At 38.9% G+C, this 144179-nt stretch overlaps 2 pseudogenes; one reads left to right on the top strand and one right to left on the bottom strand.

The window, feature by feature from the left end:
• The first annotated feature begins 77723 nt into the window (after positions 1-77723).
• LOC135227860 (cytochrome P450 2C42-like) lies at positions 77724-82179 on the top strand (annotated as a pseudogene).
• A 14226-nt stretch (positions 82180-96405) lies between these two features.
• On the bottom strand, positions 96406-135027 carry LOC104845450 (cytochrome P450 2C19-like; annotated as a pseudogene).
• Positions 135028-144179: the final 9152 nt, after the last annotated feature.

Genomic DNA, 144179 nt, shown 5'->3' with positions numbered 1-144179 from the left:
TTCACTTGGTTTTCAATTCCTAATCCTGTAATCAACAAGTTGTTACAGACTTTACTCCCCACCAACAAAAAAGTTGCACGAGCACTTATAGGTTTATGGGGGTATTGTAGAGAACATATAGCACACTTAGGATTAATTCTTAAACCCATTTATGAAACAGCTAGTAAGAATAAGACATTCACTTGGGGACCTACAAAGGAACATTCTCTAACACTTTTAAAAGAAGCTGTGCAAACAGACCACAGTCTTGCTCGCACACATTCTGAATCAAAGCTCAGATTACAATGTTTATATTCACAAAGATTTGCCACATGGTCTTTATGGATTAAAAATCTTACAGACTCTAAATTTAACCCAAATGGCTTTTGTTCCAAAAATTTCCTTGGGTAGACGACAAATATTCCCCCATGGGAAGTCTTACATGGGCATCGAAGGAAGTGCTACAACACACAACCACTAACTGAAAAAAGGAGTATTCATCTCCACATACCTGGGCCAACCCTGGCATGGGTCCAACATATTCCTGGCAAAAATTCTAATATCTGACCACAGTATATTAGTGAGGAAGACATATGGCTGGAGGGTTGAACGCACGCATTAACTAAGGAAATGTCAGCATTGCCAACAGTGGGCTTGCTGGAATTTCCAAGAGTTAGGCCAATGCATGTCCAAGCAGTTAAGCAATAGCAACTGTCCCTGTCATTCATCAGTGCATGGTTTACAGATTGTTGAGCCACCACGACCCCATTCCGAGTATGCTGTAAGGCTATGGCCTTGAGAACTTCATATGGCAGGACCCTAACCAAGAAAGATGTAGGTAAATTGGCTCAATATCCAAAATCGATAGCTCTGAACTTAGCCATCAGACAAACTCTAATGGAAGGACAGAAAATTATGTATATTTGTAGATAAATTTATACTGATTCCTGGTCCACCCGTTTAGCCCTGGTACATGACACAAAGAACCCATCCTAGCCCCTCCCCTTCAGCTGGAACTTCCCTTCTGCACCATACCTGAGCAACTGGACCTGCCCTTTGGACAAGGACATGACAAGTATCATGACCACCGATGAGCAAATAACAAAGAACGCACAGCCTGCCTGCTCAGACATAACCAAATAAAACAAAAAAGCAGGACAGAACAAACAGATCTACAACCAATAAATGAAGAAAATAACTACTGAATGTCCCAAAGACAGCAGACAATATCAAAAGACAGTAAAAAAAAAAAAAAAAAAAGGACAGGATGGTACCAGTAGGCATCCAAAAGAAAACAACAGATGACTTTCCAGTAGAAAAAAAGGCACTGCCTGACAGTGAATTCAAATCTCTAATATTCAAAGCTATCCAAGAGTTGAAGCAAAGAGCAGACAAAAATGAGGAAAAAATAGACAAATTCATGGAAAAGGCAGACAAAATCGTGAAAAATACAGATAAAAAATGAAGAATTCAGGAAAATAATACAGGAACAAGATTCCAAAATAAATTCACAACCAGAAATCATATAAAAACAACAATTAGAAATTCAAAAGATAAACCAGAAGATTTCAGAAATGGAGAGTGTCAGAGAAGTGCTGAGGAGCAGGTTTGAAATGATGGAAGACAGGATCAGTGAAATTGAAGACAAACACTTGGGTGCAACTGTGTTTGAGGAAAAATCAGAAAAAAGAATGAAGAAAAATGAAAAAAACCTGAGAATTATGTGGGATATAATCAAAAGCAAAAATTTGCAAGGGATCAGAGTTCCAGAACCAGGCACAATCATTGAAGAATTGCTGAAAAAAACTTCTCTAATACCATGAAAGATGAAAAGCTGAGCATCCGAGAAGCTCAAAGAACCCAATATAGGATTGACCCCAAAAGAAATCATCAAAGTATATCATAATTCCACTCACTAAAACCAAGGACAAAGAAAAAACCCTGAGAGCAGCTCAAGAAAACCAAAAAGTCACATACAGAGGAGAAACAATAACACTAAACTCTGATTATTTGGCAGAAACCATGTAGACAAGAAGGCAATGGGATGACATATATAATACCTTGAAAGAGAAAAATTGCCAACCAAGAATAATACATCCTGTAAAACTCTCATTCGAGTATGATGGTAAATTAGGACATTTCCATAAAACAGAAATTAAGGGATATGGAAAAACCAAACCAAACTTACAAGAACTACTAAAGGGTGTCCTTTGGTCTGAGAACAAGCAACTTCAGGCCACAGCCTGAATCTAGGACATAAGATTGTACCAGCCAGATACCAACCTAGGAGATGAATTCTCAAGGACTATCCAAAACCAAAAGAAATACAACAGGAAACCAGAGAAGTTAATCTATCAATGACATCAGAACATTAAAAGAGGGAATAAACAGTGTGTATAAAGCATTTTCTAATGGGAGGAAGGCAAGGCTATACGAAGCAATAATAGACTGGTTTTGGGGGAACTCTTCTGTACAGGTACATTTCAGTGAAAAATGAAAAGGAATGGTAAAATTAGAAAAATCATTGTATGATAATTCAGGCAAGGATCATCACTTAATGCTAAAACTGTGAATTGTTTGGCAAACAAGATATTCAAAGGCTTAAAGTACCATGCCATAGATTTTTCCATTAATTACGTATGGAAAACAGTACCTCTACAATGAAGACATCACATAGACACTTTTTACCAAGTGAGGAACTTAGCATAAGCAATAATGGAATAAACTGTCATTATTTCCTACCCCCATCCATTCATACCCCCGCACAATGTGTTGCAATGGCACATACACAGCATCACCTATGTAATTTTATTTCCAACAACACATAACTGGAAACTCATTACAAAAAACAGTGCCCCCAAATCAGGCTGGTGAACATGTTATATAGCTAGACCCTTTAAAAATATCAATATGCTGAAAGGAAACAAAACAAAACAAAAAAAAGAACTCATCTTTTTAAAAATATTTTATCTAACTTGTTGTTGGTGGAAATATACACAGCAAAACATGCACCAATTCAATAATTTCTACATGTGCACTTGTGTGACTTTGCTTCTATTTTGTCAGTGGTGCAACAATTCTCACCTTCCTTTTCTCCTTTTCCTTTCTTTCTTCCTATTTTTCCTTCCCCAATAAAGTAAACTCGCTGCCTCCAACATTTCCTATCTAATCTTTCAAGTTTCTGTTGTCAGTTTGATCCCACATAGAGAGTTTTTAAAAGAGGTAGGCATTCATTCCCAACTAACTATTGTTTGATTTAAAGAAGGGTTCAGGGAATACTTTTGGTTTAAAAATAAAGAGTGTTGTACTTTTACACACACACAAAATGTGCACCTTCTATGTTTGTTTGCCAACCGCTCCCTCCCCGTTGTTACAGTCTGGGACCCACAGACCCCAAAAAGTGAGTCCTTCTCTTATCCACGAGAAAAGAATTACTCCGGGAGACTTGGCTGACTTTTGAAAGGAAAGCATTTATTAGAAAATGAAAGCACTGTGCAGTGGGGCAGCAGCCGAGTGTATAGCACTCTAGCAGTCTACTCCTGCACACAAGTCTTTGTCCTGAGCTTTTATTATTCGATGAGAAAAGGAAATGGGGTAATAGCAAATCAGCAGCTAGGATTTCATATAGTTCTTTAGTTGGTAGAAGCAGTTCGACATGGCTCTTTAGTTCCTTATCTGAGTGCGCACTCTGCCGGTAAGTTGGAGTCCATGACAAAGGCTTCTGAGAAGGCTGGCAGCACTTATTATGGAGTATCGTGCCTGCGCAGTCACCTGTTCCCCAAGGTCAATTCCCAACTGCAGCCACAGCTCTTTACTGCCTCTGCTGGAAAGTCATATAGCGGTCACAGATGGATGTTCTGCACATGTCCCTAGGACTGTGCACTTCTGTGAAAACTTCTGCTTCTGAAAAACAACGTTAGGGAAATGTATCTTAGGTAATCTGAAACTCTAACAGCGTTTTATGGAGCTGTTTTTCCCAGGAAATGGTTTGGACATAGTCGGATGCTACAGGGCTTCTTGTTCTAGCCTGCCTGTTTCAATTCCCCCCTGAGAGAATGTTACTCATGTTACTTATGGAAGACGGATGATGGTCTCTTCTTCTGTATCTACTTCCTGCTGGTTAGGGGTGCTGTCCTGCCTAGCTGAGTAAAATTCTCTCTCTCTTTCTAGATCTAGCTTTTGACAATCCCGGGGAACCAGGTGAAAGCCCTGCAGCATCATGACCTTCATCTGGAACTGTTTTAGCCTGGAAGTAACCAATTTAACTAGTCAAACTCTGACAGAGAAGGGTTATAGGATAAGGAAAGGTTCATTGAATTGAACTATGAAGTATGATTGGGGGTGTTGTTCTCTACCAAAAGGGTAGGCACTTGCACGTATGGCGAGCTGGTGGAAACGCATGCAGCAAAGACGTTGGGGAAATTTGTAACTGGGAAAATTTCAAAACAGAGGTGGGTGGTTGAGGCAGTGTCGTTTGCAGGAGCACATCAAACAGTTAGATAGATTTGACCCCAAACTGTATGCCTGAACCAACCTAGCCAACATAGAGAGATAGTATTGCCCTGCTGCTTCGTATGAAAAGAGAAGGAAGAAGTAGGGAGATTTTCCAAAGCATTAGTGCTCTTATACTAGCACAGGGGAATCAACTGATGATTGATGGGCAGAGCCCCCACCCTGGGGGTTTCACAGCACCAGGGGACCTGATTTGTCCCAAACAGAGGAAGTACTTTGGGGCTGACTAGGACTACGAGGGGTATTAGTGCTACAACAAAGCCCACGCCTAAAACGCTAGTTAGGGTATGGGGATGGCTACTCATCTGGAGGAGGGGTCTCTTCACCTTAAGAGGAATTTGAGGTCTTCGATGGGCTCACAGGGACATTCCTGCTCCTTTTCTTGTATTTCGTGTAAGACATAAGGCTTTACTCTAGACACGTGAATCCAAGAGGAAATTCCTTGGACTTTGATGGCTGACGATGTGGCTGTAATGATGTGGTGCCGTCCCTTCCATTTCTCCTGAAGTTGGTGTTCAGGCCCTCCCTCTCGCCAGGATTTTATAAGCACCTGATCTACGGGTTGTATTTTTGTTTCTCCTATTTGCGTTGGAGGCCTAGGGAGGGCCTTCCCTCCATAGTCTCTTAAGGCCTGTTGGAACTTTCCTAATTCTGTTATGTGTTTGACAAAGCCTTGAGTTACGAAGGGCTTGCCATGAGTTATTTCAAAAGGGCTTCATTTTATTTTCCCTCTAGGGGCTGCTCGGACCTGCATTAAACCAATTGACAGCATGACAGGCCATTTAGACTGAGTCTCTTGACATAATTTAGCAATGGTTCTCTTTAAGGTTTGCTTCATTCTCTCTACTTTTCCAGAAGCCTGAGGATGCCATGAGGAATGTAACCTGTTTTTAATGCCCAGTGCCTCTGATAATTTTGGGATGACTGCTGCCATAAGTGCTTTGGAGGGATTTTGGTAGAGCCAAACCTGGGGATAATCTCTTTTAATAAGGCTTTGCAGACTTCCATGGCCCTTTTGGTCCAAGCTGGAAAGGATTCAACCCACCCAGTGAAGGTGTCTACAAACACCAGTAGGTATTTATAACACTGTGATTGGGGCATAAGTGTGAAATCTACTTGCCAGTCCTCACCCAGGTATGTTCCTTGGTGCTGGACAGGATTAAGCATGGGGGTGGAGTAGGGTGATTTTTTAAACTGTTATGAAGGCATACTTCACAGCCCTTTACTACCTGCTTAACTGTTTTCTCTAGATCTGGGTGAAACACGATGGACTTTAGAAGCCTTGAAAGGCTATCTGGTCCATAATGGGTGTCCTGATGGATTGACTTCACTATTTTCCATTCTTATTCCTGAGGCAGCAGGATCTGACCTCCCACTGTGACATATCACCCAGATGTCTCTTTTTCTAATCCCCTTTTCTGACAGTATTGGATATCTTCTGGCCCATATTTGGGCTAGTGATGCTTTGGGAAAGAGGGGGTATTCTTGACAAACCCCCTCCCTTCTTGCTGCCGACTTTGCCTCTGTGTCTGCCCTAGAATTTCCTTTGAAGACTTTGTCTTCTCTCTTTTGGCGAGCCCTACAATGAACCACTGCCAGTTGTTCTGGCAAGGTTACAGCCTGTAGCAACCTTAAAATGAGGTCTTTATGTTTTATAGCGGAATTTCTTGCTGTTAACATTCCCCTCTCTTTCCATATTGCTGCACAAACATGAAGAATCAAAAAGGCATATTTGGAGTCTAGATACAAATTAAGCCTTTTCCTTTTTCCCAATTCTAGAACTCTGATCAGGGCAAATGGCTCAGCCTTTTGGGCTGAGGTTCCTTTTGGCAGGGGGCCGGACTCAACGACCTGGCTTTGGCTCACTACTGCATCACCTGACCTCCTAGTTCCGTGTTCTACATAACTGCTTCCATCAGTGAACCATTCCTAATCTAGATTTTCTAACGGCTGGTCCATCAGGTCTGGTCTTGAGGAGAATACTTTGTTTATTATGTGGGTGCAGCCGTGGAGTGCGGAAGCCTGGTTTGAGATGGGGATTACGGTGGCTGGGTTTAAGGTATTACAGACCTTTAGGGTGACTTCAGGGGTATACAGCAATAGGGCTTAATGCCGACTAATATGTCCCCTGGTTATCCATTTATCTTTTGTTTCCACAACTGCCTGGACCGGGTGTGGAGTGAGTACCTCTGTGGGCTGGCCCAAAGAAAGTCTGGATGCTTCCTTAACCGTTAGAGCAGTAGCCGCCACAGCTCATAAACACCCGGGCCACCCTTTGGCCACTTCATCTAGCTGTTTTGACAAGTAAGCCACTGGTTGGAACACTGGGCCTAACATCTGCCTGAGGACTCCCACAGCTACTTCATGCTTTTAAGATACATATAACTTAAAGAGTTTCTTAAGGTTAGGAAGTCCCAGAGCTGGTGTGGCAGTCACCTCTTCTTTGAGCATCTGAAAAGCCTTTTTACATTCCGGGCTTCAGGTCAAGGGTTGGGCTTCTTCTCCCTTCAAGGCCTCATGCAAGGCTTTAGCTATTACTCCATAATTTGGGATCCATACCTAGCAAAACCCACTCATACCTAAGAATCCCCAGAGATGTTCCCTGGTAGTGGGCTCAGGGATATCGAGGATAAGCTTCTTTTGCCCAGGATCTAGCATTCTTCTTCCCTCAGTAATGATAAACCCCTGATATTTAACTTAGGGTTGGGATAGCTGAGCCTTTTTAGGGGAAACGTGATATCTCCGTTCATCCAGGAATCTTAACGTCCTTACAGCGTCCTCCCTGGAATCTTGTCAGGTCGGGCTTGCAATCAGTAGGTCGTCCACATATTGGACCACCGTGCTGTTCTCAATTCTCCTCCCAAAGCGTTTCCAAACAGGTGAGGGCTGTCCCCAAATTCTGTGGGAGGCGAGTGCAGCAGAGTTGAGCGGTCTCACCCGTATGAGGGTCTCGCCATTCAAAAGCAAATAGGAACTGGGAATCAACATGCAGGGGGATACAGAAGAAGACTTCTTCCAAATCTAACACAGTGAATACTTTTGGTCCCCCAGAATTTGGGAGATTAGAGTGTAGGGGTTGGGGACCATAGGATGAATAGGAATCACAGCCTCATTGACCACCCACAGGCCCTGCACAAACCTGTATGTTTCATCTGATTTCTTTACAAGTAAGATGGGAGTGTTACAGGGGGACTCACAAGGAACCAAAATTTTATGTGCCTGGAAGTGGTTTACTAAAGGTTTCAACCCTATTAAAGGCTCCAATTTTATAGGATACTGTGTTTTCCAAGGGCAAGGAAATCCTGGCTTTAATTGGATTTTTACAGGGGGTATATTACCTGCTAAACCCACGCTGCTAATATCCCATACTGGTTGGCCCACCTCATCGCTGAGAGGCAAAGTTTGTTTTAGTTCCTGATCACCAGCCGTACCTGCCACCATCAGCAGTGGGTGGATATCTTCTGCAGGGCCCCAAAACACCTGAGTCTCCAGTTGGCAAATAAGGTCTTGCCCCAGTAAAGGGTCTGGGCATTCAGGGATAAAAAGGAGAGAGTGGGCTCCTTGCCACTCTCCCACCTGGCATTTTAGAGGCCGTGTAAAATATTGGGGTTTCGGCTTTCCATCAACCCCAACCACTGAGCTACTTTTAGGGAGAGGTACCATTCCAAATGAGAGAACAGAAAAGGCTGACCCCTTATCCAATAAAAAAAAGGATATCCTTACCTTCCACCTCAAGAGACACCCAAGGAAAGCTTGGAGAGATGATAATCTCACCTGAAGGGGGGACCCTCAGGGAGCCGTCAGTAGTCCTGCTGCTAAAGAGCCAGCAAGGGGGATGGTGGTTTGGGGTTCTCGCATCTCCTTCCTTTAGGGAGACGCAGGCACTCACCTTTCCAAAGACGCTCTTCGCTGCAACAGGCACACTGGTTTTGCCCGAGGCTGAGGCTTGTTTTCCCTCTAGCAGTGTGGGGCCCTCCAGTGGAGGTACCGGTGACCACAGCCAAGGGTTTGGCCTGTTGACTTCCTAGGACACGGGTTTGCTTCTCTATTTTCCTATCTTTCCCGGCCTCTCTCTCCTCCTTTTCGCCTCTTCCTCCTGGTCTCGGTTATCGAAGACCTTGGTAGCCTCTTCCTCCAGTCTAAAGACTGGGGTCTTGGGTCCCGCTTCAGGTTTTGTAACTTTCTCCTAATATCTGGTGCAGCCTGGGTGATAAATGCATGTGCCAAAACTACCTTCCCTTCGGAACTCTCCCAATCTGTACGGGTGAATTTCTTAAAACCCTCTGTCAGTCTTCCTAAGAAAACTGCAGGATTCTCCTCGCTGCCTTGAGTGATTTCTTTAATTTTATCATAATTTACAGCCTTTTTGATTCTTCTTGCCATCCCTTGTAGAATGCACGCTAACGTGTTTTAGATTTTCTTGACTGGCCCTAGTATTTGGATCCCACCTTGGCTCCCCTGGAGGAATAGCTCCGTCCACTAGGGGAAGTTGCGGATTAGACCGTTGCATTTCATCTGCCACCTCGCAGGCTCGGGCTAAAATCCTGAATTTCTCTTCATCATTACAGCATCGGGTTAAAATGACCATGACATCTCTCCAGGTTAGGGAGAAATTTAAGCTCAGCTTTTCAAACTCTTTTCTGAACCTCTGGGGGTTCTCTGATCAGGATCCCAGTTGTTCCGTACATTGGCTTATATCCTGCATAGAGAAGGGAACATGGACTTTAATAGCGGTTCCTATTCCACTGGGGACTTCTCTCAAGGGGCACAGTATAGGGGCTGCTGGTTTAAGGATCTCCTCCAAAGGAGGGTATAATTTATGGCCTGATGTAAGTCCCATTGGAAATGAGGCATAAGTGGGTGGGGCCTGAGCATCTGAGGGCACTGTGACCGGCCTTGTCTCTGGCTCCACAGTGGTCAGGCCTGGTTGCGAGGGGGGGGGCGGGGGGGGGGTTGGAATGAAAAGGATATCCAGGAGATCTTCTTCCTGGCCAGTGGATTTATTTAGGAGCACCGTAGGAGGACACCTGTTGGGATATCCTAAATTACACTTTTTTCTAAGTTTCTTGTACAAGCCCATGAAGGCTTGTACATAGGGAATTTCAATGGTCTTCTCTTCCCTTTGGCAAAAAAAAAAGAATACTCAATTGAAGGATGGTGTTAAACGACAGAGAGCCAGAGGCCAGCCACTTTTCTTGGTACCCCAGTTCATTCTAGGGACAATCCTGAGTGCAATATTTAATAAGTTTTTTCTTCCTTAACCCATCTAACTGATAGGGCCCCCACTTCCTTGAAAGACAGCCCAAGGGGGTGTCCTGGGGAATGCTGGGATTATTTCCCATGGTGATAAAGTTTATGCCCTGCTAGCAATTGATATGAGGGCAAAGGGGGAAGTCCACGGGATCGGGCGTCCTGTTGGATATAGGAGCATTCTCAATCCCAGTGTCCCCAGTGACAAAGCAACCCTAACAATTTTGAAGCAGCCAAATCTTTTTTTTTTTTTAATTTTTATTGTACTTTAAGTGAAAGCTTACAAATCAAGTAAGCCTCTCACACGAAAACTTATATACAGCTTGCTACACACTCCCAATTACACTCCCATTAATGAGACAGGCTGCTCCCTCTCTCCACTCTCTCTTTTCGTGTCCATTTCACCAGATTCTAACCTCCTCTACCCTCTCATGTCCGTTCCAGACAGGAGATGCCAACATAGTCTCAAGTGTCCACCTGATCCAAGAAGATAACTCCTCACCAGCATCCGTCTCCAAACCATTGTCCAGTCCAATCCCTGTCTGAAGAGTTGGCTTTGGGAATGGTTCCTTTCCTGGGCCAACAGAAGGTGTGGGGACCATGACCACAGGAGTCCTTCTAGTCTCAGTCAGACCATTAAGTCTGATATTTTTATGAGAATTTGGGGTCTGCATCCCACTGCTCTCCTGTTCCTTCAGTGGTTCTCTGTTGAATTCCCTGTCAGGGCGTCATCAGTTGCAGCCAGGCACCATCTACTTCTGTTGGTCTCAGGCTGATGTAGTCTCTGGTTTATGTGGCCCTTTCTGTCTCTTGGGCTTGTGATTACCTTGTGTCCTTGGTGTTCTCCATTCTCCTTTGGTCCAGGTGGGTTGAGACCAATTGATGCATCTTAGATAGCCACTTGCTAGCGTTTGAGATCCCAGACGCCAATCTCCAAAGTGGGTTGCAGAATATTTTCTTAATAGATTTTATTATGCCGATTGACTTAGATGTCTCCTGAAACCATGGTCCCCAAACCCCCACCCCTGCTATGCTGGCCTTCAAAGCATTCAGTTTATTCAGGAGACTTCTTTGCATTTGGTTGAGTCCCGTTGTGCTGACCTTGCATGTACTGTGTGTTGTCTTTCCCGTCACCTAAAGTAGTTCTTATCTACTATCTAATTAGTGAATACCCCTATCTCACCCTCCCTCCCTTCGCCCTCAAGTAACCACCAAAGAATACTTTGTTCTCTGATTAAACTATTTGTAGAGTTCTTATAACAGTGGTGTAACATGATATTTGTCCTTTTGCAACTGACTAATTTCACTCAGCATAGTGCCTTCCAGACTCCTCCATATTGTGAAATGTTTCACAGATTCATCACTGTTCTTTGCCAAGGCGAGTATTCCATTGTGTGAATATACCATGATTTATTTATCCATTCATCTGTTGACGGGCACCTTGGTTGCTTCCATCTTTTTGCTATTGTAAACAGTGCTGCAGTAAACATGGGTGTGCATGTATCTGTTCTTGTAAAGGGCTCTTATTTCTCAAGGATATGTTCCAAGGAGTGGGATTTCTGGATTATATGGTAGTTCTATTTCTAGCTTTTCAAGGAAGTGCCAAATGGATTTCCAACTGGTTGCACCATTCTACATTCCCACCAGCAGTGTATAAGTGTTCCAATGTCTCCACAGCCTCTCAAACATTTATTATTTTGTGCTTTTGGATTAATGTTAACCTTGTTGGAGTGAGATGAAATCTCATTGTAGTCTTGATTTGCATTTCTCTAATGGTAATGATCGTGAGCATTTCCTCATATATCTGTTAGCTACCTGAACGTCTTCTGTAGTAAAGTGTCTGTTCATATCTTTTGCCCATTTTTTCATCACGTGATTTGTCTTCTTGTAGTTGAGTTTCTGCAGTATCATGTAGATTTTAGAGATCAGGTGCTGATCGGAAATGTCATAGCTAAAAACTTTTTCCCAGTCTGTAGGTAATCTTTTTACATTTTTGGTGAAGTCTTTGAATGAGCATAGGTGTTTGATTTTTAGGAGCTCCCAGTTATTTAGTTTTTCCTCTGCATTGTTAGTAATGTTTTGTGTACTTTTTATGCCATGTATTAGGGCTCCTAACGTTGTCCTTATTCTTGATTCCTTGATCTTTATCATTTTAGATTTTATTTTTAGGTCTTTGATCCATTTTGAGCTCATTTTGTGCATGGAGTGAGGTATGGGTCTTGTTTCATTTTTTTGCAGATGGATATCCAGTTATGCCAGCACCATTTGTTAAGAAGACTGTCCTTTCCCCCATTTAACTGTTTTGGTGCCTTTGTCAAATATCAATTGCTCATATGTGGATGGATTTATGTCTGGATTCTCAATTCTGTTGCATTGGTCTATGTATCTATTGTTGTACCACTACCAGGCTGTTTTGACTACTATGACAGTGTAATAGGTTCCAAAATCAGGTAAAGTAAGGCCTCCCACTTTGTTCTTCTTTTTCAGTAATGCTTTACTTCTCTGGGGCCTCTTTCCCTTCCACATGAAGTTGGTCATCTGTTTCTCCAACTCATTAAAAAATATCTTTGGAATTTGGATCAGAATTGCATTAAATCTGTAGATCTCTCTTATTAGAATAGACATTTTTATAATATGAAGTCTTCCTATCCATGAGCAAGGTATGCTTTTCCATTTATGTAGGTCTCTTTTGGTTTCTTGCGGAAGTGTTTTGTAGTTCTTTTGTATAAGTCTTTTACATCTCTGGTAAGATTTATTCCGAAGTATTTTCTCTTCTTGGGGGCTACTGTAAATGACATTGACTTGGTGATTTCCTCTTCGATGTTCTTTTTGTTGGTGTAGAGGAATCCAACTGATTTTTGTATGTTTATCTTGTATCCTGCTGCTCTGCTGAACTCTTCTATGAGTTTGAGTGGTTTTCTTGAGGATTCTTTAGGGTTTTCTGTGTATAAGATCATGTCACCTACAAACAGAGATATTTTTACTTCTTTCTTGTCAGTCTGGACACCCTTTATCTCTTTATTTTGCCTAATTGCTCTGGCTGGGACCTCCAGCACAATGTTGAATAAGAGTGGTGATAAAGGGCATCCTTGTCTGGTTCCTGATCTCAAGCAGAATACTTTCGGGCTCTCTCCATTTAGGATGATGTTGACTATTGCCTTTGTATAAATGCCCTTTATTATGTTGAGGAATTTTCCTTCTGTTCCTATTTTGCTAAGAGTTTTTATCATGAATGGGTGTTGAACTTTGTCCAATGCCTTTTCTGCATCAATTGATAAAATCATGTGATTCTTGTCTTTTGTTTATTTACATGATAGATTACATTTCTAATGTTGAATCATTAGATGCATGGTGTGAGTCCCACTTGGTCATGGTGAACTTTTTTTTTTGGTATGTTGTTGAATTCTATTGGCTAGAATTTTGTCGAGGATTTTTACATCTGTGTTCATGAGGGATATATGTCTGGAATTTTCTCCTTTTGTGATGTCTTTACTTGGTTTTGGTATCAGGGATAAGGTGGCTTCATAGAATGAGTTTGGGAGTATTTCATCCTCTTCTATGCTTTGAAATACCTTTAGTAGTAGTGGTGTTAACTCTTCTCTGAAAGTTTGGTAGAAATCTGCAGTGAAGCCATCTGGGTCAGGGCTTTTTTTTTTGTTGGGAGTTTTTTGATTAACTTTTCAAATTCTTCTTTTCTTAAGGGTCTATTTAGTTGTTCTACCTCTGTTTGTGTTAGTGTAGGTAGGTAGTGTGTTTCTAGGAATTCATGCATTTCTTCTAGGTTTTCGAATTTGTTAGAATACAATTTTTCATAGTAATTTGATACGATTCTTTTAATATCAGTTGGGTCTGTTGTAATATTGCCCATCTCATTTTTATTCGGGTTATTTGCCTCCTCTCCTCATTTTCTTTTGTCACTTTAGCCTTTGGTTTATCAATTTAGTTGATTTTCTCAAAGGACCAGCTTTTGGTCTTGTTAATTCTTGCATTTGTTTTTCTGTTTCCTATTTCATTTAGTTATGCTCTCATTTTTATTATTTATTTTCTTCTAGTGCCTGACGGTTTCTTTTGTTGCTCTCTTTCTATTCGTTCAAGTTGCAGGGATAATTCTTTGATTTTGGCCCTTTCTTCTTTTTGTATGTGTACATTTATTGATATAAATTGACCTCTGAGCACTGCTTTAGCTGTGCCAAAAAGGTTCTGATAGGAAGTGGTTTCATTCTCATTGGATTCTATGAATTTCTTTATTCCATCCTTAATGTCTTTTATAATCCAGTCTCTTTTGAGCAGGGTATTGTTCCGTTTCCAAGTGTTTGATTTCTTTTCCCTGCTTTTTCTGTTATTGTTTTCCACTTTTATGGCCTTATGGTCAGAGAAGATGCTTTGTAATATTTCAACGTTTTGGATTCTGCTAAGGCTTGCTTTATGATCTAATACGTAATCTATTGTAGAGAATGTTCCATGTGCACTAGAAAAGAAATTATACTTGGTTGCTGTTGGGTGGAGTGTTCTGTAGATGTCTATGAGGTCACATTGGTTTATTGTGGCATTTAGATCTTCCATGTCTTTATTGAGCTTCTTTCTTGATATCCTGTCCTTCACCAAAAGTGGTGTGTTGAAGTCTCCTACTATTATTGTGGAGCGGTCTATCTCACTTTTTAATGCTGATAGATTTGTTTTATTATCTTGCAGCCCTGTCATTGGGTGCATCAATATTTAATATGGTTATATCTTCTTGGTATATTGTCCCTTTAATCATTATATAGTGTCCTTCCTTATCTTTTATGATGGATTTAACTTTAAAGTCTATTTTGTCAGAAATTAATATTGTAACTCCTGCTCTTTTTTGATTGATGCTTGCTTGATATATTTTTTCCATCCTTTGAGTTTTAGTTTGTTTGTGTCTCTAAGTCTAAGGCATGTCTCTTGAAGGCAACAGATGGATGGATCTTTTCTTAATCCATTCTGCCACTCTCTGTCTCTTTATTGGTGCATTTAGTCCATTTACATTCAGTGTAATTATGGATAGGTGTGGATTTAGTGCTAACATTTTGATGTCTTTTTGTGCGTGTGTTCTTGACAGTTTCTTCTTCCCATTAATTTTATGTGCTGAGTAGATTATATATTCTCCATTCCTCATATTCACTGTCGTTTATTTTTTTTCTGCTGAGTCTGTATTTTTTTCTTGTATTTTATGTTGATGTGTAGGATAGTTTGTCTCCTTTGTGGTTACCTTATTATTTACCCCTAATTTCCTAAATTTAAACCTAACTTTTATTTCATCGTATCACCTTAACTTCCTCTCCTTATGGAGGATCTATGCCTAGATTTCTTAGTCCCTCTTTATTGTTTTAATGTTGTCTTCTTTTACATAATAACGTCACTTTTACCCTGTTTTGAGCTTTTTGTTTGTTTGTTTTTACCTTGATTTATTTTTTGATTTCCATGTCTGTGTTGACTTCTGATTGCTCTGCCTAGTGTTTTAGTCTTGGTTTGATACCTGATATTATTGATTTTCTAACCAAAGTACTCCCTTTACTGTTTCTTGTAGTTTTGGTTTGGTTTATATGAATTCTCTAAACTTTTATTTACCTGGAAATGTCCTAATTTCACCTTGACACTTGAGAGATAGTTTTGCTGTATATATGATTCTTGGCTGGCAATTTTTTTCCTTCAGTTTTTTATATAAGTCATCCCATTGTCATCTTGCCTGCATGGTTTCTACAATACTCCAAATATTTTAATTGAAACAGGCCAGTGATTGTGAGAATAGTGCCTTGACATGGCCTATGGAGGGTCAGACAATTTTCTATTTAATCCAGGACCAAGTCTGACCACACTTGGCTCCGGCACGAGTCACTGAACAGTGGCAATCGACAAGATGCCTGATCAAACAGGCGAAAGTTAAATAGAAGGTCCCTGGCTGGATCCAAGAGGTGTTGAGGAGACACACAGAAACAGCACCCCAGGTCTTCACACTGTGATTGGGAGACCCTCTTAAGGAAAGATACAAGGGAAGTCGATAAAAGAAGAGGACAGAGTTGAGAGAAATAAGAGTGATTCAAGAAGGCCAAACACCAACAAATTCTGCCCTTCAGGATGAGGTCAGTCCAACACCTAGGAGTTAGAGGACTTTTCCCTAGGACTTAACAGAAAGTGGGTGTCTATGCCTGGCTCCAAACTGACAGATAAACCATCTGGGACTAACTAAAACCCAAAATCCAAAGTATGAAGAGGGAGAGAAGAAGGAAAAGGAAACCAAAAAAAAAAAAAGGAAAGACAAAGGCGTTCCATAGGCCCCAACCCACTCGGAAGCCAGAGTTGTCACTCACCTCAGGAGAAGGCTAGGAGTCAAAATGTTCCTGCGGCCACTTGCCTGGTCCGATGGTGAGATGGCCTGTCCATTGTCCGCCTGGGCTGGGGCCTCAGTCAGCCATTGTTGCAGTGTCCCATCTGGGATGCCAAGGATGTTACAGTGTGGGACCCATAGACCCCAAAAAGTGAATCCTGTCTTGTCCACGAGAAAAGAATTCCTCCGGGAGACTTGGCTGACTTTTGAAAGGAAAGCCTTTATTAGAAAATGAAAGCACTGTGCAGTGGGGCAGCAGCCCAGTGTATAGCACTCTAGCAGGCTACTCCCACACACAAGTCTTTGTCTCGAGCTTTTATTATTTGCTAAGAAAAGGAAGTAGGGTAATAGCAAATCAGCAGCTAAGATTTCAGATAATTCCTTTTTTGGTATAAGCAGTTCCACGTGGCTCTTTCGTTCCTTATCTGCCCACCCGAACTCTGCCAGTAAGTTGGAGTCCATGACAAAGGCTTCTGGGAAGGTTGGCAGCACTTATTATGGGGTGTTGTACCTGCGCAGTTGCTCACTCCCCTGAGTTTGATTCCCAGCTGTGCTGCAGCTCCTTATTACCTCTGCCGGAAGGTCATATAGTGGTTACAGGTGGATGCTCTGCACATGTTCCTAGGACTGGTTCCATCCACCTGCTTTAGGGAAGTGCATCTTAGGTAATTTGAAATTCTAACAGCCTTTTATGGAGCTGTTTTTCCCAATTGTTCCAGGAAACAATTTGGACACAGTCAGATGCTACGGGGTTACTTGTTCTAGCCTACCTGTTTCACCCTGGGAGGTATTTTTGTAACAGTCCTAATTTTTTTTTACAACACATGTTTTAAAAATTAGCATAGCAGCACTTATGAAAATACCTCAGGGTGTAGGGAGGGAAGGATGGGGGCCCTTGGCAAACAAACAAAAAATGCTTATGTGGTTTGCATAAAAATATGGTACCTCAGAGCAATAGTTTCCTGGCTTCACCAATTTTGGTGGCTCTGAAGAAAGGGAACTGTTTACTATTATTATTATTATCTGCTGTCTTGTCAACTCTGACTCAACAGCAGCCTCACAATGGAATAAAATCTTGCCTTGTCCTGCATCATCCTCTTGATCCTGAACATAAGCTCCTTACTTCTAAGGAGCTTTCTGGCTGTATTTCTTCCAAGACAGATTGTTACCAGAATAAGGTTCTTGCCTCTGGCCTGTCAAGAATGAACAGGTAAGGCACACAGAATTTTCCACATGAGCAAAGCTTTATTGAAGAGGCTTGCAAGCAGAGATGAGGAGGGCCTAAAGGAATGCTTACCCCCCTTTCATGGAACAAAAGACTCACCTGGGTTTTTAAAAGTTCTTGGGCAGGAAAAGATTCATGTTTATTCACAGGCATAGGCAGGGTTTTCCGGCAAGTAGCCCATTTTGGGTGGGGATAGGTTAACTAAGGTGTGTGAGCAGCAGCTTTCTAAGATGGCTTCTGTCCCTGAGGCCTCTGGGATTCATAACGGGACTTATTATGGGGTGTCACGCCTGCACAGTCTCTCACTCCTCAAGTCCAATCCCCAGCTGCTGCTGCTGCCCCTTACTGCCCCTGGTGGAAGGTCACACAGTGGTCACAGGTGATGTTCTGCACATGTCCCTGGGGCTGGTTTTATCCAGCTGCTTCTGTCAGACAACTTTAAAGAAGTTTGCAGGCTGTTTTCTGATACCTTGCCAGATTGTTCTGGGGAATGGCTTTGTTTCTGTGCCCTGGCCCATTTCCTGTTACCTTGTTTGCAGATTTGGGGGGCCCTCTGTTCCCTGTCTTAAGATTGGTTCATTCTTCTGGCAGCCCATGATACATTCAATATTCTTCGCCAACACCATAATTCAAAGTGTCAACTCTTCTTCGGTCTTCTATATTCATTGTCCAGCTGTTACTTCAAGCAGGTTCTGCTCAGTGTGACTTCTCGTCAATAAAGACACACTGAGCTGAGGAGGCAGGAAGATCGTTTATTGCAAGCATTCAGGCACGGAGCAAGGAGGTGTATCCCTCAAATCAAGCTTCCTGAACAAAGGCAGGCAGAACTTTTTCTACCATCTCTCACAAGAAAGTACATACAAACTTTATAGACTACATATGTTATCATGGCACATAGGTGCAGTAAGACAAATTGCATTTTTTTCTTTGGCATGCATGCTAGCAAAATGAGTTTCACTGGCTTGAGCCACACCCAGAGCTTTGAAGACAATGGATGGGAGGGGCATGTTTCCCTTTGGTCTGAACAGCTCCCAGCTGAGCCACACCCTGCGGAATCACTTCAGGGTTTTGTCTGATAGTGACTTCATTGGCTGTCACAGCTTTTGCAAGAATAGGAGGCAACTGAAAATATCATGGCTTGGCTCAGGTGCACTTTTGTCCCCACAGTAACATCTTTATTTTTTAACACTTTTAAGAGGTCTTCTGCAGCAAATTTGCCCAATGCAATATGTATAGCCAGTATGCTTCTTAGAAGGGAGGATGGTAGACTTTCTTTTTCTTACATACTTTGGAAATGCTATCCAGAGGGATCAGACCCTAGAGAACATCATATTAGGTAAAGTAGAGGATTAACAAAAAAGATGAAGACCCTCAACAAAATGGATTGATACTGTGGCTGCAACAATGGGCTCAGACATAGCAACAACAGTGAGATGGCACAGGACTGGTCAGAGTTTCATTCTGTTGCACATGGGGTTGCTATGAGTCAGAACCAACTCGACAGCACCTAATAACAACAACATGTTTATACTTTTTCCATCTTCTTGATTGATTGTCCCTTTTGTTAATATATAATGTCCTGCCTTGTTTCTTCTAACAATTTTTGATTAAATTCTTTTTCCTGTGATAATCCCCCACGTGTCTGTCAGTTTATCATACTGTGGGGCTTGCGTGTTGCTGTGATGCTGAAAGCTATGCCACCGGTATTCAGATACCAGCAGGGTCACCCATGGAGGACAGATTTCAGCTGAGCTTCCAGACTAAGACAGACTAGGAAGAAGGACCCAGCAGTCTACTTCTGAAAAGCTTTAGGCAATGAAAACCTTACAAATAGCAGCGGAAGAGTGTCTGATATAGCGCTGGAAGATGAGCTCCCCAGGATGGCAAGCATAACAACGATTGTAAGGATGGCTCAGGACCAGGCAGTGTTTCGTTCTGTTGTACTTAGCATCACCATGAGTCGGTACCGACTCGACGGCATGTAACAACAACAACGTGTGATAATAATATAGCCACACCCACCTCTGTTTTGGTTATAATCTGCTTGGAATATCTTTTTTCCATCTTTTCACTTTTAAACTATTTGAGTCTTTGAATCCAAAGTAAGTCCTTTGTAGACAGCATGTAGATGGATCATGGTTTTTTTAAATCTATTCATCCAATCTTTGCCTTTTAAATAGAGTGTTTAGACCTTTTTACATTTTAACCAATGACTGATAAGGAGGGACTTATTTTGGACATTTTGCAATTCGTTTTCTATCTGTCTTTTATCTTTTATGTTCCAGTTCCTTCTTTTCTGCATAGCCTTACTTAGTACTTCACTGATTTTTTGAGATGTACCATTTTGATTCCCTTCACAATTCCTTTTCTGTGTATTTTTTTGATATTTTCTTAGTGGCTAACTGGTGGATTACAATTACCATGTTAAACTTATAATAACCTACTTTTAAGCAATACCAGCTTAGATTCAATAGTTTACAAAAGTTCTCAGATACATCTCTGTCCCTCCCTATTTGTATTGTTATTGTCACTATTACATCTTTCTGCATTGTGCCCAGTAAGATAGATTTATAATTCTTGTTTATCCATTTTTCTTTTAAGTTATGTAGGGAAAAAAAAAAAGTTACAAATGAGACATAAAATAATAATAACGCTGGCTTTTACACTAATCTGTGTAGTTGCCTTCACCAGTATTCTTTATTTCTTTTTACTACTTCAAGTTACTGCCTAGTGCTCTTTTCATTTCAGTCAGAATGGCCCTCAGCTGTTGCTTATGTGTGATTGTCTTAATTTCTTCTTCGTTCTGGAAGGATAGTTTCACCAGAAACAGAATTGTTAGTTGACAGTTGTTCTTTCAGGGCATTTATGTCATGCCACTGCCTTCTGGCCTCCATCGTATCTGAGGAAAAATCAGATATTAATCTTATTGAGTTTCTTTTGCACATTATGAGCTATTTCACTCTTACGGCTTGCAAAATGCTCTTTATTGTTGAGTTTCTACTTCTCGAATATATCTTGCATGATCTTCGAATTTATCTCACTTTGATTTTCTTGGGCTTCTTGGATGTATAGATCATGTCTACACGTGTAGATGTCTTGTCTAGGAAGTTTTTGAGTTAATATCTTCAAATATTCCCTCTGCCCTTTTCTCTTTCTCCTCTTCTTCTGGGATTCCTATTATGCAATTGTTGATATAATCGATGGTGTCCCACAAGTCTCTTGGGCTCAGTTTGCATTTCTTCATTCATTATCCTTTTGGGTACCCAACAAGATAATTTCACTTGACCTATCTCCCAGTTTGTTACTTCTTTTTTCTGTCTTCTCAAATGTGTTGAACAATTTTGATGAATTTTTCAGTTCAGTTATTGCACTTTTTAGCTCCAAAGTTTCTACTCGGTTTTCTTTTTAATTTCTAGTCAGAATCAACTCGACGGCACTGGGGTTGGTTTAATGATATTCTCTATTTTGCAAAACATCGTTTTCCTGACTTCCTCTAGTTCACAATTCATAGTTTCCTTTGCTCTTTGAGTATACTTAAGGCAGTCGATTGATTGAAATTATTTTTGTAGTAAGTCCAATGCCTGTGCTTCTTCAGGGAAGATTTCTGCTAATTTTTTTTTTTCTTCTGAATGGGCCATACTTCTTGTTTCTTTCTTTCTTTTTTTAAATTTTTGTTGGGAATTTGATCTTTTGAATAATATGATGAAGAAAAAGGAAGGAAACAAGAAGAAAAAAACAAAATACCCCCCAGATATTTACAGATTCACTCTGATTTGGAGTGCATCTTCAACATTAGCCAAGCCTTTACAGCTCTGCCATAGCCTTAACTTCCTCTAGAGACTAAACTCAGAAGAAGATTTATGGTCTGCTCAGGCTTTTTCTGAGCATGCTCCCTGCACTGAGCCTTCACATACCTTTCAAAGTTTCTGGTATATGCAATAGCTTTTCTAAGGTCTCATTACCCACGATAATCTCAATTCCCTGATTTTTATTGCAGGCTTTTAGTGTGTCTATTGTCACCCCAAACTTAATTTTTGCCCTAGGCAGCAACAGCTTTTTCATTTGTTTTCACTGTTTTCTAGGACTGCACAATTGCAGAGGTTTCATTCTCTGTTGTTCTAATCCTGACTAAATATCAGATAGACACTATGTTCACGTCTTAGAGCTGGGAACTCTCAGAGGTTCTGCCTCACCCTTAGTTGTTGGTCTGTGCCAGGACACATCCCTGCCCCTCACCCAAGGGTCGAAAAAGTATTCCATTCCTTTCTCAATGTGACCTGGGTTCTCACCAGTGACCTAAGGGCAACACATATTGTTACCCTTATTTCATCAGTTTGAGTTTTTGTTCCATGGTGGTGGCAGTTCTTTCCCACCATCCAGACCTACACCATGAGGGACTATTTATTAGAAATCTCACCCTCTCCCTACTCTTTCTGTGAGTATACACTCAGGTCCTTGAAGAAGAATATGAGAGTAATTGTGAAATCTATTTGTGTCTGCGACCTCCATGAGTTCTAGCCCACATTTCACCTTTAGCAGTTAAATAATTTAGCTAAATTCTTCCTATCAGTGTGCAGTTGTAATGTTCCATTAAGCAAGTGTCCATGTTCATTCTCCCTTTGGAAAGCCCTATCTTTGCTTAGATGCTTGGCTGCTCTGAGAACAGAGTTCTTTATTAAATTTAAGAAAACTTATGGATTTGTGGATCGTTAATGCTCTTTCAGCTTTCTTCGTCCTAAGCGGAAGCTGTAATTTGACAATAAATGATGAACTTTTAAGAGTATATTGTTGGGACAAATTGATAGTCATTTAGAAAAACATGAAATTGCATCAATATCTCACACCATACACAAGATCAAACACCAAATGTATTAGAAATCTAAATGTGAAAAACAAAACAGAGTGAGTACAAGAAGAGAACTTGAGATGATTCCTCTTTAACCACACTATGGGAAAACATCTTTTAACTATGACTCAAAAAAAGACTCAAATGCAGAGGCAATAAAGAAAATATTGATAAATTTAACCTTATAAAAAACAGTTTGTTCTGAATTTTAAAAAATCCATCAGCAATGTCAAACTACAACTAAAAAACTAAGAGAATATATTTCTAATATACATTACTGACAATGGGTTAATATATCAATTATGTAAATAATGTTTTAAAAATTTAGGAACAGGTGACTAATAACATGATGGAAAATGTGAAAAGAACATGAACACAAAAGTTAAAAAATAGTTTGAATATTTTTCTTAAACATACAAAAATATTCCAACTAAGTGTAATTACAACACAAATATTTTCTGTGTAAAATTACATTAAACTTTTAAATATATAATAGAAAAATGTTAAACTTGTCAGATCGAAGTAAATTAACATATATGACAACACATCCCTTTGGTGAAGGTGTGGGGAGCAAGTTATTCCTAAACTTTGCTGATAGGAATGCAAAATGGTACTCTTAGGGAAAGAAAGCTGGCAATATCTAACAAAACTGCATATGCCTTCTGTATTCCTGTTTTTTAGGAATCTGTCCTGAAGATACACCTTGGACAACATGAAAACACATACACAAAGTTATTTCTTATAGCATTCTTTATTATTTTACTGTGTTTATAAACGTGCTTCTTCACCACCATGTTTTTTGTTTGTTTTGGTTCTTCTTTCTCTCTTCCTTCCTTTTCTTTCTTCTGCCCACCTAACCCAGTGTGCCTTCCCCAGGCCTCTTTGAAGGGCGTGCCACACTGCTGTGCTAAGAGCCACTAGCACACAATCTCCTCAAGTCCACATTACCCCATTGTCCAGCTCTTTCACTGCTATATTTTTGTTTTGTTTTTGTTGTGTCTTTTCTCTCTTCCCCTTCCTTCCTACCCTTTCTCCCACCCACCTAACACCATGCATTGCCCCTGCCTCATCTCAACAGGCCATGTTGCACTGCTTGGCTAGTGAGCTACTGGAGCATGACCCCACCAGGTCTGCACCACCATCACCAACTGGCACCCATAGTGCCATTTTCTTTTTGTATGTTCTTTTTTTCTCTTTCTTTTGGTTGTTCTTTCTTCTCTCTCTCTTCTTTCCTTTTCTTTCTCCCATCCACCAAACCCCATGTGAAATACCCCCCTTCTTCTGCAGGCAGTGCTGCACCACTCAGCTAGAAAGTCTCGGGTGCGTGGGTCTGCGACGCCCCCACAGGCTAGCTCCCTTAGTGCCATATTTTTTATTTTTCTTTTCTTTCCCCTTCTCCCTTTCCATCTCCCTCCTGTCTAGGCCCCGCATTTCCCTCTCCCTTTCCTGAGCGGCTGTGCCACACCACATGATGAGAGAGACACCAGCTCACCACCACCCTGATTCTGCCCCACCTCCAATGGCTGGCTCCCTCAGCCATATATATAGCTTTTGTCTGTTTCTGTTTCTTCTCTCTCTTTCCCTTCTTTCATTTCCTTTCTTTCAGTCACCTAGCCTGTTACACCACCCAAGCCCATTCTCTACAGGCCAAGGTGTGCTGCTCAGTTAGAAAGCTATCAGCACATGGCCTCCCTGGTTATACCCTACCTCCACCCACCAAATCCCACCATGCAGCCATTTTATTATATTTATTTTCTTCATATTTTTTGCTTCTGATTCTCTGTCTTATTTTTCTTCTTTCTCTTACCCACTTAGCTACACACATTGCATCCTCTACTTTTCCTCCTGCCTATCTGTACCACATGCTAAGTGTCATGGCCCAAAATGGCACCAGCACAGACACTGAGACCCATCCCCACACTATCCACTGGCCCTGCCCTCTAGGCCCCAGTTTGTGCCACAGATGATGCATCGCCACTGCTCATGTCACCACTGGACCTGTCTTGCTGCTCCATAGCTGAATGACTGGCCTCGCCCACCTGGACAACGTGGTGAGAGCTATCATGCCCACAGACAAACATCAAAACACTCCCAGCCCACCTTCCCAGACATAAGCAAATTAAACAAAAAAAGCAGCATGAAACAAACAAATCTACAATAAATAAGGAAAAATTTCTGAATCTCCCAGAGACAACAGACAATATCAAAACAAGACAAGATGGCTCCAGAAAGCCACCAAAATAAAGCACCAGATGACCTTCTGGTAGAAGTAAAGGCACTGAAACTACCTGATAGGGAATTCAAAAGTCTAGTATCAGGGGCTTTCCAGAAGATTAGGAAAGAGATAAAGGAAAATGCAGACAAATATAAGGAAAAAAATAGACAGAATCATGGGAAATACACAAAATCAGGAAAACCAGACAAAGCAAGGGAAGAATTCAGGAAATCAATACAGGAAAAAAAAATTTTAATAAATAAACAACTAGAGATCACACAAAAAAGATAAAAAAAATGGACAGTGCATCAGAAGGTTTCAGGAGAAAATCTGAAACAATTGAAGAAGACAGGATCATCGAAATTGAAGACAAATCCTTAGCTAACACTTCATTTAAAGAAAAATCAGAGAAAGGTTGAAGAAAAATGAAGAAAACCTGAGAATAGTGTGGGATATATTCAAGAACAAAAATTTGTATGTGATAGGAGTTCCAGAATAGGGGAGAAAAACGAAAACACACATAGGGTCATAGAAGATTTGCAGACAGATAACTTCCCAATATCATGAGAGATGAAAAACTGACCATCCAAGCAACTCAATGAATGCATATAGAATAGACTCCAAAAGAAAGTCACCAAGACATATCAATAATCACACTCACTAAAAACAAAGAAAGAATACTGAGAGCACTTAGAGAAAAACAAAAAGCCACATTATAAAGCAGAAACAATGAGACTAAGCTCTGATTACTCAGCAGAAACCATTCAGAAATTAAGACAGTGGGATGGTATACATAAAACGTTAAAAGAAAAAAATTGCCAACTAAAAATAATATATCCTAAAACATTCTCACTTAAATATGATGGTGACAGAACATTTTCAGATAAAGAGAAATTAAGGAAACATGTAAAAAGCAAACAAAACTTGGAAAAGTTATTAAGGGAGTCCTTCACTTCCAGAACAAACAATATCACACAACCAGAATCTAGGACACAGGATAGCATCATACAGATACTAACTTAAATAATAAACTTCAGGGATGAAACAAAACTAAGAGATTTAAAACAGGGAACCGGAGAAGTCAACCTGCAAATGATAACAACATCAGAACAATAAAATGATAGCTAAAGAACTTTCAAATGGAGAGGAAGTCAAAGCAATATCAAGTAATAAAAGATGCATTTAAGCTTAGGAAGATCGTGGTAAATTTCAAGGAAACCACAAAGAATGTGAACAAACTTATTCATCAAAAAACAGAGAAAAAAATCAAATTTCAGTAAACACAAATCTACAAAAAGAAAAGAAGTGAAAAAAATCTACAAAGAAAAGGAATTCAGCTCAGAAGAGTAAGAGGAACAAAGGTCCATCAGAACCACAAAAGAAAACACTACCAAATAACAGCAATAAGCTCACATCTATCAATTATTACACTGAATGGAAATGGCTTAAATGAACCCATAACAAGAAAGAGAATTACAGAATGGATTAAAAAAAGGACCAATCGGTATGATTTCTACAAGAGACACACCTTAGAAACAAAGACATAAATATAGCAAAAATCAAAGGATGCAAGAAAAAAAAAGTCAAGCAAACAGCATCAAAAAAAGAGTAGGAGCAGTAATACTAGTCTCAGATAAAATAGACTTTAAAACCAAATCCACCATAAAAGACAAGGAATGACATAATGACTTAAGGGTCAATCCAACATGAGGATATAACCGTCATAAATATCTATCCACCCAATGGCAGGGATCCAAAACACATAAAACAAACTCTAACAGCACTGAAAAGAGAAATTGACAGCTCCACAATAATAGTAGGAGACTAAAACATACCATTCAGTAAAGTACAGAACATCTAGAAGGAAACACTACAAAGATTTAGAAGATTTAAAGGCCACAGTCGAACAACTTGATCGCATAGGCCTATAGAGAGCACTTCACCCAACAGCAGCAAAGTATACATTCTTATCCAATGCACACAAATGTCTTCCAGAATAGGCCACACTTAGACCACAAACCAACCCTCAACAAATCCAAATCATTGAGATAATCCAAAGCATCTTCTCTGATCACATTGTCATAAAAGAAATTAACAACAGGAAGAGCAAGGAAAAAAAAAAAAAAAAAAGCATGGAAACTGAAAAATACCTTGCTTAATACTGGGTAACAGAAATCAAAGACAGAATAAAAAAAATTCCTAGAATCAAACAAGAATGAAAACACGTCATGCCAAAACCTTTGGAACGCAGCAAAGGCAGTGCTCAGAGGACAATTCATAGCAATAGATGCACACATCATAAAAGAAGAAAGGCACAAAACCAAAACTTTAGCTATATGACTTGAACAAATAGAAAGGGAACAGCAAAAGAAGCCTGCAGCCATCAGAAAAAGGAAATAATAAAGATCAGAGCAGAAATAAATGAAATAGAGAATAGAAAAACAATAGAAAGATTCAATGAAACAAAAAGTTGACCTTAGAAAAGCTATTGCATATACCAGAAACCTGGAAAGCCATGCACATGCTCAGTGCAGGAAGCATGCTCAGAAAAAAACTGAGACGACTATAAGTTTTCTCCTGAGTTTAGTCTCTAGGGCTCAGTGCAAGAGGAAGTTAAGGCTATGGCAGAATGTAAAGCCTTGGCTAATGTTGAAGATGTACTCCAAATCAGAGTCAATTTGTGAATATCTGGAGGGTATTTTGTTTTTTCTTTTTCTTCCTTTCCTCTTTTTTTTTATCATATCATTCAAAATTTCCACATCTCAACAAAAAAAGTTTTTTTTAAAAAAAATGCAAAGAAACAAGAAGTATGGCCAATCCATAAGAAAAAAGGAAATTAATAGAAATCTTCCCTGAAGAAGCACAGACATTGGAATTCTTACAGAAATAATTTCAATCAACAATCTTAAGTATACTTAAAGAACAAAAGAAACCATGAACTACGAACTAGAGGAAATCAGGAAAATAATATTTTACAAACTAGAGTATCAATAAAGAGAAATTAAAAGGAAAACCTAAAGAAATTTTAGAGCTCAGAAGTGCAATAACTGAGATGCAATATACATCAGAAGTGTTCGACACATTTGAGAAGACAAAAGAAAGCAGCAGCAAGCTTGGAGATGGGTCAAAAGAAATGATCCAGTTAAGTACCCAAAAGGAAAATGAATGAAGAAATGTAAACTGAGCCCAAGACTAGTGAGACACCATCGATTGAACCAACAAATGCATAATGCGAGTCCCAGAAGAAGAAGAGAGAGATAAAAGGGCAGAGGGAATATTTGAAGATATTAGCTCAAAAACTTCATGGAAATGAAATCAAAATGTGTAGACATGATCTATACATGAAAGAAGCCCAAGAAAATCAAAGTGAGATAAATTTCAAAGATCAAACAAGACATATTATAATCAAGCAGTAGAAACACAACAATAAAGGGAATTTTGCAAGCAATAAGAGTGAAATAGCTCATAATGTACAAAAGAAACTCAATAAGATTAATATCTGGGTTTTCCTCAGATACCATGGAGACCAGAAGGCAGTGGGATGACAAAAATATGCTGAAAGAAAACCTGTCAACTAACAATTCTATATCTGGCAAAACTCTCATTGAGAATGAAGAATAAATTAAGACAATTGCAGATCAGCAACAGCTGGGGTCATTCATGACTACTAGACTTATCCTATAGTAAATGCTGAAAGCAGTCATTCAGGCTGAAATGAAAGAATACTAGGCAGAAACTTCAAGTAATACAAAGAAATAAAGAACACTGGTGAAGGCAACTACACAGGTAAATGTAAAAGCCAGAATTATTTTATGTCTGGTTTGTAATTCCTTTTTTTTTCCACATAACTGAAAAGACAAATGGATAAAACAAGAATTATAAATCTATCTTACTGGACACACACACATAAAGACGTAATTGTGACAATAACAATATAAAGAGCGAGGGACAGAGATGTAGTTGAGATGAGCTTTTGTACACTATTGCATCTAAGCTAGTAGTGACTGACAGTAGGTTACTAGAAATTTAATAATTGTAATCTACCAGTTATCCACCAAGAAAATATCTTTAAAAATACACAGAAAAGGAATTGAGAAGGGAATCAAAATGGTACATCTCAAAGAATAAATTAAAAGCAAAATAAAGACAGAATTGAGGAACAAAAATGATAAAAGACATATAGAAAACAAATAGCAAAATATCTAAAATAAGTCCCTCCTTATGAGTCATGGGTTAAGATGTAAAAAGGTCTGAACACTCTATTTAAAAGGTGAAGATTGCATGAATAGATTTAAAAAAGCATGATCCATCTACATGCTGTCTACAAGGAACTTACTTTGGATACAAAGACTCAAATAGTTTGAAAGTGGAAGGATGGAAAAAGATATTCCAAGCAGATTGTAACCAAAACAGAGTTGGGGTAGCTATACAATTATCGCATGAAAAACAGTTTAATCAAAAATTGTTAGAAGAGACAAGGAAGGACATTATGTATTATCAAGATGGAACAATTATAAAAGTGTTGTTACTATTAGGTGCCGTCAAGTTGGTTCTGACTCATAGTGACCCTATGTGCAACAGAAGGAAACACTGTCCTGTCCTGCGCCATCTCAGTATTGTTGCTATGTTTCGGCCCATTGTTGCAGCACAGTGTCAAACTATTTTATTGACGGTCTTCCTCTTTTTCACCGATCTGAGGTCAGGTAGTGCAAGTCCTCCTACTTTATTCTTCTTCTTCAATAGTGCTTTACATATCCGGAGCTTTTTCCCTTTCCATATAAAATTAACGATAAGTTTCTCCAGCTCTTTAAAGAATGCCGTTGGTATTCGGATAGGTATTGCATTGTATTTGTAAATCGCTTTGGGTGGAATTGTCAGTTTCACAATGTTGTGTCTACGTATCCATGAGCTTGGTATGTTTTCCATTTATGTAGGTCTCTTTTGGTTTCTTGCATTAGTGTTTTGTAGTTTTCTTTGTATAGGTCTTTTACATTCCTGTTTAGATTTATTCCCAAGTATTGTATTTTTTTAGGGGCTATTTTTTTTTTTTAATTATAAATGGGATTGTTTTCCTGATTTTCTTTTCATCATTCTATTTATTAGTGTGTAGAACTCCAACCGATTTTGTATTTTTATCTTGTATCCTGCAACTCTGCTGAATCTTTCTGTTAGTCCCAGTAGTTTTCTGGTGGAGTCTTTTGGGTATTCTATGTATAGTATCATATCATCTGTAAATAGGGAGAGTTTAACTTCTTCATTACCAACTTGGTGTTGCCCTTTATTTCTTTTTCTTGCCTTATTCCTCTAGCTAGGACTTCCAGCACAATGTTAAGTAGGAGTGGGGTTAAAGGGCATCCTTCTGTTTTTCCTGTTCTCAAGGGGAATGTTTTCAGCCTCTCTCTATTTAGAATGATGTTGGCCATTGGTTTTGCATAGATGCCTTTTATTATGTTGAGAAATTTCCCCTCTACACCTATTTTATTGAGAGTTTTTTTCAGGAATGGTGTTGGACTTTACCAAATGCCTTGTCTGCATCAATTTGAGATGATCACACGATTCTTACCTTTTATTTATGCGGTGGATTACATTGATGATTTTCTAATGTTGAACCACCCTTACAAACCTGGTCTGACTCCTACTTGGTCCTGGTGTGTTATTCTTTTTGTATGATGCTGAATTCTATTGGCTAGAATTTTGTTGAGAATTTTTGCATCTATATTCATGAGAGATCTTGATCTGTAATTTTCTTTTATTGTGGTGTCTTTGCCTGGTTTGGGTATCAGAGTTATGCTGGCTTCATAGAATGAATTCGGAAGCATCGTGTCCTTTTCTATATTCTGCGATAGTTTGAGTACTATTTGCATAAGCTCTTCTCTGAATGTTTGGTAGAATTCTCCACTGAAGCCAACTGGGCCAGGGCTTTTACTCTTGTTGAGAGTTTTTTCTTTTTTTTTAATTTCCTTTTCTTCTCTTGTTATGGATCTGTTCAGATTTTCAACATCATTTTGTGTTAGTTTGGGTAGGTAGTGTGTCTCTAGAAATTTATCCATTTCCTCTGGTTTTCAAATTTGTTGGAGTACAGTGTTTTACAATACTCAGTTATGATCCTTTTTATTCCAGCTGGGTCTGTTGTAATCTCCACTTTACATTTTTTATTTGGGTTATTTGCATCCTCTTCTGTTTTTCTGTCAATTTGGCCAGTTGTTTGTGGGCCTTCTTGATCCTTTCAAAGAACCAGCTTTTGGAGGCGAGGCCAAGATGGCAGAATAGACAGGCACTTCCAGCCAGGCCTCTTACAACAAACACCCAAAAAAACAAGTGAAACAAGTATATTTATGACAAGCTAGGAGCCCTGAACATCAAAGGCAAGGTTAGAAAATGAACCGAGGGGCAGGGGGAGGAAGAGACAATTCAGGGGCAGAGATGAGTTACTGGGCCTGAATCTCCAGGAGCCCTCAGGTACCATTCCCAGGAACAGCTGTGGCGGGCTGGTATCGGTGTTCAGCTGCAGTTCCCTCAGGGAGAAATAGCCAGCCACACAGCCTACTTACACCTCCAGAACCAGAGAAGAAGAGCACTATCGACAAAAACTAAGCACTTGCATATATTTTACCACACACACCCACCCCCAAGTTGGCTTCAGGGGCTGATTTCCTTGGGCCTGAGATAGGCCCTGTTGAGTGCCTAGAGCCATTCTCCTGGCCTTGCAGAAGGAATGAATTTGCAATTGGGGGAAAAGGTACTTTGCTGGCTCCACTAACTGAGGGAGTTTAGGACTGAAGCAGCTCCTGTCCAGGCATAAACTGTCAATAGACTTTGAATACCTTTCCCCTCTGCATGAACTCGTGTGGGTGTATTTCAGGAGACTAGGCCCTTGTTGGCAGAGTACAACTGTTTCAGCTGTGTGGTGGAGAGGTGGGTGTTTGATGTTTGGCATTCCTTTGCCTATTAAACAGGCTCCTCACCTACCCACATCAGGGGCCTAAGGCCTGGTGGCTCCACTTAGGTCACCCAGCTACCTGCAATAGGTGTCCAAGAATAACTGGTACCGCCCAGTCTTTACAACCAAAAATATCAGGTGCTCATGGCCCATCCGCAGAATCCACCCACCTGTATGCTCTAGGGAACAGGAACACGCTCTCCTCAGAGATATTTGTGGGACAATTTTCAGCCCCCTGCCTTGATCAGAGCATGACACCCAGCTACAACCAGATACTGGTACTTACACCAATCACCCCTGCACCTCTAAGACCGTGGGATATAGCCTGTACCACACACTTGCTGATCAGCTGCCTGGACACCTGAGCTGAATTCATACAAGAAAAGTGAATGGACTCTGAGATTGATATACCTGATAACAGTTCTAGCCATCTGGGGAGAGGATGTGAGAGCTCCAAAGGCAAAAATAATCAGGCTAGCTCAATCAAGGAACATATTTGGGCAAATCAAAGCAAAACAAAGCAAGAAGCTACAACACAGTAAGCAAACATAAAATAAACTAGTACAATAACTTACAGATGGCTCAGAGACAACAGTCAATATCATGTCAAATAAAGAGACAGACCATGATCACCTCAACAAAACGAAGATTCGAGGCATCTTCGAGGTGAAATTGCCTGCCTGGAATTACCAAAGGCAGAATATAAAAGATTAATGTACAGAACCCTTCAAGACATCAGGCAGTGCACAGAACAAGACAAGGAACACACAGATAAAGCAGTTGAAGAAATTACAAACATTATTCAGGAACATTGTGAAAAATAAAATAAGCTGGAAAAATCCATGGATAGACAGCAATCAAAAGTTCCAAATATTAATGACAAAATTACAGACGTAGACAACTCAATAGAAAGTCAGAGGAGCAGAATTGAGCAAGGAGAAGTCATAATTTCTGCACTTGAAGATAAAGCACTTGGCACCAATATATTTGAAGAAAAATCAGATAAAAGAATTTAAAAAATGAAGAATACTTAAGAATCATGTGGGACTCTACCAAGAGAAATAACCTATGAGTGATCTGAGTACCAGGACAGGGAGGGACAACAGAAAATACAGAGAGAATTGTTGAAGATTTGTTGGCAGAAAACTTCCCTGATATCATGAAAGTTGAGAAGATATCTATTCAAGATACTCATCAAATTCCACATAAGGTAGATGTTAAAAGTCATGAAGACACATTATAATCACACTTGCCAAAACCAGAGGTAAAGAGAGAATTTTAAGAACAGGTAGGGATAAATGAAAATTCACCTGCAAAGGAGAGCCAATAAGAAATAATCTTGAACTACTCGGCAGAAACCATGCAGACAAGAAGGCAATGGGATGACGTATACAAAACATTGAAGGAAAAAAATTGCCAGCCAAGAATCATATATCCAGCAAAACTGTCTCTCATATATGAAGGTGAAATTAGGATATTTCCAGATAAATAGATGTTTAGGGAATTTGTAAAAACCAACCAAAACTACAAGAAATACTAAAGGGATTTATTTGGTTAGAAAATCAGTAATAACAGATATCAACCCGAGACTAGAACACTGGACAGAGAAATCAGAATTCAACCCAAATTGCTAAAATAAATCAACATAAAAAATTCTCAAAAAGGGAAACAGGGTTGTTAACATGTAAAAGAAGACAACATTAAAACAATAAAGAGGGACTAAGAAATGTAGTCATAGATCTTTCATATGTAGAGGAAGACAAGGTGATACAAAGAAATAAAAGTAAGCTTTAAATTTAGAAAAAAAGGGGTAAACAATAAGGTAACCACAAAGGAGACAAACTACCCTACACATCAAAATAAAATGCAAGAAAGAAATAGAGACTCACCGGAAACAAAATCAACAACGAATATGAGGAAAGGACGATATATAAAGAGAATCTACGCACATAAAATTAAGTGGAAAAAAGAAACCTTCAACAAAACAAAAAAAGACATCAAAATAGTAGCACTAAATTCAGACCTATCCACAATTGCTCTGAATGTAAATGGACTAAATGCACCAATAAAGAGACAGAGAGTGGTAGAATGGGTTAAAAAACATGATCCGTCTATCTGCTGCCTACAAGAGATACACCTTAGACTTAGAGACACAAGCAAACTAAAACTCAAAGGACAGAACAAAAATATATCAAGGAAACAACAATCGAAAAGGAGCAGGAGTGACAATATTAATTTCTCACGAAATAGACTTTAAAGTTAAATCCATCATAAAGGATAGGGATGGACACTGTATAATGATTAAAGGGACAATATACCAAGAGGATATAACCATCTTAAATATTTATGCACCCAATGACAGAACTGCAAGGTACATAAAACAAACTCTATCAGCATTGAAAAGTGAGATAGACAGCTCCACAACAATAGCAGAAGACTCCAACATACCACTTTTGGTGAAGGACAGGACATCCAGAAAGAAGCTCAATAAAGACATGGAAGATCTAAACGCCACCATCAACCAACTTGACCTCATAGACATATACAGAACACTCTACCCAACAGCAGCCAAGTTTACTTTCTTTTCCAACGCACATGGAACATTCTGTATAATAGGCCACATCATAAGTCTTAAGCAAGCCTTAGCAGAATCCAAAACATTGAGATATTACAAGGCATCTTCTCTGCCCATAAGTCCAATAAAAGTAGAAATCAATAAAAGAAAAAGCAGGCAAACGAAAATCAAACACTTGGAAACTGAACAATACCCTGCTCAAAAAAGACTGCATACTTGAGACTAGGTGGGCATCTCCTGTCTGGAAGGGAGATTAGAAGAATGGAGGGAGGGAGCCGTTTGTCTCATTGGGGAAGAGCAATTGGGAGTATGTAGCAAGGTGTGTATGTAAGTTTTTTTGTGTGTGTGAGTGACTGCCCTGATTTGTAAACTTTTACTTAAAGCACAATAAAAATTAAAAAAAAAAAAAAAAGAACCAACTTTTGGTTTTGATGATTCTTTCTTTTGTTTTTCTATTCTCTATTTCATTAATTTCTGCTCTGATTTTTATTATTTCCTTTCTTCTGCTGGCTGTGGGCTTCTTTTGCTGTTCTCCTTCTATTTGCTCAAGTTGTGTAGCTAAAGTTTTGATTTGGTCCCTTTTTTTTGATGTGTGCATCTATTGCTATAAATTGACTTCCGTTGACTTCCTTTGCAGTGCCCCAAAGGTTTTGGTATTATGTATTTTCATTCTTGTTTGAATGTGGGAATTTTTTGGTTCCATCTCTGATTTCTTCTATTACCCAGTGGTTTTTAAGCTGAGTGTTATTCAGTTTCCATGCAACTGATTTTTTTTCCTTTGCTCTTCCTATTGTTAATTTCTACTTTGATGGTGTCGTGGTCAGAGAAGACACTTTGTATTATTTCAGTGTTTTGCATTTTGTTGAGGGTTGTTCTGTGACCTAAGAGATGGTCTATTCTGGAGAACGTTCCATGTGCGTCGGAAAAGAATGTGTACTTTGCAGTTCTTGGGAGAATTGTTCTACATATGCCTATCAGGTCAGATTGGCTGATTTTGCCTTTTAGCTCTTCTGTATCTTTGTTCAGTTTCTTTCTAGATGTTCTGTCTTTTACCAAGAGTGGTGTGTTCACGTCAACTATTTTTATTGTGGAACCGTCAATTTCTCTTTTCAGTGCAGTTAGAGTTTGTTTTATGTATTTTGGAGTCCTGTCATTGGGTGTGTAGTTGTTTATTATGGTTAAGTCTTCATTATGGATCACCCCTTTAATCATTATATAGTACCCTTCTTTGTCTTTTATGGTGGATTTTGATTCAAAGTCTATATTATCTGAGATTAGTATTGCCACTCCTCTTTTTTGGTAGCTGTTTGCTTGATTTTTTTTTTCCATCGTTTGATTTTTACCAAATTCAGGTCTTTGTTTCTAAGACGTGTCTCTTTTAGATAGCGTATTGATGGATTCTGTTTTTTTACCCATTCTATCACTCTCTGTCTCTATGGTTGCATTTAGGCTATTTACATTTAGTGTAATTATTGACAGATGTGAGTTTATTGTTGTCATTTTGTAGTGCTTTTTTTTTTGTGTGTGGTGCTTATGTTTTCTTTGTTCCTCTTATGCTCCTGGGCTCAATTCCTTTCGTATGTGGATTTCTTTTTCATTTTTGTTTTTATTGAGACTTTATGTTTTTCTTCTTTATTTTGATGAATAAGCTTGTTAACTTTCTTTGTGGTTACCTTGAAATTATCTTCTGTCATGGATTGAATTGTGTCCCCCAAAATATGTATCAATTTGGTTAAGCCATGATTCCCAGTATTGTGGTTGTCTTCATTTTTGTGATTGTAATTTTGTGATAAAGAGGATTAGGGTGGGATTATAACACCACCCTTACTCAGGCCACCTCCCTGATCCAATGTAAAGGGAGTTTCCTTGGGATGTGGCCTGCACCACCTTTCATCTGTCAAGAGATTAAAGGAAAGGGAAGCAAGCAGAGAGTTAGGGACCTCATACCACCAAGAAAGCTGTGCCAGGAGCAGAGCGTGTCCTCTGGACCTGGGGTCCCTGCATCTGAGAAGCTCCTCAACCTGGGGGAGATTGAGGACAATGACCTTCCTGCAGAGCCAACAGAGAGAGAAAGCCTTCCCTTGTAGCTGACTCCCTGAATTTGGACTTCTAGCCTATTGGACTGTGAGAGAGTATTATTCTTTTTGTTAAAGCCATCCACTTGTGGTATTTCTGTTATAACACAGCCTAGATGACCAACACATCTTCCTAGTTTGAACCAGTCTGTTATTTCTTGGTATCCCCTTGCTTCCTGTCTGTAAGAAAGTTCTAGAGCTACACCATTTATTCCCTCTTTTATTGTTCTGAAGTTGTTGTCATTTACAGATTAACCTCTCTGATTCCGCTATATTTCTTTTGGTTTTGGATAGTCCTTATGAGTTCATCTCCTAGTTGCTATCTGGCTGGTACAATCTTTCATCCTAGATTCAGGCTGTGGTCTGATGCTGTTTGTTCTCCAGCCAAAGGACTCCCTTTAATAATTCTTGTAAGTTTGGTTTGGTTTTTACTTATTCCTTTTTTTTCTGTTTATCTGGAAATGCCGTAATTTCACTATCGTACTTGAAGGAGAGTTTTGAAGGATATATTATTCTTGATTGGCAATTTTTTTCTTTTAAGATTTTATATATGTTTATCCATTGCCTTCTTCCTGTGCGGTTTCTGCCAAATAATCAGAGCTTAGTCTTATTGTTTCTCCTCTGTATGTGACTTTTTGTTTTTCTTGAGCTGCCTTCAAGATTTGTTCTTTGTCTTTGATTTTAGCCAATGTGATTGTGCTATGCTTTGGTGATTTACTTTTTGGGGGTCTACCCTATATGGAGTTCATTGAACTTTTTGGGTGGTCAACTTTTCATCTTTCATGTTAGGGAAGTTTTCTGTCAGCAATTCTTCATTGATTCTCCCCAGCTCTGGAACTCTGATCACTGGCAAATTTTTGCTTTTTGATTGTATCCCACATAATTCTCAGGGTTTCTTCATTTTTCTCCATTCTTTTTTCTGATTTTTCCTCGAACTGAGTCGAATCCAAGTGTTTGTCTTCAATTTCACTGATCCTGTCTTCCATCATTTCAAACCTGTTCCTCAGGCCTTCTGTGACACTGTCCATTTCTCAAATCTTGTTTATTTTTTGGATTTCTAATTCTTGCTTTTGTATGATTTCTAGTTGTGAATTTATGTTGGCATTCTGTTCCTGTATTATTTTCCCAGATTCTTCCTTTTTTTGTCTTAATTTTCCACAAATTTGCCTGCCTTTTCCACAAATTTGTCTAGTTTTTCCTCATTTTTGTCCACTTTTTGCTTCAACTCTTGGAGAGCTTTGAATATTGGAGATTTGAATTCCCTGTCAGGTAGTTCTAGTGCCTTTTCTTCTATTGCATAGTCATCTGGTGTTTTATTTTCAAAGCCTACTGGTACCTTCTTGTCTTTTTTTTTTTTTTTTAATGTTTTGATATTGTCTGCTGTCTTCAGGACATCAAGTAGCTATTTTCTTTGTTTATTGGTTGTAGATCTGTTTGTTTCATCCTGCTTTTTTGTTTTATTTGGTTATGTCTGAGCCAGTCAGCTATGCATTCTTAGTTATTTGCTCATCAGTGGTCACAATATTTTTTACTTCCTTGTCCAATGGGCAGGTCCGGTAGCTCAGCTATGGTGCAGCAGGGCAGGTCCAGCTGAAAGGGAGGGGCTAGGATGGGTTGTTTGTGGCATATACTAGGGCTGACAGGGTGGGTCCCCTATCAGTGCTGAGCAGTTTTTGGTAGGCTGCACCTGTGCTGCTCGGGAGTGTGATGTTCAGTGCATGGGGAAGGTAGGCAGGAAGGAAGATAGGGAGTTTTGATCTGTGGAACTAATATGGGTATGGGAAGGAGGAGAGAGCAGAGAGAGAAACAGTAGCAAAAACAAAGAAACAAAAAAGAGTGCTAAGGGAGCTAGCCATTGGAGTGGAGAGATGAGGACCCATGAAATTGAGAAAAGAAAATGAAAAAAAAAGTACAAGGGAATAAAAAGTAACTACATAAAAAATTTGAAAAGAAAGAAAAGCCTCCAGAGGTCCCACCGGTGCAGCTGCAAAGACCAGGGAGTGGTTCCCAGGCTGTCCAGTGTAGCCTGGTTAGACGGCATATAGATATCACACAGTGCCAGGTATTTACAAGACAGGAAGAGAAAGTAAGTATAGAGAGACAAGAACTGAGAAATAAAGACAGAAATGAAAAAAGAGAAAGAGAAAAAAAAGAAAAGAAGAAATGGCCCCAGGGATCCCACCAACTGAGGAAGTGACTCCCAAGGCATGCAGTGCAGCCAGGCTATAAGGGGCTCCCAAGCCAGGAAAGAAACGGAAAACAAACAAACAAATAGAACAGAACAAAGGAAAACCAAACAAAACCCAGCGATCTCATCAGCGACGTGTCTCGGGCCATAGGAGTGGCTCCCCAGTTGAGTGGTGCTTCACAGCCTTTCAAGAAGACTCAAAGGTGGCACACAAAGCCAAGTGTTCAAGAAAAAGGCAGGAGATGGTGGGAAGCAGGGAAGAAACCAAAAGAAATGGAAAAAAACAACAGCAACAAACAAGTGGCACTCAGGTAGCTGACCAGCGTGGGCGAGGTGAACCTAAGCAGCCTGGGTGGAAGCAGTTGCCTCCCAGCCAAGAGACTGTGGGCTGGTGGGAAGCAGAGGAGGCTGAGGGGTGGGGAAGAAGGGTGGGGTTAGGAAAGCATATATCACTGGTTACTGGGTGCTTTGTGTCCTGCTGGAGACCTCTTGAATCTGCTTTCCTGTAAACCCAGTCTATCAATCTCTGAACCCCAGTCTACCAATCTCTGATGTGGGTGGGGTGAATACAAGCAGTGTAGACGTTGCACTTCCTGGCTGGCAGATCCACCACTGCCAGCCAGGAAGCAAGGTAGTAGAGCAGCGGGGAGAGGATGGAAGGAGGGAAAGCATGTATCACTGGTTACCAGGTGCTCTGTATCCTGCTGGGAGCTCCATGAAGCTGCTTTCCCGTGCTTCTTGTCTGCCAATCTCCAACAGAAGTCCAAGATGGTGGATCCATGCTGCGTTACCTGATAGGGAACCTCTGCACATCTCTCTTCACTCTCTGTCTCTGACAGTTTCTTATTCCGTTCGGTGCTTGGCTTAGTTTTTTATCACTTTATTTGACACTTTGGGTTCCAGGAGCAACGTAAGCCTCTGTTTTCTTAGTTTTTCAGGTCTTTGCTGTGGAGGGACCGTGCAGTGCTTCTGTTTACGGTACCATGTTGGCTGGAAGTCTCTCAGATCTGTTTTTAAGAAAGCCATATGAAGACATTTCAAGTATTCCTGACTTTTTAAGGTCAGGAGAGACTTTGATTTTAAACGATAATCTGCGTATGAAATGTATGAAAACTGAAGTGAAGAAATAGAAAAGTAGCAGTTGGGGAAAAACACCAGCATCCAAATTGGTGATAAGAAGAGAGAATTTAGAACGTTTGAAATCCAGGAATTTAGTCTTTCAAATGCTATTGGAGGCCACTTTCACAAGATCATTAACTACAAATACATCCTTGTTAATTACGTTGTCTTTCTGGCTGAAGACATCACTGTCCTCTTAATGTTGTCAGGAGTTATCCAGGTAGTGTGGTTCAATTGAAATAATTGCTCAGTGGAACATGTATGCCTTCCATGTACTCATTAAAACTCATTGCTGTCAAGTCAGTTTCAACTCAGAGCAACTGTATAGGACAGAACAGAACTGCCTCGTAAGGGTTCCATGCCTGTAAGCTTTAAGGAAGCAGACTGCTACATCTTTCTTCTGGGGAGCATCTGGTGAGTTGAAACCTCTGACTTTTGGGGTAGTAGATGAGCACTTTAAGCACTGTACCACCAGCGATCCTCCCAGGCATTTATTCAGTTCTAAAACTCCATCTTCACTTTTGAAATAGGGCTATCACTGTGGTGTGGTAGCTTGATTTCATGACATTGTCTTTTAGAGCTAAGATTTGAATTTATCCTTTCCCTGTGAAGGTTACATCTATTTAGACTTAATGGGATTATTCATTACAACAGGGCTCCAATATCTACTTGTTACCATTGGTAGATATTGAAGACAGTTTGTCTTAAAGTATTACACCTTGCAGTTAATTTAGTTACTAGGACACCACATTCTGTCTCACTTTTAGATTTTCAAGTTGTTGTTAAATCATCTGATGATTATTTGTTCGTATCCAGTAGCTTGGGTTAAGGTGTCCCTAGCATGGTTTATTAAGAATTATGCTTATTAGTGTTATTAATTATTCAAGAAATATCTATGATTTGTTTACCTAAATGTGACAAAGCTGCCATAGCATGAGTATTAAAATTCTGTTATTACTTCTGAAAACCTTTCATGTAACTGTTAGATAACTAATCTGGAATTGTGATAGTAAAGTTTTTAACAGGTCTCTTATGAGACTTCTAAAATTGTAAGGGCTTTCTTAGTTTTAAGGACTTTCTCATTGACATAACATCTAAAGTTGAAGCATAAGATTCAGCCAGATGGTCAGAGCATGTAAGTACTCGTCTATTTGCCAGGAAGAACTGATTAAAAACTAAGGTATAAGATACAATAGTAGGGCTAAATATACAGAATAGCCTAGAATTAAACATGAGTTCCCATATGCCTGGGTCAGTAACAAAAGGTCAGTTAGAGTAACAGCAGTGGAGAAGAATTCTTTTGAAGTGGAAGGTGTTGGAAATTCAGTGCCAGACAGTGCACCCAGCAGAATTGTAATATTTGAAAGAAGCAGAGGAATCCATGGCATTCATTTGGGATCCTCTGCAATGAACTACACTGCTAAGACAAAAATGCTGAGAGCCGTAAATGTAAGTAATATGGTTTCAAAAAGACAGTGTAGCTTAATTTTTTTTTTTGTTGTTACACATAAAAAGAATCAGATAGAAATTAGACAGGTGTCCTTAATCTGTAGGAGTTTAGATTTCCCTGTAGTCACCCAGAATATCTTTCCAGTGGCTCTGGCAATAATTTCGCCTTTACTAAATGAGGTATTGGATTTTATAATGAGTTTACCAGAAACATTATCATGTTGTTTATTATTTATGGTATTAATTATTTTAATAGCATTAGAGAGATTAATCATCATATCTATGGGGTGTTAATAGTTTCTCTATTGTTAAAAGATTTAGCTGTTGTCCATTACTGTTTAGACCATCCTGTAAGTTTCTGATTATTGGCAAGGAGTTTCAATTTCTGTTTAAATAAACCATCTTATCCGTTTAAAATTCAAGATACTGTAAGGTTATACGGTAAAGGAAAGCTTCATGAGATTTCTTTACTTTTCAGACCATTTTTTGCACTTTATGTCCAGTGAAATGTGTGCCTTTATCTGATTCTATAATGCGAGGTATGCCAAAACAAGAGATCCATATTTCTAATGCTTTTATGGTGGAGAGTTGGTTACAAGTTTTACGAGGATGAGGTAATTCTAAACTAGACCATGTGCCTACCATGTTGCATGAATAATTTCTTATTTTTAGAGGTAGGCAGAGGACCAATGTAGTCTTATTTGAATAACTTGAAAGGGTCTGTTAAGCTTTATATTGTTAGTGTATCCCTTAGGGTGTCTGCATGTATTAAACGTCTTATAAGGTATATAATATGTAAGTATATATTGTACAGTTTTCTGTGTTATGGATAGATTTTGTTGAAGTGCATAATTTTTAGTAGTATGAAATCTTTACGTTCATGTCATTCCTGAGCTCATTTATACATATTTTCTAAAAGTATTGATAGAGATCTATCTGATTGCCAACTATCATTAAAGTTTCTTTTTGGCTTAATCTTAGATATTCTCTGACTAATTTTCCATACGTCCTGGTTCATAAAAACAAACAAACAAACCAATTGTTGTTGAGTCAATTTTGATTCAGAGTGACCCTACAGGGCAGAGTAGAACTGCTGCCATAGAGTTTCCAGAAAGTGCCCAATGGATTCGAATCCCTTGGTTAGCAGCTCTAGCACTTAACCAGTATGCCCCTAGGGTTTCCTCCTTGTTCATAGTGAGCGTTATTTTGGTGGATGCATTGAATGTAGTTAGATTATCTACTGAATAATTGGATTGTGTTTCCTTGCTATCATCTGATTGGTTAGAAATGTGTGTAATATAAATTTTATTGTTAGTGTTTATAATGTTTTGCCAAATGTCTTTTCCCAAATGTTTTGGTTTCCAATTTTCTAGCCATTTTGATGTCATGTTTGCTGGACCAAGTGGCCAAGGCATTAATACCTTCCCACAAATATATCTACAAATATACATAATTTTCTGTCCTTCTGTTAGTGTTTGTCTGATCGCTAAGTTCAGAGCTATCATTTTGCATATTGAGCCAATTTACCTACACCTTTCTTGGTTAGATTTATGCCATGCAAGGTTCTCAAGGTCACAACCTTACAGCATACTCCGAATGAGATTATGGTGGCTCAACAATCTATAAACTATGCATTGACGAATACCAGAGGACCAGGACAGTCCCCATTGCTTAACTACTCAGACTTGGATTGGCCTACCTCTCTGAAATTTCAGCAAGCCCACTGGTGGCAATGCTGACATTCCCTTAGTTAATGCATGGGTTCAACCCTCTACCGATGTGTCTCCCTCAGACATATACCATTCCAATTGAGAACTCTGTGGTCAGTTACAAGTTTTTGCCAGGAATATGTTGGACCTACGCCAGGATGAGTCATGGTATGTGGAGCTGGATACTCCTTTTTGAGCTAGTGGCTCTGTGTGTTGTGCCACTTCATTCAAAGCTGATGTAAGCCTTCCATAGGGGAATGTCTGTGTTCTACCCAAGGAAATTGTTAGAACGAAAGTCAACGGGGTTAAATGTAGAGTCTGTAATTTTTTTTTAATTGTGCTTAAGTGAAAGTTTACAAATCAAGTCAGTCTCTCATACAAAAATTTATATACACCTTGCTATGCACTCCTAGTTGCTCTCCCCCTAATGAGACAGCATACTCCTTTTCTCCACCCTGTATTCCCTGTGTCCATTCAGCCAGCTTCTGTCCCCCTCTGCCTTTCCATCTCCCCTCCAGACAGGAGCTTCCCACATAGTCTCATGCATCTACTTGAGTCAAGAAGCTCACTTCTCAGCAGCATTATCTTCTGTCTTATGACCAGCCCAGACCGAGTGCCTTCGGGTTGATTCCGACTCATAGCGACCCTATAGTCCAGTGCAATCCCTGTTTGAAGCGTTGGCTTTGAGAATGGTTCCAGTCTTGGCTAACAGAAGGTCTGGGGACCATGACATCTGGGGTCCTTCTAGTCTCAGTCATACCATTATAGAGTCTGTAAGATTTTTAGTCTATAAAGACCGTGTGGCAGATCTTTGTGAATATAAACATTGTAGTTGGAGTTTTAATTCAGAATGTATGGGAGCAAGAGTCTGCTCTGTTTGCACAGCTTCTTTTAAAAGTGTTAGAGAATGTTTCTTTGTAGGCCCTCAAGTCAATGTCTTATTTTTACTAGTTGTTTCATAAATGGGTTTAGGAATTATTCCTAAGTGTAGTATATGTTGACTCCAATATTCCCATAAACCTATAAGTTTGTGCTACTTTTTTGTTGGTGGGGAGTAATATCTGTAACAATTTGCTGATTATAGAATTAGGAACTGAAAACCAAGGAAAAAGTCTCCAAGGCACCTTAGACTCAGTATATGTTGTCTAGATCAATTTCCTAGCATAAGCAACTTTACTTTCAGTGTCATTGATATACACACAACATTGATTTCCAGCTAAGGCACAGATATACTTGAGAAACTAAAGTATGATCTAAAGCTAATTTGTTTTGTAAAATTATCTCATGTAAATTTTGCTGTTCTCAGGAGATGCTCATTATAAGAGATCCCAACTCTTGTATTGAGTCTTGTTACTCCAAATCAATTCTTTTATAAACCTTTTGGAGCCTAATAATAATTCTTTAAATGTATTACATACCAACAGCAGAAAAAAAGGAAATGGATCCAATAGTTGAGCCTCTGAATAGGGTTTTCTCTGATCAAGTCCCTTCAGCACTGAGGCCAAAGTGATAGACAAGATAATGTTCTTTTAAAGCAAAAAGGGCTTAATGCTGGGGTCTGTAGAAGGAAACTGGAAATCCTGGTGGCAGAGTGGTTAAGTGCTACAGGTGTAAACCAAAAGGTTGGCAGTTTGAATCTACCAGGCACCCCTTGCAAACCGTATGGGGGGTCGACTATGAGTCGGAATTGACTCGAAGGCAATGGGTTTAGTTTTTTGGTTTGTGGAAGGAAACTTAACTTGATACCAAAATTTAGGGTATTGCAAGTGGGGCTGTGTAACCAACTAAGTTTTTAGATACTTAGATCCACAATCAACACCCATGGAAGCTGCAGTCAAGGAATCAAATGACGTATTGCACTAGGCAAAATTACTTCGAAAGACCTCTTTAAAGTGTTAAAGAGAGAAGATGTTACTTTGACGATTAAGATGCTCCTGACCCAAATCATGCTATCTTCAAACACCTCATATGCATGCTGGACAATGAATAAACAAGATGAAAGAAGAACTGATGCCTTTGAATTACAGCGCTGGCAAAGAATTTTTGAATATACCGTGGACTGCCAGAAGAACAAACAAATCTTTCTTAGAAGGATTACAGCTGGAATGCTCCTCAGAAGTGAGGATGGCAAAATTTTGTCTTACATACTTTGGACATGTTTTCAGGAAGGACCAGTCCCTGGCGAAGGACATCTTGCTTGGTAAGGTAGAACCCAGAACCCAGTGCCCAGGTAAAGTAGAGGGTCAGTAAAAAAGAAGAAAACCCTCAAGGATATGGATTGACAAAGCGGCTACAACAATGGGTTCAAACATAACAATGGTTGTGAGGATGGCACAGGACTGGGCAGTAATTTTTTCTGGTGTATGTGAGTTCACTATGAGCCAGAGCTGCCTCTACGGCATCTGACAAGAATATAGCATCATACTTCCCTATATGAAATTCGATTCCACTTTAATTTATGACTTCACAAGATAGCTCAGTTTCCCAAATTCCTTATCTACTTTATCATGAAATCCCGTAATCTCTTTCTGAGAGCAGAGTAAAGGCTCTTTTAACATATTAGACCTCAGAAGAAGTCAGAATCTGGTATTGATCTCAGGGCTGAAAGCCAAAGATTCACACAGAGAAAGGTAGACTGTTAGGAAGAAACCACCAGCAAAGCCCTAAGGCACGTATCTAGATGTGTGAGAGCTTTGGAAAGGCCCTCTGTGGCACCTAGAAGTGTCTCTCTGTGGTGAAGAGCATGTCTTTACTACTGGCTAAGCCATTTTACCGTGTACTTTTACCCCTCATCCAGGCAGGAGCACCGCCTGGGAGAAATTGTAAATACAAGTAGGTCAGGTGTCTCCCCAAGCAAAAAACAAAACAAAACAACAAGGGCGAAAAGCAAAACAGCAAAAACAGTTTTTTTTGCAGTTCTTTTATCTGAATCAAGATATACTGGTGTACATTCAGAATTTAGAATCTGAGTCACACTACACCATGCATAGTGCCAGGCAGCTAATAACTGCTTTTCTTTTTCTGGCTTAACAGATTTGTTGAATTTCCTGCTTACTGAAGTTCTAAAGGTTACAAGTGAAAAAAAAAAAAACAGGTAAAGAAACAGTAAGAGGACTTTTGGTTTTAAATTCTGTGTTACAGTTTACAGTGCTCAACTTCAATGGATCCAGCTGTAGTCCTAGTACTTTATTTCTCAGGTTGGTTTCTCTTTATACTCTGAACACAGTGGATGAAAAAAAGACGTGCCCACCTGGGCCCCCTTCCTTAATTGTTGTAATATATTTCAGGTAAATGCTAAGGATAACAGTGAATCCCTATCTCTGGTAAGGCTGCTTTATTCTTGCAACGAGCTTGCAGTAGTTAAGTCAAGTTCTTTACATCTTTAATTAACTTGCGTTATTCAGGCCAAATTTTAAAGGACGTAATTTTAAAATAACTTATTGGGTTTTAGAAGTTTTGCATGTCATCTGCAAATAGAGATACTTCTTCCTTACCAATCTGGATGAGCTTTATCTCTTTATCAAGCCTAATTGCTCTGGCTGGGACCTCCAGCACAATGTTGAATAAGAGTGGTGATAAAGGGCATCCTTGTCTGGTTCCCAGTCTCAAGGGGGAATGCTTTCAGACTCTCTCCATTTAGGATGATGTTGGCTGTTGGCTTTGTAGAAATGCCCTTTATTCTGTGGAGGAACTTTCCTTCTATTCCTCTTTTGCTGAGAGTTTTTATCATGAATGGGTGTTGAACTTTGTCCAATGCCTTTTCTGCATCAGTTAATAAGATCATGTAGTTCTTGTCTTTTGCTTTATTTATACGATGGATTCCATTAATTGTTTTTCTACTAATGTTGAACCATCCCTGCATACCTGGTATGAATCCCACTTGGTCGTGGTGAGATTTTTTTTTTTATGTTGTTGAATTCTATTGGCTAGAATTTTGTTGAGGATTTTTGCATCCAAGTTCATGAGGGATATAGGTCTGTAGTTTTCTATTTTGTGGTGTGATTACCTGGTTTAGGTATCAGGGATATGCAGGCTTCATAGAATGAGTTTGGGAGTATTCCATCCTTTCCTATGTTCTGAAATACCATTAGTAGTAAAAAAAAAACTATTAGTAGTAGTAGTAGTAGTGGTGTTAAATCTTCTCTGAAAGTTTGGTAGAACTCTTGGGGTTTTTTTTTTAATTACCTTTTCAATCTCTTCTTTTGTTATGGGTGTATTGAGTTGTTCTACCTCTGTTTCTGATAGTTTAGGTAGGTAGTGTGTTTCTAGAAATTCATCTATTTCTTCTAGGTTTTCACATTTTTTGAAGTACAAATTTTCATAGTAATCTGATATGATTCTTTTAATTTCAGTTGAGTCTGTTGTAATATAGCCCATCTCATTTCTTATTCAGGTTATTTGCTTCCTCTCTTTTTTTTCTTTTGTCAGTTTGGCCAATTTTTTTAGTCAATTTTGTCAGTTTTTTCAAAGAACCAGCTTTTGGTCTTGTTAACTCTTCCAATTGTTTTTCTGTTCTCTATTTCGTTGAATTCTACTCTAATTTTTATTGTTTGCTTTCCTCTGGCGCCTGAGGGTTTCTTTTGTTGCTCTCTTTCTATTTGTTCAAGTTGCAGGGCTAATTCGTTCATTTTGGCCCTTTCTTCTTTTTGTATGTGTGCATTTACTGATATAAATTGACCTCTGAGCACTGCTTTAGCTGTGTCCCAAAGGTTCTGATAGGAAGTGTTTTCATTCTCATTGGATTCTGTGAATTTCTTTATTTCCTCCTTGATGTCTTCTATAACCCAGTCTTTTTTTGAGCAGGGTATTGTTCAGTTTCCAAGTGTTTGATTTCTCTTCCCTGGCTTTTTGGTTATTGATTTCTACATTTATGGCCTTATGGTCAGAGAAGATGCTTTGTAATATTTTGATGTTTTGGATTCTGCTAAGGCTTGCTTTATGACCTAATATGTGGTCTATTCTAGAGAATGTTCCATGTGCATTGGAAAAGAAGGTATCCTTGGCTGCTGTTGGGTGGAGTGTTTTGTATATGGCTATGAGGTCTAGTTGGTTGATTGTGGCATTTACATCTTCCATGTCTTTATTGAGCTTCTTTCTGTATGTTCTGTCCTTCATCAAAAGTGGTGTGTTGAAGTCACCTAGTGTTATTGTGGAACTATCTAACTTTTCAATGAGTTCATTTTATGTATCTTGCAGCCCTGTCATTTGGTGCATAAATGTTTAATATGGTTATATCCTCCTGGAATATTGTAACTTTAATCAATATAAACTGTCCTTCCTTATCCTTTGTGGTGGATTTGAGTTAAAACCTATTTTGTCAGAAATTAGTATAGCCACTCTTGATCTTTTTTGTTTATTTGCTTTATATATATTTTTCCAACCTTTGGGTCTTAGTTTGCTTGTGTCTATAAGTCTAAGTTGTGTCTCTTGTAGGCAGCAGATAGACAGATCATGTTTTCTAATCCATTCTGCCACTCTCTGTCTCTTTATTGGTGCATTTAGTCCATTTGCATTCAGCGTAATTATGGATAGGTATGAATTTAGTACTGTCATTTTGATGTTTTTTTGTGTGTATTGTTGATGGTCTCTTTTTCCCACTTAATTTTTGTGCTGAGTAGTTTATCTTTACATATTGTCTTTTCCTCATATTCTTTGTTGTTGAATTCATTTTTGCTTACTCTCTCTTTTTTTCTTGTACCTTATTTTGATGTGTAGGATTGTTAATCTCCTTTGTGGTTACCTTGATATTTATCTCTATTTTTCTATGTTTAAAACTAACTTTTATTTCTTTATACTGCCTTGTCTTCCTCTCCATATGAAAGATCTATGACTACATTTCTTAGTCCCTCTTTTTTGTTTTACTGTTGTCTTCTTTTATGTAATTACATCACTGTTTCCCTGTTTTGAGTGTTTTTTTTTTTCTTGATTTATTTTTGTGATTTACCTGTGTTGACATCTGATTTCGCTGTCCAGTGTTCTAGTCTTGGGTTGATATCTAATATTATTGATTTTCTAACCAGAGAACTCCCTTAAGTATTTCTTGTAGTTTTGGTTTGGATTTTACAAATTCCCTAAACTTCTGTTTATCTGGAAATGTCCTAATTTCACCTTCATATTCATATTTGACAGTTTTGCTGGATATATGATTCTTGGCTGGCAATTGTTTTCCTTCAATACTTTATATAAATTATCCCATTGCCTTCTTGCCTCCATGGTTTCTGCTGAGTAGTCCAAGCTTATTCTTATTGACTCTCCTTTGTAGGTGACTTTTCATTTATCCCTAGCTACTCTTAAAATTCTCTATTTTTCTTTGGTTTTGGAAGTTTGGTTATAATATATCTTGGTGACTTTCTTTTAAGATTTACCTTATGTGGAGTTTGATGAGCATCTTGCATAGATATCTTCTCATCTTTCACAATATCAGGGAAGTTTTCTGCCAACAAATCTTCAATAATTCCCTCTGTATTTTCTGTTATCCCTCCCTGTTCTTGTACTCCAATCACTTGTAGGTTATTTCTCTTGATAGAGTCCCACATGACTCTTAGGGTTGTTTCGTTTTTTTTAATTCTTTTATCTGATTTTTCTTCACATATACTGGTGCCAATTGCTTTATCTTCAATCTCACCGATTCTGCCTTCCACTTGCTCAGTTCTGCTCCTCTGATTTTCTATTGAGTTGTCTAATTCTGTCATTTTATTATTAATCTTCTGAATTTCTGATTGCTGTGTCTTTATGGATTCTTGCAGCTTATTAAATTTTTCATTATGTTCTTGAAGAACCTTTTTAATTTCTTCAACTGCTTTGTCTGTGTGTTCCTTGGCTTGTTCTGCATATTGGCTGATCTCCTTCCTGATCTCATTCCTGATGTCTTAAAGAGTTCTGTATACTAATCTTTTGAATTGTGAATCCAGTAACTCCATGAAGTCACCTTCATCCAGAAGATCCTTGATTCTTTGTTTTGAGAGCTTGTTGAAGCGATCTTGACTGTTGTCTCTAAGCCATATATAAGCTATTGCATTAGTTTATTTTATGTTTGCTTATCGTATTCTAGCTTCTTTGTTTGTTTTGATATGCCCAAATACGTTGCTTGAGTGAGCTAGCTTGATTCTTTTCACCTTTGAAGCTCTAAGTTTCTGCCATCAGATAGCTAGAGCTATTAGCAGGTATATCAACATAGGAGTCCATTCACTTTTCTTGTATGGGTTCAGGTCGGGTGTTCAGGTAGTTGGTCATCAAGTGCGTGGTACAGGCTCTGTCCTACAATCTTAGAGGGGCAGGCATAATTGGTGTAGGTACTGGTATCTGGTTGCAGCAGGGGATCACTCTCTGAACAAGGCAGGGGGCTGACAACCATCCCCCAAGTGTCTGTGAGGAAAGCGTGTCCCTGTTCCCTAGAGAGCACAGGTGAGTGGGTTCTGCAGATGGACCATGGGCAACGAATAATTTTGGTTGTAAGGACTGGGAGATACCAGTTCACCTTGGACTGCTGTCACGGGTGGTTGGGTGACCTGAGTGGCACCACCAGTCCTTAGGCCCCTGATGTGGGTAGGTGAGGACCCTGTTTAATAGGCAAAGTGGTGCCAAACATCAAACACCCACCTCTCCACTGCACAGCTGAAACAGTTGCAGTCTGCCACCAAGGGCCTATTTTCCTGAAATAGGCCCACACAGGTCCATGTGGGGGGAAAGATTTTCAAAGTCTGGGGTACGTTTATGCCTGGACAGGAACCACTTCTGCCCTGAGCTCCCTAGGTTAATGGAGCTGGCAGATTATCTTTTCCCTCTATTGTGAATTTATTTCTTCTCCAGGGCCAGGAGAATGGCTCAGGGCATGCAGCAGACCTATCTTAGGCCCAGGGAAATTGACAGCCACTGTAGTCGGCTTGGTGCCTGGGGGTGCAGTAAAATATACACAAGTGCTCGGCTTTTGCGGAGAGCGCAGTTCTTCTCTGGTTCCGGAGGTGTGAGTAGGCTGTGTGGCTGTCTGTTTCTCCCTGAGGAGACCGTGGCCAAACACTACTACCAGCCCACTGCATTCGCTCCCAAGAATGATGCCTGAGGGATCCTGGCAATTCAGGTCTGGCCACTCCTGTCCACGCCTGAACTATCTCTCCCTCCTCCTTCTGCTCAGTCCATTTTCTAACTTTGCCTTTGTTGTTCAGGGATCCTAGCTTGTCATGAATATACTTGTTTCACTTGGTTTTTTTGGTCTTTGTTGTAAGAGGGTTCACCAGAAGCACCTGACTACTCTGCCACCTTAGCCCCGCCTTCCCCGAGGGCTTCTTTTGCTGGTCTCTTTCTGTTTGTTCGAGGTGCGGGGTTAACGTTTTGATTTTGGTCTTTTCTTCCTTTTGGATGTGTGCACTTATTGCTATAAACTGACTTGTGAGTACTGCTTTTGCTGTATCCTAGAGTTTCTGAAAAGATGTGTTTTCATTCTAATTTGATTCTGTGAGTTTCTTTATTCCCTCCCTAATTTCTTCTATAACCCAGTTGTTTTTGAGCAAAGTGCTCTTCAGTTTCCACATGTTTGATATTTTTTTCCTTGCTTTTTCCATTATTGATTTCTACTTTTATGGCTTTATGGTCAGAAAAAATGCTTTGTAGTATTTCCATGCTTTGGATTCTGTTAAAGTTTGCTTTATGGCCTAATACAAGGTCCATTCTGGAGAACATTCCATGTGCATTGGAAAAGACAATACACTTGACTGCTGTTGGGTGGAGTGTTCCGTATATATCTATGAGGTCAAGTTTGTTGCTTGTGGCATTTAGACCTTTCATGTCTTTACTGAGCTTCTTTCTGGATGGTCTGTCCTTTAGCGAAAGTGGTGTGTTGAAGTATCCTACTATTATTGTGGAGCTGTCTATCTCTCTTTTCAACACTGTTAAAGTTTGTTTATGTATGTATTCTGGAGCCCTGTCTTTGGGTGCATAAATATTATGGTTATGCCCTCCTGGCGTATCTACCCTTTATTCATTATATAGTGTCCTTCTTTATTCTTTGTGGTGGATTTTACTTTAAAGTCTATTTTGTCAGAAATGAACATCGCCACTCCTGTTCTTTTTTGATTGTTTTTTGCTTGGTATATATATGTTTTGTACTTTTTGAGTTTTTGTTTGTGTCTTTAAGTTTAAGGTGTGTCTCTCATGGGCAGCATATAGATGGATCATGTTGTTTTATCGATTCTGCCACTCTCTGTCTCGTTATTGTTGCACTTAGTCCATTCACATTCAGTGTAATTATTGATAGGTATGAGTTTAGTGCTGTCATTTTAATGTCTTTTCGTGTGTGTGCTGTTGACAGTTTCTTTGTTCCACTTAGTTTTCTGTGCTGAGTCATTTTTCTTTATGTGATTTCTTTTCATCGTTTTCATTGTTGTTGATCTTGTATTTGCTGAGTCTTAATGTTTTTATTTTGATGTTTAGGATTATTAGTTTCCTTTGTGGTCACCTTAATATTTGCCCCTATTTTTCTAAGTTTAAACCATTCTTTTATTTCTTTATATCACCTTGACTTCCTCTATATAAGAATACACTATTTGGTCCCTCTTTTTTGTTTTTATGTTGTCATCTTTTACATGTTGACATCTCTGTTTCCCTATTTTCAGTGTTTTAGCTTTGATTTAGTTTTGTGACTTCCCTATCTAGGGTGATATCTGATTGCTCTATCCTGTTTTCTCCTCTTGGGTTTTTATCTGATGTTATCAGTTTTCTAAGTGCAAGACTCTCTTTAGTATTTCTTGCATTTTTGGTCTGGTTTTTGCAAATTCCCTAAACTTCTGTTTATCTGGAAATGTCCTAGTTTTGCCATCATATTTGAGAGACAGTTTTACTGGATATATAATGCTTTGCTGGCAATTTTTCCCTTCAAGTCTTTATATATATCCACTTGCCTTCTTGACTACATGGTTTCTGGTGAGTAGTCTGAGCTTAGTCTTACTGACTCTTATTTGTAAATGACTTTTCATTTATCCCTAGTTGCTCTTAAATCCTCTCTTTATCTTTGGTTTTGGCAAGTTTGATTATAATATGTCTTGGCTATTTTCTTTTGGGATCTACCTTGTGTGGGGTTCAATGAGCATCTTGGATAGATATCTTCTCATCTTTCATGATATCAGGGAAGTTTTCTAGCAACAAATCTCCCATGATTCTCTCTGTGTTTTCTGTCATCCCCCTCACTCTGGTACTCCAAACACGTGTAGGTTATTCCTCTTGATAGAGTCCCACATAATTCTTGGGGTTTCTTCATTTTTTTAAATCTTTTATCTGGTTTTTCCTGAAATAAATTGATGTCAAGTGCTTTACCTTCAATTTCACTAATTCTGACTTCCATTGCCTCAATGCTGACTTTCTACTGAGTTGTCTAATTCTGAAATTTTATTGTTAATCTTCTGGATTTCTGTTTGCTGCCTCTGTGGATTCTTGCAGTCTGTTAATTTGTCATTATGCTCTTCAAAAATTTTCTTAAATTCTTTAATGCTTTATCTGCGTGTGCCTTGGCTTGTTCTGGGTTTTGCCTGATCTCCTTCCCGATATCTTGAAGAGTTTGGTATGTTAATCTTTTGTGTTCTACCTCCAGTAATTCCAGGAAGATCTCTTCATCCATAAGATTTCTTCATTTTTTGCTTTGGGAGCTTGTTGAAGACATCATGGTCTGCCTCTTTGTGTGATTCAATATTGACTGTTGCCTGTGAGCCGTCAGTAAGTTATTAAATTTATTTATTTTATGTAGCTTCTTCTTTTGTTTTGATATGCCCAAATAGGCTGTTCATGTGAGCTAGATTGATTATTGGCACTTTCGAAGCTCTAATGTCCTGTCACCAGGTGGTTAGATCTGTTACTAGGTATATAAGCCCAAGAGTCTGTTTACTTTCCTTGTATTGATTTAGCTCAGGTGTCCACATAGTCAGTCACCAAGTGTGTGGTGCAGGCTCTCACCTACTGTCTTAGACAGGCAAGGGTGATTGGCAATTAGTGTACGCAGTGTTGCTATATTGGAACCCACTCAACAACAATGGGTTTTAATCATTAACTGAGAGACACTGGAAACAAACTGAACTTCTCTGAATCTGTTTGCTTTTCTGTAGAATAGGCATAAGTAAACCTGCCCATGGTGTTTATGTGAGGATTAGTTGTAGCAACGTGTGGAAGAAGTGTCTGTCCCATGGCCTGGCACATCAGAGATCCCTTTACATGGCAGCTATAAAATCACCATCATGTCTGTGTAAAATTAAAAGTATTTGAAACTGGATATAGTATAATAAAAGCATCAAGAATACGATGACATTATCAATCTGAATAATCCACAGAATATAAATCAAATAGTGATTTTTTTTAATTGGTAATATTTTAATATTTGCACGACCTCTTGCTTTCTTCATGCATGATGTCCTTGATGTCATCCCACAACTCGTCTGGTCTTCGGTCACTAGTGTTCAATGTGTCAAATCTGTTCTTCAGATGGTCTCTAAATTCAGGTGGGATATACTGAAGGTCATAGTTTGGCTCTCGTGGACTTGCTCTGATTTTCTTCAGTTTCAGCTTGAACTTGCATATGAGCAATTGATGGTCTGTTCAACAGTTGGCCTCTGGCCTTGTTCCGACTGATGATATTGAGCTTTTCCATCATCTCTATCCACAGATGTAGTCAATTTGACTTCTCTGTGTTCCATCTAGTGAGGTACATGTGTATAAAAAAAAACCCAGTCACAGTTTATGTGGGGGAAAGAAGGTATTTGCAATGAAGAAGTCGTTGGTCTTGCAAAATTCTATCATTCGATCTCCGGCATTGATTCTATCACCAAGGCCATATTTTCCAACTACCGATCCTTCTTCTTTATTTCCAACTTTCACATTCAAATCACCAGTAGTTATAAATGCACCCTGACTGCGTGTTCAATCAATCTCAGACTGCAGCAGCTGATAAAAATCTTCTATTCCTTCATCTTTGGCCCTAGTGGTTGGTGCGTAAATTTGAATAATAGTCATATTAACTGGTCTTCCTTGTAGCCATATGGATATTATCCTATCACTAACAGTGTTGTACTTCAGAATACATCTTGAAACTTTTTTTGGACGATGAATGTAACACCATTCTTCTTCATGTTGTCATTCACAGCATAGTAGACTATATGATTGTCGGATTCAAAATGGCCAATACCAGTCCATTTCAGCTCACTAATGCCTAGGATATCGATGTTTATGTGTTCCATTTCATTTTTGATGATTTCCAATTTTCCTAGATTCATGCTTCCTACATTCCAGGTTCCAATTATTAATGGATGTTTGCAGCTGTTTCTTCTCATTTTGAGTTCTGCCACATCAGCAAATGAAGGTCCCAAAAGGTTTACTGCATTGAAAAGGCAGGAAAGAAAGAAAAGACCAAGGTGGATGTCAGGGGAGACTCTGAAACTCGCTCTCAAATTTCGAGCAGCTAAAGCAAAAGGAAGAATTGATGAAGTAAAAGAACTGACTAGAAGATTTCAAAGGGTGTCTCGAGAAGACAAAGAAAAGTATTATAATGACATGTGCAAAGAGCTGGAGATGGAAAGCCAAGAGGGGATAACACACTCAGCATTTCTCAAACTGAAGGAACTGAAGAAAAAATTCAAGCCTCGAGTGGCAATAGTGAAGGATTCCATGGGGGAAAATATTAACAAAGCAGGAAGCATCAAAACAAGATGGAAGGAATACACAGAGTCACTATACCAAAAAGAATTAGTCAATGTTCAGCCATTTCAAGAGGTGGCATATGATCCAGAGCTGATGTTACTGAAGGAAAAATCCAAGCTGCTCTGAAGGCATTGGTGAAAAACAAGGCTCCAGGAATCGATGGAATATCAAGTGAAATGTTTCAACAAACACATACAGCACTGAAGATACTCAGTCCTCTATGCCAAGAAATATGGAAAACAACTTCCTGGCCAACTGACTGGAAGAGATCCGCACTTATCCCTATTCCCAAGAACGGTGCTCCAACTGAACGGGGAAATTATAGAGCAATATCATTAATATGACGTGCAAGCAAAATTTTGTTGAAGATCATTCAAAAACAGCTTCAGTAGTATATTGACAGGGAACTGCCAGAAATTCAGGTCGGTTTCAGAAGAGGACGTGGAACCAGGGATATCTATGCTGATGTCAGGTGAATCCTGGCTAAAAGCAGAGAGTACCAGAAAGATGTTTACCTGTGTTTTATTGACTATGTAAAGGCATTCGATGCTGTGGATCATAACAAATTACAAATAACAACGCAAAGAATGGGAATTCCAGAACACTTAATTGTGCTCATATGGAGCCTTTACATAGATCAAGAGGCAGTTGTTCAGACAGAACAAGGGGATACTGATTGGGTTAAAGTTGGGAAAGGTGTGGGTCAGGGCTGTATTCTTTCACCATATCTATTCAGTCTGTATGCTGAGCAATCATCCATGTTATGAGATGCGTCACAGATTCATCATTGTTCTTCATGTGTTGCATAATACACCGTTGTGTGTATGTACCTCAGTTTTTTTATCCATTCATCAGTTGATGGGCATCTAGGTTGTTCCCATCTTTTGCTATTGTGAACAGCGCTGCAGTGAACACGCGTGTGCATATGTCTATTCATGTGATGACTTTTATTTCTCTAGGATATATTCCTAGGAGTAGTATTGCTAGACCATATGGGTGGTTTGTTTTTCTAGCTTTGTAAGGAAGCGCTATATGATTTTTCAAAGTGATTGTACCATTTTGCATTGCCACCAGCACTGCATAAGATTTCTGATCTCCCTGCAGCCTCTCCAGCATTTGTTATTTTCTGTTTTATTGATTCCTGCCAGTAGTGCCAGGGTGAGATGGTATCTCAGTGTGATTTTGATTTGCATTTCTCTGATGGCTAGAGATCATGAGCATTTCCTCATATGTCTGTTGGCCACTTGAATGTCTTCTTTGGTGAGGGGTCCATTCATTTCCTTTGCTCCTTTTTTAATTGGATTATTTGTCTTTTTGTTGTACAGGTGTTGGATTTTCTTGGAGATTTTAGAGATCAAACCTTTGTCGGATTTGTAATAGCCAAAAATTTTTTCCCGATCTGTAGGTTCTCTTTTTACTCTTTTGGTGAAGTCTTTCGATGAGCATAAGTGTTTAATTTTTAGAAGATCCCAGTTATCTAGCTTATCCTCTGGAGCTTGTGTGTAATTGGTTGTGGTTTGTATCCAGTTAATGCCGTCTATTAGGGCCTCTAGCATTGATCTTATTTTTTCTTCTCATAGTTTTTGACTTTATATTTAGGTCTTTGATCCATTTTTCAGTTTAGTTTTTGTATGTGGTGTGAGGTATTGGTCCTGTTTAATTTTTTTTTGCAGATAGACATCCAGTTTTGCCAGCATCATTTGTTGAAAACACTGTGTTTTCCCCATTCGATGGACTCTGGGCCCTTGTCGAAGATCACGTGACCATAGATGGATCGATTTAAATTTGGGGTCTCAATTCTGTTCCCTGGTCAATGTATCTGTCTTTGTACCAGTTCCAGGCTGTCTTGACTACTGTAGCTGTATAGTAGGTTCTGAGGTCAGGTAGTGTGAGTCCTCCTACTTTATTTTTCTCCTTCAGTAGTGCTTTATTAATACAAGCTCTCTTCCCTTTCCATATAAAGTTAATGATAATTTTCTATTTCTTTAAAGAATTTTGATGGTATTTGGATCACTATTGCGTTGTGCTTGTAAATTGCTTTGGGTAGAATTGTCATTTTCACAGTGTTGAGTCTACCTATCCATGAGCATGGTATGTTTTCCGTTTATGTAGATCTCCTTTGGTTTCTTGCAGAAGTGTTTTGTAGGTTTCTTTATAAAGGTCTTTTACATTCCTATTTAGATTTATTCCCAAAAGTTTTTTTTTTTTTAGGGGCTATTATAAATGATATTGTTTTCCTGATTTCCTTTTCATCATTCTCTTTATTGGTGTATAGAAATCCAACTGATTATTGTATGTTGATCTTGTATCCTGCTGCTCTGCTGAATCTTTCTGTTAGTTCTAGTAGTTTTTTTGTGGAGTCTTTTGGGTTTACTATCATCCACAAATAGGGAAAGTTTAACTTCTTCATTACCAATTTTTATGTCCTTAATTTCTTTTTCTTGCCTTATTGCTATAGCTAGGATTCCAGCACAATGTAAAATAGGAGTGGTGATGAAGGGCATCCTTGTTCTCAAAGGGAATGTTTTCAGCCTCTCTCCATTAAGAATGATGTTGGCTGTTGGCTTTGCGTAGATGCCCATTAATATGTTAAGAATTTTCCCTTCTGTACCTAGTTTATTGAGAGTTTTTTACAGGAATAGGTGATGAACTTTGTCAAATGCCTTTTCTGCATCGATTGAGATGATCGTGTAATTCTTTTCTTTCCTTTTATTTATGTGGTAGATTATGTGGATTGATTTTCTAATGTTGAACCATCCATGTGTACCTGGTATGGATCCTCCTTGGTCGTGGTGTATTATTTTTTTGATGTGATGCTGAATTCTATTGGCTAGAATTTTGTTGAGAATTTTTGCATCTATATTCCTGAGAGATATTGGTGTGTAATTTTCTTTTCTTGTGGTGTCTTTGCCTGGTTTTGGTATCACGGTTATGCTGGCTTCATAGAATGAATTCAGAAGTATCACTTTCTTTTCTATGTTCTGAAATAGTTTGAGTAGTACTGGTGTAAGCTCTTTTCTGAATGTTTGGTAGAATTCTCCAGTGAAGCCGTCTGGGCCACGCCTTTTTTTCCTTCAGAGGTTTTTTTTTTTTTTAACCTTTTTAATATCTTCACTTTTTATGGGTCTGCTCAGATTTTCAGCATCATTTTGTGTTAGTGTGTCTCTAGAAATTTGTCCATTTCCTCTAAAAAAACAGAACTCTGTTATGATCCTTTTTATTTTCGTTGAGTCTGTTTTAATGTCCCCCATTTCATTTCTTATTTGGGTTATTTGTGTTCTCTCCTGTTTTTCTTCTGCCAGATAGGCCAGTGGTTTGTCGTTTCTGTTGATCTTTTCAAAGAACCAACTTTTGGTTTTGTTGATTTTATTATTTTTGTATTTTCTGTTTCATTTATTTCTGCTCTGATCTTTATTATTTCCTTCCTTCTGGTGGCTGCGGGCTTCTTTTGCTGTTCTCTTTCTATTTTTTCAAGTTATGCAGCTAATGTTTTGATTTTGTCCCTTTCTTCTTTTTTGATGCGTGCATCTATTGCTATAAATTGACCTCTGAGGACTTCCTTTGCTGTGTCCCAAAGTTTTGCTATGATGTGCTTTCACTCTTGTTTAATTATAGGAATTTTTTTATTCCATCTTTGATTTCTTCTATTACCCAGTGGTTTTTAAGCAGGGTGTTATTCAGTTCCCATGTAATTGGTTGTTTTTTGTTTTTTTCCTTACTACTCTTCCTGTTGTTAATTTCTGCTTTGATGGTGTTGTGGTCAGAGAAGATACTTTGTATTATCTCAATGTTTTGGATTTTGTTGAGAATTGCTCTATGGCCTAGGATGTGGTCTATTCTGGAGAACATTCAGTATGCATTGCAAAAGAATGTGTACTTTGCAGGTCTTGGATGGAGTGTTCTATATATATCTATGAAGTCAAGTTGGCTGATTGTGCCCTTTAGCTCTTCTGTATCTTTGTTGAGTTTCTTTCTTTATATTTTGTTCTTTACTGAGAGTGGTGTGTTGATGTCTCCTACTACTATTGTGGAACTGTCAATTTCTCTTTTCAGTGCTGTTAGAGTTTATGTATTTTGGAGTCCTGTCATTGGGTGCTTAGATGTTTATTGTGGTTTAGTCTTCATGATGGATCATCCTTTTAATCATTATGTAGTACCTTACTTTTCCTTTTATGGTGGGTTTTGTTTTAAAGTCTATTTTATATGAGATTAGTGTGCCACTCTTGCTCTTTTTTGGTAGTTATTTGCTTGATATATTTTTTGCATCCTTTGATTTTTAATAAATTTACTTCTTTGTTTCTAAAGCGTGTCTCTTGTAGACAGCATATTGATGGATCCTTTTTTTTTTTTTTTAATCCATTCTGTCACTCTATCTCTTTATGGGTCCATTTAGGCCATTTACATTGAGTGTAATTATTGACAAGTGTGAGGTTATTGCTGTCATTTTGTAGTATTTTTTTTTTCTTTTGCGGTGCTAACATTTTCTTTGTTCCTTTTACTCTCCTGTGCTGAATTCCTTTTGTTTGAGGATTTCTTTTTCATTTCTCTTGTTTTTGTAGATTTTGTTTATATTGAGACTTAATGTTTTTCTTCTCTATTTCGATGAGTAGGTTTGTTAACTTTCTTTGTGGTTACCTTGAAATTCATCCTTATCTTCCTAGATTTGAGCCAGTCTCTCATTACTTGGTATCCCCTTGACTTGCTCTCAATTAGAAAGTTCAAAACCTATACCGTTTATTCCGTCTTTTGTTGTCCTGACATTGTTGCCACTTACAGATTTACCTCTCTGGTTCCCTGTTGCAATTCTTTTGGTTTTGGATAGTTCTAGAGAGTTTACTTCCTGGGTTGTTATCTTAATGGTACAATCTTGCGTCCTAGATTCAGGCTGTCCTAGATTCTGATATTGTTGTTCTCAGGTCAAAGGACTCTTCAATAGTTCTTCCACATTTGGTTTGGTTTGTACATATTCCCTTAATTTCTGTTCATCTGAAAAGTCCGAATTTCACCATCATATTAGAATGAAAGTTTTGCGGGATATATTATTCTTGGTTGGCAATTTTTTCCTTTGAAGGTGTCACCCCATTGCCTTCTTGCCTGCGTGGTCTCTGCTGAATAATCAGAGCTTAGACTTATTGTTTCTCCTCTGTATGTGACTTTTGTTTTTCTCGAGCTGCTCTCAGAAAATTGTCTTCGGTTTTACTGAGTGTGATTATGATATGCTTTGCTGTTTTTCTTTTGGAGTTTCTCCTGTATTGGGTTCATCGGGCTTCCTGGACGGTCAGCTTTTTATCATTCATGATTAGGGAAGTTTTCTCTCAGCAATTCTTCAATGACTCTTACTGTGTTTTCTATATTCTCTCCCTGTGCTGGAATTCTGATCACTTGCAAATTTTTGCTTTTGATTATATCCCACATAATTCTCAGGGGTTTCCTCATTTTTCTTTGTTTTTTGTTTTGTCTTGTTTATTTGATTTTTCCTCAGAGTCGTATCCAAGTGTTTATCTTCAATTTCACTGATCCTGTATTCCATCATTTCAAACCTGCTCTTCATCCCTTCTATGACACCGTGCATTTCTGAAATCTTGTTGTTTATCTTTTGGATTTCTAATTGTTGTTTTTGTATGATTTCTAGTTGTGAGTTTATTTTGGCCTTTTGGCAGGAGTATTATTTTCCTGAATTCTTCCTTTTTTTCCTGTATTTTCCAAGAATTTTTCTTTCAGAGGTGGAGCCAAAATGGCGGAATAAACAGAAGCTTCCGGCTAGACCTCTTACAACAAAGACCTGAAAAAAACAACTGAAACAAGTATATTTATGACGACCTAGAAGCCCTGAACATCAAAGGCAAGCTTAGAAAAAGAACTGAGGGCAGGGGGAGGAAGAGACGGTTCAGAAGCAGAGAGGAGTTACCAGATCTGAATCACCGGGAACCCTCAAGCACCATTCCCAGGAGCAGTGGTGGCAAGCTGGTACTAGCATTCAGACACAGTTTCCTCAGGGAGAAGGAGCCAGCCACACAAACTACTCACACCTCCGGAACCAGAGAAGAACAGCGCTCTAGGCAGAAGCTAAGCACTTGCATATATTTTATGACACAACCCTGCCCCTTCTGCCCCCCACTTCCAAGCAGCAGTTCATTTCACTGGGCCTGAGATAGGCCCTGTTGAGTGCCTAGAGCCATCCTCCCAGCCTTCGAGAAGGAATAAATTTGCAATTGGGAGAAAAGATAGTTTTCCAGCTCCACTAACCAGGGAAGCTCAGGACAGAAGTGGCTCCTGTCCAGGTATAAACCATCCATGGACTTTGAGTACCTTTCCCCTCTGCATGGACCTGTGTGGGCCTATTTCAGGAGAATAGGCCATTGTTGGCAGACTCCAACCATTTCAGCAGAAGGTGTTTGATATTTGACATTGCTTTGGTATGATACAGGGCCCTCACACACCCACATCAGGGGCCTAAGGACTGGTGGCTGCACTCAGGCACCCAACTACCAACAACAGGAGTCCAAGGATAACTGGTACCTCCCAGTGCTTACAACAAAAACATTGGATGCCCATGGTCCATCTACAGAACCCACCCACCTGTACACTCTAGGGAACAGGGACATGCTGTCCTCAGAGACACATGGGGGATGATTCTCAGCCCCCCGCCTTGTTCAGAGTGTGACATCCTGGTGCAACAAGATACCGGTACCTACGCCAATCACCCCTGCCCTCTGAGACTGTAGGACAGAGCCTGCACCACACACTTGATGATCAGCTACTTGAACACCTGAGCTGAATTCATACAAGAAAAGTGAACAGACTCCTAGACTGATATATTGATAACAGCTCTAGCAATCTGGGGACAGGACATCAGAGCTCCAAAGGTGAACATAATCAAGCTACCTCGCTTGAGGAAGCCATTTCAGTACATCAAAACAAAACAAAGCAGGAACCTACAACACAGTAAGCAAACATAAACTAATAAAATAACTTATAGATGGCTCGGAGACAACCATTAATATCAAGTCACATGAAGAAACGCCATGATTGCCTCAACAAAATCTCAAAACAAAGATTCAAGGGATCTTCTAGATGAAAGTGCCTTCATGGAATTACCAGAGGCAGAATACAAAAGATTAACATAAAAACCCTTCAAGACATCAGGAAGAAAATGAGGCAATATGCAGAAAAATCCAAGAAACACACAGATAAAGCAATTGAAGAAATTAAAAATATTATTCAGGAACATAATGAAATATTTAATAAGGTGGAAAAATCCAGAGACAGACAGCAATCAGAAATTCAGAAGATTAACAATAAACTTACAGAAGTACACAACTCAACAGAAAGTCAGAAGAGTAGAATTGAGCAAGTGAAAGGCAGAATTTCTGAACTTGAAGATAAAGCACTTCGCACTAATATATTTGAAGAAAATCAGATAAAAGAATTTAAAAAATGAAGAAAACTTAAGAATCATGTGGGACTCTATCAAGAAATATAACCTACGAGTGACGAGTACTGAAACAGGGAGGCATAACAGAAAATACAGAGAGAATTATTGAAGATTTGTTGGCACAAAACTTCCTTCATATTATGAAAAATGAGAAGATACCTATCCAAGACGCTCATCAAATTCCATGTAAGGAAGATTTTAAAAGAAAGTCACCAAGATATGTTATAATCAAACTTGCCAGAACCAAAGATAAAGACAGAATTTTAAGAGCAGCTAGGGATAAATGAAAAGTCACCTACAAAGGACAGTCAATAAGAATAAGCTTGTACTACTGGGCAGAAACCATGCAGGCAAGAAGGCAGTGGGATGACTTATATGAAAAATTGAAGGAAAAAAATTGTCAGCAAAGAATCCCATATCCAGCAAAACTGTGTTTCAAATATGAAGGTGAAATTAGGACATTTCCAGAAAAACAGAAGTTTAGGGAATTTGTAAAAACCAAACCAAAAGTACAAGAAATACTAAAGGGAGTTCTCTGGTTAGAAAATCAATAATATCAGGTATCAACCCAAGACTAGAACACTGGGCAGAGCGATCAGAAGTGAACACAGACAGGGAAATCACAAAAATAAATCAAGATTAAAAAACAAACAAAACAGGGAAACAGCAATGTTATTACACAAGAGAACACAATATTAAAACAATACAGGGAGGCGGGGCCCAGATGGCTGACTAGGTAGATGCGACCTCGGATCCCTCTTGCAACAAAGACTCGGAAAAACGAGTGACTCGATCACATACATGACAATCTACTAACCCTGACCAACAAACACAGATTTAAAGAGTTGACCTGAGTAACAGAGACTGAGAACGAACAACCACGGGGAAGCAGCAACTGTTTTCGGAGCTTGGAGCCAGCTTCCCAGTCAGGAAACCTTGGTGCTGGGCTTTGGACTGGGTGCAAGGGAGCTGACCATGGCATCCTGTGACGGCGCAAACACGGGGAGCAGCCCTACACACCTGAACTGACCTTGGGAGGGGGCCCAGCTGGTCCACGCGGGCGGCGCTCTGATGCGGCTGACAGGAGGAGAAGTCACCAGGAGGTAGCGACTGGTTTTGGAGCCGGGAGTGCAGCGTCCCAGCTGGGGATCCTTGGCATGGGGCTTTGGACTGGGCGCATGGGAGCTGAGCACGGCATCCTGTGATGGTGCAAACACAGGGCGCAGCCCCAGCCCCCTGAACTGACCTCGGGGGAAGCCCAGCCAGTGCACACAGGCAGCGCAGCGACGTGGCTGACAGGAGGAGAAGTGACCGAGAGGCAGCGACTGGTTTTGGAGCTGGGAGTGCAGTGTCCCAGCCGGGGAACCTTGACGCTGGGCTTTGGACTCGGAGCGGAGGAACTGACCGCGGCTTCTGAGACAGCGCAAGCATGGGACGCAGGCCTGACCTTCGGGGGCAATCTCTACCCAGCCAGCGCACACAGTCGATGCGCCCCTTGGGAATCTCAGAGAAAACAGTCATCCCAAGCAAGATAAGTAACTTTGTCTGTATTCCGGGGTGCTACTCTCTCCTATTTATCTGAACTCTCCCCTTTCCAGGCAGCTTCATTAACATTGGAATTTCCTGAGCCAGAGTGAACTGCTCTGTGGTTTTTCTTTTTTTCTTTTCCCGTTTTTTTTGGTCTTTTCCTAACCCATTCTCCTGGCCTGGGAGAAGCAACTACAAAAAACCCAAGGGCCAAAAATCCTTCCCTAATTGGACTAAAAACACAGAACCACCTCCAGCCAAGCATATGTGATCCACAGTCTTGGGCTTTCATCCCTACAGGGGACAAGGTGGCTATTATAATGCAAAGGCATTTCTGATAGGAATCTGACTGCAATTGTTTTAGCGGATTTACTGGAAAGACAAGTTTCCCAGGTCTGATACCTCTGTGTATTCAACAGAGCCCTCACTGACCCACAACAGGGAACTGAGGGCTGAAGCTCCCTCCAGACCACCTAGCCTCCTGCCTTAGGGGGCTAAGGAGGGTGACACCTACCAATCTGTAGAGGTACTTGCATTGGGGGCCTAAGGTACAGCTGCAGAGCCCACCCACCAAGGTGCTTTAGGAATAAAGACACACCTACCTCACTGACACTTGGGAGAAGCCTGTCAACATCCTGCCCCCCCGGAGTGTGAACCCCAGATGCTACTAGAATCTGGTGCACACAACCATCACCACTACTTCTCTAGGTGGATGGTGACAGTCTGCATCACACACTTGATGACCCAAAACCAGATTCTACTCAAGAATAGTGAATGGACTCAGGCATATATGTCTGGTAATAGCCCAAACCAGCTGGTAATAGGTCATAAGTGAGTCAAGGGCTACAACAATCAAGACAGCACAATCTAGTAGCCCAAACATGTATATTGAAAGAAAACAAAACAAGATAAGACTCAGTGAGCAAATATAGAATAAATCACTACAATATCTTAGTGATGGCTCGGAAACAGCAGTCGATATCAAACAATATAAAGAAAAAGACCATGACTGCTTCTACAACCCCCCAAACTAAAGAATCAAAATCTGTCCCAAATGAAGATACAATCCTGGAATTGCCAGATACAGAATATAAAAAACTAATTTACAGAATGCTTCAAGACATCAGGGATGACCTCAGAAATGAAATAAGGCAAGCTACAGAAAAAGCCAAGGAACACACTGATAAAGCAGTTGAAGAACTAAAAATGATTATTCAAGAACATAGTGGAAAAATTAATAAGTTGCAAGAATCCATAGAGAGACAGCATTCAGAAATCCAAAAGATTAACAATAAAATTACAGAATTAGACAACGCAATAGGAAGTCAGAGAGGAGCAGACTCGAGCAATTAGAATGCAGACTGGGACATCTGGAGGACCAGGGAATTAACAACAAAATAGCTGAAAAAAAATCAGATAAAAGAATTTTAAAAAAATGAAGAAACCCTAAGAATCATGTGGGACTCTATCAAGAAGGATAACTTGTGTGTGATTGGAGTCCCAGAACAGGGAGGGATAACAGAAAACGCAGAGAGAATAGTTGAAGATCTGCTGACAGAAAACTTCCCGGACATCATGAAAGACGAAAGGATATCTATCCAAGATGCTCATCGAACCCCATTTAAGATTGATCCAAAAAGAAAAACACCAAGACATATTATCATCAAACTCACCAAAACCAAAGATAAAGAGAAAATTTTAAAAGCAGCCAGGGAGAAAAGAAAGGTCTCCTACAAAGGAGAATCAATAAGAAAAAGTTCAGATTACTCAGCAGAAACCATGCAGGCAAGAAGGCAATGGGATGACATATACAGAGCACTGAAGGAGAAAAACTTCCAGCCAAGGATCATATATCCAGCAAAACTCTCTCTGAAATATGAAGGTGAAATTAAGATATTTACAGATAAACACAAGTTTAGAGAATTTGCAAAAACCAAACCAAAGCTACAAGAAATACTAAAGGAAATTGTTTGGTCAGAAAACCAATAATATCAGATACCAGCACAACACAAGGTCACAGAACAGAACATCCTGATATCAACTCAAATAGGGAAATCACAAAAACAAATTAAGATTAATTAAAAAAAAAAAAACACTCAAAACAGGGAATCATTGATGTCAATATGTAAAAGATCACAATAATCAAAAAGAGGGACTAAATACAGGTGGCACAGAACTGCCATATGGAGAGGGATACAAGGCGATATAGGACATTACAAGTTAGCTTTTTACTTAGAAAAATAGGGGTAAATATTAAGGTAACCACAAAGAGGTATAACAACTTCATAACTCAAATAAAAACCAAGAAAAACATAACGACTCAGCAAACATAAAGTCAGATACTATGAAAATGAGGAACACACAATTTACAAAGAAAAACATCTCAGCACAAAAAAGTAAGTGGAAAAATGAAATTGTCAACAACACACATAAAAAGGCATCACAATGACAACACTGAACACATAAAATATCTATAATTATGCTGAATGTAAATGGACTAAATGCACCAATAAAGAGACAGAGAGTCTCAGACTGGATAAAGAAACACGATCCGTCTATATGCTGCCTACAAGAGACACACCTTAGACTTAGAGACACAAACAAACTAAAACTCAAAGGATGGAAAAAAATATATCAGGCAAACAATGAGCAAAAAAGAAAAGGAGTAGCAATATTAATATCTGACAAAATAGACTTTAAACTTAAATCCACCACAAAGGATAAAGAAGGACACTACATAATGATAAAAGGGACAATTGACCAGGAAGATTTAACCATATTAAATATTTATGCACCCAATGACAGGGCTGCAAGATACATAAAACAAATTTTAACAGAACTGAAAAGTGAGATAGATACCTCCACAATTATAGTAGGAGACTTCAACACACCACTTTTGGAGAAGGACAGGACTTCCAGTAAGAAGCTCAATAGAGGCACAGAAGACCTAATTATTACAATCAACCAACTTGACCCCATTGATTTATACAGAACTCTCCACCCAACTGCTGCAAAGTATACTTTTTTCTCTAGCGCACATGGAACATTCTCTACAATAGACCACATATTAGGTCATAAAACAAAGCTTTGCAGAATCCAAAATGATGAAATATTACAAAGCATCTTCTCAGGCCACAAGGCCATAAAAGTGGAAATCAATAACAGAAAAATTAGGGAAGAGAAATCAAACACTTGGAAACTGAACAATACCCTGCTGAAAAAAGACTGGGCTATAGAAGACATTAAGGAAGGAATAAAGAAATTGGTAGAATGCAACGAGAATGAAAATACTTCCTATCAAAACCTCTGGGACACAGCAAAAGCAGTGCTCAGAGGCCAATTCATATCAATAAATGCACACATACAAAAAGAAGAAAGAGCCAAAGTCTGAGAACTGTCCCTACAACTTGAACAAATAGAAAGTGAGCAACAAAAGAATCCATCAGGCACCAGAAGAAAACAAATAATAAAAATTAGAGCTGAACTAAATGAATTAGAGAACAGAAAAACAACAGAAAGAATTAACAAAGCCAAAAGCTGGTTCTTTGAAAAAATTAACACAGTTGATAAACCATTGGCCAGACTGACTAAAGAAATACAGGAAACAAATAACCTGAATAAGAAACGAGAAGGGCCACATCACAACAGACCCAACTGATATTAAAAGAATCCTATCAGATTATTACGAAAAACTGTACTCTAACAAATTTGCAAACCTAGAAGAAATGGATGAATTCCTGGAAAAACACTACCTACCTAAACTAACACAATCAGAAGTAGAACAACTAAATAGACCCATAACAAAAAAAGAGATTGAAACGGTAATCAAAAAACTCCCAACACAAAAAAAGCCCTGGCCCGGATTGCTTTACTGCAGAGTTCTACCAAACTTTCAGAGAAGAGTTAACACCACTACTACTGAAGGTATTTCAGAGCATAGAAAATGATGTAATACTACTTAACTCATTCTGTGAAGCCACCATATCCCTCATACCAAAACCAGGTAAAGACATCACAAAAAAAGAAAATTAGAGACCTATATCCCTCATGAACATAGATGCAAAAATCCTCAACAAAATTCTAGGCAATAGAATTCAACAACATATCAAAAAAATAATCCACCATGACCAAGTGGGATTTATACCAGGTATGCAAGGCTGGTTTAATATTAGAAAAACCGTTAATGTAATCCACCATATAAATAAAGCAAAAGACAAAAACCACATGATCTTATCAATTGATGCAGAAAAGGCATTTGACAAAGTCCAACACTCATTTATGATAAAAACTCTCAGCAAAACAGGAACTGAAGGAAAATTCCTCAACATAATAAAGGGCATCTGTACAAAGCCAACAGCCAACATCACTCTAAATGGAGAGAACCTGAAAGCATTTCCCTTGAGAACGGGAACCAGACAAGGAGGCCCTTTATCACCGCTGTTATTCAACATTGTGCTAGAGGTCCTAGCCAGAGCAATTAGGCTAGACAAAGAAATAAAGGGCATCTGGATAGGCAAGGAGGAAGTAAAATTATCTCTATTTGCAGATGACATGATCTTATACACAGAAAACCCTAAGGAATCCTCCAGAAAACTACTGAAACTAATAGAAGAGTTTGGCAGAGTCTCAGGTTATAAGATAAACATACAAAAATCACTTGGATTCCTCTACATCAACAAAAAGAACATCGAAGAGGAAATAACCAAATGAATACCATTCACAGTAGCCCCCAAGAAGATAAAATACTTAGGAATAAATCTTACCAAGGATGTAAAAGGCCTATACAAAGAAAACTACAAAGTACTACTACAAGAAACTAAAAAGGACCTACTTAAGTGAAAAAACATACCTTGCTCATGGATAGGAAGACTTAACATAGTAAAAATGTCTATTCTACCAAAAGCCATCTATACATACAATGCACTTCCGATCCAAATTCCAATGTCATTTTTTAATGTGATGGAGAAACAAATCACCAACTTTATATGGAAGGGAAAGAAGCCCTGGATAAGAAAAGCGTTACTGAAAAAGAAGAACAAAGTGGGAGGCCTCACTCTACCTGATTTCAGAACCTATTATACAGCCACAGTAGTCAAAACAGCCTGGTACTGGTACAACAACAGGCACATAGACCAATGGAACAGAATTGAGAACCCAGATATAAATCCATCCACATATGAGCAGCTGATATTTGACAAAGGCCCAGTGTCAGTTAATTGGGAAAAAGATAGTCTTTTTCACAAATGGTGCTGGCATAACTGGATATCCATTTGCAAAAAAATGAAACAGGACCCACACCTCACACCATGCACAAAAACTAACCCCAAGTGGATCAAAGACCTAAACATAAAGACTAAAATGATAAAGATCATGGAAGAAAAAATAGGGACAACCTTAGGGAGCCCTAATACAAGGCATAAACAGAATACAAAACATTACCAAAAATGATGAAGAGAAACCCAGTAACTGGGAGCTCCTAAAAATCAAACACCTATGCTCATCTAAAGACTTCACCAAAAGAATAAAAAGACCACCTACAGACTGGGAAAGAATTTTCAGCTATGACATCTCCGACCAGCGCCTGATCTCTAAAATCTATATGATTCTGTCAAAACTCAACCACAAAAAGACAAACAACCCAATCAAGAAGTGGGCAAAGGATATGAACACGCACTTCACTAAAGAAGATATTCAGGCAGCTAACAGATACATGAGAAAATGCTCTCGATCATTAGCCATTAGAGAAATGCAAATTAAAACTACGATGAGATTCCATCTCACACCAACTAGGCTGGCATTAATCCAAAAAACACAAAATAATAAATGTTGGAGAGGCTGCGGAGAGATTGGAACTCTCATACACTGCTGGTGGGAATGTAAAATGGTACAACCACTTTGGAAATCTATCTGGCGTTATCTTAAATAGTTAGAAATAGAACTACCATGCAACCCAGAAATCCCACTCCTCTGAATATACGCTAGAGAAATAAGAGCCTTCACACGAACAGATATATGCACACCCATGTTTATTGCAGCTCTGTTTACAATAGCAAAAAGCTGGAAGCAACCAAGGTGTCCATCAATGGATGAATGGTTAAATAAATTGTGGTATATTCACAGAATGGAATACTATGCATCGATAAAGAACAGTGACGAATCTGTGAAACATTTCATAACATGGAGGAACCTGGAAGGCATTATGCTGAGTGAAATTAGTCAGAGGCAAAAGGACAAATATTGTATAAGACCACTATTATAAGATCTTGAGAAATAGTTTAAACTGAGAAGAACACATACTTTTGTGGTTATGAGGGAGGTAGGGAGGGAGGGTGGGAGAGGGTTATTTACTGATGAGTTAGTAGATAAGAACTACTTTAGGTGAAGGGAAGGACAACACTCAATACACGGAAGGTCAGCTCAGTTGGACTGGACCAAAAGCAAAGAAGTTTCTGGGATAAACTGAATGCTTCAAAGGTCAGCGGAGCAAGGGCAGGGGTTTGGGGACTATGGCTTAAGGGGACTTCTAAGTCAATTGGCAAAATAATTCTATTATGAAAACATTCTGCATCCCACTTTGAAATGTGGCACCTGGGGTCTTCAATGCTAACAAACGGCCATCTAAGATGCGTCAATTGGTCTCAACCCACCTGGAGCAAAGGAGAATGAAGAACACCAAGGTCACATGATAACTATGAGCCCAAGAGACAGAAAGGGCCACATGAACCGGTGACTTACATCATCCTGAGACCAGAAGAACTAGATGGTGCCCGGCCACAACCAATGACTGCCCTGACAGGGAGCACAACAGAGAACCCCTGAGGGAGCAGGAGATCAGTGGGATGCAGGCCCCAAATTCTCACAAAAAGACCATATGTAATGGTCTGACTGAGACTAGAGGCATCCCAGCGGTCATGGTCCCCAAACCTTCTGTTCGCCCAGGACAGGAACCATTCCCGAAGACAACTCATCTGACATGGAAGAGACTGGACAGTGGGTAGGAGAGAGATGCTGATGAAGAGTGAACTACTTGTATCAGATGGACACTTGAGACTGTGTTGGCATCTCCTGTCTGGAGGGGGGATGGGAGGGTAGAGAGGGTTGGAAGCTGGCAAAATTGTCACAAAAGGAGAGACTGGAAGGGCTGACTCATTAGGGGGAGAGCAAGTGGGAGTATGGAGTAAGGTGTATATAAACTTATATATGACAGACTGACTTGATTTGTAAACGTTCACTTGAAGCTCAATAAAAATTAAAAAAAAAAAAGACCAGACTTAATGGTCTGACTGAGACTAGAGGAATCCCGGCAGTCATGGTCCCCAAACCTTCTGTTGGCCCAGGACAGGAACCATTCCCGAAGACAACTCATCACACATGGAAGGGACTGGACAGTGGGTAGGAGAGAGATGCTGATGAAGAGTGAGCTACTTGTATCAGGTAGACACTTGAGGCTGTGTTGGCATCTCCTGTCTGGAGGGGGATGGGAGGGTAGAGAGAGTTGGAAGCTGGCAAAATCGTCACAAAAGGAGAGACTGGAAGGGCTGACTCATTAGGGGGAGAGTAAGTGGGAGCATGGAGTAAGGTATATATAAACTTATATGTGACAGACTGACTTGATTTGTAAACGTTCACTTGAAGCTCTATAAAAATTATTAAAAAAAAAAACAATAAAGAGGGACTAAGAAATGTAGTCACAGATCTTCCATATAGAGAAGAAGACAGGGTGATACAAAGAAATAAAAGTTAGGTTTAAATTTAGAAAAATGGAGGTAAATAATAAGGTAACCCCAAAGGAGACAAAATATCCTACACATCAAAATAAAATACAAGAAAAAGATAGAGACTCAGCAGAAACAAAATCAACACCAATGAACTTGAGGAAAGGAAAATATATAAAGATAACCTACTCAGCACCTAAAATTAAGTGGGAAAAAGAAACTGTCAACAACACACAAAAAAAGACATCAAAATGATAGCACTAAATTCATACCTATCCATAATTACACTGAATGTAAATGGACTAAATGCACCATTAAATAGACAGAGAGTGGCAGAATGTATTAGAACACATGATCCAACTATATGCTCCCTATAAGAGGCACACCTTAGACTTAGAAGCACAAACTGGAACTCAAAGGATGGAAAAAAATATATCAAGCAAGCAATCAAAAAAGATCAGAGTGACAATATTAATTTTTAACAAAATAGACTTTAAAGTTAAATCCATCATAAAGAATAAGGAAGGACACTATATAATGATCAAAGGTACAATATACCAACAAGATATAACCATTTAAAATTTTTATGCTCCCAACGACAGGGCTGCAAGATACATAAAACAAACTATCAGCATTGAAAAGTGAGATAGACAGCTCCACAATAATAGTAGGAGACTTTAACACACCACCTTCGATGAAGGACAGGACATTCAGAAAGAAGCTCAATAAAGACACAGAAGATCTAAATGCAACAATAAACGAACTTAACCTCATAGACATCTACAGAACACTCCACCAAACGGTAGCCAAGTATACTTCGTTTTCTAGTGCACGTGGAACATTGTGTAGAATAGACCACATATTAGGTCATAAAGCAAGCCTTAGCAGAATCCAGAGCATCAAAATATTACAAAGCATCTTCCCTAACCATAAGGCCATAAAAGTAGAAATCAATAACAGAAAAAGCAGGCAAAAGAAATCAAACGCTTGGAAACTGAACAATAAAAAGAAAAAAAAACATCCTTAATGTCTTCTATAATCCAGTCTTTTTTTTCCTTTGAACAATACCCTACTCAAAAAAAGACTGGATTATAGAAGACAGTAAGGATGGAATAAAGAATTTCATAGAATCCAATGAGAAGGAAAACACTTCCTATCAGAACCTTTGGGACACAGCAAAAGAAGTGCTTAGAGGTAACTTAATATCAATAAAAGCACACATATAAAAAGAAAAGAAGAAAGGGCCAAAAATCAAAGAATCATCCCTACAACTTGAACAAATAGAAAGACTGCAACAAAAGAAAGCTTCAGGCACCAGTAGAAAACAAATAAGAAAAATTGGACCAGAACTAAATGAAATAGAAAACAGAAACACAGTTGAAAGAATTAACAAGACCAAAAGCTGGTTCTTTGAAAAAATCAACAAAATTGATAAACCATTTGCCAAAACAACAAAAGAAAAACAGGAGAGGAAGCAAATAACCTGAATAAGAAATGAGATGGGCGATATTACAACAGACCCAACTGCAATTAAAAGAATCATACCGGATTACTATGAAAAGTTGTACTCTAACAAATTTGAAAACCTAGAAGAAATGGATGAATTCCTAGAAACATGCTACCTACCTGAAGTAACACAAACAGAGGTAGAACAACTAAATAGACTCTTAACAAAAGAAGAGATTGGAAAGGTAATCAATAAACTTCCAACAAAAAAAAGCCCTGGCCCAGATGGCTTCACTGCAGAGTTTTACCAAACTTTCAGAGAAGAGTTAACACCACTACTACTAAAGGTATTTCAGAGCATAGAAAAGGATGGAATACTACCAAACTCATTCTATGAAGCAAGCATATCCCTGATAGCAAAACCAGGTAAAGACATCATAAAAAAAGAAAATTACAGACCTATATCCCTCATGAACCTAGATGTAAAAATCCTCAACAAAATTTAGCTCATAGGATTCAACAACATATCAAAAAAATAATTCACCATGACCAAGTGGGATTTATACCAGGTATGCGGGGATGGTTCAACATTAGAAAAACAATTCATGTAATCCTTCGTGGAAATAAAGCAAAAGAGAAGAATCACATGATTTTATCAATTGATGCAGAAAAGGCATTTGACAAAGTTCCACACCTATTCATGATAAAAACTCTCAGCAACACAGGAATAGAAGGGAAATTCCTCAACATAATAAAGGGCATTTATACAAAGCCAATAGCAACATCACCCTAAATGGAGAGAGCCTGAAAGCATTCCCCTTGAGATCGGGAACCAGACAAGAATGCCTTTTATCACCACTCTTATTCAACATTGTGTTGGAGGTCCTAACCAGAGCAATTAGGCAAAATGAAGAAATAAAGGGCAACTAGATTGGCAAGGAAGAAGTAAAATTATCTCCATTTGTAGATGACATGACCTTATACACAGAAAACCCTAAAGAATCCTCAAGAAAACTACTGAAACTCATAGAAGAGTTCAGCAGAGTATCGGGATACATGATAAACATACAAAAATCAGTTGGATTCGTCTACACCAACGAAAAGAACATCGAAGAGGAAACCACCAAATCAATACCATATACAGTAGCCCCCAAGAAGATAAAGTACTTAGGAATAAATCTTACCAGTGATGTAAAAGACTGATACAAAGAAAACTACAAAATACTTCTGCAAGAAACCAAAAGAGACCTACGTTAAGTGGAAAAACTTATCTTGCTCATGGATAGGAAGAATAACATTATAAAAATGTCTATTCTACCAAAATTGATCTATAGATTTAATGCAATTCTGATCCAAATTCCAATGATATTTTTTAATGAGATGGAGAAACAAACCACCAACTTCATATGGAAATGAAAGAGGCCCCAGATAGGTAAATCATTACTGAAAAAGAAGAACAAAGTGGGAGGCCTTATTCTACCTGATTTTAGAACCTATTATACTGTCACAGTAGTCAAAACAGCCTGGTACTGGTACAACAACAGATAGACCAAAGGAACAGAATTGAGAATCCAGACATAAATGCCTTCACATATGAGCAGTTGATATTTGACAAAGGCCCCAAATCAGTTAAATGGGGGAAAAGACAGTCTTTCCAACCAAAAGTACTGGCATAACTGAATATCCATCTGCAAAAACATGAAACAAGACCCATACCTCACGCCATGCACAAAAACTAGCTCAGAATGGATCAAAGACCTAAATGTGAAACCCAAAACGATAAAGATCATGGAAGAAAAAATAAGAATGACACTAGGAACCCTAATACATGCATAAACTGTATACAAAATATTACTAAAATGCAGAAGAAAACTAGATAACTGGGAGCTCCTAAAAATCAAACACCTATGCTCATTTAAAGACTTCATCAAAAGAATAAAAAGATTACCTACAGACTGGGAAAAAGTTTCTAGCTTTATTTCCAACCAGCGCCTTATCTCTAAAATCCACACGATACTGCAAAAACTCAACTACGAAAAGACAAATAACCCAATTGAAAAAATGGGGAAAATATATGAACAGGCACTTCACTAAAGAAGACATTCAGGTAGCTAACAGATACATGAGGAAATGCTCACGATCATTAGCCATTAGAGAAATGCAGATCAAAACTACAATGAGGTTCCATCTCACTCCAACAAGGCTGGCATTAATCCAAAAAACACAAAATAATAAATGTTGGAGAGGCTGTGGAGATATTGCAACACTTATACACTGCTGGTGGGAATGTCAAATGGTACAACCACTTTGGAAATCAATTTGGCACTTCCTTAAAAAGCTAGAAATAGAATCCAGCAATCACACTCCTTGGAATATATCCTAGAGAAATAAAGGCCTTTACACGAACAGATATATGCACATCCATGTTCGTTGTAGCACTGTTTACAGTAGCAAAAATTTGGAAGCAACCAAGGTGCCCATCAGCAGATGAATGGATAAATAAATTATGGTATATTCACACAGTGGAATAGTATGCATAGATAAAGAACAGTGATGAACCTGTGAAACATTTCATAACATGGAGGAATCTGGAAGGCATTACACTGAGTGAAATTAGTCAGCAGCAAAAAGGACAAATGTTGTATAAGACCACTATGATAAGAACTCGAGAAATTGTTTAAACTAAAAGAAAATATTCTTTGATGGTTATGGGGGGGGGGAGGGAGGGAGGTTGGGAGAGGGGTTTTCTCTAATTAGATAGATAAGAACTACTTCAGGTGAGGGGAAAGACAACACACAATACAGGAGAGCTCAGCGCAACCGGACTAAACCAAAAGCAAAGAAGTTCCTGGAATAAACTGAATGCTTCAAAGGCCAGCGTAACAGGGGCAGGGTTTTGGGGACCATGGTTTCAGGGGACATCTAAGTCAATTGGCATAATAAAATCTATTAAGAAAACATTCTGCATCCCACTTTGAAGAGTGGCGTCTGGGGTCTTAAACGCTAGCAAGTGGCTATCTAAGATGCATCAATTGATCTCAACCCACCTGGACCAAAGGAGAATGAAGAACACCAAGAACACAAGGCAATGACTAGCCCAAGAGACAGAAAGGGCCGTATAAACCAGAGACTACATCACCCTGATACCAGAAGAACTAGATGGTGCCCGGCTACAACCGATGACTGCTCTGACAGGGAACACAACAGAGAACCCCTGAGGGAGCAGGAGAGCTGTGGGATGCAGACCCCAAACTCTCATAAAAAGACCAGACTTAATAGTCTGGCTGAGACTCGAATGACCCTGGTGGTCTGGGTCCCCAGACCTTCTGTTTGCCCAGGACAGGAACCATTCCTAAAGCCAACTCTTCAGACAGGGGTTGGACTGGACAATGAGATGGAGAGGGATGCTGGTGAGGAGTGAGCTTCTTGGATCAGGTGGACACTTGAGACTATGCTGGCGTCTTCTGTCTGGAGGGGAGATGAGAGGGTAGAGGTGGTTAGAAGCTGGCGAAACCGACACGAAAAGAGAGAGTAGAGGGACGGAGTAGGCTGTGTCATTGGGGGAGAGCAATTGGGAGTATGTAGCAAGGTGTATATGAGTTTTTGTGTGAGAGACTGACTTGATTAGTAAACTTACACTTAAAGCACTTTAAAAATTAAAAAAAAAAAAAATGCCAGAAATTCGGTTTTCAAGTTAAAGAACAAGTGGCAGCTAGAGCAGGACATGTCTTTATGGCCCTCTCCACCTCTTCTCCCAGAGCCCAGTCAAGTCTGCAGGAGGTCATGCTCTATTCTGAAAACGATCTCCCAAGTAGTTTCGCATATTCATGTGGATTCTATTATAAATTGAATTGTGTACCCCAAAACTGTGTGTCAACTTGGCCAGGCCATGATTCCCAGTATTGTTTGATTGTCCACCATTTTGTCACCTGATGTCATTTTCCTATGTGTTATAAATCCTACCTCTCTGACGTTAATGAGACAGGATTAGAGTCAGTTATGTTGAAGAGGCAGGACTCAATCTACAAGATTAGGTTGTATCTTGAGCCAGTCTCTTTTGAGATATAAAAGAGAGAAGCGAGCAGAGAGACAGGGGGCCCTCCTACTACCAAGAATGAAGAACCAGGAGGGGAGTGTGGCCTTTGGGCCCAGGGTCCCTGGCCTGAGAAGCTCCTAGAGCAGGGGAAGATTGATGACAAAGACCTTCCCCCAGAGCTTTATTTTACACAGATGAAAACGGATGCTATGAATATAGAGCTCCGTTCAAGCCCAGTGGCTCCCTGCACAGTGGTTTTTCCTCTAAAGCCCAAAGCCCAGTTTTCGTAAAGTACTTTAGTGATTGCCCCAAAAGCATGACCACAGCACTCAATGGAGAGCCAAGGTCCTTGCTGAAAGGCTTCCATTACCAACAAGGCTTGTCCTCCATTCAATGCTTAATGACCTACGCATCAAATAACTTGGCAGAAATGTTCTAACTTGGCATGTCTATGAGTGGGAATGTTTAGGGCCACAGATGTTACTAAGGTAATGTTGCTTATGCTTCAGTTGGGATCCTAGATGACAAAATGATTGGGGTTTACAGGGTGTAAGCCATAAACAATCATCACATTTTTACCCTGTGCTTAGCTGGCATGTTCTGCCCTCTTCCTGGATGATAATTGTGTGATCTTAGAGAACTCACTTAGCTGCTCTGGAGCACAGGTAATGTATCAAAGGGTGTCAAGTTTGGTTTCATGATATCTTCAAGCCCCTCCCAGTTTTAAAACCCTGATTCTTTGTTTGAGTAAGCCTGAAAGAAGTAGAGGTAGCCCTGACTAGCTTTGTGTCCTATGTCAATCAGGTTGCTCAGACTTCTTTAACCTACTAGGTCCTCACCTACAAAATGTGAATTATAGTAATTCATGCTGTTTGTACTTCAAGGTTGTAGAAAAGAACTGATATAAAAAATGGGAGGATTGATATAAAGTTGCTTTCATACTATAGAAATAATGTGAGTGTCAGAAATGATTATCATCTATGATAATCTGGTCAGCTTTCGCCATCAAATAATTCTATAAGCATAGAACATTACTTTGTATGTATGTACAGTAAGGAATTAGCCCTCCAAATGGAGACCATTTTCTATTCATCTTTATAGCTCCAGTTTTAACCAGGGCTTAGCATGTCACATGTATATCTTCATTAAATATTTTTATTTAACAAATCACTTTTTTTCTCTTATAGGTCTGCAATACATTCCCCATGCTGATTGCCTATTTCCCAGGGAGTCATAGCAAATTCCTTAATAATACTGTTTATGTATGAAGTTATATTTTGGAGAAAGTGAAAGAACACGAAGAATCCTTGGACTTTAAGAATCCTCGGGACTTCATTGATTGTTTCCTGATCAAAATGAAGCAGGTAAGATGTAGAGGCCACTCAGTTATTTGTTTGCTTGTACATTTTGTGGTTCACTGAGTAGTACTTACTACAGGTGTTTAAATGGTTGAATCCAGTAGATGCTCCTTGGAAACCCTATGGAGCAGTTCTACTCTGTCCTATAGGGTCGCTATGAGTCGGAATTGACTCTAAGGCAATGGGTTTTTTTGGTTAAGGAGACGATTAGATTTGTCTAGTATGTACAACCGTTGTTATGGGTAAGTCAGTCTTAATGGGTTTAATTGCATAGTGGTTAGACATGCCACAGGTCACCAGGAGATTATAAGAAGCTCATTAAAATAATGCTGGCCTAGTGTACTGGTTAGGAAAAGAGTTTTTCTTTAGGTATATTAATGACTCCCTTCAGTCAATGTTTCAAACTGCCCTTTTTAAATTCTCTGTTCAGTGTCTCATCATCCTCTAGTCCTAAATAAGTCTTACTTGTTCTTGTCAGGTCCTTTTCCTCTTCCAGCTTCCAATTCATAAGAGCTCCATTCAGTCAGTCCCTTAGTCTCAGCATCTTCATTATCCCCACTCTCTCCTTCATCCTTTATGGATAGTTAACGACCTAACTCTCTGTCTTCATGGTTGTTGTGCCTCTTTAATTTTTATATTTCTAGCCATTTCTGCAGTTGTTCATTAGAGAAAGTTGCCTATGGCATCCCATCTGGAGTACAATAGTGCTGTCCATCTTATCTCTGGGAATCAATTTTCTTTCCCTATAATTCATTCGATGCTGTACTGCCATATAAGCTTTCACATAATTTAAACTTCCCAATGAGTTTTCAAGCAATACTGAGTTCATATAAATACTTTAACAGAAGAAGAGAATTACAAACTCTTGATTCAGGCTTATATCTTTCATGATATGGCCCCAATTTACTCATGTCTACCAACTATGATTGTGTTTTGTCTTCAAATAAAAAAAAAAAGAAAAAACTAAACCCGTTGCCTTCGAGTTGATTCCGATTCACAGTGACCCTATAGGAGAGGGTAGAACTGCCCCATAGTTTCCAAGTAGTGCCTGGTGGATTTGAACTGCTGACCTGTTGGTTAGCAGCTATAGCACTTAACCACTATGCCACCAGAGTTTCCTCAAATAAAAGAAAACCCAATTAACAATGGCTTAAACACATAGTGGATTTATCTCACAAGGAATCTCATTTTTGGCAGTCCAAGCAAGCACAATAGCCCTGAAGCATCAAGGAGTCAATTGTCTTCCATTTTCTTTCACCAAACTTAGTATGTAGGCCTTTATCATCATGCTTAAATCCTCATCTCCTGAGATGATGACTGCCAACTTTCACCTTCACGTCTGGGTTTGAAGTCAGAAGTAGGACAGAGAAGAAGTGGTACCACCAGGCTTTGGCTTACATCTCATAGGAAAGAACTATGTTGTATGGCCCACATAACTGCAAAAGAGGCTGGGAAATGAATTTTTTTGTCAAGTACAAGTATGATAAAAGGTTAGAAAATTAAGATTGGGCCAACTCATCAACAATTTCCACAATACCGTACACTAGTTTGTTTTATACAACTACATTTTCCAGTTTCTAAGTTTGCTTAGCTTTAGAACAACTGAGTTTTTTGGATGCATTGTAATTAAATATGCTGGTGAACTAATTTGTCAACATTGTGTCAAATCATTCCTAGGAAAAGCACAATCAACAGCCTGAATTTATTACTAAAAATTTGTTAGCCAAGGTATCTGATCTGCTTGGAGCTGGGACAGAGACAACAAGCATCACCCTGAGATATGGACTTCTGCTTCTGCTAAAGCACCCAGAGGTCACAGGTACAACCACAGATGGTGGGCGGGGTGAAATTCAGAAAAGAAGTTGGCAAGACACAGCTAGTGTTTTCCATTGTTTCTCTTAGAGAAACCTCATTATTTAAACTTTTATGCCACCGGGTGAAATTTGTCCAAATTTGATGAAGGAATAAAAATGAGACAACTTTGCACAATAGAGGTGTGTCTTAGTTATGTAGTCCTGCCATAACAAGAATAATACAAGTGGATGGCTTTAACAAACAGAAATTAAGTGTTCTGGAATTCCCGTTCTTCACAATGATATCCATAATTTGTTATGATCTACACAGTCAAATGCCTTTGCATAGTCAATAAGACTCAGGTAAACATCTTTCTGATATTCCCTGTTCTCAGCCAAGATCAATGTGATATCAACAATGATATTCCTCATTCCACATCCTTTTAGAATCCATACCTGGTAGTTATTAGATGTTGTCTAAAAATGAGCAAATCTGGAAATGGAAATGGAACTAGAGGCATTAATTAGAAATATGAACATAAATTTCAGAAGTAACTGCCAGAATGATTCAAAGTGGCTGCCTTTGGGAATGGGGATGAGAAACAATACTACTGCAAATTGCACAGACTCAAATACACACACACACATGAATCTTTTAATAAAATTTAATATTTAATACCATAGGGTCACTATGAGTTGGAATCGACTCGATGGCACTGGGTAATGGGTTACCATATATTATTTTGATTTAAATTAAAATTTCATTCCTGTTTATCCTTCTGCAAGGACAGTAATTTCTTGAGTTAATTATGTGTTAATTGCCTATATTTTGAAGCATTTTATCATTTCTTTAAGTATTAGTTACTCTGTGTGACAATATATAGGTTTATACAGATTTTTTCTTAAGGCCAAGCTTTTAAGAGAGTTATATGTGTCTGTTATTGTTGCTTATTGCCATCGAGTTGCCTTGACTCATGGCAACTACTTGCACAACAGAACAAAATGTTGCCAGATCCTGCATCATCTTCACAATTGTTGGCATGCTTGAGCCCATTGTTCCAGCCACTGTGTATTTTCAGTAGTTTTCAACCTAGGGACCTCATGTTCCAGCATAATATTGGACAATTTGTTGTTGCAATCCATGGGGTTTCATTGGATACTTTTCAGAAATAGATCACCAAGCCTTTCCCCCTAGTGTATCTTAGTCTGGAAGCTCCGCAGAAAACCTGTCCACCATGGGTAACCCTGCTGGTATTTGAAATACTGGTGGCGTAGATTCCAGCATCACAGCAACACAAAAGCCACCACAGCACAACAAACTAACAGACAGATGGTGGTATATGTGTCTGCACTGTTGCAATTCTCTCTCTCTGTTTGTCTAGGTGTACTTCTGGGCATATAATGTATGTTTATGATGATATTAGTACAATTTCATAACACTTCATGTAATGCCGAATTGCTATGGCGAATGTGCCAATTTTCTCCTTTTTGTCAGTTCTTAGTATGTCTTCTCAGCTAAAGTCCAGGAAGAGATTGACTGTGTGGTTGGCTGACACCGGAGCCCCTGCATGCAGGACAGGGGCAGCAAGCCCTGCACGGATGCTGTGGTGCACGAGATCCGGAGATACATCGACCTCATCGCGATCCCCCTGGCCCATGAGGTGACCCGTGATATTGAATTCAGGAACTACCTCATCCCCAGGATAAGATTTCCTTTTCGTACACAGCACCTCAGTACTCTTGAAGTCCCTGTGTTCACAGTATGATTTCAATCCTCTACCAATACAAGATGAGAAAAGTGCAAAAACCACAAGTCTGGGCTGATGGATTTTGAGTTGTGTTGTGTCCAGTTTGGGGCTATAAAACTTTATTACAGGCCTTGATATCTGGCAGGGTAACTCTTACAAATTTGTTCTGCTTCTTTAAGATTGTTTAGGTTTCTCTTAGCTGTTCACATTTCCAAATAAATTTTAGTGGTAGTTTGTCCATTTCCCAAAACATGTATACATATATATGGTACTATTCCACACTGTATTGAGATTACATAAAATCTACAACAAATACATCATAATACCTTTCTAAAAAATCAAACAGTTCTGAACTTGGAAACACATAGGTCACCAGGGGTTTCAGATGAGAGACTGTGTACTTATAACTCCAAGAGGGCAAAAGTTCATATTTTATGGGCTGAAGCAGAAGAGCAGGGAGAGGCTAAATTTGTCCCCCTACGTATAATTGTGAGATGGTTGTTACAAACAACCTAGGGAAAGATGACTTACTTCCTCTGAGTTGCAACATGGGCATTTTCTTTTCAAGTACTCAGATTATGTTTCTTTCAGATTTTCAGATTCTTATTTCGCAGCCAGAAAAATGCATGATGGGAATCACAGTTGCATGTTTAGGGCAGAGGGTAGATGACAGTGTCACTTGAGTGGAAAGGGGATCTTATCCTCTCTGGCCTTTCTATGAATCAGGGACAGCTTTGCAGCTAAATGTGTCCTGAGAATGGAAGACTCAAGTAGGCATTCAGAAATGCAAGGCAACATGGTGCAACCATCGGGAGGAACTCAGTAGGAACTCTGGCTCTGCTACTCTTAGGTATAACTTGGGTAGATTTCTTAACCCTTGAAGCCTCGGTTTTTTTGTTTGTAAATTGTTGATAATACCTACTTTATTTACCTTAGTAAGATGTTGCAAGAATTAACCCAGGCAATGTATGCAAAATGCAAGCTATCCTATAAGATACTACTTTCAGCCATCAAACTGATGAAGACAAAGGCTGAAAATACATTGTCAACATATATATAAGGACATGTATAGATGAGTACTTGCCTGCACTGGTGACTGGATTATAAATTAGTACATCTATTTGGAAGACAATTTGACAGTATTTATTAAAGTATAAAATGTAATAACTTACAATGTTAAGAATTCAAATTCTTCATATCTACTCCACGTGCAAATAGAGGAATGTCTAAATAATTTTCATTACATCATTACTTGGAATACAGGAATACTAGTAAGTGTTCTTCAGAAATGAAACATTTCATTCACACTGTGCAGCATGAATAAGGCAGAAATATATGTGTTTGTAATATTCCAAGAAGCTGAACTTTATAAAGAAGAACAAGGTGTCAGGATTGGAGGAAGATTCCTTAACAAGCTGTGATATGCAGATGACACAACCTTGCTTACTGAAAGTGAACACTTGAAGCCCTTACTGATGAAGAACAAAGACTACACCCTTCAGTAAGTTTCACACCTCAACATAAAGAAAATGAAAATCCTCAGAGCTGGACTGAAAAACACTGTCATAATAAATGGAGAAAATATTGAGGCTGTCAAGGATTTCATTTTACTTGGAACCACTATCAACCCCCATGGGCGAAACACTTAAGAAATCAAACAATGTACTGCATTGGGCAAATCTGCTGCAAACAACTTCTTTAAAGTGTTGAAAACCAAAGATGTCACTTTGAGGTCTAAGGTGCACCTGACCCAAGCCGTGATATTCTCCATCACCTAATATGCATGCAAAAGCTGGACAATGATTCAGGAAGACTGAAGAAGAATTGGTGCCTTTGAAATATGGTGTTGGTGAAGAATACTGAATATACAATGGACTGCTAAAAGGATGTACAAATCTGCCTTGAAAGAAGTACACCCAGAGAGCTCTTTGGAGTCGAGGATGGCAAGACTTCGATTCATGTACTTTGGACATGTAATCAGAAGGGTCTAGCCCTTGGAGAGGGCTCGCCATTAATTTACGTAGTTTTTTCTCTTTGGGAGTTTAGAGCTACTACAGGAAAAGTCTGTTTTGTCCCGAGAGCCCTTTCAATCTGCATCAGGGGAAGGAAGAGCAGCTGAGGTGGAAACCTTCTGTTTATTCTTTAACATAAAGCATTTGCTTTTCAAATGACCAGGGTTTTCATAATAGTTGCAGAAACTAGTTTTAGTTCTGTTTGAGGGTTTAAAACTAGTTTTCTAAGCTTCTAATTTGTTAGTTTGAGCAGCTTGCTTTGTTTCTAAAGTCTAAGTAAGCTAAAGTAGTTAATTCCTTCTTGGAAGCTGCTTTCCGATCTAAATGATGTTTCTTGACTAATGCAGAAATTTCAGTCCTGAGGCCAGAAATAAACACTGCATTGCAATTCCTATCATTCTCTCATCTGATAGGTTCAACCCAGGGTGTTCTGAGAACTTGTGAAATAATGTTTGGTGCCTATCACCCCTTCCTTCCCTCCAATCTCTCCCATTTTTAATGGAAATATCTACCTTGTACCTGTTCTGTCATTGTACTTTGGAAGCAGATAACATGTATTCTAGATTTCACAGGTGATGAGGAATTTTTTTGAATTTTGGACTTGGAGGTCATTTAAGACTTTTATTCTGATAGGATGGCATGAATGTGTTTTACATGTGACAAGGGCATAAATTTCGGGGGTGAAAGGTTGAAATGTTATGGATTGAATTGTTATCCCCCCATAATGCATCTCAACTTGGCTAGACCACAATTTCCAGTATTGTGTGATTGACCACCATTATGTCATCTGATGTGATTTTCCATGGGACAATTGATGAGCAGAGGAAGAACAAGGGAAGGCTCCAGAGAGCGAAAGCCTTCCCCTGGAGCAGGCACCCTGAATTTGGTCTTCTAGCCTCCTGGCCTGTGAGAGAATAAATTTCTGTTTCTTAAAGCCATCCACTTATAGCATCTCTGTTGTAGCAGCACTAGATAACAAAGACACATGCACATACACGCCCATATCTTTATTTTCTTCCTTCTCTTATTCCATTTTCATATATTATAAGATTTATTAATCATAGTTAACTTTACATCCTAGTATTTAAAAAAGAAGATATCTTCTAGTGAAAAGGTTCGAACTCTAGTAGCACAAGGGTTAGGTTCTACAACGGTCGACAAAAAGGTCCAGCAGTTTGAATCCACCAATGGTACTGATTTGGTGATTTCCTCTTCAATGTTCTTTTTGTTGGTGTAGAGGAATCCAACTGATTTTTGTATGTCTATCTTGTATCCTGCTGCTCTGCTGACCTCCTCTATTAGTTTCAGTAGTTTTCTTGAGGGTCCTTTAGGGTTTTCTGTGTATAAGATCATGTCATCTGCAAATAGAGATACTTTTACTTCTTCCTTACCAATCTGGATGCCCTTTATTTCTTTATCTAGCCTAATTGCTCTGGCTAGGAACCTTCAGCACAGTGTTGGTCACTCTTGTGGTGATAAAAGGCATCCTTGTCTGGTTCCCGATCTCAAGGCGAATGCTTTCAGATTCTCTACATTTAGGATGATGTTGGCTGTCAGCTTTGTATAAATGCCCTTTATTATGTTGAGGAATTTTCCTTCTATTCCTATTTTGCTGAGAGTTTTTATCGTGAATAGGTGTCGAACTTTGTCAAGTGCCTTTTCTGCATCAATTGATAAAATCATGTGGTTCTTGTCTTTTGTTTCATGTATATGATGGATTACCTTAATTGTTTTTCTAATGTTGAACCATCCCTGCATACCTGGTATGAATCCCACTTGCTCATGGTGAATTATTTTTTTGATATGTTGTTGAATTCTATTGGTTAGAATTTTGTTGAGGATTTTTGCATCTAGGTTCATGAGGGATATAGGTCTGTAATTTTCTTTTCTTGTGGTGTCTTTACCTGGTTTTGGTATCAGGGATATACTGGCTTCATAGAATGAGTTTGGGAGTATTCCATCCTTTTCTATGCTCTGAAATACCTTAAGTAGTAGTGGTGTTAACTCTTCTCTGAAAGTTTGGTAAAACTCTGCAGTGAAGCCATCCAGGCCAGAACTTTTTTTGTTTGGAGTTTTTTTTATTATTATTATTGTCTTTTCAATCTCTTCTTTTGTTAAGGGTCTACTTAGTTGTTCTACTTTGTTTGTGTTAGTTTAGGTAGGTAGTATGTTTTTAGGAATCCATCCATTTCTTCTAGGTTTTCAAATTTGTTAGAGTACAATTTTTCATAGTAATCTGATGCAATTCTTTTAATTTCAGTTGGGTCTGTTGTAATATCACCTATCTCATTTCTTATTCAGGTTATTTGTTTCCTCTCCTGTTTTTCTTTTCACAGTTTGCCAATGATTTATCAATTTTGTTAAATTTTTCAAAGAACCAGCTTTTGGTCTTGTTAATTCTTTCAATTTTTTAATTTTTTTTTCTGTTTTCTATGTCATTGAATTCTGCTCTGATTTTTATTATTTGCTTTCTTCTGCTGCCTGAGGATTTCTTTTGTTGCTTCGTTCCTATTTGTTCAAGTTGTAGGCATAATTCTTTGATTTTGGCCCTTTCTTCTTTTTGTATGTGTACACTTAGTAATTTAAAGTGACCTCTGAGCACTGCTTTCACTATGTCCCAAAGGTTCTGATAGGAAGTGTTTTCATTCTCTTTGGAGTCTATGAATTTCTTTATCCCAACCTTAATATCTTCTGTAGCCCAGTTGTTTTTGAGCAGGGTATTGTTCAGTTTCCAAGTATTTGATTTCTTTTCACTGTATTTTCTGTTATTGATTTCTACTTTTATGGCCTTATAGTCAGAGAAGATGCTTTGTAAAATTCGATGTTTTGGATTCTCCTAAGGCTTGCTTTATGACTTAATATGTGGTCTATTCTAGAGAATGTTCCATGTGCACTAGAAAAGAAAGTACACTTGGCTGCTGTTGGGTGTTCTGTGTATGTCTATGAGGTCAAGCTGGTTGATTGTGTGGCATTTAGATCTTCCATGTCCTTACTGAGCTTCTTTCTGGATGTTCTGTCCTTCACCAAAAGTGGTGTGTTGAAGTCTCCTACTGTCATTGTGTAGCTGTCTATCTCACTTTTCAATACTGTTAGAGTTTGTTTTATGTATATTGCAGCCCTGTCATTGAGTGCATAAATGTTTAACAAGGTTATATCCTCCTGCTATATCATCCCTTGAATCATTATTTAGTGTCTTTCCTTGTCCTTTGTGGTGGATTTAACTTTAAAGTCTATTTTGTTGGAAATTAATACCGCCACCCTTGCTCTTTTTTGATTGTTGTTTGTTTAATATATTTTTTCCATCTTTTGAGTTTTAGTTTGTTTGTGTCTCTAAGTTTGAAGTGTGTCTCTTGTAGGCAGCATACAGATGGATCATGTTTTTTTATCAGTTCTGCCACTCACTGTCTCTTTATTGGTGCATTTAAGTCATTTATATTCAGTGTAATTATAGATAGATACGAGTTTAGTGCTGTCATTTTAACATCTTTTTTTGTGCATTGTTGACGGTTTCTTTTTCCCACTTAATTTTTTGTGCTGAGCAGTTTATCTTTATGTATTGTCTTTTCCTCTTATTTGTTGTTGTTGATTTTGTTTCTGCTGTGTCTCTATTTTTTTCTTGTATTTTATTTTGTCAGGTAGGATAGTCAGTCAACTTTTTTTTAGTTACCTTAATATTTATCCCTATTTTTCTAAGTTTAAACCTAAATTTTATTTCTTTATATCTCCTTGTCTTCCTCTCCATATGAAAGATCTATGACTACATTTCTTAGTCCCTTACTTTATTATTTTAATGTTGTCTTTTTTACACAATAACATCACTGTTTCCCTGTTTTGAGTGTTTTTTTATCTTGATTTATTTTTGTGATTTCCCTGTCTGAGTTGATATCTGATTGCTCTGTCCAGTGTTCTAGTCTTGGATAGATACCTGGTATTACTGATTTTCTTACCAGAGAACTCCCTTTAATATTTCTTGTAGTTTTGGTTTGGTTTATATGAATTCCCTAAAATTCTGCTTATCTGGAAATGTCCTTATTTCACCTTCATATGTGAGGGACAGTTTTCCTGGATATGTGATTCTTGGGTCACAACTGTTTTCCTTTAATGCTTTGTATAAGTCATCCCATTGCCTTCTTGCCTGCATGGTTTCTGCCGAGTAGTCCAAAGTCCAAGCTTATTCTTATTGACTGTTCTTTGTAGGTGACTTTACATTTATCCCTACCTGCTCTTAAGTTTGATTATAATATGTCTTGGTGACTTTCCTTAAAATCTACCTTATGTGGAGTTTGATGAGCATCTTAGATGGATATCTTCTCAAATTCACGATATCAGGGAAGTTTTCTGCCAACAAATCTTCAACAATTCTCTCTGTATTTTCTGTTATCCCTCCCTGTTCTGGTACTCCAATCACTAGTAGGTTATTTCTCTTGATAGAGATCCACTTGATTTTTAAGGTTTCTTCATTTTTTAAAAAATTCTTTTATCTGATTTTTCTTCAAATATATTGGTGCCAAATGCGTTACCTTCAAGTTTACCAATTCTGCCTTCCACTTGATCAATTCTGCTCCTCTGACTTTCTATTGAGTTGTCTACTTCTGTAATTTTATTGTTAATCTTCTGAATTTCTGATTGCTGTCTACGGATTCTTGCACTTTATTAAATTTTGCATTATGTTCTTGAATAACCTTTTTAATTTCTTCAACTACTTTATCTGTGTGTTTCTTGGCTTGTTCTGCATATTGCCTGATCTCCTTCCTAATTTCATTTCTAATGTCTTGAAGGGTTCTGTATATTAATCTTTTGAATTCTGCATCCAGTAATTCCAGGAAAGCACCTTCATCCACAAGATCCATCGATTCTTTGTTTTCAGAGCTTGTTGAAGTGATCATGGTCTGTTTCTTTATGTGACTTGATATTGACTGTTGTCTCCAAGCCATCTAATTTAATGTATTAGTTTATTTTATGTTTCCTTACTGTATCCTAGCTTCTTGCTTTGTTTTATTTTGATATACCCAATGGGTTGCTTGAGTGAGCTGGCTTGATCATTTTTGCCTTTGAAACTCTGACGTCCTGTCACCAGACGGGTGGAGCTGTTATCAGGTATGTCAGCCTAGGAGTCCGTTCACTTTTCTTATATGAATTCAGCTCAGGTGTCCAGGTAGCTGATCATCAAGTGTGTGGTAGAGGCTGTGTTCTACAGTCTTAGAGGTGATGGGGTGATTAGTTTAGGTACCAGTACCTGGTTGCAGCAGGGGTCACTCTTTGAACAAGGCAGGGGGCTGAGAACCATCCCCAAGGTGTCTGTGAAGAAAGTGTGTTCCTGTTCCCTGAGCATACAGGTGGGTGGGCTGTGCAGACTGACCATGGGCACCCAATGCTTTTGGTTGTAAGGCCGGGGAGGTACCAGTTATCCTTGGACCACTGTCACGGGTGGCTGGGTGACCTTAGTAGAGCCACCACCAGTCATTAGGTCCCTGATGTGGGTAGGTGAGGACCCTTTTTAATAGGCAAAGTGGTGTCAAATATCAAACACCCACCTCTTCACCACACAGCTTAAGTGGTTGCAGCCTGCCAAGAAGGGCCTATTCTCCTGAAATAGGCCCCCACAGGTCCATGCAAGGAGGAAAGGTATTCAAAGTCCATGGACTGTTTCTGCCTGGACAGGAACTGCTTCTGTCTTGAGCTCCACAGGTTAGTGGAGCTGGCAGATTTTCTTTTCCCCCAATTGTAATTGCATTCCTTCTCCAAGGCCAGGAGGATGGCTCCAGGAGCTCAACAGGGCCTATCTCAGGCCCAGGGAAATCAACAGCCAGTGAAGCCGGCTTGGGGGCTGGGCGTGTGTTAAAATACATGCCAGTACTTAGCTTTTGCCAAAAGCGTCACTCATCTCTGGTTCCAGAGGTGTGAGTAGGCTTTGCAGCTCGCTGCTTCTCTCTGAGGAAACTGCGGCATAACACTACCATCAGCCCACCACCACCGCTCCCGGGAATGGTGCCTGAGGGATCTCGGCAATTCAGGTCTGGTAGCTCCTCTCCACTTCTGAACGGACTCTCCCTCCCACTGCAGCTCAGTCCATTTTCTAACTTTCCCTTTGATGTTCAGGGCTCCTAGGTTGTGATAAATCATTTCACTTGTTTTTTTTGGTTCTTTGTTGTGAGAGGGATAGCAGGAGCCATGTGGCTATTCCACCATCTTGGCCTCACCTTCCTGAAAGGAAGTTTTAATACAGTATTTCTTTCTGGTCTCAAGCCTGAAATTTCAGAATTAGTCAAGAAGCATCATTTAGACTGGAAAGTAGCTTCCATTGAGGAATTAGCTGCTTTAGTTTGTGAGCTTACTTAGACTTTAGGAACAAAGCAAACTGCTCAAACTAACAAATTCAATAAGATAATAGCCCTCCAGTTACAAAAGCTACACGGGCCTACTCAGAAAAAATGGTTTAAAACCTTCCAATAGACCTAAAACTAGTTTCTAAAACTATTATAAAAGCCGTAGTCACTAGAAAAGCAAGTGCTGTAAGGTAAAGAATGAACAGAAGGTTTCCACATCAGTCACACTTCCTTCACCTGATTCAGAATGAAAGGACTTCCGGGACAAAACAGAGACTTTTTTTATGGTAGCTCTAAACTCTCAAAGACAAGCAACTACATATATTAATGGAGAACGCTGTAAATTTTTATTTGATTAGGGGACTGCTTTGTCTGTTATAAATTCTACTTGCCCAGAAGAGCCTGCCCCAGAGTAGAAAGGTTTCAGTCTTAGTGAGGTTACAAATAAAGAACAGCACTTTTTCATTCTCAACCTGTACCATTCTCTCTTGGTCTGTGGGAAATTTTCATCCCTGTCCTACTGAGCCCTGAAACACTTGTTAATTTATTAAGAAGAGATGTTTTATCTAAATGGAATTGCCATCTACAATTTAATGAAAAGGGGGAAATATTACTGATCTAGCCTGGTAATCAAAACTCAGAAACAGACAACATTCAAAAGGAAGAGATTTTTTGCCATATGCAAGCCCTTACAATGCCTCTTCAAAATTCTGTTCCAATACATTCTCTCCCCCTTGAAGTTATTTCTCAAGTCTCTGAAACTTTGTGGCCCATAAATCACATAAAAACCAAAAAAAAGAAAACCAAACCGGTTGCGTTGAGTCAATTCTGACTCATAGCGACCCTATAGGACAGTGTAGAACTGCCCCATAGGGTTTCCAAGGAGTAGCTGGTGTTTTCCCAGTAAATGTTAGTATAGTTTTGTCTGCTGAACCTGTTAAAACCCACGTGGACATATCTAACCCTGTATTTAACATCCCACAATACCCACTTAAACAAAAATCAAAATAAGGGATAAAAAAAAAAAAGATAACACCTATTATTCAAGAATTTCTTTCTAGAGGATTATTTGTCACCTACACTAGCACTTGCAACACCCCCATTCTTCCTGTTAAGAAACCTCATAGAAGGCATTGGAGATTTGTTCAAAATCTACATGCAATAAACCATTTTGTTATTCCTAATTACCCCATTGTTCCCAGTCCATACCTGCTACTTTCTAATGTTCTCTCCAAAGCAGTGTGCTTTACTGTTACAGGCCTTTGAACCCTGGTGGTGCAGTGATTAAGAGCTACAACTGCTAACCAAAGGTTGGCAGTTCAAATCCACCAGCCAATCCTTGGAAACCCTATGAGGCAATTCTACTCTGTCTTATAGGGTCGCTATGAGTCACAATTGTCTCGACAGTGATTGGTTTTTGATTAGTGCATTTTTAAACATTCCTGTTGACCCCAAAAGTAGATATCTGTTTACTTTTTCCTGCAAAAATCAACAATTGACTTAGAATGCCATGCCCTAGGGTTATAGAGCCTGCCTCCCAGTTATTTTTCTCAAATTTTTCATGGAGACTTGCAGTCTTTGCAAGTTCCAAATAAATCTACTCTGTTAAAATAATATTGAATTGTTAAAAAATTTAATCCTTGGTGGACATAAAGTTTCAAAGGAAAAATAGGAATTATTTCAGCTTTCTGTCAAATACCCAGGTCATTTAATCTCTACAGAAGGCATTTCTATTGATCCCAAGAGAAAAGAGACAATGCTGCTTTTCCCTCTCCTAAGACAAGGAAACAAGGGGATTTCTAGGTCTTTGTAGGTACTGTCAAGCTTTGATTTCTAATTATTCTTTAATGACACAAACATTCAGTGAACATCTCAAAGCCTCTAAACCTGATCCACTCTATCTTATCCCCAAAGGTCAAGAGGTGATAACTAAAAAGAGGCTTTGATTAAAACATCTGCTTTAATGTCTGGGGTCTCAAAAGCTTATGAGCGGCCATCTAAGATAGTCCACGGGTCTCACCCTGTCTGGAGCAAGGGAGAATGTAGAAAACCAAAGACAGAAGGGAAAGATTAGTTCAAAGGACTAATGGACCGCAACTACCATAGCCTCCATCAGACTGAGTCCAGCACAACTAGATGGTGCCCAGCTGCCACTGCCAACTCCCCTGACAGGGATCACAAGGCAGCCGTTATGTTAATGAGGCAAGACTCCGTTTACAAGATTGGATTGTGTCTTGAGCCAATATCTTTTCAGATATGAAAGAGAGAAGCCAGCAGAGAGACAGGGCGACCTCATACGACAAAGAAAGCAACACTGGGAACAGAGCCTGTCCTTTGGACCTGGGTTTCCTGCTTGGAGAAGCTCCTAGTCCAGAGGAAGGTTGATGACAAGGACCTTCCTCCAGAGCTGACAGAGAAAAACTTCCCCTGGAGCTGATGCCCTGAATTTGGACTTCTGGTCTACTAGACTAGGAGAGAATAAACTTCTGTTTGTTAAAATAATCCACTTGAGGTATTTCTGTTATAGCAGCACTAGATGACTAAGACGGCAGCAAAAAAAAGTACAATATTTCATCTTATATTTCGGCTTTGTTGTGTTTAGCTGGCTGGAATGTGCTAGGCCAATGTACTCTAGGAATATTAGACATTTCCATGAGTACTCACTCATACAGCTACAACTTACTATGGAACAGCGATTCAGAATTAATATCCAGAAAAAAGAGAGACCTTATCCTTACGAACAATCCCATAGCTGGTTACTCAGGATAGGGATAGTTTTTCTTACCTGTTACTGTACCATGGTTTGTAATTGTGCAATAGGAAATGTCCATTCATAATCTAGCTACCACTATGGTCCAAATTGATGTTTGTGTTGCTAATGAAATAACTGCACAAAAAGAATCTTTAGAGACCTTAGCAAAGGTGGTATTGAATTACCAAATTTCATTAGATTTTATTTTAGCTCAGCAAGGAATGATTTGTTCTGTCTCTGATATTTATAAGTATATTTACAACAACTTTCTCCCTCTATTCTTTCATTATTCCCTGATTACGTGGCCTCCATAAGCCCTTACTCTCACTGGTGAACCATAGCAGTTTTGAGGTTCTCTGTAATTATTGTGGGTACATAACCAGTGTGGAGTAATCCCCCAAAGTCTTATTATTTCTTTTCCTAAATGCACAATGGGATGGTTTATGCTTCAGCTTGGCTAGACAATAATGTCCAATTGTTTGGTCAAACACTAGTCTAGATGTAATAAACTATTTACGTGTGATAAAATCAGTTGACCTTAAGTATAACAGATAAGCCCCCATAAACTTGGTGGGTCTCATCCAATCAGTTGAAGACCTTGAAATCAAATATGGAGGTTTTTCAAGGGAATATTCTGCTCTAGAAGATAAACAGACAACTTACCAGAACTCTACTGGCTCCTCCATCAGCTGACCTACCAATTCAATTCTGAGACACAAGACTGCCATATTTTCCAGACTCACTTATATATTTTGGACTTGTCAGCCCCACAGTCACATGAGTTTATTCCTCAAATATCAATCAATCTCAATCTATCTACATATGTATGTTTATTATCTCTCATGGACTGAATAATATCCCCCAAAAATGTGCGTATTAATTTGGCTGGGCCATGATTCCCAGTATTGTGTGGTTGTCCTCTATTTTGTGATTGTAATTATATATTAAAGAGGATTAGGATGGGCTTGTAACACTCTTACTAGGGTCACATCACTGATCCAACGTAAAGAGAGTTTCCCGGGGGCGTGACTTGCAGCACCTTTTATGTTATAAGAGATAAAGGAAAGAGAAGCAAGCAGAGAGTGCGGGACTTCATACCACCAAGACAGTAGCACCAGGAGGAGAGCATGTCCTTTAGACCTGGGGACCCTGTGCCTGGGAAGCTCCTCAACCTGGGGAAGACTGATGAGAAGGCTGATAGAAAAAGAAAGTCTTCTCCTGGAGTTGACACCCTGAATTTGGACTTTTAGCCTACTTTACTGTGAAGAAATAAATTTCTCTTTGTTAAAGCCATTCACTTGTGGTATTTCTGTTATAGCAGCACTAGATGACTAAGATGATACCTATTAACTGATCATCTATCTATTGTATTAGGTCTGTTTCTCTAAAAAAATCCTAACTTTGATACACAGCCACACTGTTAAAAGGCTATAGATACTTTTGGAAAAGGCTGAAGAAATATTAACAGTATAAATTATTAGCAGTACAGTGCAGTCCTACCTCAAAGGACCCGGACTTGTATTCATTCTAGGCATTCTGGGTGTATAAAGTGGCTCAAGTCTAAGTATTGATTGAAACTTCATGACTCTCACTTCTAATGATTCAAAACAGACTTCTATTCACTCGATCTGGCACTCCTCCACCTGAAAAAATTAAGTATTTAGTACACCACCTATCTCTCTTTTATGAAGGCTATAATCAACCATAGTTCTCCACTAGTCAGACTATTCTGATTAATGTTTTCACTCCTCTGTCAATTATGGTAACCACACACACCTTGACTTTGGTGATTAAGTACAGCCCTTGGGCCCTGCCACCTGGGATTCAATTATCACCAGTGCATGTAAGGACTCCCAGTTCAGTGGCAGTGCTTCCCACTATAAATTTTGACCTACATAGAAGAGCAACCACGGAGCTCTTTAAGGATACTTGGACTCTTCTTTCCTATTTATTTCTCAAAGTATGAAAAATATGCCCTCTGAGCTCTTTTGGGATGAATGGGCATGTCTAACCCCTTGAGCTATGAAATTGAATCTAGAATCTCTGCTTAGTGGACCCATGCCAATATATTCATGGTGATTCAAATTTATGTTCCTTTCGCCATTATCCAACATCCTTAATAACCATTCTCACACAAATTCTCTAGATTTCTGTCTGTATAAATTGGAATAATCATGCATTTTTTTGGAGTGTAGCAAACTTATGGGTCATACTTTGTACCTTGTCTTTTTGGGCCTGATGGGACTTGAGTCTAGTTTTAATCCAGAAGACAAGATGAGTGGTTGGGTGGGTTCTGAGAAGAATCAGAAGTGTCTTGCATGGAAACTACCTGAGGGGTGGCCATTACAGGTTCTCTTGGAAAAGCAGGGTTAATTTATTAAACCTCAGACAGGAGTGTAAGGGCTCCTTCTACTGGCCAAGAAGCCACATCAGTGGCTTCAATGTCCCCAGCTTCATCATGATCTACCTACATGTCTCCCTTCCGATTTAAAAAAAAAAAAATTTTTTTTTTTTTTTTATTCCTTTCCAATCAATAATCTCACTTTAACAGAAGACATCCTGCAAGGTTGGGAAATCAATTTGCGTTATAATTCAGCCATTCACAATGCAAAACTTTGGGCTATTTTCTGAAAACTTACCCTTGAGACTATAGGAGAAAAGATATTTTTTTAGGGAAGGCACAGAAAGTTTTATGTCATTTATGGGGTACTGCTACTGGGAATTTGAAGCCCACAGCTACTCCTTTTATTTCCCCACTTCCTCCAAAGCAGTTAAGAGCAACCACCCAATCTCATTATACTCATAAGTTTCACACAAATTTTGTAAGTAATCAAGTGCATGTTCATCCAGAATCTTGACTCCTATAAGTATTATAATAGGAATATTCAGTGGTAATATTTTGCATATCTCAACTAACACATCTCATCATGAAATATCAGTGTCCTTTTTACAGCTTGAGGAATCCCTTATGATGCTGTTAAGCTCTCAGATACTAATGAAAAGGTTGGCAGTTCTAATCCACTCAGAGCAGCCTCAGAAGAAAGGCCTGGTTTCAAACATTGAAAACCCCATGGAGCACAGTTCTACTCTGACACACCTGGGGTACCATGAGTCAGAAATCACTTGATGGCAACAGGAAAAAAATCATTCTTTGCTCTGTTTCAGAGTTATAACACAGTAATTATTCAGTTAGGGAAGGATTAAGGCATGGTGATCAATGTAAGTATTACACAATATGGAGAATACGAGATTAATTTATTTCATGAAACACAAAAACTCCCCTTAATAGAGTAGATTTTCACTAGATCTTGAAGGAATAGGGGATATGGAGAGGTGAGGTCAAGAAAACTAATGGGAAGGAGTCAATGATGCCCCAGTGCAGGAGATTTGCAAGTACAGGATAGGAACAGTCTGACAGTATGGCTTCTTCAGGCAGGAATGAAGTAGAGCTGATATGAGGGTGGCATAGAGACAAAGCCATTGGCCACTGGGGTGATGTCGATGTGTTTTGGGTCATCCAGAGGCTTCAAGGTAAATTTCTGTAAAACGGTGGTCAGGAATTAAAACAGCTCCATGCGGGCCAAGCCTCCTCCCAGACGAATTCGTTTCCTGAAAATAACAAACAGAAGTTAGATACTCCTGGGACAGTATGCTTCTTACCTAGTACAGACAGAATATACAGTAATTATTTGATGAATAATTACATATATGGATGGAGGACAAGCAGGATGGATACAAGGATAGTTGCACAGATAGATGGACAGAGTATGAACAAACTTGCTATCCAACTAAGGCCTTATGTTCACAAAAACCTTCATTCAAGAAATATTTACTTCGAGCTCTATACCAAGTACTTCTTTAAATATCCCAGATTGTATTTGTTGTTTTGACGTTTCAAGTTTCCATCACTGTTTTCCTATAAACCACCTACATTGCTTGTCCAAGAATATTAAAGGGAGAAGCTCTAAGAGGAGGGGGCTCATACATCTGTGTTCCCCTCTGTACCTCTGGCATAAATTTAGTCAAAGACTATGTTTCCTTCATGTACTTTGAAAAACACATGTCTAAACATGCTTCTCCCACACTTCAAACTTTAAATGGCTCCCCTGAGCTGTCTTACAGGTTAAGAGCCAAATTGGTTAACTGGCCCTTCACATTATGTTCCCAGCCTGACTTCCATGAGCTTTCCTTCAGGCTTCACACCCTACACACTCAGCTGTCACCATACTCACCCTTCATCAATTTCCAATATACCGTGCAGTTTCAAGATTTCATGCTTTTTCTTTGTCTAAGATGCACTTCCTTCAAAAACTAGGTCAAATGTCACTTTCTCATTAAAATGTGATCCCCTTAGGCAGTAGAATCGCCTTCGATTGATTTCCTCAGCATCATATTTATCATAGTCTTGCTTTCATTGAAGCAAAAATCACACTGAATCATAATTCTATCATTATTTATTCTTCATTCCTGCTAAAATGCGAGTTTCTTAAAGGGAGTGTGCAGTCCTTTGCCATCTGGGTATTTGCCATGCCAGATCCAATGCAGACATCAAAAGCCAAATAATTAAAAACCAACCAAATTCTTTGCCATCTAGTCAATTCTGACTCATAGAGACCCTGTAGGACAGAGTAGAACTACCTCATAGAGTTTCCAAGGAGCACCTGGTGGATTCAAACTGTGACCTTTTGGTTAGCAGCCATAGCTCTTGAGCACTGCGCCATAGGTTTCCAGCTGAATAATTAGAGAAGTTTATTTCATGACCAGAAATTCAACTGACACACAGGATGTGTTGAAATCTCAATATCCAAGAAGGAAAATCAAGACTGGAAGACGATCAGCGTGCTCTGGAATCACTGTAAGGTATGCTGACACATTCCAATGGTTTCCCTGACCCTACAGTTAATGGGCTGGCAGTTCTAACATCTTTGATATACAGCAAATGTCCTACCCTTAATTACATGGGTAAAAATAGCCTGCTCCTCAACTGTACACCAACAAATTAGATGACCTAGATGTAATGCACAAATTCCTAGAAATATATAAACTTCCTATACTGACTCAACAAGAAATGGAAGACTGTAACAAAACCATAACAAGTGATGAGATTGAATGAGTCATCAAAATCTCCCTAAAAAGAAAATACCTGGACTAGATGGTTTGACTGAGGAATACAACAAATATGTCTAAGAATTAACTCTACTACTTTTTAAACTTATCTGAAAAACAGAAGAGGACGGAACATACCCTAACTCGTTCTGTGAGGCTAGTACTACTTTGATACCAAAACAGACAAAAACAACACAAAAAAAGAAAGCTACACAGCAAAATTCCTTATGACTATAGATGAAAATATCTTAAACAAAATACGAGCAAACCTAATCCAAAGGCATATTAAAAGGATTATATACCATGATCAAGTACATTTTATCTTAGGAATGTAAGGTGGCTCAAATTGATAAATCTATCAATATCTTATACCACCATAATAGAACAAAAGATCAACTCGGTTGAAAGAGAGAAGTTATCTGATGAAAATCAACATCCTTTTGTGATAAAAAACATTCAACAAGCTAGGAATATGAGGAATATTCCTCAAGTAATAAAGGACATTTAGGAAAAGTCCTCATATAACCTCATACTAAATGGAGAAGGACTGAGAACTTTCTCTTTAAGATCAGGAACAAAACAAGGATGCTCACAGCTGTTGTTCAACTTTATACTGGCAGTTCTATCCAGAGCAATTAGGCAAAATAAAGAAAATAAGAGGTATCCAGATAGAGAAATTAGAAGTAAAACTGTCCCTTTTTGCTGATGTCATGATCTTATATGTAGAAAATCCAAAAGAATCCACACAAAAGTTACTAGAACTAACAAACAAATTCGGCAAAGTGACAGGATAAAAGGTAAACACACAAAAATCAATCAGGTTTCTGTATATCAGCAATGATCATTCAGAAAAGGAAATTAAGGAAACAAGTCCGTGTAAAACAGCATCTAAAATAATAAAATACCTTGGAATAAATATGACCAAAGATGTAAAGGAGTTGTACACTGAAAACTATAAATCGTTACTGAAAGAAATCAAAGATGACCTAAATAAGTACAGGGGCATTCTATTTTCATGGATTGGAAGTCTTACTATCGTTAAACATCAATATTACTCAAAGCAATACATAAATGCAATGTAATACCCAGCAAATCCCAAAATTCTTCTTTCCAGAAATGGAAAGCCAATCCTCAAATTTATGTGTAACTATACAGGGCCCCTGATAGCCAGCACACTCTTAAAAAACACAACAAAGTAGGAGGACTCGCACTTTGTGATATCAAAGCATACTATAAAGCTACAGTAATGAAAAGAGTTGGGTACTGATATAATGATAGATATATTCACTGCTGGAATAGAATTAAAAGTTTAGAAAGAAACCTGCACATCTATGATCAACTGAGTTTTTATGAGGATGCTAAGTCCATTCTATGAAGAAAAGAATAGTCTCTTTAATAAAAATAAATAAATAAATAAATAGTTCAGGGAAAACTGGATCACCCCAAATAAAAAAAAAAGTGAACTCAAAATATATTAAGAACCTAAATGTAAAAACTAAAACCATAAAGTTCTTACAAGAAAACATACCAGTAATGCTCTGAAATTTAGTATTTAACAATTGGTTCTTAGCTATGGCAACAAAAACATGAGCAACAAATGACAACATAGATAAATGGGACTTTATCAAAGTTTAAAATATTCATTCATCAAAGGACTTTATCAACATAGTGAAAAGACAACCTACAGGTTAGGAAAACATTTTGGGGGACTCTATATCTGATATGGTTTAATATCCAGAATATATAAAGATCTCTTAAAACAAAAAGACAAACAACCCAATCAAAAAAAAGAAAAATGGACAAAGAACATGAATAGACATTTCACCAAAAAAGAAATACAAACAGTCAGGACACACATGAAAAGATGCTCACATCATTTGTCACGAGGAAAATACAAATCAAAACCACAATGAGATATCACTTCACCGCCACTAAGACTACTATGATAAAAAGAAAAAGAAAAGAACAGGTGCTGGCAAGGATGTGGAAGAATTGTGACTGTAAAATGGTACAGCAACTGTGAAAAACAGTTTGAGGTTTCTAAAAGCATTACCATTTGTTCTTCTAAAGTAAGAAAGCCAGAGAAGGGGTTGATTGCCTTCTGCTTCCAGATACTTCACTGAGCTACAATCAGTTCCACTCCTAGGTATATACCTAAAAGAATTGAAAGCAGGAACATAAACAGATAAATGTACACCAGTGCTCTTTGCAGCATTAATCATGATAGCCAAAAGGTAGAAACAAACTAAATGACCATCAATAGATGAAAACATAATAAAATGTGGTCCATACAGACAATGGAATGTCACTTTGCCATAAAGAGAAACGAACTCCTGATCCACGCTCCAACATGGATGAAACTTGAAAACATTATGCTCACTGAAATAAACCAGTCACAAAAAGGTGGATATTGCATGATTCCACTTAAAGGAAATATCTAGAATAGGCAAATATAAAAGAGCCAAAATTTATTAGTGGTTACTAGAGACGGGACTGTCAATTTGTTGTACAGTGGGGGTTTGCGTGTTGCTGTGATGCTGGAAGCTATGCCACCGTTATTCAGATACCAACAGGGTCACCCTTGGAGGACATGCTTCCGCTGAGCTTCCAAACTAAGACAAACTAGGAAGAAGGACCAGCAGTCTACTTCTGAAAAGAGTTAGCCAGTGAAAATGTTATGAATAGCAGCAGAACATTGCCTGATATAGTGCCAGAAGATGAGCCTCCAGGTTCAAAGACACTCAAAAGACGAATGGGAAAGGGCTGCCGCCTCAAAGTAGAGTCGACCTTAATGACGAGGATGCAATAAAGCTTTCGGGACCTCATTTGCTAATGTAGCACGACTCAAAATGAGAAGAAACAGCTGTAAACATCCATTAATAATTGGAACCTGGAATGTACGAAGTATGAATCTAGGAAAATTGGAAATCGTCAAAAATGAAATGGAAACCATAAACATAGATATCCTAGGCTTTAGTGAGATGAAATGGACTGGTATTGGCCATTGTGAATCAGATAATCATACAGTCTACTACGCTGGGAATGACAACTTGAAGAGGAATGGTGTTGCATTCATCGTCAAAAAGAACATTTCAAGATCTATCCTGAAGTACAACGCTGTCAGTGATAGGATAATATCCATACACCTACAAGGAAGACCAGTTAATATGACTATTTTTCAAATTTACGCCCCAACCACTAAGGCGAAAGATGAAGAAATTGGAGACTTTTATCAGTTTCTGAGGTCTGAAATTGATCAAACATGCAATCAGTATGCATTGATAATTACTGGTGATTGGAATGGGAAAGTTGGAAACGAAGAAGGGTTGGTAGTTGGAAAATACAGCCTTGGTGATAGAAACAATGCTGGAGATCGAATGATAGAATTTTGCAAGACCAATGGCTTCTTCACTGAAAATACCTTTTTTCACCAACATAAACAGCGACTATACACATGGACCTCACCAGATGGGACACACAGGAATCAAATCGACTACATCTGTGGAATGAGACGATGGAAAAGCTCAATGTCATCAGTCAGAACAAGGCCAGGGGCCGACTGTGGAACAGACCATCAATTGCTCATATGCAAATTCAAGATGCAATTGAAGAAAATCAGTGCAAGTCCACGAGACCCAAAATATGACCTTGAGTATACCCCACCTGAATTTAGAGACCATCTCAAGAATAGATTTGATGCACTGAACACTAATGACCAAAGACCAGACAAGTTGTAGAATGACTTCAAGGACATCATACCTGAAGAAAGCAAGAGGTCATTGAAAAGACAGGAAAGAAAGAAAAGACCAAGATGGATGTCAGAAGAGATTCTGAAACTTGCTCTCGAACATCAAGCAGCTAAAGCAAAAGGAAGAAATGAGGAAATGATGAAATAAAAGAACTAAAGAGAGGATTTCCAAGGGCCGCTCGAGAGGACAAAGTATTATAACGACATGTGCAAAGAGCTGGAGATGGAAAACCAAAAGGGAAGAACACACTCGGTGTTTCCCAAGCTAAAAGAACTGAAGAAAAAATTCAAGCCTCGAGTTGCAACAGTGAAGGGTTCTATGTGGAAAATACTAAACGACGCAGAAAGCATCAAAAGAAGATGGACGGAATACACAGTCATTATACCAAAAAGATTTAGTCATTGTTCAACCATTTCAAGAGGTAGCATATAATCAGGAATCGATGGTACTGAAGGAAGAAGTCCAAGCTGCACTGAAGGCCTTGGCAGAAAAAAAGGCTCCAGGAATTGACGGAATATCAATTGAGATATTTCAGCAGATGCAGCACTGGACGGGATGTGCTCACTCATCTATGCCAAGAAATTTGGAAGACAGCTATCTGGCCATCTGACTTGAAGAGATCCATCTTTATGCCTAGTCCCAAGAAAGCTGATGCAACTGAATGCAAAAATCATCGAACAATATCATTACTATCACACACAAGCAAAATTTTCCTGATGATCATTCAAAAGCATCTACAGTGGTGTATCGAGAGGGAACTGTCAGAAATTCAGGCTGGATTCAGAAGAGGTTGTGGAACCAGGGATATCATTGCTGATGTCAGGTGGATCCTGGCTGAAAGCAGAGAATCCCAGAAGGACGTTTACCTGTGTTTTACTGACTATACAAAGGCATTTGACTGTGTGGATCATAACAAATTATGGATAACATTGAGGAGGGTGGGAATTCCAGAACATATAATTGTGCTCATTAGGAAACTGTACATAGATCAAGAAGCAGTTGTTTGGACTGAACAATGGCAAATTGAGTGGATTAAAGTCAGGAAAGGTGTGTGTCAGGGTTGTATCCTTCCACCATACCTATTCAATCTGAATGCTGAGCAAATAATCCAAGAAGCTGGACTATATGAAGAAGAATGGGGCATCAGGAGTGGAGGAAGAATCATTAACAACCTGCGTTATGCAGATGATACAACCTTTCTTGATGAAAATGAAGAGGAAGGACTTACTGATGAAAATCAAAGACCACAGTCTTCAGTATGGATTACATCTCAACATAAAGAAAACAAAAGTCCTCACAACTCTACCAATGAGCCACATCATGATAAACAGAGAAAAGATTGAAGTTGTCAAGGAATTCATTTTACTTGGATCCACAATCAACACCCACGGAAGCAGCAGTCAAGAAATCAAAAGACATATTGCGTTGGGCAAGTATGCTGCAAAGGACCCCTTTAAAGTGTTGAAAAGCAAAGATGTCACCTCGAAGACAAAGGTGCACCTGACCCAAGCCATGGTATTTTCAATCATATCATATGCATGTGAAAGCTGGGCAATGAATAAGGAAGACAGAAGAATTGACACCTTTGAATTGTGGTGTTGGTGAAAAATATTGAATATAAGATGGACTACCGAAAGAACAAAAAAGTCTGTCTTGGAAGAGGTACAGCCAGAATGCTCCTTAGAAGCAAGGATGGTGAGACTGTATCTTACATACTTTGGACATGTTGTCAGGGGGGATCAGTGCCTGGAGAAGGACACCATGCTTGGTAAAGTAGAGGGTCAGGAGAAAAGAGGAAGACCTTCAATGGGGTAGATTGACACAGTGGCTGCATCAGTGGGCTCAAGCATAATGATTTTAATGACAGCTCAAGAGCAGGCAGTGTTTCCTTCTGATGTGCATAGGGCCTCTACGAGTCGGGACCGACTCTAAAGCACCTAACAACAGAGATGGGAGCTAAGGAGAAAGAGTCATTGCTTAGGGGTACTGAGCTTCTGTTAAGGGTGTTAGAAAAATATGAAAATGGATATTGTGTGACTCTTTATGACATGATAAATGTAATAATGTCACGGAGTTGCACATCTAAGAATGTTGAAACGGGAAATGTTTTCTCATATATATATATATAAACAACAATCTTCTTTCTTTGTTCCCTGAGTCTGTGATGCAACTCATATTTCATTGCTATTATTAGAATGCTGCTTATTACATTTTATGCCTTATTGTGAGGTATCTGAGAACAGGAATTTGGTGGCTTCCCCACTTTGTGCCCTGAGCAGCCTGTGATTCCCTCTCTCACAGCTCTAGTCATATTGGATCTGTTTATTCATTTGCTTTCTTAACTAGGGAGTGAGCAAGGCCCTTGAGTGCACATTCTGTGTTTATGGATATTTGTATCTCCAGACCTCAGCCTTGAGAGGTGGGGGGTGTGTGAGGGGCTCACATAGAAAACAATAAGGTTGTGGCATCGGATACATTTAAGAAAGGTGCTAGCAACGTAAATGAGTTTCACCCTGTAGGAGATGCTATTGGGTAGCCCAGTGATGTACCTGGAGACAGAATTCAATCAACTCATTCCCTAACTTTCTCCCTATGGGAGAACTGGGTCACATCCCCCAAAACTCACTACACTGGCCCAATAATGAGAATTTTTCATGAATGGGAAAGCATATGGCATTGGGAGTGGTGCTTGTGGTCACATTCAAGCAGCAATTCTACTAGCCCCAAGTGGTGCCGTGGAAGTCTCAACTGATCTCATACAGGTACCCTGTTCCCTAAATTACAGATGGATATAAATTTCTGTTACCTACTGAGAAAGCCATGAAGTAGTCACCCTTAAAGTTGACACTCTTATCCAGAAAGTGACCAGGGTCAAACATCTCTGGGTTGGGGAATTCTTTGTTGTCGTGCAGCACGGAAGACAGTGATGTTAACATGGTCATGCCCTAGAATGAATAGGTATTATTGAGCTTAGTTATACAGAAATCATGGAGTTGGTAAAATATTGGACATCACTTAGACTAATGTCTTTGATCTATAGATGAGGAAACACACATCCAAAGAAACACAGTTACATTTCTACCCAGATAAATAAAGTAATAAACAGGGGATGGTTTTGTTTATATCTAGGGGTAATAATATTACAAAAGTCACCTCCAATAATAATGGAAGAAATGAATATCTCGGTGACAGGCCTTCTTAATATGTTTTAGATATTCTATATGAAACTTGTCCATGACTCACTGACCCCTATATATTCTATCCTCAGAATATTATTGATTAATTTATAAGGAAGTTGTCACATATTTTACCTATAATGAATTTTATTCTCCATTCTGAATAAAAAAATAGAGAGAGAGTTATGACCAATTATAAATTGTTCCATTTATGTCACATTTCATTATATAACATTCTGGAAAAGGCAAAACTGCAGGAACAGACAGACAACACTGGAAGTGGTGGAGTAGACTGGTTGCAATAGGAGCAGGAAGGAAGTTTTTGGGGGGACTGTGATTGAAATGCTTTGTATCTCGATTGTGGTGGTGGTTACATAACTGTGAAAGCTCATTGACCAGTTTATTTAAAAGGGTGAGTTTTATTTTACATAGTTTATATCCTGATTAAAAAATAGAATACATCAAGACACAAAAGCACATATAATCAAAACTAGGACTCCATTGCATCTAACCAAAGAACCCCGTTTAGACTTTCTAGAAACAATTCCCAGCAATTAGTTATATATCCTTCCAGAAATATGCCCTTCCAAAAATATTTTATGCACATCAGTCAGATAAACCTATACACATTCATGTCATTTCTCAATTTCCTCTTTTTTTTACCCAAATGTCAAATACTCTACTGCGTCTTGATTTTTATATTTATTAAATAATTTGAATATTGTCCCATACAAACACATAAGTTCTTTTTGCTGGTAGGTACTGTTGGTTCTGACTCATAGTGAACCTATGTACAAAGGAATCAAACACCGCCCCTTCCTGTGACATCCTCACTATCCTTGCTATGTTTGAGCCCATTGTCAATCCATCTCGTGGAGGTCCTTCCTCTTTTTCACTGACCCTCTACCTTACTGAGTATCATATCCTTCTCCAAGGACTGATCCCTCCTGATAACATGTCCAAACTACATGAGATGAAGTGTTGCCATCCTTGCTTCCAAGGAGCACTCTGGCAGTACTTTTTCCAAGACATATTTGTTCATTCTTTTGGCAGTCCATGGTATAGTTCAATATTCTTAGCCAACAGCATAATTCGGTCATCCTAATCCACTGCCCAACTTTTGCATGCATATGAGGCAACTGAAAATATCATGGCTTGGGTTAGGTGCACCTTAGTCCTCAAAGTGACATCTTTGCTTTTCAACGCTTTAAAGAGGTCTTTTGCAGTACATTTGCCCAATGCAATGTGTCAATTGATTTCTTGACTGTTGCTTCCATGGGCATTGGTTGTCAATCCAAGTAAAGTGAAATCCTTCACAACTTCGATATTTTCTTTCTTTATCATGATATTGCTTATCGGTCAACTTGTATTTCTATTTTCTTTATATTGTGGTGTGGTTCAGACTGAAAGCTGTAGTCTTTGGTCTTCATCAGTAAGTGCATCAGGTTTTGTTCACTTTCAGCAAGTACGGTTGTGTTATCTGCATATCGCAGGTTGCTAATGAGTCTTCCTCCAATCTTAATGCTGCATTCTTCTTCATAAAGCCTAGCTTCTCTGATCATTATGAACACATATACATCTGCCTTATTCATGTTGTACAATATGAATGAACCATTTCACTTCTGGTGAACATAAAGATAGTTTATAATATTACTTTTTTCCAAGTAATGATGTAATGAAAATTATTTAGATGTTCCTCCATTTACACACAGAGTAGACATCAAGAATTTGAATTCTTACATTACATATTTTAGTAAATATTGCTAAATTGTCTTCCAAATGATGTGGTATTTCATAATTCAGCTACCAGTGCACGCAAGTACTCATCTACACATATCCTCACCAACACAATGTTTTTCAGCTTTTGTCTTCATCAATTTGATGGTTGAAAATGGTATATTATAGGTTAGAAGCTTCACAATATGAAGAACACGTTATCAGAATTGGAGAAAGTTTCATTAACTGCCTGTATTAGGCAGATGACACTACCTTGCTTGATGAAAGTAAAGAGGACATGAAGCACTTATTGCTCAAGATCAAAGACCACAGCCTTCAGTATGGATTACATCTAAACATAAAGAAAATAAAAATTCTAACAACAGGACCAATAAGTAACATCATGATAAACAGAAAAAATATGGACGTTGTCAAGGATTTATTTTACTTGGATCTACAATCAACATCCATAGAAGCAGCAGCCAAGAAATCAAACAACACTAGGCAAATCTGCTGCAAAAGACCTATGTAAAGTCGTGAAAAGCAAAGATGTCACCTTGAAGACTAAGGTGCACATGACCCCGAAGATGTCACCTTGAAGACTAAGGTATGCCTCACCCAAGCCACGTGTATTAAATTGCCTCATATGCATACCAAAGCTGGATGACGAATAAGGAAGACCAGGGAAGAATCAATGCCTTTGAATTGTGTTGTTGGTGAAGAATACTGAATATATCATGGACTGCCAAAAGAACCAATGAATTTGTCTTGGAAGAAACACAAGCAGAACTATCCTTAGAAGCAATTATTTAGCAGTAGTTAATACTGATAATGAAAACCCTGGTTGCATAGTGGTTAAGTGCTACAGCCACTAACCAAAAGGTTGGCAGTTCAAATCCACCAGGTTCTCCTTGGAAAATGTATGGAGCAGTTCTACTCTGTCCTACAGGATCTCTATGAGTCAGAATCAGCTTGACAGCAACAGGTTTGGTTTTTTGTTTTTTGGTTAGTCATAGATTGTTAATAATATTTAAATTTAAAACAATTAAAACTAAATAAAATTAAAAATTCAGTTCCTTAGTTGCATTAATCGTATTTCAGGTACTCGGGAACTGGCTACTGTATTAAACAGCACGGACATAAGACATTGCCATCGTTGCAGAAAGCTCTATGGGTATGGCTGTCTTAAACCAGTTGTCAACAAATCACTGCCCATAGGAAGCCCAAATCCCGCCTACTATCTGTTTGTTTGTTCATCTGTTTTCAATAATTATTCAGGTGAAATTAATATACAGTAAATTAACTATTTTAAAGTGAACAATTCAGTGGCATTTAGTACATTCACAATGTTGTGCAACCACTATCTCTATCTAGTTCCAAAACATTACCTTCACGCCTAAGTAAGCCCCCTACCATTGAATTTATCCCTACTACCCAAAAAATTTTTTTTACCCAAAAAAAAAAAAATTTTTTTTTTCTTTACCCCTCCCCTAACCCCAGCCAAACACTAATCTGTGTTCTGTCTGTATGGGTTTATCGGTTATAGATAAAAAAAACCCAGTGCCATCGAATCGATTCCAACTCATAGTGATGATATATCATATAAATGAATACTATAACATATGACCTTTTGTGTCTGGCTTCTTATCAGATGTTTTGGTGGTTCATTGCTAATTTAGAGAAACACAACTGAATTTTGCATGTTGATCTTGTACTCTTGCTAATTTTCTGAATTTGTTTATTAGGTTTTGAACATATTTTGTGGATTCTTTGGAATCTTCTATATATATGGAATCATGTCATCTGAGACTAGAGATAATTTTTGAAAATTTACCAAACTCAAACGTCTACCCATCCCCCAAAACAGAATTTTTAGTTCTCTTAATTTATTATATTAGCAGTACATGCTGGCTTCAAGTGGGATAGAGTAGCTTGAACAAGAAGGCACCACGTGTTAGAAGGCCTTGGAAAGCTGCTAACAAAAGATATGCAAGCCACTGCAATGAAAACAAAGCATTATGGATAAAGAAAGCCCCAATAGATTGGTAGCATATACCATATTCATGAATTGAAAGATTCAACATGTCAGTTCTTTCCAAGCTGATCTACAAATTTAATGCTACTCTAATTAAAATCCCAGTGAAATATTTTGGGAAATTGACTAACCGATACTAAAATTTATTTGGAAAATAAATAAAACAAGTAGGAGAAATCTAAACAATCTTAAAGAATCAGAACAAATTTGTAAGGCTTATACTGCCAGATATCAAGGTGTGTAATAAAGCTTTGTACCCCCAAATTGGACACAACACAATGCAAAATTCATCTACCCACGCTTGTGATATTTGCACTTTTCTCATCCTGTGTTGGTCGAAGATTGAAATCATACTGCGAACACGGGAACTTTAAGAGTACTTGAAGAAACAAATCTTACCTTGGGGATGAGGTAGTTCCTGAATTTAATGTCACAGGTCATGGCATGGGGTGTGTTTAGGGGGATGAGGTCAATGTATTTCTGGATCTCATGCACTATGGCATTCGTGCATAGCCTGCTGCCCCTGTCCTGCATGCAGGGGCTCCTGTGTAGGCCAACCACGTGGTCAATCTCTTCCTGGACTTTAGCTGATAAGACATAAGAACTGATGGAAAGGAGGAAATTGGCACAACTGCCATAGCAATTCAGCACTACATGAAGCATTATGAAATTGTCCCAATATCATTATAAACATGTTATATGCCCTGAAGTACACCTAGATAGAGAGAGAGAGTTGCAACAATGCAGACATACATACCACCACCCATCTGTCAGTTTGTTATACTGTGGTGGCTTTTGTGTTGCTATGATGCTGGAAGCTATGCCACCAGTATTTCAAATATCAGCAAGGTTACCCATGGTCTCACCTTCTCTGGAGATATTAAGAGGAGGGACCTGACCTGGAGAAGTACATTATGCTTGGGAAAGTAAAGGGTCAGTGAAAAGTAGGAAGCCTCTCAACGGGATAAATTGGTGCTGTGGCTGCAACAATGGATTTAAACAGAGCAACAATTGTGAGAACGGCACAGAATCGGGTAGTGTTGCATTTTGTTGTATATACTATCACTATTAGTCAGAACCAACGGGACAACACCTAACAACAACCACAGCCAGGTATGGGAGATGAGGATTTACAAGTGCATCTGACTCCCATACAAAACACACACACATCCATGCACACACTCTGGCACACACATAGGCACATACACTCGTATATACTTTCCCCACCCCATTCTACATTATATTGATATCACCATTTTTAGTTATATCGATACCCATTTTTTACATCATTGTTGTTGTTGTTGTTAGGTGCCATCAAGTCGGTTCTGACTCATAGAGACCCTATGCACAACAGAACGAAACACTGCCCGGTCCTGAGCCATCCTTACAATCGCTGCTATGCTTGAGTTCATTGTTGCAGCCACTGTGTCAATCCACCTCGTTGAGAGTCTTCCTCTTTTCTCCTGACTCTGTACTCTGCCAAACATGATGTCCTTCTCCAGGGACCAATTCCTCCTGACAACATAGCCAAAGTATGTAAGATGCAGTTTCGCCATCCTTGCCTCTAAGGAGCATTCTGGCCGCACTTCTTCCAAGACAGATTTGTTTGTTCTTTTGGCAGTCCATGGTATATTCAATATTCTTCACCAACACCACAATTCAAAGACGTCAACTCTTCTTCGGTCTTCCTTATTCATTGTCCAGCTTTCACATGCATATGATGTGATTGAAAATACCACGGCTTGGGTCAGGCTCACCTTAGTCTTCGGGGTGGCATCTTTGCTCTTCAACACTTTGAAGAGGTCCTTTGCAGCAGATTTGCCCAGTGCAATGTGTCTTTTGATTTCTTGACTGCTGCTTCCGTGGTTGTTGATTGTGAATCCAAGTAAAATGAAATCCTTGACAACTTCAATCTTTTCTCCATTTATCATGATGTTGCTCATTGGTCCAGTTGTGAGGATTTTTGTTTTCTTTATGTTGAGGCGTAATCCATACTGAAGGCTGTGGTCTTTGATCTTCATTAGTAAGTGCTTCAAGTCCTCTTCACTTTCAGCAAGCAAGGTTGTGTCATCTGCATAACGCAGGTTGTTAATGACTCCTCCTCCAATCCTGATGCCCCGTACTTCTTCATATAGTCCAGCTTCTCATATTATTTGCTCAGCATACAGATTAAATAGGTATGGTGAAAGAATACAACCCTGACGCACACCTTTACTGAATTTAAACCAATCAGTATCCCCTTGATCTATGTAAATGTTCTTCATGAGCCCAATTAACTGTTCTGGAATTCCCATTCTATAGTTTGTTATGACCCATACAGTCGAATGCCTTTGCATAGTCAATAAAACACAGGTCAACATCCTTCTGTTATTCTCTGCTTTCAGCCAGGATCCATCTGACATCAGCAATGATATCCCTGGTTCCACGTCCTCTTCTGAAACCAGCCTGAATTTCTGGCGGTTCCTTGTCGATATACTGCTGCAGCCATTTTTGAATGATCTTCAGCAAAATTTTGCCTTTGTGTGATATTAATGACATTGTTCTATAATTTCCACATTCAGTTGGATCACCTTTCTTGGGAATAGGCATAAATGTGGATCTCTTCCAGTCAGTTGGCCAGGAAACTGCCTTGCATATTTCTTGGCATAGACGAGTGAGCACCTCCAGCGCTGCATCTGTTTGTTGAAACATCTCAATTGATATTCCATCAATTCCTGGAGCCTTGTTTTTCGCCAATGCTTTCAGAGCAGCTTGGACTTCTTCCTTCAGTACCATTGATTCCTGATCATATGCCACCTCTTGAAATGCTTGAATATCGACTAATTCTTTTTGGTATAATGACTCTGTGTATTCCTTCCATCTTCTTTTGATGCTTCCTGCATCATTTAATATTTTCACCCTGGAATCCTTCACTATTGCAACTCGAGGCTTAAATTTTTCTTCAGTTCTCTCAGCTTGAGAACCGCCGAGCATGTTCTTCCCTTTTAGTTTTCCATCTCCAGCTCTTTGCACATGTCATTATGATACTTTACTTTGTCTTCTCTAGAGGCCCTTTGAAATCTTCTGTTCAGTTCTTTTACTTCTTCAATTCTTCCTTTTGCTTTAACTGCTCGACGCTCAAGAGCAAGTTTTAGAGTCTCCTCTGACATCCATCTTGGTCTTTTCTTTCTTTCCTGTCTTTTCAGTGACCTCTTGCTTTCTTCATGGATGATGTCCTTGATGTCATTCCACAACTCATCTGGTCTTCGGTCACTAGTGTTCAATACATCAAATCTGTTCTTCAGAAAGTCTCTAAATTCAGGTGGGATATACTCAAGGTCATATTTTGGCTTTTGTGGACTTGCTCTGATTTTTTTCAGTTTCAGCTTGAACTTGCACAGGAGCAATTGACGGTCGGTTCCACAGTTGGCCCCTGGCCTTGATCTGACTGGAGATATTGAGCTTTTCCATTGTCTCTTTCCACAGATGTAGTCAATTTGATTTCTGTGTGTTCCATCTGGCGAGGTTTATTTTGGTGAAAGAAGGTATTTGCAATGAAGAAGTCCTTGGTCTTGCAAAATTCTATCATTTGATCTCCAGCATTGTTTCTATCACCAAGGCCATATTTTCCAACTATTGATCCTTCTTCTTTGTTTCCAACTTTCCCATTCCAATCACCAGTAATTATCAATGCATCTTAATTGCATGTTCGATCAATTTCAGACTGCAGCAGCTATTAAAAATCTTCTATTTCTTCATCTTTGGCCCTGGTGGTTGGTGCATAAATTTGAATAACAGTTATATTAACTGGTCTTCCTTGTATGCATATGGATATTATCCTATCACTGACAGTGTTGTACTTCAGGATAGATCTTGAAATGTTCTTTTTGACCATGGACGCAACACCATTCCTCTTCGAGTTGTGATTCCCAGCATAGTAGACTATATGACTGTCCGATTCAAAATGGCCAATACCAGTCTTTTCAGCTCACTAGTGCCTAGGATATTGATGTTTATGCTTTCCATTTCATTTTTGACGATTTCCAATTTTCCTAGATTCATACTTTGTACATACCAGGTTCCAATTATTAATGGACGTATACAGCTTTTTCTTCTCATTTTGAGTCGTGCCACATCAGCAAATGAAGGTCGCGAAAGCTTTACTCCATCCACGTCATTAAGGTCACCTCTACTTTGAGGAGGCAGCTCTTCCCTAGTCATCTTTTGAGTGCCTTCTAATCTGGGGGAGGGGGGCTCATCTTCCAGCACTATATCAGACAATGTTCCGCTGACATTCATAAGGTTTTCCCTGGCTAATGCTTTTCAGAAGTAGACTGCCGGGTCCTTCTTCCTAGTCTGTCTTAGTCTGGAAGCTTAGCCGAAACCTGTCCTCCATGGGTGACCTTGCTGGCATCTGAACACCGGTGGCATAGCTTTCAGCATCACAGCAACACATAAGCTCCCACAGTATGACAAACTGACAGACACTTGGGGGTTTACATCATTATGACTACATAAATATTGTTTCCTGCTATAACTATGCTTATATTTCATTTTTATGCACTCTGTGATTTAAAAGCATCTCTTTATTTCATTACTAACTTCTTAGATGCAAATTCAGAATGATTTCTGGATGCTCTGGAAAGTGTAGTAGTTTGAAACTCCTAGTAATAATCTCCTAATTATTGGAAACACTCAGATAATTGATCACTTCCCCTTTGTTCTTGGTCTTCCCTCACACTTGCTTTATCTACCCAGGTCATCGGGAGCTGGTTATTTTCTCGGCCTGGTAGCCATTAGCCTTTCTGAAATTTTTCTGCTGCAACTCTCTTCCCGTGGAATCCTGATACAGAGCTTTATCATGTTTAGTTCTGCGCACACTGTCCTTTCCTTCCCTCAGTGCCCCTCCCTGTTACCGATTGAACTGTGTTCCTTAAAAATGTGTGTCAGCTTCGCTAAGCCATGATATCCACTATTGTGTGGTTCCCACCATTTTGTGATCTGATGAAATTATCCCATGCGTTATTGATCCAAACCTCAATGATGTTAATGGAAACCCCGGTTAAGAGCTACAGCTGTTAACCAAAAGGTCGGGATTTGAATCCACCAGGCACTCCTTGGGAACCCTATGGGGCAGTTCTATTCTGCCCTACGGGTTGCTCTGAGTCTCATTCGACTCAGCCATGGCAATGGGTTTAGTGTTGGTTTATGATGTTAATGAGGCAGTATTAAAGGCAGTTACATTAATGAGGCAGCAGGACTCAATCTACAGGATTAGGCTGTATTTTGAGCCAATTTCTTTTGAGATATAAAAGACAGAAATGAGCAGAGAAAATAGGGACCTCATTACCCCCAAGCAAGAAGATCTAGGAGCAGAGCACGTCCTTTCAACTTGGGGTCCCTACACTGAGAAACTCCTAGATTCAGGGGAAGATCGATGACAAAAACTTCCCCTGGAGCTGATGCCCTGAATTCAGACTTCTAGCGTCCTAAACAGTGAGAAAATAAATTTCTGTTTGCTAAAGCCATCCACTCGTGGTATTTCTGTTATAGCAACACTAGATAACTAAAAAAATTGCCTATTGTGCTAAGTTGTCTCATTTTTACCTCTTCATCACATTTAGACAAATTATACCTGGTGGCACAGAAATTTAAATAATGAGGCTTCTCTAAGAGAAGCATGATGGAAAACACTAGCTGTGTCTTGCCAACTTCCTTTCTGAATTTCACCCTGCCCACCATCTGTGGTCATACCTGTGACCTCTGGGTGCTTTAGCAGAAGCAGGAGTCCATATCTCAAGGCAGTGCTTGTTGTCTCTGTCCCAGCTCCAAACAGATCAGATACTGTGGTTAACAAATTTTCAGAAATAAATTCAGACTGTTGATTGTGCTTTTCCTAGGAATGATTTGACACAACGTTGACAAATTAGCTTCCCAGTATATTAAATTGCAATGCATCCAAAACAACTCAGGTTGTTCTAAAGTTAAGCGAACTTAGAAATTGGAGTAGTATTTTATAAAATGAACTAGCGTATGGTATGGCAGAGATTGTAGACAAATTGACCTAATCTTTATTTTCTAACCCTTTATCATGTATTTGAAAAAATAATTTCATTTCACAGCCTCTTTAGCAGTAATATGGGTGATACAACATAGTTCTTGCCAATGAGATATAAGCAAAAACCCCCTGGTACCACTTCTTCTCTTTCCTACTTCTTACTCAAAACCCAGATGTGCAGGTGCAGGTTGGGCATACATCATCTCGGGACAGGAGGATTGAAGCATGAAGATAAAGGCCTAGATACTAAATTTGGTGAAGGCAAGTGGAAGGCTCTTGACTCCTTGATGCTTCTGAGCTATTGTACTTGCTTGGACTGCCTAACATGAGACTCTTTGTGAGATAAATGTGAGATAAACCCACTATGTGATTAAGCCTATTGTGAATTGGGTTTCCCTTTAATTGGGGACAAAACACAATTTAAGTTGATAAACCAAAAAAGAAAAAAACCACTGCTGTCAAGTCAGTTCTGATACGCATGTATAAATTGGGTCCTTATCATGAAAAACGTAAGACTGAATCAAGAGTTTGAAATTATCTTCTTCTTATAAAGTATTTATATGGACTCAGTACTGATTGAAAACACATCATGAAGTTAAATTGTGCAAAAGCTTATATGGCAGCGCAGCCTAGAATGAATTATAGGAAAAGAAAATGGATTCATAAAGACAAGATGGACAGCATGACTGTATTCCAGATGCAATGCCATAGGTAACTTGGTCTGCTGAACAACTACAGAAATGGACAGGAATATACAAATTAAAGAGACTCAACAAACATGAAGACAGACAGTTAGTGCATTAATTGCCCATAAGGGTGAAGGAGAGAGAGGGGATAATGCACATGCTGAGACTACGGGATTGACTGAATGGAGCTCTCATGAATTGGAAGTTGGAGGAGGAAAAACACTTGACAAGAACAAGTGAGGTTGATTTAGGACTAGGGGATGATGATGGGACACTGAACAATCAATAAAAAAAGGAAAGTGTGAAATATTGACTAGGGGGGGTCATCAACACGCCTAAAGAAAAACTCTTTTCCTAACTAGTACACTAAAAAAAAAAAAAAAAGTACACTAGAGCAGCATTATTTTAATGAGGTACCTTAAAATCTCCTGGTGACCTGTGGCATATCTAACATCACACAATTAACCCCATTAAGACTGATTTACTCCTATCAATGGGTGTACATGGTAGGCAAACCCTAGTCATCTCCCTCAGCAACATTAATTCCATTGTTTTCTAAGCTCATCAACTCAAAATTACTCTAAAGCCAAAAAAGGAGCAGAGTGCTAATAAATGAATTTTAATACTGTCATCTGTTCAAGTGAATTTGGAGATAAAGTGGTTATGTGTGCATACCCTATCAAAATTAAGATAGATTACACCAAACTTTGTTGAAAGAAATTTAAGAACACCTATGTAAGTGGAAATACGTTTCATGTTCATGGATCTTAACACTTAATATTGCTAACATGGCATTACTACCATACTAGATCTACAGATTTAATGAGCTCTCCTATCAAAATCCAAACTGTCTTCTTCTGCAGACATTGGTAAACTTATACTAAAATTCATAGGGCTGGGAGGGTTATGGAAAAATGGAGGATGACTGCTAAAGAGCATTTGGTTTCTTTCAGGTTGATGAAAATGTTCTGAAATTGATGGTAGTATTTTTTTATGGCTACACAACTCTGAATAAACTAACAACCTTTGAATTATACACTTTACATGAGTGAATTGTGTGGTATGTGAATTATATGTCAATTTAAGTTTAACCAAAAAATTAATCTAGGCTCTTAACACAATAGTAAGGCCCAGAAAAATAATGTTGTTTTTAAATATCACACTGAGGTAATGGTTGTTGTTAGTTGCTGTAGAGTCGGCTTCAACTCATGGCTACCTTGTAACTGAAATGCCAGAGACCTTAGAGCCTCCTTAACCTGGGATAGATAACTGCAGATGCTTCAAAGCATTAAGGAATCCCCTGTAAATGTGAGCAAAATACCAGATCTCGTGTAGGTGCATTGGTAAAAATCATTCAGGTGCAACTCATACGCACACTTTTGAGAAAGTGTCCACGCTTTGAATCAGATTCTCAAAATAACTGGACCCCAGAGAAAGAGAAAAATCATTGCCCTAGCAGCAGCAACGGCTGACAGAGGAAGTTATTTGCTTCTTCCTTACCAGTTTCTTTAAACCACTCCATCTCCTTCACTGCATTTCATCTGGAACATACGATATAAGTGGTCTCGTTCAAATCCATGGATAATTCTTTGAATATTACCTCCTTCAGTTTTTCACTCCTTCCCATTTTGGGCTACTAACTGACTTTTGTTTTCTGCCCAGTGCCAAAAAAAGGGGCTGAATACGCTAATGGTGGCCCCAGAGGAAGGAATCTCTATCAGAGTCAGCTCTTGTCAGAGTGTACTGAATTCCACCTCTCCCCATTTCAATGAAAACCTTGTAGCTAAGCACATATCTTTATGGAATCTATATTACTCTCGTTACACAGATTTTCAGCATGACTTTATCGTTGTTGAAATTCAGCATCCAAATCATTATCTCTTTGCTAAACTTGTCAGATATGAAGTCTCGTCTCATGACTGCAATTTCACACACAATCCCCTGTAATTTGGTTCCAATCCTCACCTCTCTACTAAAATCACACTCTATAGGGTTCTTCCAGCACAAAATCTTAACCAAATTCACAGAGCTTTCCAAGTACAATGTTCTTCACTTCCCTATTTTATTTGATCCATTTCTTCTAAAACATTGCTTCTTCTTTGACTTCCTGGGCACTGCCTCACTGATTCTCTTCCTAGATCTCTGAGAACATGACAAAATGAACGACTTCCATTTTATTTCAGACACCTCTGCATTTCCAAGGCCCACACTCTCCTTGAGACTAAGTCTAAATAAATGGAAAATCTCCCAGATGGTCCTTGAGCTCCATTCTTATCATACAGAGTTTTCTACAGGTCCCGGAATAATTTCCTTAAAAATTATTTGCATTTCATTCTGTTAGGACTCATACTCCAGCCACCGGACCAGATCAAATCTTCCCATGCCAGCATTTCTGTTTACAGGTTACCTGAAAGACACCAACATCTATCTCCCTATTTGTCCAAATTCATCTTTGGGAACACTCCATAAAGGCTTTGATCTTCCAGCTCCTTTATCTCTTTGACATCACATGCCTGTCATCCCCTGAATACACCATTCAACCCATCTGTAATGTTCTTTCATGTCCCTCACTGAAAATATTGTAAGATCTACATTGAACCTCAGAACATGCAGAAAGTTTACCTAGGTCAAGCCTTTCCTTCTCACTGTGGACAATGATCATTTGCATCTTCATTTTTTGGCATCGTATTTCCTATATTTCTGCTTGGTTGTAATTGATTCCATTTCACTGAGGTGTGCATTCTGCTTCTCTTCAAGTAGATTATTAGTACCTAAAGAACAGGGTCTATGTATTCTAATTATTTAACAGTCTAATTTATTCTATGATGCTAAGTGCAGATCTATGCACACCTGGGTACTAAAAGTGCTTGTCAAGAATTTCTTGCTTGTCGGAGGCGGGGCCAAGATGGCGGACTAGGTGGACGCTACCACGGATCCCTCTTGCAACAAAGACTCGGAAAAACAAGTGAATCGATCACATACATAACAATCTACGAACTCTGAACAACAAACACAGATTTAGAGACGGAGAATGAACAAATACGGGCAGACAGTGATTGTTATCAGAGCCAGGAGCCAGCGTACCAGTCAGATTTTCTGGAAAAACTAGTTTCCCAGTGATGGCTCAGAGACAGCAGTCCATATCAAACCACATAAAGAAGCAGACCATGACAGCTTCTCCAACCCCCCAAACAAAAGAATCAAAATCTTTCCCAAATGAAGATACAATCCTGGAATTATCAGATACAGAATATAAAAAACTAATTTACAGAATGCTTCAAGACATCACAAATGAAATAAGGCAAACTGCAGAAAAAGCCAAGGAACACACTGATAAAACTGTTGAAGAACTCAAAAAGATTATTCAAGAACATAGTGGAAAAATTAATAAGTTGCAAGAATCCATAGAGAGACAGCATGTAGAAATCCAAAAGATTAACAATAAAATTACAGAATTAGACAACGCAATAGGAAGTCAGAGGAGCAGACTCGAGCAATTAGAATGCAGACTGGGACATCCGGAGGACCAGGGAATCAACACCAACATAGCCAAAAAAAAATCAGATAAAAGAATTTAAAAAAATGAAGAAAACCTAAGAATCATGTGGGACTCTATCAAGAAGGATAACTTGAGAGTGATTGGAGTCCCAGAACAGGGAGGGGGGACAGAAAACACAGAGAAAATAGTTGAAGAACTCCTGACACAAAACTTCCCTGACATCATGAAAAACGAAAGGATATCTATCCAAGATGCTCATCGAACCCCATTTAAGATTGATCCAAAAAGAAAAACACCAAGACATATTATCATCAAACTTGCCAAAATCAAAGATAAAGAGAAAATTTTAAAAGCAGCCAGGGAGAAAAGAAAGGTTTCCTTCAAGGGAGAATCAATAAGAAAAAGTTCAGACTACTCAGCAGAAACCATGCAGGCAAGAAGGGAATGGGATGACATATACAGAGCACTGAACAAGAAAAACTGCCAACCAAGGATCATATATCCAGCAAAACTCTCTCTGAAATATGAAGGCGAAATTAAGATATTTACAGATAAACACAAGTTTAGAGAATTTGCAAAAACCAAACCAAAGCTATAAGAAATGCTAAAGGATATTGTTTGGTCAGATAACCAATAATACCAGGTACCAGCACAACACAAGGTCACAAAACAGAACGTCCTGATACCAACTCAAATAGGGAAAGCACAAAAACAAACAAATTAAGATTAATTCTAAAAAATAAATAAACAAATAAAATAATACACATAACAGGGAATCATGGAAGTCAATAGGTAAAAGATCACAATAATCACAAAGAGGGACTAAATACAGGAGGCATTGAACTGCCAGATGGAGAGTGATACAAGGCGATATAGAACGATACAAGTTAGGTTTTTACTTAGAAAAATAGGGGTAAATAATAAGGTAACCACAAAAAGGAATATCAACTCCATAACTCAAGATAAAAGCCAAGAAAAACATAACGATTCAACTAACATAAAGTCAAACATTATGAAAATGAGGATCTCACAATTTACTAAGAAAAACGTCTCAGCACAAAAAAGTATGTGGAAAAATGAAATGGCCAACAACACACATGAAAAGGCATCAAAATGACAGCACTAAAAACTTATTTATCTATAATTACCCTGAATGTAAATGGACTAAATGCACCAATAAAGAGACAGAGAGTCACGGACTGGATAAAGAAACACGATCCATCTATATGCTGCCTACAAGAGACACACCTTAGACTTAGAGACACAAACAAACTAAAACTCAAAGGATGGAAAAAAATATATCAAGCAAACAATAAGCAAAAAAGAAGAGGAGTAGCAATATTAATTTCTGACAAAATAGACTTTAGACTTAAATCCACCACAAAGGATAAAGAAGGACACTGTATAATAATAAAAGGGACAATTGATCAGGAAGACATAACCATATTAAATATTTATGCACCCAATGACAGGGCTGCAAGATACAGAAATCTAATTTTAATAGAATTGAAAAGTGAGATAGACACCTCCACAATTATAGTAGGAGACTTCAACACACCACTTTCGGAGAAGGACAGGACATCCAGTAAGAAGCTCAATAGAGACACGGAAGACCTAGTTACAACTTGACCTCATTGACTTATACAGAACTCTCCACCCAACTGCTGCAAAATATACTTTTTTTTCTAGTGCACATGGAACATTCTCTAGAATAGACCACATATTAGGTCATAAAACAAACCTTTGCAGAGTCCAAAACATCGAAATATTACAAAGCATCTTCTCAGACCACAAGGCAATAAAACTAGAAATCAATAACAGAAAAACTAGGGAAAAGAAATCAAATACTTGGAAACTGAACAATACCCTCCTGAAAAAAGACCGGGTTACAGAAGACATCAAGGAGGGAATAAGGAAATTCATAGAATGCAATGAGAATGAAAATACTTCCTATCAAAACCTCTGGGACACAGCAAAAGCAGTGCTCAGAGGCCAATTTATATCGATAAATGCACACATACAAAAAGAAGAAAGAGCCAAAAGCAGAGAACTGTCCCTACAACTTGAACAAATAGAAAGTGAGCAATAAAAGAACCCTTCAGGCACCAGAAGAAAACAAATAATAAAAATTAGAGCTGAACTAAATGAATTAGAGAACAGAAAAACAATTGAAAGAATTAACAAAGCCAAAAGCTGGTTCTTTGAAAAAATTAACAAAATTGATAAACCATTGGCTAGACTGACTAAAGAAATACAGGAAAGGAAACAAATAACCCGAACAAGAAACAAGAAGGGCCACATCACAACAGAACCAAATGAAATAAAAAGAATCATTTCAGATTACTACGAAAAATTGTACTCTAACAAATTTGAAAACCTAGAAGAAATGGATGAATTCTTGGAAAAACACTACCTACCTAAACTAACACATTCAGAAGTAGAACAACTAAATAGACCCATAACAAAAAAAGAGATTGAAACGGTAATCAAAAAACTCCCAACAAAAAAACAGTCCTGGCCCGGACGGCTTCACTGCAGAGTTCTACCAAACTTTCAGAGAAGAGTTAACACCACTACTACTAAAGGTATTCCAAAGCATAGAAAATGACGGAATACTACCCAACTCATTCTATGAAGCCACCATCTCCCTGATACCAAAACCAGGTAAAGACATTACAAAAAAAGAAAATTATAGACCTATATCCCTCATGAACATAGATGCAAAAATTCTCAACAAAATTCTAGCCAATAGAATCCAACAACACATCAAAAAAATAATTCACCCTGATCAAGTGGGATTTATACCAGGTTTTTTTATGCAAGGCTGGTTTAATATCAGAAAAACCATTAATGTAATCCATCACATAAATAAAACAAAAGATAAAAACCACATGATCTTATCATTTGATGCAGAAAAGGCATTTGACAAAGTTCAACACCCATTTATGATAAAAACTCTCACCAAAATAGGAATTGAAGGAAAATTCCTCAACATAATAAAGGGCAAAGCCAACAGCCAATATCACTCTAAATGGAAAGAACCTGAAAGCATTTCCCTTGAGAACGGGAACCAGGCAAGGATGCCCTTTATCACTGCTCTTATTCAACATCGTACTTGAAGTCCTAGCCAGGGCAATTAGGCTAGACAAAGAAATAAAGCGTATCCGGATTGGCAAGGAGGAAGTAAAGCTATCACTATTTGCAGATGACATGATCTTATACACAGAAAACCCTAAGGAATCCTCCAGAAAACTACTGAAACTAATAGAAGAGTTTGGCAGAGTCTCAGGTTATAAAATGAACATACAAAAATCACTTGGATTCCTCCACATCAACAAAAAGAACACCGAAGAGGAAATAACCAAATCAATACCATTCACAGTAGCCCCCAAGAAGATAAAATACTTAGGAATAAATCTTACCAAGGATGTAAAAGACCTATACAAAGAAAACTACAAAGCTCTACTACAAGAAATTCAAAAGGACATACTTAAGTGGAAAAACATACCCTGCTCATGGATAGGAAGACTTAACAGAGTAAAAATATCTACTCTACCAAAAGCCATCTATACATATAATGCACTTCCGATCCAAATTCCAATGTCATATTTTAAGGGGATAGAGAAACAAATCACCAATTTCATATGGAAGGGAAAGAACCCCCGGGTAAGCAAAGCATTACTGAAAAAGAAGAACAAAGTGGGAGGCCTCACCCTACCTGATTTCAGAACCTGTTATACAGCTACAGTAGTCAAAACAGCCTGGTACTGGTACAACAACAGGCACATAGACCAATGGAACAGAATTGAGAATCCAGATATAAATCCATCCACGTATGAGCAGCTGATATTTGACAAAGGCCCAGTGTCAGTTAATTGGGGAAAAGATAGTCTTTTTAACAAATGGTGCTGGCATAACTGGATATCCATTTGCAAAAGAATGAAACAGGACCCATACCTCACACCATGCACAAAAACGAACTCCAAGTGGATCAAAGACCTAAACATAAAGACTAAAACGATAAAGATCATGGAAGAATAAATAGGGACAACCCTAGGAGCCCTAATACAAGGCATAAACAGAATACAAAACATTACCAAAAATGACGAAGAGAAACCAGATAACTGGGAACTCCTAAAAATCAAACACCTATGCTCATCTAAAGACTTCTCCAAAAGAGTAAAAAGACCACCTACAGACTGGGAAAGAATTTTCAGCTATGACATCTCCGACCAGTGCCTGATCTCTAAAATCTACATGATTCTGTCAAAACTCAACCACAAAAAGACAAACAACCCAATCAAGAAGTGGGCAAAGGAGATGAACACACATTTCACTAAAGAAGATATTCAGGCAGCCAACAGATAGGTGAGAAAATGCTCCCGATCATTAGCCATTAGAGAAATGCAAATTAAAACTACGATGAGATTCCATCTCACACCAACTAGGCTGGCATTAATCCAAAAAACACAAAATAATAAATGTTGGAGAGGCTGCGGAGAGATTGGAACTCTCATACACTGCTGGTGGGAATGTAAAATGGTACAACCACTTTGGAAATCTATCTGGCGTTATCTTAAACAGTTAGAAATAGAACTAGCATACAACCCAGAAATCCCACTCCTCGGAATATACCCTAGAGAAACAAGAGCCTTCACACAAACAGATATATGCACACCCATGTTTATTGCAGCTCTGTTTACAATAGCAAAAAGCTGGAAGCAACCAAGGTGTCCGTCAACGGATGAATGGGTAAATAAATTGTGGTATATTCACACAATGGAATACTACGCATCGATAAAGAACAGTGACGAATCTGTGAAACATTTCATAACATGGAGGAATCTGGAAGGCATTATGCTGAGCGAAATGAGTCAGAGGCAAAAGGACAAATATTGTATAAGACCACTATTATAAGATCTTGAGAAATAGTAAAAACTGAGAAGAACACATACTTTTTTGGTTATGAACGGGGGAGGGAGGGAGGGAGGGAGGGAGAGGGTTTTTTATTGATCAATCAGTAGATAAGAACTGCTTTGGGTGAAGGGAAAGACAACACTCAATACATGGAAGGTCAGCCCAATTGGACTGGACTAAAAGCAAAGAGGTTTCCGGGATAAAACGAATGCTTCAAAGGTCAGCAGAGCAGGGGCGGGGGTCTGGAGAACATGGTTTGAGGGGACCTCTAAGTCAATTGGCAAAATAATTCTATTATGAAAACATTCTGCATCCCACTTTGAAATGTGGCGTCTGGGGTCTGAAATGTTAACACGCGGCCATCTAAGATGCATCGATAGGTCTCAACCCACCTGGAGCAAAGGAAAATGAAGAACACCAAGGTCACACGACAACTAAGAACCCAAGAGACAGAAAGGGCCACATGAACCAGAGACCTACATCATCCTGAGACCAGAAGAACTAGTTGGTGCCCGGCCATAATCGATGACTGCCCTGTGAGGGAGCACAACAGAGAACTCCTGAGGGAGCAGGAGATCAGTGGGATGCAGACCCCAAATTCTCATAAAAAGACCATACTTAATGGTCTGACTGCGACTAGAGGAATCCCGGCAGCAATGCTCCCCAGACCTTCTGTTGGCACAGGACAGGAACCATCCCCGAAGACAACTCAACAGACATGAAGGGGACTGGTCAGCGGGGGGGAGAGAGATGCCGATGAAGAGTGAGCTAATTAAATCAGGTGGACACTGGAGAGTGTGTTGGCAACTCTTGACTGGAGGGGGGATGGGAAGATAGAGAGAGAGGGAAGCTGGCAAAATTGTCACGAAACGAGAGACTGAAAGGGCTGACTCAATAGGGGGAGAGCAAGTGGGAGAAGGGAGTAAGATATATGTAAACTTACATGTGACAGACTGATTGGATTTGTAAATGTTCACTTGAAGCTTAATAAAAGTTAATTAAAAATAAAAAAATAAAAAAAAAGAATTTCTTGCTTGTCATTTAACCATCCCTAGTAAGTTTTTTTTTTTTTTTTTAGTAAGTAAAGAACTATGAATTGAAGGACAAAATGCACAAGCAATAAATAACTGAACTGCTCTAACATCTTACCTGTTTCATTTTGATCAGGAAACAATCAATAAAGTCCTGAGGATTGTTAATGTCCAAGCTTTCTTGGTGTTCTTTCACTTTCTCCAAAACATAACTTTTTATTTAAGCACCATTATTAAGGAATTTGTTATGACTCCCTGGGAAATAATCAATGAGCACTGGAAAGGGATTGTAGACCTGCAAGATGAAGAGAATCATTTATTAAATGTAAATCTTTTAATAAATACATATGTATGATATGCCTAACCCTGGTGGAAACTGGAGCCATAAAGATGAATGAAAATGTCTCCATATGGACCTGGAGATTCTTACCGTACATGAATTCTCTATGCTTATAGAAAGATTCTGGGCAGAAAATTGACCACATGATCAATGATGATCATTATTTCTGATACTCATATATTATTCCTATGGTATAAAAGAATCTTTATATCAATCCTCTCATTTTGTATATCAATACTTGTCTACAAATTTCAATTACCAATGTCATGAATTACTATGATTCGCATTTTTAGATGAGGACAGAGGAGGTTAAAGAAGTCTAAGCAATTTGATTGATATAGAGCACAAAGCTACTCATGGTTGCTTTTACTTCTATCAATCTGAAATAGAAATAGAATCAGGGTTTTAGAACTGAGAGGAGATTGATGATACCATGAAACCCAGCTCAACATTTTGTGGATAGATGCCTGTACACCAGAGCAGCTAAGTGAGTTCTGTAAGATGATACAAGCATCATCTTCACAGGGTGCAGGATATGCCAGGTAAGCACAGGGTAAAATTGTGATGATTGTTTATGGTTTATACCCTGTACACCCAATCATTTTGTCATCTAAGATCCCAAATGAAGCATAACCAACCTTATCTTAGTAACATTGGTAGTCCTGCACATTCTCTCTTTTTGACATGCTAAGTTAGAATATTTCTGCCAAGCTTTTTGATAAATAAATCATTACGTATTGAATGAAGGACAAGCCTTATTGGTAATGGAAGCCTTTCAACAAGGGCCTTGGATCTCCAATGACTGCTATAGGCATGCTTTTGGGGCAGTCACTGTAATACTTTATAGAAACTGGGCTTTGGGGTTTAGGAGAAAAACCACTGTGTAGGGAGCCAATGGGATTGAAAAGAGCTCTATGTTCTGAGAACTCAATTTCTTCTGTGTAAAATAAAGAGGTTGGTTATATTTCCCAGATGTTTACTCCTGGTTGCTATGCTCTGGCCAGGATTTTTGTGTTCAAACATTCATTTCACAGCTTGGTCCATTATATAATTTTGACTTGCCAGAGAAAGGATCTTGGCCTCACCTGTATCCATGGGGAGCTCAGAATACTGACGTTTTCATTTAATTTTTGCATCAAATTAAGAAAATTCTGATCTTTATAATCAAAATGATTCTGGAAAATGATGGAGCAGATCACATTGCTGGGAGTACAACCCAGGATGAAAGTTGGATCACAGGGCAAGGCTAAAGAATTGGAAACAAGAAAAAAAAAAAAATTAAAATATACATATAAAATTCTTTGTCACTGAAATAACGTTAGAAAGTTTGAAACAACATTTACCTTGAAATTCCCTTGTCACCCACATATTCAGCATGGGTATAATTTCTTCAAAGTCAATTGACCCTTCCTTACTTCCTAGTTAAATAATGATGTTCCCCAAACTGCCTTCGCTTTCCTTGCATTTTATTTACACCATTCTAAATCAAGGTGCCTATAATTTTGGAGGGTAAAAGAAAAAAAGATTAAGACAATATTTTCTTAAAAAATAATAATAAGCCTCTTTAGAGTTCTAAACAGCAAAGATGTCACTTTAATGACTGAGGTGGACCTTACCCAAGCCATGTCTTTTCAATCGCCTCATATGCATGCAAAAGCTGAACAATGAAAAAAGAAGACAGAAGAACTTATGTGTTGAAATTGGAGTGTTGGCAAACAATATTGAATATACTGTGGATTGCCAGAAGTATGAACAAATCAGTGTTAGAAGAAATGCAAGCAGAATGCTCCTGTGAGCGAGGAGGGCAAGACTTTGTCTTGCTTAATTTATACATGTCATCAGGAAAGACCAATCCCTAAATAAAGACGTTATATTTGATAAAATAGAAAACACCCATTGCCGGCAAGTCGATTCTAAAAAAAAAAAAACTCATAGTGACCCTAAAATTCAATTTCATAATAGTAGGTAAAGTAGAGGGTCAGCAAAAATGAGGAAAACCCTCAATGAGATGTACTGGCACACTAGGTGAGGATTCATTCTGTTACACATGAGGTTGCCAACATCGACAACAACAATAATCTAAGTTGTGATGGTAGAATCACATCTGTCTGCAAAGCCTGCCAACAATTAAGCACTGATAAAGGAAAGGAGAAAATAGTTAGGGACCTCAGCACTTCTTATATATACCGGGTAGTTAAAGGAACCATGTATAGAACCGGCAGAGGGACAGATTAAAGAGAGTGTTTACAGGTGAATTCAGGTATTTAAAGGAACAAATGTAAAAAATAAAAAACCTTCCTTGTAGTATGAGTAGGTAGGTTAGTACAAACGAAGAGAAATTCTAAGAAGATAGTTTGCCTAATAAAAGTAAAATGAGAAATTTTCATTTCATATTTAAATGATATATAGGGCAAAAAAATGAAAAAGTAAATTAATAAGTGGAATACTTTTCTTTCTTCCTTTCTGTTGGGGAAAAGAGGATTCTTTCTGGCTCTAAAAAGTAGTACCCATCATCTCCAATCAGGAGCCCTGGTAGCACAGTAGTTAACTGCTTAGCTCCTAACAGAAAGGTCAGTGGTTTGAATCCACCAGCTGTTCCTCTAGAGAAAAAAAGGCGTGGCAGTCTGCTCACATAAAGATATAGAGCCTTGCATTATTCACGATAGCAAAAAGATGGAAACAACCTAAGTACTCATCAACAGATAAATGAATAAACAAATCATGATACATATACTCAATGGAATACTACCTAACATAAAGAAGATGGATGAATCCACAAAACATCTCACAATATGCATGAATCTGTCACAAAAGAACACACACTGCGTGAGATCACTTTCTAAAAGCTCAAGAAAAGGTTTATACACAGAAAAAAAGAATCTTTGATGGTTACAAGGTAGGAGAGCAATGGGATGGGGAAATTACAAAGTAGGGAGTAGACGAGTGTTAACTCTGGTGAAGGGCAACACAACATACAATACAGGGGAAGGCAGCACAACTTGACCAAGTTAAAATCATAGACACTTCCTAGAAATATTCCAAGCACCTTGCGGGACCAATTTACTGGGCCTGAGCATTGGAGAGCATAGTCTCAGGGGACGTGTATGTCAATTGGTATAACAGAGTTCATAAAGATAATGTTCCACATCCTACTTTGGTAAGTAGCATCTGGGGTCTTAAAAGCTTGTGAGTGGCCATCTGAGATACTTACATTGGTCCCATTCCATCCAGAGCAAAGGAGAATGAAAAAATCCAAAGACACAAGGAGTATATTAGTCCAAAGGACTAACGGACCACATGAACCACAGCCTCCTCAAGACTGAGCCAAAAAAGAAGTAGTTGGTGCCAGGCTACCACCACAAACTGCCCTGACAGGGACCACAACAGAGGGTCCTGGACAGAGCAGGAGAAAATTATCGAACAAAATCTGAATTCCAAAAAAAAAGAGCAGAGTTACTGGTCTGAAAGTGACTGGAAGAACCCTTAAGAATATAGACCCTGGACACCCTGCTAACTCATAACTGAAGCCATTTCTCAAGCTCACCTTTCAGCCAAAGATTAGACAGGCCTATAAAACAAACAATAACACTTTTATAAAACAAACAGTAACACACTTGAGGAAACTGTTCCTCAGTTCAATCAAGCATATGAGACAAAATGGGCAACACCTGCCCAAAATCAAAGAGGGCAGAAAGGAACAGGAAAACTGGACGAGTGGACAAGGAGAACCCGGGATGGAACGTGGAAGAGTGCTGACACATTACAGGGATTGCAACCAATGTCACAAAACAATCTGTGTATAAAATTTTAAATGAGAAGCTAATTTGAGCTATAAGCTTTCAACTAAAGGACAATAAGATTTTTTTAAAAAAGAATTGCTTAAGAAACACATTTGTATATATGTTCTTATTGTTGTTAGCTGCTGTCAGTTTGGCTCTGACTCATAGCGACCCTATGCACAATAGAAGAAAACATTGCCCAGTCCTGCACTATCCTCACAATTGTTGCTATGCTCGAGCCCATTGCTGCAGCCACTGTGTCAATCCATCTCCTTGCAGGTCTTCCTCTTTTTCTCTAACCCTTTACTTTACCAAGCATGATGTCCTTCTCCAGGGACTGATCCCTTCTGATAATGTACCCAAAGTATGTGAGACATAGTCTCACCATCCTTGCTTCTAAGGAGCATTCTGGTTGGATTTCGAGATAGATTTGTTCGTTCTTTTGGCAGTTCTTGTTCTGTTCAATATTCCTCGCCAACGCCACAATTCGAAGGAGTTTATATGTATATATACGTATCTAAAGAGAGAGAGAGAATCTTGGAAACTATATGTGTCTCTATGAATCTGAATCAGCTCTACTCAATGACTTTTTTGGGTTCATCTCCAATCAGCTCCATAACTGAATTTTTTGCCAGGCTCGCCCTCTTGTGGAATTGTGGGATATTGCTTTAGATAACCATCAACAGAATACCTGTTACAGTGCATTTTAAAATTTGACCATCATTTAGGTTAATTCCATCACTTCACAGATAAAAAATTTAAAGCAAAGGAAATATTTAATTAGTTTTTGATTGAAGATTTATACAACGAAGCTGTTCTAATCAAATGAGCTGTAAATTTTGTATATAAAATGTCCCCAAACTCCTATCTGTAGATGTAACTAAGGGTCAATTGAATCAAAAGTGTTGTGAAGGAATAATAAAGCATCAAATAACAGGAAGCCTGTGCAACTAGCTTCTCCTGTACCATCTGAAACCCAAAACTCTGCAGGGATCTAAGCATTCAGAGTAGTTGTATTTTAGCTGGGTATTGGGGGATATTTGGGAATCTTTTGGGATACTTTTGTGTGTGTGTGCTTCAAAGTTAAAATATAATTTTCAATCTTTCCTTTCCGTTCTTTTGAAAGAAGGTATTAAAATCCAGGGTAGTTTGGAATCAAAGCTGAAAAACACTCTTATTGTGACATGTATTTTATAGGCTAGAAAAGCTGGCAGTGGGAGGTAAATAATAATGTTCTCACCCAAAATCCAATTATGGGGCAGAAAAAGATAAGCAAAGACAAAAAGAACCAACTCATCATCAGAGAAGACAGAGCAAAGAGTTATTAATAGCAATTGAAATCTACTTAAGTAAGTAATTTTACAAACTGGTATTTGTATCTTTTACAGAATTGGGCCATACCATACCTTTTCTTAAAATACAAACATCAATACAGTTAGTAGAGAGTAACATTAAGTAATTCATGCTGGTAGTTTTAACATAGTCCTGTGTTTACAGGGAACCACAATTGATGAGAGTTGCACTAAGAGATGCCCAGGACATGAAAGGAGCCCTGGTGGTACAGTGGTACAGACCTGGTCTGCTAACCAAAAGGCAGGCAGTTTAAGACCACCAGCTGATCCTGGGAAACACAATGGGCCAGTTCTACTCTGTCCTGTGGGGTTGCTATGAGTCAGAATCTACTCAATGGCAACTGCTTTGGTTCTTTTTTCTTTTTTTTTTTCTTTTATGTGATGAAAACCAGTAGACCAGCACCATGCCTGGTCAGAACTGCAGGTATGGCCTTGGCAGAAACCCTCAGACATGTCAGGGAGGGTGACCATAACATGAAGTCCAATGAAATGAAAGCAAAAATCCCTTGCTGCATGATTCATAGGAGTGTGATGAGGTCACACCCACAGTGTCCACTTGACAAGTATTCCCCTGTGAAACGATCTGGCATAGGTAACCCACAATCATGGTAGGGCAAAATACTTCTTTTTAACTTAGAAAAAATGAGACTCAAAACCTTCTATCTTGATAATTTTCTCAACCGAAGATAACAACGAACAATCAAATTAAAAGAGCCTTTTATACACACACCATGTGTACAATCATGCACACACACAGCATATACAAACGCTTCCTTGTTCTCTGCTTCAAACCCTCCCTCCTCTACTTGTGCGCTGGTAGTCCCTACCCACAAGGAAAGATTTGGCCTCCCCTGAAATGTTTCCAAAGACCCCATAAAGAACAGAGCCATCTGTTAAGGTCAGTGTTACAGAGTAAAGAATCACCCATCCTTCATTTTTCTTAACTGCTCCATTAGGCAGCTGGCTTCCTCCTGAACTCGATCCTCAAGGCTCCTCTTCCCCAACCCGAAATTCCGCAGGGCCAGGAGACTAAAGCGCCGCATCTCCTTCCACGTCTTTCCATTGTTGTGAATGATTCCTACAGGAGGGAACACAGAAATTAGTTTGGAGATCCTTGGCAAGAAGGAGGATGCTGACCTAGGCAGCCACGCGGATGGCCCAAGTTCTGCCTGAGCATCTCTTCAATCAACAAACAGACACAGACACCTACCAAATCCTTTCTTAGTTCTTTCAAATATTGCAAAATGACCTCTTCCAGAAAACTCTTCTCCCAGATCAGTCAGAGCTTCCTTAATTGCTTCATACCCATGCAACACCACTGTGGGCTTCATGCCAAAATACAGAGTGAACACTGGGCCATAGGCTTTTGACGGCTGGGAAATGGAAACTGGAAGCAAATATTAGCAAAGAAGTCACTACTTGATCTATCAGCTGTGCATCATTCAGGCTGATATTGTCATCATATTCTTGATGTTTTATTAAACCACACCCAATTTCAAATATTTTTAGTTTTGTACAGACATGATGGCAAATTCATAGCTGCCCTTTGAGGGACTGCTGATGTGCCAGGCGAGGGGACAAACACTTGTTCCACACATCGTTATAGCTACTCTCACATGAACACCATGAGCAGGTTTACTTACTCCTGTTTTACAGAAAAGGAAACTGAGATTAAGAGAAGTTCGATTTTGTTCCTAGTGTCTCTCAGCTAATAATTAAAACCTGGTGCAGTCAAGTAGATTCTGACTCATAATGACACTACAGGACAGAGCAGAACTCTCCCATAAGGTTCCCAAGGTTGTAATTTTTACAAAGCAGACTGCCACATCTTTCTCCCAAGGAGGGGCTGGTTTGTTCCAACTACTGACCTTTTGCTTAGCCCAGGAATGCTTAACAACTTCACCACCAAGGCTACTTCAGCTAGTAACTTGTTGTTGTGGTTAGGTGGCATTGAGTCGGTTCTGACGCATATCAACCCTGTGTAAAACAGAATGAAACACTGCCTGGTCCCCTGCCATCTGCACAATGTTTGTTATGCTTGAGCCCATTGTTGCAGCCACTGTGTCAGCCCATCTCCTTGAGGGTTTTTCTCTTTTTCTCTGACCCTCTACTTTTCCAAGCATGATGTCCTTCTCCAGGGGCTGATTCCTCCTGATAACATGTCCTAAGTCTTTGCTTCTAAGGAGCATTCTGGTTGCACTTCTTCCAAGACAGATTTGTTCATTCTTTTGGCATTTCATGGTAGAGTTGATATCCTTTGCCAACACACAATTCAAAGGTGTCAATTCTTCTGTCTTCCTTATTCACTGGCCAGCTTTTGCATGCATATGAGGTGACTGAAAACAGTATGGCTTGGCTCAGGCACACCTTAGTCTTCAAGGTGATATTCTTGCTTTTTAACACTTTAAAGAGGTTTTTTGCAGCAGATTTGCCCAATGCAATGCAACTTTTGATTTCTTCACTGCTGCTTCCATGGGTGTTGATTGTGGATGCAAGTGGAATGAATCCTTGACAACTTCAATCTTTTCTCCATTTATCACGATGTTGCTTAATGGTCTACTTGTGAGGATTTTCATTTTCTTCATGTTGAGGTGTAATGCATCCTGAAGGCTGTGGTCTTTGATCTTCATCGGTAAGTACTTCAAGTCCTCTTCACTTTAAGCAAACAAGCGTGTGTCATCTGCATAACACAGGTTGTTAATGAGTCTTCCTCCAATCCTGATGCCCTATTCTTCTTCATACAATCCAGCTTCTTGAAATATTTCCTCAGCATACAGATTGACTAAATACAGTGAAAAAATACAACCCTGATGCATACCTTTCTTGACTTTAAACCACGCAGTACTCTCTTGGTCTGTACATATGACTGCCTGTTGATCTATGTACACGTTCCTCATGAGCACCAGTAATTGTTCTGGAATTTGCATTCTTCACAATGTTATCCATAATTTGTTAAGATCTACACAGTCTAATGCCTATGCATAGTCAATAAAACACAGGGAAACATCTTTCTGGCATTCTCTAATTTCAGCCAATTAAAGAAACCAAAACCAAACCCAGAGCTGTCGAGTCGATTCTGACTCATAGCGACCCTATAGGACAGACTAGAACTGCCTCATAGAGTTTCCAAGGAGCACCTGGCAGATTCGAACTGCCGACCCATTGGTTAGCAGCCATAGTACTTAACCACTACACCACCAGGGTTTCCTTCAGCCAATTAGAAGACCCAAATTTGTAACGTTGCTTGGTCGATTTCTGGTACATGGAAACACTTTATCCATAACGCCTACCTTTGGCCCAATATCCAGCTGACTGATTTATACATCTCTTCCCATGGGGATTCTATTCAGTAGCACTGTGGTAAATATTAGAAATGTCTAGTTTTGAAAACCAGTCCATGTGATTCCAAGGCCAGCCCAGTTTGATAGCCACAGGTATTGTTCACACAGAAAGAGAATGGGCACCACAGAGACAGTGCCAGTACAGGCCACATCTCCTAGAAGAATCGTTTCTTCCATCCTGCAGTGTTTCCATGTCACAGACAGCAGCTCTGTGCAGAATCCAAAAGGATGCTGTCACCAGCAAGGCCTCCCTGATTGCTGCTTTCTTTCATTCACCCAGGCTGGTCATCAGACCATCCCTGTTCCCTTGATATCAGTCATAATTGCCTTCTTAGGAAAAGCTTAATTTTCACTGCTAATCTGAACAAAACACACAGTTTATACCATAGATGACTCCTGAATGGACTTTCTAATCACAAAGCACTTCCAACACTGTTTATGTTCAGCCAAAAAATCACAGCAGTCGGCTGTGAGACAATGAAGGGCAGCATTGCTGCTTCCTTTTGCCACTTCTCCACTTCATTGTTTTGATTTTGTGCTACAAGGACTGGACCAAATTTTTCTTTTCTCTTGTAATGCATTACTTCATTCCTTTATTTCTGAGGATAACAGACCACAAAAAAAAAAAAAAAAAAAAAAGCAACAAAATCCACAGGGGCTATTTTGCTTTAAGATGATCTATTTTAATACTTTGCTTCTAAAGAAGAAAAGAAAAAAAAAAAAAACATTCCTGTTGAGTGGATTCCGACTCATAGCAATCCTAGGACACGTTATATTTTAAAGTAGGGGTTAATTTCTTTATCCCCTGCAAGGCACTGGCTAAGCATAAAGCATACTTACGTTGCACATGGAATTGCTGATGTCCTTCGTATCTAACTGTAGGATATTGCCAATAATTGGGAGAGGAATGGGGCCAGGCGGGAGCTTCCCTTTCCCATAGCTCTGTTTCCAGAGTGAAAAGAGAAGCGAACTGGAGAGACAGAGCACCAGGACCACAACCGGATCCATTGGAGCCTTCTCTTCTCACTCAGTCAACCACAGGCTTCCCACCCAAAGATTTCAAATACTCCCTGCTGCTTAACTTGTGATTCTTATTATTAAAGTGACCAATCAGATAGATTTGCTGTAATTCTTTCTGAGTGGACTCTGGCTCGCTGATGCAGATAAAAGTAAAGTGTCATTTAATCTTGCTCTCTTTCTTTCCAAAGACAAGGCCCTACCCTGGAGATTTGGATTCAACAGGTATAGGGTTGAGCCCAGGTAGTGGTAAGAAAAAAAAAAAAAAAATCAACAAAACACCACTTGAGATTCCAATGTGCAGCCAGGATTGAGAAATATTGAAGTAAAGGATTAGATAAAAAAATATTGCACAACATTCTGGATTCTCAGACTGCCGACAAGTTGGAAATGTAGGTACTGAGGGGAGTCAGTGTCTTCTAAGCCTTGTGTATAAACATGCCCTGCAAAGGGTTTTGAAATATTAGAAGACTTTGACCTTGAAAATGGAAGACTTTTGAACTTTTTAATGTATATAGTAGTACTGTCCTATCTGAACATAAAATACAGTACCTCCTAGCATAATTCATGTATCTCGAATGACCAAACATGTATCCAGGAATTTATGTCTATTAGTACATAGATTTTACCATTAAAGTCCACCCTCTCCCCAAACCAGTGGAAGGTAGAATTTTTTTTTTTAATTTTTCAAATGAAAATGAAGACACTGAGATAATAGCCTTCTAGTATCACACGGCTCCTATGTGGCAGAACCGGGATTTGAGTGAGACCCCCTGATGCCCGTGTGGAGCACCATCTCTTATGTCGCAGCTAACTCAAGAATAAACTGAGTACAAGAGAAAATCCCAGAACATTTGTTACTCTGAATATACTCTCCACTAACTCTGTTCACAAAACTACAGGCTTCACATGAAATGAATAAAATACAAACAGTTGCCCTAGAGTCAATTACAACTCATGGTAATACCATATGTGTCAGAGTAGAAGTGGGCTCCATAGACTTTTCAACACCTGATTTTTTGTAAGTAGATCACCACGAATTTCTTCCTAGGCATCTTTATGTGGACTCATACTTCCAACCTTTCAGTTAGCAGGCGAGCCTTTTGCACCACCCGAGGACTCCCCACACTGAATAGAAGCCCATATCTGACTCCAGAGATAACAGGGCCATAGGTGCCCAAGATACGGTGTATCCCCCTCCATCACTGTAGAGATGAAGTGTGCTCAGCATAACAGAGGGAAGAGCCAGTCTCAGAGGAATTTAGTGGGAAGGGATTAAGAGTCTATGGTTTCCCCACCTATCAGTTACCTCCTCACACAGATGCTTCTGTTGCTTTTTTGGTCTGTCCTTGTCAGAAAAACTGGAATGAACCTATTGCAGAGCAAAGAAGGGAGATGATAGGAGGAACAGCAGCTGTGTGCTTTGGTGTCAAATGGGAGCAGGAAATTCATTAATCAGACACACAGCATGGAATCAACACAATGTGCACATACCACAGAACTAAATGGGGGATGACACTTAGTGGTCATGAAGATCTAAATACAACTGGATTGATATACGTTACTATAGCACTCATGGCAATGCTTGTACAAAGATGTCTTTTGTGAAGATACTATCACATTTGCTTGATACTTATCAGTGTAGTTGTTTTAAGAACTTCTATTAGGGGAAAATCACTTTGTCGATTCAAAATATCTTACATCTCAGGTTTACAATACAGACTAGCAATTTAGAGAGGATTTTCACACCCATAATATCTCTTTTGATTTTCTCTATGACCTATGCCTGTGCTAAAATGATTCCCCTTTAGAGATGAGGACATTCTGTGCCTTGTCCAAGGACACACAGTCTGAGCACGGAACACTGAACATTCAGTTCCAGCAGGTCACCATTTACTGAGTGTGAACTATGATGCAGTATTTCGTGATTCATCCTAAGCAGTGACTTTCAAAATAAACAATAACTGAGTTAATAGTTGCAGCACTAGCTGATTAAAATCGGAGGTCAGAAATGTTTGAATTTGTAACCTTTAGAACTGGTGTGAGCCCTGGTTTCCTGGGGTCCTTTATCCAGGACAAAGTGAAGCAGGGATTTAGCTGCTTGACTCACAGAGCTCTGGATTGTAAAACAATCACATTACCTTTCTTGGGTGACGTAACCTCCACTGGTCTCTCTAGTGCAATCATTTTATTCCGGACAGATGGGTGTCTCTGCTCTGCTCCTCTTTCCTTCTGCTGAGGTTCCTGCCTGGCCCTTCTCATTTTACAGAATGAGGGAACTGTAGATATTTTAGAGACAGAAGGGATCTCAGATCCAATAGTCTGATCTTTGCTTATTTTTAAGAATAAACAATTGGTGACTCAGTGAGATGGAGTGTCACCAAAGATCAGTACAAGGCCTTTCCCCAGAATCCGGATTCCCCACTCCCGGTTCGGTGATTTTCCATATTGAAGAGATTTCCCATCACTGTCCAAATGGATGGCAGGAGGGCATCAAAGTGAAGCCTCCACAGTCACAGGGTAATGCAAACTTCAGCTTGGCCAGGGTTGTGCATTTGAACTGTTTTTTTTTTTCAATGCCCTTTTTCATAAAATCATAATATGCATAAAGTTGTACTTGTCCTAAAAGTATAGCTCAATGAATTATCAAAAAGTGAACGTTCTATATAATGAACACAGAAGTCAAGAAAAAGAATTTTGCCAAGACTTGAAAACCCCCAAATCTCCCCCCCACTTATTTGAATCCCTCCCCAATTATATCCACTACGACGCCAAAATGTGTTTTGCTTCTTTGTGAACTTTATATAAATGGAATTATACAGTATGCAGTTTTTAGTATCTAGCATTTTCACTTACTAGTATGTTTACAAGATTCATGCATGTTGTTGTAAATGGCAGTATTAGGTTATACTTTTGGTGTAGAGTTACATTTCATAATTATTCGACAATTTATTTTTTCCATTATATTGTTATGGGCATTTGGGTTGCTTCTAGCTTGAGGGTCTTAAGAATAATGCTGTTATGAGCATTTCCATACACATCTTTTTGATGTTCCATTTCTGTTTTCTCCTTAGCAGGTTGTCCTGATTACCAGTTCTCAGTGCAATATAATCCTTTATGTAATTCCTTGTTATCATTGTTTATTTCTGTGGTGAATTAATAAATATCAGTTTTCCCAGTCTGTTCCCTGTCTGTACCCTGTATCAAGGGTCATATCTATTTATGCTCATCACTGTATCCCTAGCACCCAGTATAGTGCCTGGCAGAAAAGAGCTATTCAGTATTTCTGGAATGAATGATATATACAGGTAATGAATCTGGGAGGTAAGGAATAAGATTACAGTCACTGAAAACCCTATGGAGCACAGCTCTACTCTGAAACATGTGGTGTCGCCATGAGTTGGAACTGACTGTACAGCAACTGGATTTTAATACTGTAAGAATTAACTTATGAAGCTAGTAAGAAATCTGCACAGATGTCATGGAGTAGATATGTGGCAGAGCTAAGATTTCTACCCTGGTCTGTCTAACACCAAGGCCAAGAAGGAATTTCAAGTTGCAGTGACTGGGCAACCAATCAACACTGGTGATCAAGGGGGTCATCTGGGTTGAGACACCAGCTTTTCTGAGTTCAGTGATGAAAGAAAATTAAACTCATTGGAGCCCTGCTGGCACAGTGGTTAAGAGCTCAGCTGCTAACCAAAATGTCAGCAATTTGAATCCAACAGGTGCCCCTTGGAAACATTATGGGGCAGTTCTAATCTGTCCTATAGGGTCGCTACATGTAGGAATTGACTGGACAGCAATGTGTACTCCCTCACTTGTTCATCAAATACAGAAAAACTCGCTAAAGCTGGAATCTGTGTAAGGCAGAAACCTATCAGAGAAGGAAGACAGATATTTTGCACTAAAATAAAAGCAATAGAAAAGTGGTATGACTACCCCTTGTCGAAAGTGGGAAACTTGCAAAACCTGAAGAAACAAGGCAGTCCCGTTGAGGTCCAGCTCTCACACCTTTCATTGTCCTCTGGAAGACCCAAGGTTTGACTTAACCACATGTGGCTACCTAGGGACGCTTCTCTGTGGGGACCGCACACATGAACATTATCTGTGAATATCAATGTCCCTTTATCACAGCATAATCTTAGAAAAAGGAACTGAAGTTCTAATAGAAATGACTAATCACTACTTTTTTCACTTTCAATTGATTTTAACACTAAAAAAAAAATGACTCATGCATGTATACTGTACTTTATATCTGAAAGTATCTCTCTGCTTCTTCTGTAATTGTAAAAACCAATATGTTATTTTAAAATTATGTCCTTTAAAATTTGGCCTGAAGAATGAAAATTAATTAAAGATGTAAAGAGCCTTACTTAACTACTGCAAACTAGTTGCAAGAATAAAGCAGACTTACCACATATAGGGATTTGCTGTTATCCTTAGCATTTATCTGAAATACATTGCAAGAATTAAGGAAGGAGGCCCAGGTGGGCACTTCCTTTTTTCATCCACTGTGTCCAGAGTAAAAGGAGAAACAAACCTGAGAAATAAAGTACTAGGACCAAAACTGAATCCATTTAAGCTGAGCACTGCAATATGTAATACAGAATTTAGAACCAAAAATTTTAACGTTTATTTCTTTATTTTTTTTCTTTTTTCTTTGTAACCTTTAGAACTTCAGTAAACAGAAAATTCAATGAATCTGTTAAGCCTGAAAAAGAAAAGGAGCTATTAGCTGCCTGGCACTATGCGTGGTGGAGTATGACTCACATTCTAAATTCTGAATGTACAGCATGTACCTGAATGACAAAATGGTTTTGCCAATAGTGAAGACATATATGCATCACCACAGAAAGACATTTCCACGTGCCACAGAGGGCCCATCCGAAGCTCTCACACATCTAGACATACGCCTTAGGGCTTTGCTGGTGCTACCTTTGTAACAGATTCCCTTTCTCTATGTGAATCTTTGCCTTTCAGCCCTGAGATCGAAACCAGATTCTGACTGCACTTAAGGTCTGATTACATCAAAAGAGCATCTACTCTGCTCTCAAAAAGAATTACAGGATTTTGTGATAAAGTAGATACAGAATTTGGGAAGCTGAGCTATCTTCTGATGTCATAAATTAAAGTGGAATAGAATTTCACATAGGGAAGCATGATGCTATGTTTTGTCAGATGCCGTGGAGGCAGTTCTGATTCACAGTGAACTTATATACATCAGAAAAAAATTCCTGCCCAGTCCTGTGCCATCCTCACAACCATTGTTATGTTTGAGCCCATTGTTGCACCACTTTATCAATCCACATCCTTGAGGGTTTTCTTCTTTTTTACTGACCCTCTAGCAAGCAAGATGTCCTTTTCCAGGGACTGGTCTCTCCTAAAAACATGTCCAAAGTATGTAAGACAAAGCCTCACCATCCTCACTTCTAAGGAGCATTCTAGCTGTAATTCTTCTAAGAAACATTTGTTCTTCAGGCGGTCCATGGTGTATTAAAAATTTTTTGCCGACACTGTAATTCAAAGGTATCAATTCTTTTTTGGTCTTCCTTATTCATTGTCCAGCATGTATACGAGGTGATTGAAAATACCATGATTTGAGTCAGGATCACCTTAGTCGCCAAATTAACATTTTTGCTCTTTAACACTTTAAAGAGGTCTTTTGAAGTCAATTTGCCCAATGCAATGAGTCATTTGATTTCTTGACTGCAGCTTCCACGGGCATTGTTTATAGATTCAGGTATCTAAAAACTTAGTTGGTTACACAGCTCCACTTGCAATGTACCCTGAACTGTGGCATCAAGCTAAGTTTCCTTCTACAGGCTCTAGCATTAAGCCCTTCTTTGCTTTAAAAGAACCTTATCTTGTCTATCGCTTTGGCCCTCAGTGCTAAAGAGGCCTTATCAGAGCAAACCCTATTTGGATGCTTAACTATTGGATCCCTTTGGTGATATCATGGCTCAAATTGTGTTCCCCAAAAATATGCATCAACTTGGTCAGGTTATGATTCACAGTATTCTGTGGTTGTTTAACATCCATTTCATGATGTTAAAGAGGATTAGGGTGGGATTGTAACAGTCTTACTAAGGTCACATCCCTGACTCAAAGTAAAGTGAGTTTCTGTTGGGGATGGCCTGCACCACCTTTTATCTTACAAGAGATGAAAGGAAAGGGAATCAAGCTGAAAGTGGGGACTTCATTCCACCAAGTAAGAAGCACCAGGAGTAGAGTACATCCTTTGGACCCAGGTTCCTGCCTGGAGAAACTCCTAGTCCTCTGGGCACTCGTCTGTGAGTCTCTGGGTATAACTTGATAAATCTACTCTAACAGGCCAGTTTCTCTAAGCTGTTGGGTACTTTCTTCTACTGTATACCAAAGCAGGTCTGGTACTTCAACTTGATTTACTGTAGGCCACCACATAATTCATGCTTCAGTGACCCAACAAAATAAATTATTAGATCCTTTCCTAACCTCTGGAGCTGAAACACTGAATGAAGAATCTGTGCTTAGTGGATCCATATCAAACTCAGACTGATCCATGTTTATGTTCCTTGCACCATTTTTCCACATCATTAATAGCAATTTCCATACGTATTCCCCAGGCTTCTGTTTGTATATATTAAAAAAGATTAGCAGTTCTTTTGGAGTGTAGCATACATTCTCCTGGGTCACACTATGTAATTCACTTTTGGGGGCTCTTTGGTACTTAAGTTTACTTATAGGTCTAGAAGCCAAAATAGGTTGTGGCCCAGGTGTTTTCAGAACAATCAGCATAGTATTGTAAGGCATCTGCCTCAGGTGATGCCCAAGGCAATGACTCAGACAAAGGCTCTTCAGACACAGCTGGGCTAATCTCATCAAATGGGGGTAATGGAGTAACAGTTTTGCTGCAGAGGGTGGTTAAGCAGACAAAGATGGAGTAATCTCTTCAGATGGGAGTGAAATGGCTCCCTGATTATCTGCCCATATGTCCCCATCTCAAGTTTCAGGATGCCATTTCTTCCCATGCAGCTTTTTTTCAACCTAGGAGTCTTTTTTTTTTTTTAGGAGTCTTATTCTAATGAGAGACCAAATCCTTGTTTTGAGCCAGAATACACAAAAGAATAACTCTTCAACTCAGTAATCAAAGAAAGTTTGATTTTACCAGTGAGAAACCCAATTCTGAGCTTCATACAGTATTTGATATTAAAAGTTCTTAAAAATATTATAAATGAACTAATCGAATTTTAGCCAGGTAGATAAAAACTGAGTATATTAAATAAATTCCTTTTTTTATACGCCTTTAAACTTTTTTTTTTGTATAATCTTTTAAATGGCAATAATGAATATATTTATCAGCAGGCATATCTATCTATCTATCTATCATCTATCTATCTATCTATCTATCTATCTATCTATCTATCTATCTATCTATCTATCATCTATCTATCTATCTATCTAATCTATCTATCTATCTTTTCCTTTGGCATAACAAGCAAGAGTATCAACTTGTATATTAAGTCAATTTAACATCCGTAAGTTATTTAAAGGTCTTCAAAATTATCTCTTTTCTTAAAGAAAACATATTTCATATAACACTTAGCTTAAGTTACTCAGGAAGGTTTTGCCTTTAAAACTGATATAGTACAGAACATAAAAATCTTTGTTAGAACAAATTCATGTTCATTAATCCTGGAAGTATTTGTACAATTAAACTTTTATAAATGTGTATTTATTATTAAACATATTAGAGTGTGTTCTTTGAAGAAATATTGAAATCTAATTTATAATACCATCTGGAAGTAGGAGATTATTTTCATAACTGTCTTTCTGACTGCTTTATAGCATGCTTTAGAGAAACTGGTTAGAATAGTTTGTCTTTTTTTTGGTGCTTGTTACAAATCTATTAATTTATGTCAAAGTTTCTTAAAGTAGCTATTAGAAGCTCAGGCATAATAATTAGTTCTTTTAATATTAAAATGCTGCCTCATACGGAAAAAAAAAAATAACAACTACTAGTCACAGCTTCTTGAGACAAGACCAAAAAAAAAAAAAAAGCCACAAAAAAGACAAAATATTCATAAATTTACCTATCTATATCAGTTGGAATCGACTTGGCAGCAAAAGGTTTTTAAGGTCAGCTAAAAAATCAGACTTGTAAACTACAAGACAAAACAAGTAAACTTATTAAAACATATGCTGCAATTCTTGGGTAAGGTCTATCCAATTCAACAGAAAACCAGATTTTAGATAAAACTCGTTTTATCAAAGTGAACAGTGATATTCAAATTTACTTCAAGTGTATTAAGCTTTGGAAACCCTAGTGGCATAATGGTTAAGTGCTACGGCTACTAACCAAAAGGTTGGTGGTTCAAATCCACCAGGCGCTCCTTGGAAACTCTATGGGGGCACTTCTACCGTGTCCTATAGGGTCGCTATGAGTTGGAATCGACTCGACAGCAACAGGTTTTTTAACAGGTATTTAGCTTGTAGTATTTTTGAACATGAACACCAAACCAGTGTCCCACTAGGGGGGAAATCCAGACTAATAACTTTCAACAAGGACCTTACAAACAAACAAACTAATCAAAAGAGGCATTCTTGCTAGAACTATTAACATACAAGTGCTAGCAAAAAAAAAAAAAAAAAAGTCAGAGAAAGCAAAAGTAGAAAGTTCAAAAGATCCTCAAAGTAGCCATTCACCTTACAAAGCAGGCAGGAACAGTCACCTCCTCCTGCAAGTTGGAATTGACTATCATCTCCTTAGAGATTCTTGTGGATCATGAGCTCAAACAAATACCCCATTTGGGGTCCTTAAATGTGCACTTGAAAAGAAAGAGCTCGTCCAAGCTTAGTGAGCTGAACTTCTAGCTTTCCCAGGATTAGACCAGAGTTTTATCAGGGGTTTGTTGCTATGTAACAGATTCACCATGCTTAATTTCACAATGAAATTGTCAAAACGTTCAGAATGAACTGAATATTAAAGTACAGGAGAAAGGAAATCCAATGATAAGTCTTGAATAGATTCAACACAAGGGTGCAGAGCCTTGATTTTGAGAGGGATTACCTGAGGACACCCCCTGGAATCTGAGGAGGTGGCAAGCCAAAGCAACATCACTGGTTGACCAGAAGCCCATGTTATTGGTGTCCAGAGACCGGAAAGGC

This window comes from Loxodonta africana, chromosome 16 (genome assembly GCF_030014295.1).
Source record: "Loxodonta africana isolate mLoxAfr1 chromosome 16, mLoxAfr1.hap2, whole genome shotgun sequence".
NCBI lineage: Eukaryota > Metazoa > Chordata > Mammalia > Proboscidea > Elephantidae > Loxodonta > Loxodonta africana.
The sequence above is the reverse complement of the archived record's forward strand: the minus strand, read 5'-3'. Positions and strand labels throughout refer to the sequence as shown.